The 144,179-nt window shown below is 44.6% G+C and overlaps 1 protein-coding gene across 1 annotated transcript; it reads left to right on the top strand.

Moving 5' to 3' along the window:
• The first annotated feature begins 45,456 nt into the window (after window positions 1-45,456).
• On the top strand, window positions 45,457-124,678 carry MAPKAPK2 (MAPK activated protein kinase 2). The gene is made up of 10 exons (XM_040423947.1): window positions 45,457-45,997; window positions 96,035-96,174; window positions 98,670-98,734; window positions 99,560-99,639; window positions 102,078-102,204; window positions 105,633-105,708; window positions 109,638-109,762; window positions 111,431-111,516; window positions 122,705-122,785; window positions 122,920-124,678. Exons 1-10 carry the CDS (start codon window positions 45,791-45,793, stop codon window positions 123,052-123,054), a joined length of 1,122 nt encoding a protein of 373 aa, XP_040279881.1. The 5' UTR covers window positions 45,457-45,790; the 3' UTR covers window positions 123,055-124,678.
• The last annotated feature ends 19,501 nt before the right edge of the window (window positions 124,679-144,179 follow it).

The following is a 144,179-nucleotide window of genomic DNA, read 5'->3' as shown; positions in this document are numbered from 1 at the left end:
TGGCTATCACTAATAAAGAATCATGAAATAATACGGAAGGAAATAAACCAATTTTGGGTAACTAACTATGGGTCAACTAAAATCCAGATGGTATGGGATACTTTTAAGGCCTATATGAGGGGAATAATGGTCAGTTACATTGCAAACCTGAGAAAGGAGTATGGGAAAAATGAGAAAATTTTAAAGGAACAATCTTTCTATATAAATAGGACAGAGGAAAATAGGAAAATAGGACAGAGGAAAATAGGAAAAATATGCAGAACACTGCACAAGCATACTCTGACTTCTTACTGGAGAAGGCACAACAGAGTTTATTCTTCAAAGGGCAAAAATATTTTACTGAATCGGGGCGACCGGGGAAACTCTTATCTAGGGTGATTTTGAGTCAGGAATCCAAAAAGAATATAGATAATATACGATTGGCCAATGGGAGGATGGATAGGGGACAAGACTCCATAGAGAAGGCCTTCCTTGATTACTTTTCAGACCTTTATAGAGCCGATTGTAGGATCACGGATGAAATGATGGACTCTTATCTTGATGGTATAGTCTTTCCTACTATCACTTCGGCTCAAAGGAAGGTACTTGATGCCGATCTCTCTATTCAGGAGCTGGAAGGTGCAATTAAGCTATGTTTGGGTAACTCCACCCCTGGCTCAGATGGACTCCCATATGAATTTTATGGTAAATATAAAGAGGATGTTTTTCCTAGATTGTTGGAGGTCCTTGCTGAATCGGTGTAGGAGGGGAACCTGCCGGGTTCAATGATGGAAGCTGTAATAATATTAATTCCAAAAACAGATTTGGGATCCTACAGACCGATCTCACTGTTGAACGCGGATGTAAAGCTCCTGGCGAGGATTTTGGCCACAAGACTTTCTGGGGTTATCTCCTCCATTGTCCATCCGGACCAGAATGGTTTCATTCAAAACAAAGGTACACACCATAATCTTCATCGGCTTTTTGCCAATATACAGGCTCCTGGGGGGTCTGCTCGCTCCATCCTGTCTTTAGATGTCTCTAAGGCCTTTGACAGGGTGGAGTGGCGGTTCCTATGGAGGGTTTTGGCGAGGATGGGCTTTGGGGAGATGATGTTCTTTTTTTCGCAGATAATACAGAGATAACTGTCCCAATAATTATCCGCATGGTTAAACTATTTGGCGAAGTATCAGGCCTGGATATAAACTGGTCAAAGACCATTCTGATGCCAATAGACCCGGTGTCCCAAAAGGAGTCCTTGATAACCCAGTTAGATGTTGTTGATACTTTTCAATACTTGGGTATGACGATATCTCCCAAGGTTGAAAATTCTGTACATCTTAATCTGACCCCATTGATAACAAAAACTAGGGCAAAAATAGGGATTTGGTTGAGACTTCCTTTATCTAGAGCTGACTGAGTTTCACTGGTTAAAATGGTAATTCTACCCCAATTCCTCTATGTCCTTAGGAATATACCTATTTGGATAGAGGATAAATATTTCAAATTAATGGAAAGAATAATCAATCATTTGATTTGGGGAAGAAAACGAGTGAGACTCAAATTAGAATATTTATATAAGCCGCTGGAGCATGGGGGTTTACCCATGGGTCTCCCATGCTTTAAAGGCTACTTTATTGCTGCTCAGCTATGGATGTGCAATGAATGGCCAAATAGTACTTTTTTAAGTAGCCTACTAAGAAGCTCTGCACATAATAATATATTTACGCTCCTGGAATCTGGGCTACTGATTAATAGGGACTGGGGTCATAAAGGGACTACGAAATTACTATAAAAAATGTGGGCTGTTACTAGAGGATGGTTGGGGGTAAAGGGATCACTTATATTCACGCCTCTCTGGCACAATATCCACTTACAGACTTTAGATGGTATAGCAAGGGATCAATTCTGGCAAAAGAATGGGATCCTTTATATGGCACAGGTTGTTAAGAACGGGGAAATTAAGGCGTTTGTTAAATTATCACATAGTGTAATCTATCTTGGTTTAGGTATTTTCAGCTTCGCTCTGCACTTTTTAGTCTGGATGATAAATCACTGCTAAAAATAGATAATTCTTCTCCGTTAAACGAGAGGTTTGGGAAGATACCATTAAGAATGAAGATTTCAAATATATATAAATTATTAATTAAGTCACGGTTTTCTGAGACACAATCACCAGGGCAGAAGGCCTGGGAGAGGGACTGCCCAAATATACAAATGGTAGGGTGGGGGAGCATTTTCACTAATCCAGATGTACTTTCTCATAACTTTAATCATGTTCTAATACAGTTTAACATTTATCACAGATTATATGTCACTCCTATTTGGTTAAACAAGTGTGGAATAAGAGATACCTCCAAGTGTCCTCGATGTGATACTGCTGGTGCGGATTATCTCCATATGATCTGGGCATGCCCAGAACTTGGGTCATACTGGAGTGGTATTAACAATTTCCTCACCCACAAATTAAAAATACGGATCCCTCTTGAGCCACAATTGTTTTTACTGAACGATCTCTCGACATTAAGTAGCCATAAATCCCAAAAGATCCTATTAGGTTAAACACTACGACTAGCCAGGCTCCTGATCAGTCGGAGCTGGTTTGCACGCCATGCCCCAGAGGTAAACAATTGGATAAACCTGGTTAGGCTACTTTCACACCTGCGTTCGGGTGTCCGCTCGTGAGCTCCGTTTGAAGGGGCTCACAAGCGGCCCTGAACGCATCCGTCCAGCCCTAATGCATTCTGAGTGGACGCGGATCCGCTCAGAATGCATCAGTCTGGCGGCGTTCAGCCTCCGCTCAGCAAGCGGACACCTGAATGCTGCTTGCAGCGTTCGGGTGTCCGCCTGGCCGTGCGGAGGCAAGCGGATTCGTCCAGACTTACAATGGAAGTCAATGGGGACGGATCCGCTTGAAGATGACACAGTATGGCTCAATCTTCAAACGGATCCGTCCCCCATTGACTTTCAATGTAAAGTCTGGACGGATCCGTTCAGGCTACTTTCAGACTTAGAATTTTTTTCAAACTATAATGCAGACGGATCCGTTCTGAACGGATACAAACGACTGCATTATAGGAGCGGATCCGTCTGAGCAGACACCAGACGGATCCTCTCTGAACACTAGTGTGAAAGTAGCCTTAACCACTTAAGGACCACAGGTTTATACCCCCCTAAAGACCAGGCCCTTTTTTACAATTCTGCACTACACTACTTTCACCGTTTATTGCTCGGTCATGCAACTTACCACCCAAATGAATTTTACCTCCTTTTCTTCTCACTAATAGAGCTTTCATTTGGTGGTATTTCATTGCTGCTGACATTTTTACTTTTTTTGTTATTAATCGAAATTTAACGATTTTTTTGCAAAAAAATGACATTTTTCACTTTTCAGTTGTAAAATTTTGCAAAAAAAACGAGATCCATATAGAAATTTTGTTCTAAATTTATAGTTCTACATGTCTTTGATAAAAAAAAAATATGTGGGTAAAAAAAAAATGGTTTGGGTAAAAGTTATAGCGTTTACAAACTATGGTACAAAAATGTGAATTTCCGCTTTTTGAAGCAGCTCTGACTTTCTGAGCACCTGTCATGTTTCCTGAGGTTCTACAATGCCCAGACAGTACAAACACCCCACAAATGACCCCATTTCGGAAAGTACACACCCTAAGGTATTCGCTGATGGGCATAGTGAGTTCATAGAACTTTTTATTTTTTGTCACAAGTTAGCGGAAAATGATGATTTTTTTTTTTTTTTTTCTTACAAAGTCTCATATTCCACTAACTTGTGACAAAAAATAAAAACTTCTATGAACTCACTATGCCCATCACGAAATACCTTGGGGTCTCTTCTTTCCAAAATGGGGTCACTTGTGGGGTAGTTATACTGCCCTGGCATTCTAGGGGCCCAAATGTGTGGTAAGGAGTTTGAAATCAAATTCTGTAAAAAATGAACTGTGAAATCCGAAAGGTGCTCTTTGGAATATGGGCCCCTTTGCCCACCTAGGCTGCAAAAAGTGTCACACATCTGGTATCTCTGTATTCAGGAGAAGTTGAGGAATGTGTTTTGGGGTGTCTTTTTACATATACCCATGCTGGGTGAGATAAATATCTTGGTCAAATGCCAACTTTGTATAAAAAAAATGGGAAAAGTTGTCTTTTGCCAAGATATTTCTCTCACCCAGCATGGGTATATGTAAAATGACACCCCAAAACACATTCCCCAACTTCTCCTGAGTACGGCGATACCAGATGTGTGACACTTTTTTGCAGCCTAGGTGGGCAAAGGGGCCCATATTCCAAAGAGCACCTTTCGGATTTCACAGGTCATTTTTTTTTTTTTTTTTTTTTTATAGATTCTTTATTTTCCATTTTCATAAAATTAAACAACTTATATGCATTGAAGTGACATAAAAAGAAGATGCAGTCATGTTACATATTATACAATTGTATCTCAGTCATCAATACATGTTATTCTAGCGCATACAAGGGTCCGATTGTTTGTCAAAAATTGGCTCCCCACAACACTCTTGTACATGAGTGAGAGCGCAAATATCTTTCTTTTCAGACTATCTAGGGTGCCTCCTATTAGAACCCTGCCTGAGGAGTAAGTAATGTGTAAAACAGATCAAAGAGATGAAGAAGGGAAAGTAAGAAATTGAGGTAAAGGTGGGGAGAAGAGGGATAAAGTGTGAGGTGAGGAGGGGGGGGGAGGGGGATTGGGGATATCTCAGATTCCAGTCCTAGAGTTGAATTAGTCAGGGCTTAGGACTCACCCTTGCCAGAGATTCCCAAGGACTCCATAGTTTTGCAAATTTATCATGTGTCCTTTCAATCCAGCTTGACATTTCCTCAAACCTACAGATTTGAGTCACTTTGGCTATCATTTCCTGTGTGGAGGGGGGGTTGACATCTAGCCAGTGTAGGGGGATCAATGCTTTTGCAGCCGCTATAATATGTGAGACCAGATTCTTTTTGGAAGGGGAGTATTGAGGTGTTGGAAGTGCAAGCACTACCATTTCTAAGGTGAGATTAAAACTGGGGGATGTAAGTTTCCTAATTAGTGATTCTGTTTCACTCCAATAAGTCTTAATTTTCGAGCAATTCCACCAGATATGCGAGAGGGAGCCTACTCCATTGCCACATCTCCAGCATTCTCCCGTAGGTGTCAGGCCTCTTTTGTATAGAAAATCAGGCGTTTTATACCACCTCGAAAGAAGCTTATAATGGTTCTCCTGTAGTCGAGAGCAACGGGAGAAGCCATGAGAGCTTCTTAATATCCTTTTAACCTCTGCATCTGTCAACACTCTGTTCAGTTCCTTTTCCCAATCTTTGATGTATTGAGGTCTCGACTGTTCACCCTCGCCTCCTACCAATGGGTATAGCTTCGCCACTTTCTTTGCCACAGAGAGGGGGGACAGTACTAACTTCTCAAACTCAGTTAAGGATCTCTGTAGAGGATACTTCACTGTCAACTCCCCACACACAGCTTTGATATGTGATTTTGCTAAGAAGAAACCTGGGGATTCAGTAATCGAGCACGGGAGGGCTGTTAAAATGGAAGTTTCTATATTTGGAGTGGTATCACCTAGTTTTACTGATGCTAGAAAATTCCACACCTGTGGTTTGTCTAAGTTGTTATGTTCTAGGAGGTCTGGCAATAAACTCACCGGGAGTAGTGGAGATGGGTCAGGGGCCAGTTTCCCTTTCATTTCTTTCCAGGTTTTACTGAGACTACACATCAAGGGATCCATTGTTTTGTCATTATGTGTGTTTTTATCTGGGAGCCATAAGTGTTTTTGAAAACACTTACCTACACTATGGCTACAAATTGCTTGGACATCTGGTTGTCTTTTGGGGTCCACCATTTCCAGCCATCTATTAAGCTGTATCGCTTTATAGTATCTGGATATGTCTGGTAAGCCCAGCCCTCCTTTCTCTTTGTGTCTAGTTAGGATTTCGTGTGGTATCCTAGACCTTCTACCGTTCCATAGGAACCTTGAGAACATACTTCTCATACTCTGTAGGAAGGATTTAGGAAGCCAGATCGGTACTAATTGCATGGTATATAGGACTTTCGGCATGACGTATGCTTTCAGGACGTTTTTTCTTCCCATCCAAGAGAGATAGGGTAAGTTATAAGTATGTAGCAAGCGCTGAACATCCTTCATAAGCGGGATGTAATTGTGTTGGTACAGATCTTGTGTACTACTAGGGATCGAGACCCCTAAATATTTAATTGGTCCTCTGGTCCATTGAAATGGAAGACGGGCCTTCAAGGGGGCAATCCTGGACTTGGGTATACCCACAGGTCATTTTTTACAGAATTTGATTTCAAACTCCTTACCACACATTCGGGCCCCTAGAATGCCAGGGCAGTATAACTACCCCACAAGTGACCCCATTTTGGAAAGAAGAGACCCCAAGGTATTTCGTGAGGGGCATGGCAAGTTCCTAGAATTTTTTATTTTTTGTCACAAGTTAGTGGAAAATGATGATTATTTTATTTTTTATTTTTTTCATACAAAGTCTCATATTCCACTAACTTGTGACAAAAAATAAAAACTTCCATGAACTCACTATGCCCATCAGCGAATACCTTGGGGTCTCTTCTTTCCAAAATGGGGTCACTTGTGGGGTAGTTATACTGCCCTGGCATTCTAGGGGCCCGAATGTGTGGTAAGGAGTTTGAAATCAAATTCTGTAAAAAATGACCTGTGAAATCCGAAAGGTGCTCTTTGGAATATGGGCCTCTCTGCCCACCTAGGCTGCAAAAAAGTGTCACACATCTGGTATCGCCGTACTCAGGAGAAGTTGAGGAATGTGTTTTGGGGTGTCTTTTTACATATACCCATGCTGGGTGAGATAAATATCTTGGTCAAATGCCAACTTTGTATAAAAAAATGGGAAAAGTTGTCTTTTGCCAAGATATTTCTCTCACCCAGCAGGGGTATATGTAAAATGACACCCCAAAACACATTCCCCACCTTCTCCTGAATACGGGGATACCAGATGTGTGACACTTTTTTGCAGCCTAGGTGGGCAAAGGGGCCCATATTCCAAAGAGCACCTTTCGGATTTCACAGGTCATTTTTTACAGAATTTGATTTCAAACTCCTTACCACACATTTGGGCCCCTAGAATGCCAGGGCAGTATAACTACCCCACAAGTGACCCCATTTTGGAAAGAAGAGACCCCAAGGTATTCGTTGATGGGCATAGTGAGTTCATGGAAGGTTTTATTTTTTGTCACAAGTTAGTGGAATATGAGACTTTGTATGAAAAAAATAAAATAAAAAAAATCAGCATTTTCCACTAACTTGGGACAAAAAATAAAAAATTCTAGGAACTCGCCATGCCCCTCACGGAATACCTTAGGGTGTCTTCTTTCCAAAATGGGGTCACTTGTGGGGTACTTATACTGCCCTGGCATTTTCCAGGGGCCCTAATGTGTGGTAAGTAGGTAAATGACCTGTGAAATCCTAAAGGTGCTCTTTGGAATATGGGCCCCTTTGCCCACCTAGGCTGCAAAAAAGTGTCACACATGTGGTATCGCCGTATTCAGGAGAAGTTGGGGAATGTGTTTTGGGGTGTCATTTTACATATACCCTTGCTGGGTGAGAGAAATATCTTGGCAAAAGACAACTTTTCCCATTTTTTTATACAAAGTTGGCATTTGACCAAGATATTTCTCTCACCCAGCATGGGTATATGTAAAATGACACCCCAAAACACATTCCCCAACTTCTCCTGAGTACGGCGATACCAGATGTGTGACACTTTTTTGAAGCCTAGATGCGCAAAGGTGCCCAAATTCCTTTTAGGAGGGCATTTTTAGACATATGGATACCAGACTTCTTCTCACGCTTTGGGGCCCCTAGAATGCCAGGGCAGTATAAATACCCCACATGTGACCCCATTTTGGAAAGAAGACACCCCAAGGTATTCAATGAGGGGCATGGCGAGTTCATAGAAATTATTTTTTTTTGGCACAAGTTAGCGGAAATTGATATTTTTATTTTTTTTCTCACAAAGTCTCCCGTTCCGCTAACTTGGGACAAAAATTTCAATCTTTCATGGACTCAATATGCCCCTCACGGAATACCTGGGGGTGTCTTCTTTCCGAAATGGGGTCACATGTGGGGTATTTATACTGCCCTGGCATTCTAGGGGCCCTAAAGCGTGAGAAGAAGTCTGGAATATAAATGTCTAAAAAATTTTACGCCTTTGGTTTCCGTGAGGGGTATGGTGAGTTCATGTGAGATTTTATTTTTTGACACAAGTTAGTGGAATATGAGACTTTGTAAGAAAAAAATAATAATAATTCCGCTAACTTGGGCCAAAAAAATGTCTGAATGGAGCCTTACAGGGGGGTGATCAATGACAGGGGGGTGATCAATGACAGGGGGGTGATCAATGACAGGGGGGGTGATCAATGACAGGGGGGTGATCAGGGAGTCTATATGGGGTGATCACCACAGTCATTGATCACGCCCCTGTAAGGCTTCATTCAGACGTCCGGATGCGTTTTGCGGATCCGATCCATCTATCAGTGCATCCGTAAAAATCATGCGGACATCTGAATGGAGCTTTACAGGGGGGTAATCAATGACAGGGGGGTGATCAGGGAGTCTATATGGGGTGATCACCACAGTCATTGATCACGCCCCTGTAAGGCTTCATTCAGACGTCCGGATGCGTTTTGCGGATCCGATCCATCTATCAGTGGATCCGTAAAAATCATGCGGACGTCTGAATGGAGCTTTACAGGGGGGTAATCAATGACAGGGGGGTGATCAGGGAGTCTATATGGGGTGATCACCACAGTCATTGATCACGCCCCTGTAAGGCTTCATTCAGACGTCCGGATGCGTTTTGCGGATCCGATCCATCTATCAGTGCATCCGTAAAAATCATATGGACATCTGAATGCAGCCTTACAGGGGGGTGATCAATGACAGGGGGGTGATCAGGGAGTCTATATGGGGTGATCACCACAGTCATTGATCACGCCCCTGTAAGGCTTCATTCAGACGTCCGGATGCGTTTTGCGGATCCGATCCATCTATCAGTGCATCCGTAAAAATCATGCGGACATCTGAATGGAGCTTTACAGGGGGGTGATCAGGGAGTCTATATGGGGTGATCACCACAGTCATTGATCATGCCCCTGTAAGGCTTCATTCAGACGTCCGGATGCGTTTTGCGGATCCGATCCATCTATCAGTGGATCCGTAAAAATCATGCGGACATCTGAATGGAGCTTTACAGGGGGTTTATCAATGACAGGGGGGTAATCAATGACAGGGGGGTGATCAGGGAGTCTATATGGGGTGATCACCACAGTCATTGATCACGCCCCTGTAAGGCTTCATTCAGACGTCCGGATGCGTTTTGCGGATCCGATCCATCTATCAGTGCATCCGTAAAAATCATGCGGACATCTGAATGGAGCTTTACAGGGGGGTGATCAGGGAGTCTATATGGGGTGATCACCACAGTCATTGATCATGCCCCTGTAAGGCTTCATTCAGACGTCCGGATGCGTTTTGCGGATCCGATCCATCTATCAGTGGATCCGTAAAAATCATGCAGACATCTGAATGGAGCTTTACAGGGGGTTGATCAATGACAGGGGGGTAATCAATGACAGGGGGGTGATCAGGGAGTCTATATGGGGTGATCACCGTAGTCATTGATCATGCCCCTGTAAGGCTTCATTCAGACGTCCGGATGCGTTTTGCGGATCCGATCCATCTATCAGTGGATCCGTAAAAATCATGCGGACATCTGAATGGAGCTTTACAGGGGGGTAATCAATGACAGGGGGGTGATCAGGGAGTCTATATGGGGTGATCACCACAGTCATTGATCACGCCCCTGTAAGGCTTCATTCAGACGTCCGGATGCGTTTTGCGGATCCGATCCATCTATCAGTGGATCCGTAAAAATCATGCGGACGTCTGAATGGAGCTTTACAGGGGGGTAATCAATGACAGGGGGGTAATCAATGACAGGGGGGTGATCAGGGAGTCTATATGGGGTGATCAGGGGCTAATAAGGGGTTAATAAGTGACCGGGGGGGGGGTGTAGTGTAGTGTAGTGGTGCTTGGTGCTACTTTACTGAGCTACCTGTGTCCTCTGGTGGTCGATCCAAACAAAGGGGACCACCAGAGGACCAGGTAGCAGGTATATTAGACGCTGTTATCAAAACAGCGTCTAATATACCTGTTAGGGGTTAAAAAAAACACATCTCCAGCCTGCCAGCGAACGATCGCCGCTGGCAGGCTGGAGATCAACTCTCTTACCTTCCGTTCCTGTGAGCGCGCGCGCCTGTGTGCGCGCGTTCACAGGAAATCTCGGCTCACGCGAGATGACGCCTATTGGCGTTAGTGTGACCTGGGAGCGCCGCAGAAATGACGCCTTTCGGCGTTAGCGTGACGGTAAGTGGTTAATAAGGTTAAAAATTACGAACAGATTCTTCATAAGCAGAGGGGTGGATTAGAGAAATGGGTTAAGATATGGGATGGTTGGTAGTTCTGATAGGACTGTACTTGGATATATTTGTTTACTTATATATTTATTTATTTATTTTTCTCCTCTTCTCTCTTCCCTTCTCTTTATTTCCTTTTGAGGGGGGTTGGGGGGTGGGGAGGAGGGGGTGGACGCATCGCAGGGTGGGGGGGATAATGGGGTTAAGGGGAAAAATGTTTAAAAATTTATAATAAGCTTAAATTGTATTTTGTGTATTTGCTTTTTATAGTAATAAAGATGTTAAATAAAAAAAAGAATGTTCCAAACAGTTGTTTTGGCCACGCTTAATGTTTTTGCTATCTCTCTTATGGGTTTGTTTTGTTTTTTCAGCCTAATGATGGCTTGCTTCACTGATAGTGACAGCTCTTTGGATTTCAGCTTGAGAGTTGACAGCAACAGATTCCAAATGCAAATAGCAGACTTGAAATTAACTCTGGACCTTTTATCTGTTCATTGTAATTGGGATAATGAGGGAATAACACACACCTGGCCATGGAACAGCTGAGAAGCCAATTGTCCCATTACTTTTGGTCCTTTAACAAGTGGGAGGCACATATGCAAACTGTTGTAATTCCTACACCGTTCACCTGATTTGGATGGAAATACCCTCAAATTAAAGCTGACAGTCTGCAGTTAAAGCACATCGTGTTCATTTCATTTCAAATCCATTGTGGTGGTGTATAGAGCCAAAAATGTTAGAATTGTGTCGATGTTCCAATATTTATGGACCTGACTGTAGATTCATTGTTTATTGGCAGCACATGCCTCTTTGCACTGGGAGATTTTCTGTCGACAAACAAGAATTTTAGGTGCCAGATGAAGGATGCAATCACCCGACAAATGAGTGTTTGCTTGTTTGTGAGGTCATTGGCGGCACCTTTACATTGGGCAGTTTTCGGGAACAAACATACAAATGTTGGCCTGATCCTCAACCTGTGTAAAAGGGCTCTTAGTTCCAATGCTCTGCAAGCACTGTGTACTTGAAGGCTGGTGTATTTGTGTGTTTTACTGTGTGAAACATGTATGAAACATTTTATATACACAGTACAGCAGCTGGGAATGTATGATAGTGTGAGAGACAAGATTTGATTTCTCCATGTAGTACACATTTGTCTCCACTAGATGGCCGCAAACCATATGTATGAGAAGGTCAATAAGGGAGGGGGAAGAGGGGATTACTGAAACCACTCCTATCAGGTTAAGGAGCCAATAGTCTCTTCTTAAGGAACACCCCTTTTGTGATGTCATGTCTGCTATTTAAGTGAATGTACTGTGAATAAAGGGCCCTCTTCTACCAGGGCTCAGGGAAGATGAGAAGATGCTTTCATGAAACCACCTAGTTTGTCTGGTCTCATTATAAAGCTGTATGGCATGCACATACTTATACTTCTAATTGATTTGGCACCACACAAAGAAGAAGGAGAAGCGCATGAATTGCGCTAACAATAGCAAGTATCTGTTATAAGAGGTCGCTTATAGATATATTCCTTATATATTGTACAACATTTTTTTTACACCAGAGACACAGGGGTAAGACATTTCCTCAGAAATGGATGACTAGTAGACATTTTTAATGCACCCTTTCATGACCAGGCCTAAAAGGCCTTAAAGGAAACCTCTCATCAACTTTATGCTGCCTATACTAACGTCAGAATAAAGTATAGACAGGTGAGTTGATTTCAGCGATTTCCGGTCTGAGACGATGGAATCAGGGAGCCCGTGCAACTGGAACACGTGTTGGAGGAACAATTTCGAGGTTTGTTGGGCCGTCGGGAGACCGGAGTTCGGAATTAAGAGGGACATCTTGGTACATCTGTCCACCACCACCATGATGGTGGTACAGGCTTGTGAAGGCGGTAAGTCCACAATGAAATCCATGGCTATGTTGCGCCATGGAAGGATTGGCACTGGCAGAGGCTGTAATAACCCAACGGGTTTTGAGGTGGGACGTTTGTAGAGTGCACACACGGAACAAGACTCGATGAAGGAGCGTACGTCGGCTGCCAAAGAGGGCCACCAAAACCGACGTAGGATGCATTCCGTGGTGTTGCGCCTACCTCGGTGGCCTGCTGTTGGGTGGTTATGGTGATGCTGTAGTACAGGCAGTCGCTGGGAGACTGGGACATAGATCCACTGTTGGTGGTAACGAAGCCCCTGCTTCATTGGCAGATGGGCTGCCTCCTCTGGAGCTGGCGTGCTGGCCCGTCGGATCCTGTCGATCAAGGAGTGTTGGGTGGCTAGAAAGTATGCGGCTGGCAGGATCGGTTCCGGAGGTGCAGGATCGGCCTCGGAGGAGCACATACGGGACAAGGCATCAGCCTTGCCGTTCTTGGATCCCGGTCGATAGGTAATCTGGAGGCGAAAACGGGAGAAAAATAGAGCCCACCTGGATTGTCGAGGACGCAGTCGCTTGGCACTGCGGAGATATTCGAGGTTGCGATGGTCGGTGTACACCACCACAGGGTTTTCGACTCCCTCCAGAAAATGTCTCCATTCCTCCAGGGCGTCCTTGATGGCGAGCAGCTCCCTCTCACCCACATCATAGTTGCGTTCGGCCCTGGTGAGTTTGCGGGAATAAAAGGCAACGGGATGGAGAAGCTGCTTCTCCCCTTGGACCTGGGAGAGAACAGCCCCGATAGCACCCTCGGAGGAGTCGGTCTCCAGAAAAAACGGGCAAGAGGCGTCCGGTTGTACCAGTATAGGTGCCTGTGTGAACAGCCTCTTGAGGTGCTGGAATGCCTGTTGGACCGTCGGGGTCCATTCAAACAGGGTGTTGCTCCTGGTCAGTGCAGTGATGGGAGCGCAGATCGCTGAAAAGTTCAGAATGAATCGGCGGTAAAAATTGGCAAAACCAATGAACTGCTGCACCATCCGCCGATTGCGGGGGACAGGCCAATTCTGGACGGCCTGGATCTTCCTGGGGTCCATCTCCACTCGGCCTGGGGATAGGATGTAGCCCAGGAACTCGATAGACGAGACTTCGAAGGTGCTTTTTTCAAGCATAGAGACGCTGGAGCACCGATTTGACATGCCGTTCGTGTTGTGGCAGTGATCTGGAAAAGACAAGGATATTGTCTATATATACCACAACATGGGTATCCAACAGGTCATGGAAGACGTCATTGATGAAGCACTGAAATGTGGCAGGGGCGTTACAGAGCCCGAAGGGCATGACAAGGTACTCGTAGTGCACAAACCGTGAGCGGAATGCTGTCTTCCACCCATCCCCCTCCTTGACACGAATCAGATTGTAGGCCCCCCGGAGGTCGATCTTGGTGAAGAAACGGGCATCCTTGACTCTGTCCAGCAAGTCGGGAATGAGAGGGAGTGGGTACCGGTTCTTCTTGGTGATGTTGTTCAGGGCCCGGTAATCGACACAGGGCCAGAGACCCCCATCTTTTTTCCCCACAAAGAAGATGCCGGCCCCGACTGGAGAGGTCGAGGGACGGATGAACCCCTTCGCTAGGCTCTCCTCTATGTAGTCCTTCAGGGCCCTGGTCTAGGGTTCGGACAGATTGTACAAGCGCCCGTACGGCAGTGGGGCCCCAGGGAGCAGGTCAATGGGGCAATCATAGGGCCTGTGTGGCAGCAAGGCGTCTGCTCCTTTTTTTTCAAAAACGTCTGCATAGTCCCGATATTTGTCGGGTAGTCTGTTTTCAACGGTGCCCAGAACCGTAGGAGGGCTTGGAGCCAGAGACGCGTGAACAGGAGAACTGGAGGGGGGCGTGAAGGTGATGGAGCCAGAGGTCCCGTTGATTGTGGGGTTGTGTCTCCTAAGCCAGGGGATGCCTAGAATGACTGGAAACAAGGGGGAAGGCACGATGTCCCACACGATCTTCTCGGAATGGTAAAGGCCGATGCGGAGGAACAAGGGATGGGATTCCATGGCGATAGGTCCCGTCTATAGGGTGCTGCCATCCACCAGATGCAGCTGGGATGGGTTCTTCTTAGGGCGCAACGGGATGCCTAGTTGGGAAGCCAGATCCTTGTCCATAAAACAGCTGCTTGCGCCCGAATCAATGATGGCAGAGAGATCAATATTGTTGTTGCCCAGCTGCAGGGAAACAGGGATGGTGAGATGAGACGAGTTGTTATACATAGGTAGGTTAATGCATACCGTGGGTGTCTCCGGCCTACCTGTAGGAGGTTTGATGGGACAGTCCTTCAGGAAATGGCCCGGTTTTGCGCAGTATAAACACAGATGCAGGGTTCTTCTCCTGGTTCTCTCCACCGTGGACAGGGGACCCCGAACAGCCCCGATCTGCATCGGCTCCTCCTGGTTACCGTCTGCCGCCATCCGGTAGAGGTGGGGTCTGTTGTCGCTCCTGTCGTCTTTCCCGGAAGCGGCGATCCAGGTGGGTTACTGAGTCCATCAGGCCCCCCAAGGAGCCCGACATCCCAACGCGGGCGAGCTCATCCTTGAGCTGCTTGGACAAACCGATGCGGAACTGGTCAATCAAGGCCACCTCGTTCAAGCCCGTATCCGGGGCTACCTCATGGAATTCCATGATGTAATCCTCCACTGGACGTCTGCCCTGGCGGAGGGTGCGCAAGGTACCCCTGGCGGTTGAAGAACGCAGGGGGTCATCATAAAGTCTTTGCATAGCTGAGGCAAAGGACTTCCAAGATGCCAGCACTGGGTCATCGGCTAGTAGGAGTTGGTGCGCCCAGGTCTGGGGAGGCCCTGAGAGCAAGGAAATTGCCGTGCGTACCTTGACGAGGTCCGTGGCATATGTACGAGGCTTCAGGGAATACAACAGCTCGCAGGAAATGATGAAGGAGCGGTACTTCCTCCGATCGCCTGAAAACCGCTCAGGGAGGCTGACTGACGGCTCGCTAGAGACCACTTCCAGGGTGCGCGCCGGCGTAGGGGGATGCGAGGGTGGTAGCGCGGTGCGCTCTGCGATGCGTTGCTCCTGTGTGGCAACCCTTTGCAGCAGGTGCTCATGACTGGCTTGCATCTCCTGGAAGGCCTGCGTCATGAGGTTAAGTTGCTGGGTCATGGCCGTCATGGGATCCACTGATTTTGCAGGTTCCATGGTGTAGGCTGAGTTATTCTGTCAGACATCCCAGGGAGCCAGTAGTGGGGTGAGGAACCCACTGGCAGTAAGCAGCTGACAGCCCAGAAACGTGGTACAAGTTTAGGGATAATCCAAGAGGGGTAGTCAATGTCCAATCCGGGTCGAGGCAGGCAGCGAAGGTTCAAGGCGGAAGACAGTCCAATGGTCAGTAACCGGGAAGGATACAAAGAAACAACAGGCAAATAGGAGGATACGCAGGGAGGCTAGGTGTTCACCATAAGGTGGAATAACTCAGCAATGAGCCAGAGCTCAGGCCAGGTCTTTATAGCCAGGGAAGGTAGGAACCACCCCCTGGTCCCCAAGGCAACCAGGAGGCCTCCCTCCCCGGGAACTAATGGCAGGCGAGGAAGGTGGAAGGTGTGTACTGGGAACCTCCCCCAGCAAGGCTCACACCTGACAGCCGGATAATGCAGGAACGCTATGCACCCGGGAATGCGCACGCAGCATGCGTACTGCGCATGCGCACACGCTGTGCACCTGCACCTCGGGCACCAGGTGTTCTACCGCGCTGAAGGGGAACCAGTGCCCTGTGCCATGCCCGCGGTCCCCGAGTAGGGGTAACACCCCCTGCTTCCTGACAATAGTCAACTTTCCAATTTGTTTGCTAGAATTAGCGAAGTTGACGAATATGGAGCTAAAACGAAGATGGAGAATACTTTGTTATCTTCGTTTTAAAGATATTTCGCTATCTTCGTTCATGTAGAATAATTCGCTGTCTTCGTTCATGTAGAATCTACATCAACGAAGATAGCGAAGTATTCTACATCTTCCTCAATTTAAGTTATTATCGCATTAAGCGATAATGACAACTACGTAATTATCGAGTAAGGCGATTTATCTCCCTATACTTGATTATTATAATTATTCTATTTATTTAAAAAAAAAGCAAAGTAATATAATCGCATAGCGAATTAAACACAGCTGTCTCTATAGTCAACTTTCCTATTTGATTGCTAGAATTAGCGAAGTTGACGAATATGGAGCTAAAACGAAGATGGAGAATACTTCGTTATCTCCGTTTTGAGGAATATGACGAATACATTCGTCATATTTGTCATCTTCGCTAATTCTACCAAGCCAACCATAGTAAACCAGGTCTAAGTTGAAATCGTAATGCGATTACTTCAAGTTATATTAATCGCATTGCGATTTCAACTTAATTCTCACATCCGACAGTACATTCTAGTATGGAGGCGTTCCCATGGTGATGGGGACGCTCCATGAGCACGGAAGTCGGCAGAAGCGGCAACGGGCACTGACTGGAGCAGCCAGGAAGCCAGGAATCCTCAGGACAGGTAAGAACTACTTTTGGGAAGTGGGAAAGAAAAAAATATAACAATAAAAAATAATGATAACCATATATTCGAAATAGCGAATTTATAGCACTATATTCGAAATATTCGCGAATTAGCGAAGTGCCGATATTCGCGAAAAAAATTTGCTATTTGAATATTCGCGCTCAAAACTAATCAATATCAGATCTGTGAGGATTTGACTCACTCCCAGCACCCTCCATTGATCAGCTGTTTGAAGGGATCACAATTCTTTTGAGAGCTCCAGGTTCTATTGAATATTTACCTGCACGCTGTATCCATTGTAGTGGTGTGCACTTGATTGCAATTACACTGCACCACTGCTACAACGGAGACGGAGTGCCACAACCCGTTTCCGGCTCTGTATAGTTTCTGGCGGCTGCCCAAAAACAGCTGATGCGTGGGGATTGGGTTCTAGGAGTTAGAACCCCACTGATCTGATATTGATGACATATCCTGAGTAGAGATAAGCGAATTTTTTAAATTTTCAAATTTATGGCCAAATTTTTTTGTGGCGAATCGCGTTAAAAACCGCTATTTCCTGGCTGCAGAGAGCCTTTATAGTGGTGTAGAACACTGTGCCTGGCAGTAAAACGGGAGTCTGCTGTGCTAGTGAAATAATACTGTGAGTCAGTATGACATACAGATGACAGGCGTCGCTCTTATAATCACTGCACACTTCACTTATTTGGGCAGTCACGGGGCCAAAACTGACCAAATAACTCAAGTATGAACTCAGCCTTACAGGTCGATGTTAGCGCCAAGAAGAAGCACACTCCTTTTACACCGTTGTCAGCTGATTCCACATAGATGTCTACAGAACCTGTTCTATTAAACGCTTATACACGTAGAGCCCCCCGACAGAGTGGAGTTTGTGTTGACGTCACTGATTATTTTGCTCTTCCTCTGATCTGTCAAAACAATAACCCCCAAAAAACGGATCCTGTCTGTTGAGCATCCTCCTTCACTCGGTCAGCAATCCATCAGTATTGCAAATGCTAATGCGAAAAAAACTGGTGGATCCAAAACAGAGATGACTGAGTCAACCATTCAAGAACTGTGTCATTTTGCGCTATTTATTGTATTTTTCTTTGTGAATGCTGTTAAATTCCCATTTCAGGCTGGTTCAATGCACTACACATATCCACCTCTAGTTGTCACTTTAACACCATTTATATAGGTCATCCACAGGAAGTTAGAGAGAGATTAGGAGTGAGGACTTAGAAGGAGAGGAGAGGAGACAGACTTGTCTCTGTTCTCCTGGGCCTATCCCAGGGGACCATACTACTGCAACCTTTGTAGTCCAAGACTAGGACTTATTGATCCTTTACTGTACTACCCCTTCCAGGGACCCTTTCTGGGGAGTAAGAGAATAATTTCTGTATCTTGTGCAACCTTTTCAAAAAATGGAGCAGAGAGCTTGCCTGCCATGAGGGAGACCGCCCTTGGGTTGCTGAATCACCGAAGCACTGAATATTGCTGAATAAGTGCAGAATAGAACTTACAGAGGATCGAAACTATTATTGAAAGGCTTAGTAACCAGAGCAAGATCAGGAACCAAGTACAAGTAAGATCATCACTCCTATACAGTTGAGCTGGAACCTACATACATCACCTCACTGAGCCTGTTATTGGGATTTACAGCCTTACCATCTGTATTTATGACAAAGTGCTGCTATTGGAAGAAGTTCCTGTTTGGTTCAACTACTGCCTCTCTCTTTATTCAACTCTATCTCCTAATTGCACCTTATGTTTCTGGTGTCACAAACAACACAGGGGTCCAGCCATCAAAGCACCCTAAGCATACACACTATCAAGGGCACCTCAACTTTCATCTGGCTGGTGTTCCCTGCAACAGAGAGTGCCCCGGAGGATTTAGTGCTGTCTTCCCCTCCACTGCAAGGCCAGCCCAGGGAGCTACGGCAAAAGTGAGTACAACTATTACACCCATTCGGCACACCATTACACTCACCTATTGCCCCTGTGGTCTGGCACGTTGCAAAGACACGACTGCTAGATGACACCGACAGCTCAGGCTTCTTGCTGCGACTCCTGTTGCCACGGCCCCTTACTCTGCTGCGACCTGTGCCTGTGCCAGAAACATTTAGGCCTCGGCCACTCCCCTGTGCAGGGCCTGGCACTTCTCTGTCTGACATACTGTTAGATCAAATAAATAAAAAAACAAAAAGGAAATTAAAACACCCGAAAAAAGTCTGTAATTTTCTCACTTCACCACACAACGGCTAATAAGCCTTTATTTCCCCACTAATACACAAAAAAGGGCTTTAGAACATATAACTGCACCGCTGAATGGCAAATAGGCCCTTATTTTTTTCCACTTATACACTCCACAGAAGGCTTTAGAACATTTACAATATTTTTCACTTTATAAGACGCACTTTTTTCACTCCAAAGTGGAGGGAAAGAGTCAGTGCGTCTTATAAACGCAAGATGACCCCAAATGTGCTGGCTGCGGCAGCTCAGGAGCTCTCACTAACGGCTCCTGAACGGCCATGAAACTGTGGGTGGGGGGGAGTTAGCTCAGGCTGGCAGCAGAGCCTTTCAGTGAAGCCTCCAGCCTGCGGATACATCGTGGCACTGAGCAGCACCTTGCGCGGACTGGCGCCTTCACTAAATGATGCCGGCAGCCCGCGCTTACATTCATGACATTTAGTATCGTTGGGCTGGTGGCCTCTCTGTATGTGCTGTACTGCCTCCAGCCCACACGTCCTTCACTCACCACAGCCGGAGCAGCAGGAGGATCTCCTTTTCCTCTGTGCTACCTGGCCATTAATCCTTAACCAGTGTCTCTGGTTTGTTAAACTAGCGTAATCTTCTGTAGTAGTACTCACTAACAAAGTGGCGGGCAGGCCGGCAGTGTAACTTCTCTCACCCATTCATGCTCCTACTGCTCCATTCATGAAGTGGGAGGAGCATGAATGAGTGAGTGAGGTTACGCTGCCGGCCTGCCCGCCGCTTTGATAGTGAGTACTACTACAGAAGATTACGCTAGTTGAACAAACCACAGACACTGGTTAAGGATTGAATAAACACATTTTACATGTAAATATGGTAACTGCACCACTGAACGCAAATATATTTTACTTTTGCCACTAATGCATGACAAAAAGGGCTTTAGAACATAAAACTGCTGCGCTGAACGGCAAATATATTTTACTTTTGCCACTAATACACGACAAAAGGGCTGTAATTTTCGCACTTCACCACACAACGGCTAATAAGCCCTTTTTTTCCCACTAATACAAGCCAAAAATGCTTTAGAACAAATTAACTGCACCGCACAAGGGCAAATAAGAAGTAGAAATATTTCCTTGTAATAAACCCTGTTAATGTCTGTATCAAACAGCACTTGCACCACAATAACAAGAACGGTTTGCTGGAATTACAGAGCTGTATAATGGCAATTTGGGTCCCCAGTCAGTGCAGCAAGGTGTAATAGGATTGTTACTATTACCCAGGCTGTAACCTCCCCTACTGAACCCTTTTCAACATAAATGCTGTGGAATGATTCCTCTCTGAGATTTCCCTACACCTTAAATAATCTTTTCCTGCACTTGTAAATAGTTTTTCTAGCACAATGAAAGTTTTTCTAGCACTGTCCCTAGCGCCTGCTGACGTCTCTCCCTGCACTAACTAGACTGGAAAATGGCAGAATCCAAGATGGCTGAGGCTATTTATAGGGCTGTGACATCACAGGGCTGTCTGGCTGCTGATTGGCTGCATGCATGGCATTATGGGTGATCCCACCTTCCCAAAGTTCCTTGCTCCATGTCCTCACATGTGCAACAGCCATTTTAGGAAAAAATGTGTTTCGTTACCACGAAGCATGAGAAAATTCGGATTCGGTGCGAATCAAATTTTTCCTGAAATTCGGATCAAATTCCAGTTCGTCAACTTCGATTCGCTCATCTCAAATTCTGAGGATAGGTCATCAGTATCAAAGTCCAGTAAAACCGCTTTAAGTATGGAGATTTTGTCAGACACAGGTGACTTATCTACTTTTTGCTCCCCGTTCTTTAATATTGTTTGATTAGAAATATAGCACTCAGGCATTTATGTGATCAATGTGCTTTCCCTACATGACTCATAGGAGCTATACTACATAATTACATTACATCATTCATTCAAGTTGCTCTCTGACATTATGTTGTAATCGGTGTGAAAGTGGTAGGATTATAGGTATTTTATGTATCTACCATTGTTGTCTTTTAGGTCATCAGAAAATGACCTATTGTTTAAATCATGTTTTTATGTTAAATACATTTTTAAAGAATTTTTGAGGATGTTGCATTTAATTTACCATATCACTGATATATATATAAAAAAATAAAAAAAATCTGCAGTTTCCATAGGCCGCCACCTCTACATAACTTTGGCAGTACAGGGCCTTATTAAGACTGGCATCTAAAACATCAGTCTTAATAAATTACTACTTTGTTAACTGTCATGAGGGTCTATGGTGACATACAGACTGTCCCTTGGAATTCAACTTGTACAATCATATTGTTTCCCCAAGAGCCATGTATGTGTGGTGGCAACTTATCTGTCCACATAACACAGTTTGCAGCCATTGCTTTGTATGATCTCAACCTTTACAGGATTTTCCATAAGTGCCACCTCTAGGTCCTCACCTATTAGGTGACCGAGTTCATGAAGTTTCATCCTCTACATTCTCCATTTACTTGAGTAGAGACAGGGCTGCATGCAAATGTTGCCATCTTTCCAGTGAATTGTATGTATAATTTGGTGGTTGGTATTTGCAAACAGGGATTAGGTAGTATTTGCACGTAGCTGTACACTGGGCTTACAGAATTACTGTTACTGGTGGGCCCTAGGTAGCCAAGTCCGACACTGTGTATACAGAGAAGTCGGTTATCACAGCGAAAGATATTCATTGCTCATGTCTTCGTACAATCAAAGCCTCCTCGCCCACCAGTCCTTACATGCCCTGGTTGTCTGCAGCCATACTGTGAGAACCCCATAATATCAAGTATATACTATCATTCACACGTCCATGGTGTGTTGCGGACCCGCAAATTGCGGATCTGCAACACACCCGCCCGGCACCCCTATAGAAGGCTCCATTCACACGTCCGCAATTTTGCAGAACGGGTGCGGACCCATTCATTTTCTATGGGGAAGGAATGGATGCGGACAGCACACAGTGTGCTGTCAGCATCCGCATTTGCGGAGCGCGGCCCCGATCTTCAGGTCCGCAGCTCCGCAAAAGATAGAACATGTCCTATTCTTGTCCGCAGCTTGCGGACAAGAATAGGCATTTCTATAGGGGTGCCGGGCGGGTGTGTTGCGGATCCGCAATTTGCGGGTCCGCAACACACCACGGACGTGTGAATGGAGCCTTAAAGAGTTTTTCCAGGAGGAGAATACTGATGACCTATCCTGAGGGAGAGGGTCAGACTTCCTGCACCCCCGCCGATCAGTTGTTTGGCAAGGTTGTGGAGCTCTGTTGAGCACTATGGCCTCTTCCTAGGCCAGTGATGTCATGTTCATTGGTCACATGGCCTATGTGCAGCTCAGTCCCATTCAAATGGTTGGGCCTGGGCTGCAATATCAAGCACAGCCACTATATAATGTATGGTACTCTGTGAGGAGGCCAGAGCATCACTCTTCAAACAGCTGATCAGTGGAGGTGCTAGGGGTCAGACCCCCACCGAGCAGATATTGATGACCCATCCTGAGGATACAAGAAAAATATATTATGAAAGCACCGTGGATTATTCTGGGGTTGCTATAGTGTAGTGATGGCTAACCTCCGGCACACCAGCTGTGGTGAAACTACAACTCCCAGCATGCTCCATTCATTTCTGTGGAGTTCTGAGAACAGTAAAGCAAGTAGACATCTTGGGAGTCATAGTTTTATCACAGCTGGAGTCCCAGAGGTTAGCCATCACGGCTATAGTGTATTCCACACTATAACAAGGGACAACGCGTCTTGGTAAACGCTACTTGGTATTCGATCCTGAGGATAGGTCATCAATATTCTACTCCTGGAAGACCTCTTTAACAGATGTAGATGTTGATGTCAGCTTCCAAAATTCATGTTAAATGACCATAACTTTAGGATCATTAATAAAGTATTTCTACTGGGTCACATCCAGTAGTTGACTATGGGTACTCAGAAGATGAATGTGCTTTGTCTGTAGCAGAGGACAAGGGAAAAACAAGACGTAACATAATTTTTAAATGATGAAACCAAAAACAAGTGTACTAAAACATGGTGTTTTACTGAATGTTATGGAGAAGAGAACATAGTATATTATTCATGGTCAAGATGAGTGAGTCCTAAGATATGTAAGAAGAATGAAAACAATGGATGCAGACAAGGATAATTCCTGAATCATCAGTACTCATCAAACTGCTCTGGACAAATAAGCAAGTGTCATAGAATACCAAACGCTGAGTGCACGAAGCCGCCTGACCAAGGAATATGTCTTGAGTGCAGATATCGCAAATGTAATACTGGTTTAATCTGCCAGCTAGTATTTTACCAAGGATGCCACAGACGTGAGAATTTTTTTTTGCAATATGAGTCATGTTTCACTATCCCAGGTACAACATGGTAGCAGCTATCTAAATGTGATGGATGCAAAGTGTCATTTGATGACTCAAATGGCTCAACAAGAACATAACGTTTTAAAACACCTTCCCATAGGACACCAGGTTTCTCAAGGCCCTACATAACTTAGGGTACTTTCACATTTGTGTTTTTAAGTTCCGTCAAAAGGGCTCAATGCCGGAAAAGAACTGATCACTTATATCCCCATGCATTCTGAATGGAGAGCAATCCGTTCAGGAGGCATCATTATGTCTTCAGTTCAGTCTTTTTGACTGATCAGGACAGACATAAAACCGCAGCATGCTACGGTTTTATCTCCGGCCCAAAAAACTGAAGACTTGCCTAAATGCCGGATCCGGCATATTATTTTTTTTTATAGGAATGTATTAGTGCTGGATCTGGCATTCAAAATACCGGAGCGCCGGATCCGCCCTTCAGGTCTGCGCATGCGCAGACCGAAAAAAGGTGAAAAAAATAAATGCCGGATCCATTTTGCCGGATGACACTGGAAAGACGGATCCAGCATTTCAATGCATTTTTCTGACTGATCAGGCATTTTTAAGACTGATGAGGATCCTGATCAATCTTACTAATGCCATCAGTTGGCATAAGTTTTGCCAGTTGGCAGTTCCGGTGACGGAGTGTGAAAGTATGAAAGTAGCCTTAGAAAACATTTGTTAAACCCATATCCATATGATATAACAGCTCCACTATAATCACACATGTCTCCTGCATTCATGTGTCCTTCCTTACCTTTTTTCTTGGTCTCAAGATGAGTAGTGTGAGACAACCATCTTTAAAAAAAAAATCTGGATAAAGCAGGAATGCTGACTTCCATCTTTATTTCTGATGGTCTGGAAAGGTATGGCTAACCCTATGAGACGGACTGCTGCATGTGATCCTGTCTTTTCTCCTCTGCTTGTGCTGCTTCCACTCTTTATCTCTATGATAAATTCCCTATTAACTCAAAAGTAAGGCTACTTTCACACTAGCGTTCTGCTGTCCGCTCGTGAGCTCCGTTTGAAGGGGCTCACGAGCGGAGCAGAACGCTTCCGTCCAGCCCTGATACAGTCTGAATGGATGCGGATCCGCTCAGACTGCATCAGTCTGGCGGCGTTCAGCCTCCGCTCCGCTCGCCTCCGCACGGCCAGGCGGACAGCTGAACGCTGCTTGCAGCGTTCGGGTGTCCGCCTGGCCGTGCGGAGGCGTGCGGATCCGTCCAGACTTACAATGTAAGTCAATGGGAACGGATCCGCTTGAAGATGACACCATATGGCTCAATCTTCAAGCGGATCCGTCCCCCATTGACTTTACATTGAAAGTCTGAACGGATCCGCTCAGGCTACTTTCGCACTTAGAAATTTTTCTAAGTTATTAATGCAGACGGATCCGTACTGAACGGAGCCTCCGTCTGCATTAATATGATCGGATCCGTTCAGAACGGATCCGATCAAGCGCTAGTGTGAAAGTAGCCTTAATCGTCAGGTTCTACCGTGTTATTGGCAAGCCTTTATATGTGGATGTGAGTTTGCACATTGCAAGTAAAGTTTTAGTTTAGCTCGGTGATAAACATGTCTGATTGACATTTCCCAAAAGTTCTTGAATGGAAACCCCCCTTACGCACCATTCACTCATGCGTATTACAATGACAATAATTATAATATAGAAAAGCACAGTGGCTCAGTGGTTAGCACTGGGGTCTGAGGTTTGAATCTGACCAAAGACAACATCTGCATGGAGTTTGTATGTTATTTCTGTGTTCTCCGGTTTCCTCCCACACTCCAAAGACATACTGATAAGGACCGTAGATTGTGAGCCCCATTGGGGACAGAGTGATTCTAATGTCTGTAAAAGGCTGCGGAATACAGTAGCGCTATATAAGTTGTGGCGATGTGAACTGTAAAATGCATGGGGAAGTCACGGAAGGGGGGGTACCTCAACTGGCTGAGGTGTATAAAATCCAGAATGATGATGGCTTCACTAAATATAGTTGGTGGAGCTATTTTCTTTATTTATTCCGGGCTGGATTTTACTTGGATTGGGATGGTAGGTTTTGGCAGTGGGACCTCCCAATCCACCCCCCTCAGTCTGGGGCAGGTGTTTCCCTAACAGGAAGGTGATCGCAGGTGAAGCCTACCCTAATCAGGCCGGCATAAAGCACCTCCCAGGGTGTCAGTTTTGGGGGAGTGTCTGTGATACTGGAGCAGAGGCTCTGTGTGTGGTCTCAGTCCGGAGGACTGAGGGGCTACAAGGCTATGTGAAGCCTGATCTCTCCCCTGTGTGGACTGATGCTTGATGAGGGGAACCTGCTAAGGCTTGGAGCCTGAGACCCTGATCCTAAGTGGTACTTAGAGGTGAGTCAGGGAAACCTATGTGTTTAGGTAGAGCCCAGACAGGCAAGGTGTTTTATTTTGGCTTTGTATGCTTTTCTTTATGCCGTATGCCACAATAAAGCACAGTTTGGCCCCTAAATCCTGGTGTCCGTGAAGAAGTGTGTGGTTGCGACCCCTGAAAAGAGACGATCCCTTACAATTTGTATAAAATAAAGAAACCTAAAAGTTAAGATACATGCACACAACCGTGCCATTTTTTGCGGTCCGCAAACCGCGGATCCGCAAAAAACGGAAGCCGCCCATTTGCCTTCTGCAATTTGCGGAGCGGAACGGGCGGCCCATCGTACACATGCCTATTCTTGTCCGCAAAACGGACAAGAATAGGACATGCTATATTTTTTTTGCGGGGCCTCGGAACGGAGCAACACGGAGTGCTGTCCGCATCTTTTGCGGCCCCATTGAAGTGAATAGGTCTGCGGCTTGGATGCGGACCCGAAAAACGGTCGTGTGCATGAGGCCTTAAGGTAATGTGTTTTTAATGTTAACTGTAACTGCTGAGGCACTGCTTCTCATTTCCCCCTCATTTCAGTCTGCCTCCTATCTCCCTACATGTGCTGTCTAAAAGATAAACTGTATATTGTCCATTGCAACCAATCACAGCACAGCTTTCATTTTACTACAGTGCTTCTTATAATACTGTAGACCAGTGATGATGAAACTTTTAGAGGCCAAGTGCCCAAACTGCAACCCAAAACCCACTTATTTATCGCAAAGTGCCAACAAGCCAATTTACCTGAATACCAATATAGTATATCGTCTATGTACTTTATCATTTAGCTATAATAGCCTGCCTACATTCACTGCGCTGCCTGTGCTGTTCATAGTGCGCCCTGCGCTGATAAATGGCAGGAAACGTCAAGGCATATTGGTACACCATAGACTTTTCCAGGGTCCGGGTGCCCACAGAGAGGGCTCTGAGTGCCGCCTCTGGCACCTGCGCCATAAGTTCGCCACCATTGCTGTAGACCTATGTTCCCCAACCTGAGGCTCCCAGCTTTTGGAAATCTACAACTCTCATCATATCCTGATGGATGCAGGCTGTTGGGGCATGATGGGAGTTGTAATTTTGCAACAGCTGGATAGCCACGGGATTGTAGACCTAGGTCTACAGTATTGTAAAATAAAAGATGTGCTGTCATTGGTTGCTAGGGGCAACAAATAGTTTTGCTTTTAGCTAGCACATGCAGGGGAGATGGGAGGCAGGGTAAGAAGCAGAATCTCAGCAGTTACACTTACATTAGTGTATAAAATGCATGCTGCATCCTTGGTTGATATGGGCATCATTGTCTTTTAGACAGCACATGTCGGGAGATTACCACTCTGAATCACTTTATTTTGTGAGAGGCAAATTGACACCCCCTGTAGTAAATTGAAATCTGTATTGTTTGTAGTTGCTATTGGCAAAAATGAAAGCTGTGCTGTGATTGGTTGCTGTGGGCAACAAACAGTTTTCCTTTTAGAAGGGGCCTGCAGGGAGATAAGAGGCAGACTGAAATGCAGTGGAAATCTAAGATCCAACAGACTCTATGCAAAGGGACACTCCCAAAACAATTGGAAAGATGTTTTCTCCATGAATTGGCACCTGGGGTAGTAGTAAATTTTGTAGGTTTGACCAAAGTGTTAAGGCGGCCATACACATTCAATAGCCATTGGCCAAAATTGTCAACTTGGGCCTCGTTCACATCACCGTTTCTCCTTTCCGTTCTCCGGCTCCGTTGAGGAGCAGGAGAACGGAAAGGACGGATTCTGCAGATTACTGAGACCTAACTGAGCGTAACGGAGCCTAAAGACCCCATAGACTATATAATGGGGTCCGTTTGGTGTCTGCTCAGAACATGATTTTTGAGCGGAGACTAAAATCCTGCATGCAGGACACCGAACGGTTCCCATTATAGTCTATGGGGTCTTTAGGCTCCGTTACGCTCAGTTAGGTCTCAGTTATATACAGAATCCGTCCTTTCCGTTCTCCTGCTCCTCAACGGAGCCGGAGAATGTAAAGGAGAAACGGTGATGTGAACGAGGCCTTAGCCAAATGTGTCTGTGTATTTAATGGGTGGAGAGGAGAACGCCACTGCCAGACACTTCTGGCGGCAGCTTATGTCCCAGGAGAACAAAAGGATCAGGCAAAAATATTAATTTTGCCTGATTTTTCTCTCCTCCAAAATTATCTGGGGAAGAGTCGGGAGCTCCCAACACACATTAAACTATTTGGCGAACTGACCATTCTTGGCAGGGTTTGCCAACAATACACTATTTATGGGTGCCTTTAAAGAAAATGGTAAAAAAAAAAATTTTAGAACATGGTAGATGTTTTCTTTATCTTGCTAAGGCCTCTTTCACACTTGCGTTGTCCGGATCCGGCGTGTACTCCACTTGCCGGAATTACACTCCGGATCCGGAAAAACGCAAGTGTACTGAAAGCATTTGAAGACGGAACCGTCTTCCAAATGCTTTCAGTGTTACTATGGCACCCAGGACGCTATTAAAGTCCTGGTTGCCATAGTAGGAGCGGGGAGCGGGGGAGCGGTATACTTACAGTCCGTGCGGCTCCCGGGGCGCTCCAGAATGACGTCAGAGCGCCCCATGCGCATGGATGACGTGATCCATGTGATCACATGATCCATGCGCTTGGGGCGCCCTGACGTCACTCTGGAGCGCCCGGGGAGCCGCACGGACGGTAAGTATACTGCTCCCCGCTACACTTTACCATGGCTGCCAGGACTTTAGCGTCCCGGCAGCCATGGTAACCACTCTGAAAAAGCTAAATGTCGGCTCCGGCAATGCGCCGAAACAACGTTTAGCTTAAGGCCGGATCCGGATCAATGCCTTTCAATGGGCATTAATTCCGGATCCGGCCTTGCGGCAAGTGTTCCGGATTTTTGGCCGGAGCAAAAAGCGCAGCATGCTGCTGTATTTTCTCCGGCCAAAAAACGTTCCGTTCCGGAACTGAAGACATCCTGATGCATCCTGATGCATCCTGAACGGATTTCTCTCCATTCAGAATGCATTAGGATAATCCTGATCAGGATTCTTTCGGCATAGAGCCCCGACGACGGAACTCTATGCCGGAAGACAAGAACGCAAGTGTGAAAGAGCCCTAATTGCAACAAAGACAACAACGAGTATTTCTAGGTAACAAATAGCTTTAGAAAATATTTATATAGAAAAATGTATCCCTGGGCAACTCTAGGTATATACGCTAGTCACTAATTATTTTCTAATTAGAGAATAACTTTTATTTATTTAAAAAGCTTGACCACAAAAAACCTACGGTATATGCTTTTTATTAAACCATAGCACCTCTTCCCAGCCATACTGAGCTAAACATACTGGCATGTGATTTAATTGATATGTATTATTACTGAGCCCGTACCAGCTCAGCATGGCACTGATACAAACTTATTACATGATGCTTCCTTCAGGATGATAAAGGTTCCTTGTGAGTAATAAAAAAAAAAAATAGACTCAAAATATCAAACAAAAAAACGGATTTCCTTTATTCGGGTGCATGCGACATGGGCATGCCATTCCTTCTTTCTATATTTAGAGCCTGGCACTTTGCTGCTTGCTCTACTTTGGAATCAGTCTCCACGGAGACTGCAGTAAATAAGAAGCTACAGAGGGACATTAATACACAGTCAGTGGTCGGCAGTACTTACTGTTCCGGAGTACTGTATAGATACACATTGAGACATATGTAAATGTGTCACTCTCCATACAGATAAGGCCTCTTGCACACGACCATACACCCTCCCAGATATGCGGTCCGTGAGCGGGCCATATGTCCCGGAGTGGCATTGATTGTGTGCACAGGAGCACACAGCATAATAGATTACAATGATGCGGCGCATGTCGGGCCGCCCGCGGGACTAATGTCCCGCACTTATATGATCTTATGAGTGCGGGACAATAGTCCCGCGAGCGGCCTGATGTCTACAGCATCATTGTAATCTATGATGCTGTGTGCTCCTGTGCGCGCGATCAATGCCGCTCCGGGACCAATTGACCCCCTCACGGACCGTATATCTCGAAGGGTGTATGGTCGTGTTCAAGGGCCCTAAGTGATAGAAAACTGCACTTAAAAATACACAATTTTTTAAATGTAAACATGATGCCATTTTCAGGGACACCTAATGTTGGATCTGAAGGACATAGTTAAGGGGGCATTCACATGACCGTACCTTTTTTGCAGTCTGCAAATTGCTGATCTGCAAAACACGGATACTGGTCGGATGCGGATTTGTGGTGTGCATGTCCTCTTAGTATTGCTACTACCCTTGATTCCATGACCAAGCCCATTTATGACACTCAAGAGTGCCTACTTATAAAGGCGGAATGAAGGGTAGTTGGAGGAGGCTACCATCTAGGGTGCCTATTAGGGGGTGTCTGCAACCAATGGAATAAAAAATAAAATGCTCTTTATTTAAACTTCTAAATGATGTAATTCCCAGAGTCAGAGAATAAAGACAAATTGAAAGGTTGCGATCTGGCCGGCAATTGGCGGTGCGGCTGGCCACAGAGCAAAGAGGAGTGTTTAGCCTTACCATAAGGGCTCAGACAACAGTATGAATGGGTCTGCATCCGTTCTGCAATATTGAAAAGCAGGTGTGGACTCAATCATTTCAATGGGGCCGCAAAAGATGCGGACAACACACCGTGTGCTGTCCGAATCTGTAGTTCCGTTCCACGGCCCCACAAAAAAGATAGAGCAAGTCCTATTCTTGTATGCAATCGTAGACAAGAATAGTCATTTCTATCATAGTGCCGGCCATATGCTGTCTGCAAAAAGCAGAACACACACAGCAGATATCCATGTTTTGCAGATCCGAAACACTACGGCAGTCTAAATGAGCCCTAAGAATCTTGTCCCACCCTGGCCTCCTTAAAGATGTTGGCCGTCAATATCTGATTGGCGGGGGTCCAACACTCCTGCTGCAGAACATCTGATTGGCAAGGAGGCGGTTATCAGACCCTGGCCAATCTCATCCTGATGACCTATCCTGAGGATGAGCCATTGATCTAAATGGACTGGAAACCCCCTTTAAGGCATAATTCACACTAGGCAGATTTATTGTAGAAATTGCTGCAACTGAACCGTGACTACAGGAGTGCACCTAGCCTTTCTGCTGCCTGAGGCGAAAACTGAAACGGCGCCCCCTCCAATGCCAATTTCTTAACCTAACCCTTTGCCACAATGAAGGCTCTCATTGCCCATGGCCCTTCCGCTGCTCCCCTCTTGCCCCTAATGTAATGACCGGCGTCACGCACGGGGAGGGAAAAGGGAAAGCCCTGCCCAAGGGAGAGGGTAAGGTGGTGACCCCTGACTCACCTTGCAGCTGGCACCTGACTGCCCTGACGTCCCTAGACGGGTTCCTCACCCGTGCGGCGATCACGTGCCTAAACCCTGGCTTTCCCTAAAATGAGCCCTAGATAGTGAACGGGCCGGTGGGATCGCTAGTCCGCACCACTGACACTAAGAGGGAAACACCAGGGAGAGGACAGACAATACAGACAAACACATACACCCAGGTGGGCGACCACAGCAGACCACAAAGGTCCAACAGGGATCCGGAGGGTAGCGTTCTGGACCAACAACCAGAGAACGCAGCAACACAGCTCCAGAGGGTCAGAATAGATGTCCAGGCAGGAAGCTCTATATCTGGCAACCAGAGAAGTGTGAGAGGGGAATATAAGGAGGTTGGGAGTGCTGGACAAGGAACAGCTGCGGAGAAGGAGCTACGGATCCCTGAGTGAGCCAAAAGGATTTGCAAAGCAAACCCAGAAAGCTACCATAAGGAAACAGCCCTATCTTACATAGAGCTCGCAGCCAACCGCTGCGACTTCCTGACCCCGGGTATAACGGAGTCAGGCGTGGTTCTTGACACCCTCATGACAGTACCCCCCTCTCTACGCGGGGCCTCCGGACACTCAGGACCAGGTCGCTCAGGATGAGAGGCATGAAAAACCCGAACTAGCCTGTCGGCGTTTACCTCAGACGCAGGAACCCACATTCTTTCCTTGGGACCATAACCTCTCCAATGCACCAGATATTGAAGAGAGCGGCGGACCCGACGAGAATTAACAATTTTGGATATCTGAAATTCTAGATTACCATCCACGACAACAGGAGGGGGTGGCAGCGGTGACGGTTCTAGAGGTGGAACATATTTTTTGAGTAACGACTTATGAAAGACATTATGGATTTTAAAAGTCTGAGGTAACTGCAAGCGAAAAGCCACGGAGTTGATGATGGCTACAATTTTGTAAGGACCAATAAACCTAGGACCCAGTTTCCAAGAGGGAACCTTCAATTTAATATTCCTAGTAGACAACCACACATAGTCATTCACTCCTAGGTCCGGACCTGGCGAACGTCTGTTATCAGCCATGCATTTGTATTTACCTCCCATATTTTTCAAGTTAGCTTGCACCTTCTGCCATACCGATGAAAGAGATGACGAAAACCATTCCTCTTCGGGAACCCCAGAAGACCCCCCCTCTTTGAAAGTACAGAATTGGGGATGAAAACCATATGCACCAAGAAATGGTGACTTGCCAGTGGATTCCTGACGACGATTATTTATGGCAAACTCAGCTAACGGTAAATATGATGACCACAACTCTTGGTTTTCAGACACAAAACATCTTAGATATGTCTCCAGGTTTTGGTTGGTACGCTTAGTCTGTCCATTCGACTGAGGATGGAAAGCTGAGGAAAAGGACAAGTGTACCCCCAAACGGGAACAAAAAGCTTTCCAAAATTTAGAAATAAACTGGGTACCCCGATCCGAAACAACATCGGAGGGGACCCCGTGAAGCTTCACAATTTCACTAACGAATACCTGAGCAAGAGTCTTAGCATTAGGTAGTGCGGGTAACGCAATGAAGTGTACCATTTTGCTAAACCTGTCCACTACTACCAAAATAACTGTTTTACCCGCAGACAAAGGTAAGTCAGTGATAAAATCCATTGACAGATGTGTCCATGGTCTATTGGGAATGACGAGTGGTAATAGAGACCCTGCAGGACGTGTATGTGAAACTTTTGCGCGTGCACAGGTAGAACAAGAAGACACAAAATTCAATACATCCTGACGCAACCTTGGCCACCAAAAACGACGAGACAATAGCTCTGAGGTTGCTTTACTACCCGGGTGCCCAGCAAGTGCCGAATTATGATGTTCCTTTAATAATTTGAAACGTAGGTTCAACGGTACAAACAATTTCTCTAAAGGGGCAAGAGACCGGGGCGTCCCCCTGGGCCTCTAACACCTTCCCCTCCAGAACAGAGTGTACTGCAGAAACACCCACTCCTCTTTGAAGAATGGGCACCGGATCACTCACATTATCCCCTCCAGGGAAACAACGAGATAGTGCATCAGCCTTGGTATTCTTTGCCCCAGGACGATAGGTAATCACAAAGTTAAACCTGGTAAAAAATAGCGACCACCTAGCCTGTCTAGGGGTGAGACGCTTAGCTGATTCGAGGTACAGAAGATTTTTGTGGTCCGTAATCACAGTGACGGGGTGGACTGCCCCCTCTAAAAAGTGACGCCACTCCTCAAACGCAAGTTTAATAGCTAATAGTTCCCTATTGCCAATATCGTAGTTCTTTTCTGCTGCAGATAGTTTTTTAGAAAAGAAAGCACAAGGACACCATTTGCCAGGAGACGGACCCTGAGACAGCACCGCCCCCACTCCCACCTCTGACGCATCGACTTCAACAATAAAAGGCTGAGAGACATCAGGTTGGACTAGTACAGGTGCTAAGGTAAACCTCTCTTTTACAGAGGAAAAAGCAACTTTAGCGGCGTCAGACCATTTAGAAAAATCAGTCCCCTTCCTAGTCATGTCAGTAAGGGGTTTTACAATAAGTGAATCATTTTTAATGAATTTCCTATAGAAATTTGCGAAGCCCAAGAACCGTTGTAGTGCTTTGAGGTTCTCAGGAAGATCCCAATCTAAAATTGCCTGGACCTTCCTAGGATCCATACGGAAACCTGAAGCAGATAAAAAATAACCTAGGAATTGTATCTCCTGAACGGCGAAGACACATTTTTCAATTTTAGCATATAATTTATTCGTCCGTAGGACCTGCAGTACTTGTCTGACATGCACCTCATGTGTTCTCAGATCAGACGAATAAATTAAAATATCATCTAGGTATATTACCACAAACCTGCCGATTAGATGACTAAAAATGTCATTAACGAAATGTTGAAAGACGGCAGGAGCATTGGTCAGACCGAAAGGCATAACTAGATTTTCATAATGCCCCTCAGGGGTGTTAAAAGCTGTCTTCCACTCATCCCCCTCCTTAATACGAATCAGATTGTAGGCCCCCCTAAGATCAAGTTTGGAGAACCACCTAGCACCCGCAATCTGGTTAAACAGGTCAGGAATGAGAGGAAGAGGGTATGGGTCTCGGATGGTTATCCGATTTAATTCGCGAAAATCTAGGCAAGGACGCAGGCCTCCATCTTTCTTTTTAACGAAGAAAAACCCTGCAGCCACGGGTGAAGAAGAGGGTCTGATGTGTCCCTTAGCCAAGCTCTCGGAGATATAATCTTTCATGGCTTGTCTCTCTGGACCTGAAAGATTATATAACCTGGTCTTGGGTAATTTTGCGCCGGGAATAAGGTTAACCGGGCAATCATAAGGACGATGAGGTGGTAACTTCTGACAACCCTTTTCAGAAAAAGCGTCCTCAAAATCCGAAATAAATGTAGGTAGGGTAGTTATGGAGGCGACTAAGCAATTGCTATTTAAGCAATTTTCTCTGCACTGCTCACTCCACTCCAATATCTCCCTGGCCTGCCAATCCACCACTGGATTGTGCGCTACCAACCAGGGAAGACCCAGCACTACCGAAGTGGGAAGCCCCTCCAGAACATAACATGAAAGCATCTCGTTATGGTGGTCCCCTACCCGAAGGTGTAAATTATGAACAATGTGGGTGAGGTTTCTCTGAGACAGAGGAGCAGAATCAATAGCAAATATGGGAATAGGTCTCTGTAGCGTACAGAGAGACAAACCCATAGTGCGGGCAAAATGGGCATCTATCAAATTTACCCCTGCTCCACTGTCTAGAAAGAAAGAAATAGTCTCCGTCTTATCACCAAAAAAAATAACCGCTGGTAACACAAATTGCGATGTACGTATGGAGGAAACGTATACCCCCTACGGCGAGCCTCAGGAGGACGGACCTGACGAGTAGTTCCTCCTAGCTGCATAGGCTCGTCTAAGTCCATACAGTAACTGCTGCTTGGGAGGGGTTACCAATGGCTCCGGTTTTTTCAACCTGTCCCTAAGGCGTCTATCTATTCGGATAGAAAGGGACATAACCGCATCAAGGGAAAAGGGGGTCTCATATAATGCAAGCGCATCCTTAACCCTTTCGGATAACCCAGAGCAGAACTGACTCCTGAGAGCCGGGTCGTTCCATTGGGTATCCGTAGCCCACCTACGGAAGTCAGAGCAATACTCCTCTACCGGCCGCTCTCCTTGTAGGAGTCTCCGTAATCTTGATTCAGCCAGTGCGACTCGGTCAGGGTCGTCATATATGAGACCCAAGGCCCCGAAAAACTCATCCACTGACCGAAGAGCCTGGGAATCAGTAGGTAAAGAGAACGCCCAGGACTGCGGGTCCCCCTGCAGCAGGGAAATAACAACCCCCACCCGCTGTTCTTCATTACCAGAGGAGTAGGGGGGCAGTTTAAAGTATAATTTACAGGCCTCACGGAATGTCAAAAACTTGTCCCTTCCCCCAGAAAATCTGTCAGGGAGAGGGACCTTGGGTTCCGCAACAACCTGGTTACCAGTAGCAACCGCTGGGCTTGCGGTCTGTTGTAATTGCTGCTGTTGCTGGAGGACCGACGCCTTCAATCCTGCCACCTCCAGACAGGCCATGAAATTGTTTGGACAGAGCAGCAATTTGATCCATACTGGATTTTTACCTACACAAAATAAGGGCCAGATATAATGTAATGACCGGCGTCACGCACAGGGAGGGAAAAGGGAAAGCCCTGCCCAAGGGAGAGGGTAAGGTGGTGACCCCTGACTCACCTTGCGGCTGGCACCTGACTGCCCTGACGTCCCTAGACGGGTTCCTCACCCGTGCGGCGATCACGTGCCTAAACCCTGGCTTTCCCTAAAATTAGCCCTAGATAGTGAACGGGCCGGTGGGATCGCTAGTCCTCACCACTGACACTAAGAGGGAAACACCGGGGAGAGGACAGACAATACAGACAAACACATACACCCAGGTGGGCGACCACAGCAGACCACAAAGGTCCAACAGGGATCCGGAGGGTAGCGTTCTGGACCAACAACCAGAGAACGCAGCAACACAGCTCCAGAGGGTCAGAATAGATGTCCAGGCAGGAAGCTCTATATCTGGCAACCAGAGAAGTGTGAGAGGGGAATATAAGGAGGTTGGGAGTGCTGGACAAGGAACAGCTGCGGAGAAGGAGCTACGGATCCCTGAGTGAGCCAAAAGGGTTTGCAAAGCAAACCCAGAAAGCTACCATAAGGAAACAGCCCTATCTTACATAGAGCCCGCAGCCAGACGCTGCGACTTCCTGACCCCGGGTATAACGGAGTCAGGCGTGGTTCTTGATACCCTCGTGACACCTACCTGGCGCTGACTGAGGCCATCGCCTCACCTGGCCTCATTGGTAGTGCACCCCTGCGTGACTATATATATGGCGTACAATAACACGTGAATAGTGCCAGTCAGTGTATCTTAAGTGCCAGCAAATTTTAATTAGAAAAGGGGCAAAGAAAACCCAAAACATTGCAGGAAGTGATACAGTTGTGTTCAAAATTATTCAACCCCCAATGCTGTAAAGGGTTTTAGGGAATTTAGTGTACATTTGTAATTGTGTTCAGAATGAAATCTTACAAGGACTTTTTAAAGAACCAAATGCAACTAAAATGACATCAATTGTTTTTGTAATACAGTATTAAATGTTTTTTTTGTGATTTCTTCATTGACACAATTATTCAACCCCTTAAAGACTACCACTCTTAAGAACAGAGGTTCATTCAAGTGTTTTCGATCAGGTATTGAAAACACCTGTGGATGTCAAGGAGCAGCAATCAAGCATAATAAGCACCAATTAGGCAGATTTAAAAGGACTGTGATACTCAGCTCCTTCTAGACATTTACTGGTGTGTTTACAAACATGGTGAAGTCAAGAGAATGGTCCAGGAAGACAAGAGAAGAGGTGATTTCTCTTCACAGGAAGGGCAATGGCTATAAGAAGATTGAAAAGATGTTAAACATACCAAGAGACACCATAGGAAGCATCATTCGCAAATTCAAGGCAAAGGGCACTGTTGAAATGCTACCTGGTCGTGGCAGAAAGAAGATGCTGACTTCGACTGCTGTGCGCTACCTGAAGCACAAAGTGGAGAAAAGTCCCCGTGTGACTGCTGAGGAACTGAAAAAAGATTTGTCAGATGTGGGTACTGAAGTTTCAGCTCAGACAATAAGGCGCACACTGCGTAATGAAGGCCTCCATGCCAGAACTCCCAGGCGCACCCCCTTGCTGTCTCCAAAGAATATAGAAGAGTCGACTGCAATATGCCAAAAGTCATGTGGACAAACCACAAAAGTTTTGTGATAGTGTTCTGTGGACTGATGAAACAAAATTAGAACTGTTTGGGCCCATGGATCAACGCTATGTTTGGAGGAGGAAGAACAAGGCCTATGAAGAAAAGAACACCTTGCCTACTGTGAAGCATGGCGGGGGGTCAATCATGCTTTGGGGCTGTTTTGCTTCTACAGGTACAGGGAAGCTTCAGCGTGTGCAAGGTACCATGAATTCTCTTCAGTACCAGGAGATATTGGATGAAAATGTGATGCAGTCCGTCACAAACCTGAGGCTTGGGAGACGTTGGACCTTTCAACAGGACAATGATCCCAAGCATACCTCCAAGTCCATTAGAGCATGGTTGCAGATTAAAGGCTGGAACATTTTGAAGTGGCCATCGCAGTCACCAGACTTAAATCCGATTGAGAACCTCTGGTGGGACTTAAAGAAAGCAGTTGCAGCGCACAAGCCTAAGAATGTGACTGAACTGGAGGCTTTTGCCCATAAAGAATGGGCGAAGATACCCGTAGATCGCTGCAAGACACTTGTGTAAAGCTATGCTTCACGTTTAAAAGCTGTTATAACTGGAAAAGGATGTTGTACTAAGTACTAAGATTGAATGTCACTTGGGGGTTGAATAAAACTGATAATGATGTGAGCACAGAAAAGACATTTGTGGTTATTTCATTATAAATGTTATGTTATATTTGTCTGACTTACAAGTGCCTCTTTGATTTAATTGTAAACAAGATGACTGAAATGATCCAAAGCAATGTCAAACTGGCCAAAACACTCAATTTCAGTGGGGGTTGAATAATTTTGAAAACAACTGTATATCCACTTCCTTCCCCTTATATCAGTGTCTCATCTGTCTGGTGTTGCCGTTAGTAAAGTCACTGTTAGTTTTTATGCTGTGTAATTTTATCAGTATTTCTATTGTTTTTTTTATCTCTCTTGTGTAGGACATTGTAATGGTTCTAAATAAATTAGCATTAAAAACAATGGAAAGGAAAAGCATTGATTCAATTAGGTCATTCAAGGGGTTAATTGAAAGAAACACTCCGGAAAAATACTGCTACTCAGTTATCAATGCAATTGCGTCCGTTTTCTGCCATGAGGCTGCAATGAGGTATCTCCCAGGGAAATAGAGCCATCTCGCTAGCGCCACCTTTTGGAAGTGGCTCCCTATGAGTCAAAGTTCGACTTTTTAACAAGCCTTGGAACGCAACGGAATTACGGATGCGGACAGCACACGGCGTGCTGTCTGAATCTTTTGCGGCCCCAATGAATCGGTCTGCATCCGTTGCGCAAAGGATGCGGACCTGTACACACAGCCGTCTGAATGAGCCCTAATGGAGCGGCGGTCATGTATTGGGTGCTCTTGCCCATTCATCTCCATGGGATTGCTGGAGTTAGCCGAGTACAAGCGCTCAGCTCCCTCTCCAGCAGTCCTATACAGTTGAATGGGGCAATAGCACCTATGTGTGCCCTGGACCAGGAGTGGCACAAAGAGTGGGGAGCCAGGTAAGTAGATTCAGTCTGAGGGGCCCATCATATGGGGGGCACATTTTTTAGTCTCGGATAACTCCTTTAAAACCCACCTCTTCAGACAAGCCTACAACCAGTGACCCTGCTGCTGCTATACCGCCATGACCAGCTTTCCCCTCACCTACTGTGTCCTTCTCCCATACCATGTAGATTGTAAGCCCTCACGGGCAGGGCCGTCTCTCCTTCTGTACCAGTTTATAACTCTTCTTGTTCATACTTCGTGCAATTGTCTGTATTATGTATGTATACCCCTTTTCATATGTACAGCCCCATGGAATGAGTGGTGCTTTAATAATAACATAATAATAATTCTCCATATTGCTTCCTTTTCTGGCTGGATTCATTTTCCCATCACATTATACACTGCTAGTTTCCATGGTTACGACCACCATCCAATACAGCGTTGGTGGCCATGCTTGCACACTATAGGAAAAAAGCGGTGGCCTCTGTGGGCTCAGTCCCAGTCACTAAAGAGGCCGGTGCGTTTTCCTCAAATGCGCAAGCATCCAATGTTTTCATCCACACGACAGGGAGAGGCAGCGGCGGCCGTCCCGACATCAGAAGCGACGCGGGGGCAGCAAATAATGAAGTTGAGGTCTAACATACAGGTAGAAACCACACAGATAGTTTAGTAAATGTACAATGAACATTTATTTCCCAGGTCATAAGAGAGCCAAAAAAAGGATCAAAGAGGGAGTTGGGTCGAAAAGAAGGCCACTTGGGAGTCTGTTATTGCCCATAGCAACCAATCACAGCTTTTCTTTTTCAAGCGCACAATAAGAAAACGAAAGCTGAGCTGTGATTGGCCGCTCAGTTTGCCAACATATTTTGTCCTTAGTTTCTTCCCATCCCAGTCGCTGCTAGCATCTTCCGGTTGCTTCACCGACGAGGCTGAAGTTGGTTTCTTATTCGTCCAGTTTCTTATTCACTGAAGTTGGTTTCTTATTCGTCAGTTTCTTATACATTACTATGACAAATAAACCTTTTTTTCTCTTATTCCTCTGCAGTAAATCAGTTTTTTTCTACATAAATGTTAAATATTATTTGTAAACAATCAGATTAATAAAAAAAATCTAGATTATTTGTGTTTTTACAAAAAAAAAACGATAGTGAAAAATGGATGAAAAAATATGCATTTTGAATAAGTAACTGAGAAATTTAAGGGGTTAAACGCTGTTGGGCCACTGATCTAAGGGTGGAAATATAAAGAGTAAGGACCCCTCCATAACACCCAACTGTACCCAGCCTGGCCCAAACTGTGGATTGGCAAGAAAACAGGTGCCAACCTTGCCAACTATATACATTTTCAACATTTTGAATAAGTAATTGAGTAATTTAAGGGGTTAAACGCTGTTGGGCCACTAATCTAAGGGTGGAAATATAAAGAGTAAGGACCCCTCCATAATACCCAACTGTAACCAGCCTGGCCCAAACTGTGGATTGGCAAGAAAACAGGTGCCAACCTTGCCAACTATATACATTTTCAGCATTTTGAATAAGTAACTGAGGAATTTAAGGGGTTAAACGCTGTTATGCCACTGATCTAAGGGTGGAAATACAAAGAGTAAGGATCCCTCCATAATACCCAACTGTATCCAGCCTGGCCCAAACTGTGGATTGGCAAGAAAACAGGTGCCAACCTTGCCAACTATATACATTTTCAGCATTTTGAATAAGTAACTGAGGAATTTAAGGGGTTAAACGCTGTTATGCCACTTATCTAAGGGTGGAAATAGAAAGAGTAAGGGCCCCTCTATAATACCCAACTGTATCCAGCCTGGCCCAAACAGTGGATTGGCAGGAAAACAGGTGCCAACCTTGCTAATATACATTTTCTACATTTTGAATAAGTAATGGAGGAATTTAAGGGGTTAAACGCCCTTGGGCCACTAATCTAAGGGTGGAAATATAAAGAGTAAGGACCCCTCTATAATACCCAACTGTATCCAGCCTGGCCAAATACTGTGGATTGGCATTAAAATAGGTGCCAACCTTGCCAACTATATACATTTTCAGCATTTTGAATAAGTAACTGAGGAATTTAAGGGGTTAAACGCTGTTGGGCCACTAATCTAAGAGTGGAAATATAAAGAGTAAGGACCCCTTCATAATACGCAACTGTACCCAGCCCGGCCCAAACTGTGGATTGGCATTAAAACAGGTGCCAACCTTGCCAACTATATACATTTTCAGCATTTTGAATAAGTAACTGAGGAATTTAAGGGGTTAAACGCCGTTGGGCCACTAATCTAAGGGTGGGAATATAAAGAGTAAGGACCCCTCCATAATACCCAACTGTACCCAGCCTGGCCCAAACTGTGGATTGGCAGGAAAACAGGTGCCAACCTTGCCAACTATATACATTTTCAGCATTTTGAATAAGTAACTGAGGAATTTAAGGGGTTAAACGCCGTTGGGCCACTAATCTAAGGGTGGAAATATAAAGAGTAAGGGCCCCTCCATAATACCCAACTGTATCCAGCCTGGCCCAAACAGTGGATTGGCAGGAAAACAGGTGCCAACCTTGCCAACTATATACATTTTCAGCATTTTGAATAAGTAACTGAGGAATTAAAGGGGTTACATGCCGTTGGGCCACTGATCTAAGGGTGGAAATATAAAGAGTAAGGACCCCTCCATAATACCCAACTGTATCCAGCCTGGCCCAAACTGTGGATTGGCAAGAAAACAGGTGCCAACCTTGCCAACTATCTACATTTTCAGCATTTTGAATATGTAACTGAGGAATTTAAGGGGTTAAATGCCGTTGGGCCACTGATCTAAGGGTGGAAAAATAAACAGTAAGGACCCCTCCATAACACTCAACTGTATCCAGCCTGGCCCAAAAAGTGGATTGGCAGGAAAACAGGCGCCAACCTTGCCAACTATATACATTTTCAGCATTTTTAATAAGTAACTGAGGAATTTAAGGGGTTAAACGCCGTTGGGCCACTAATCTAAGGGTGGAAATATAAAGAGTAAGGGCCCCTCCATAATACCCAACTGTATCCAGCCTGGCCCAAACTGTGGATTGGCAGGAAAACAGGTGCCAACCTTGCCAACTATACACATTTTCAGCATTTTGAATAAGTAACTGGTGATTTTAAGGGGTTAAATGCTGTTGGGACACTGATCTAAGGGTGGAAATATAAAGAGTAATGGCCCCTCCATCATAACCAACTGTACCCAGCCTGGCCCAAACTGTGGATTGGCAAGAAAACAGGTGCCAACCTTGCCAACTATATACATTTTCATCATTTTGAATAAGTAACTGAGGAATTTAAGGGGTTAAATGCCGTTGGGGCACTGATCTAAAGGTGGAAATATAAAGAGTAAGGGCCCCTCCATAATACCCAAATGTAACCAGCCTGGCCCAAAATGTGGATTGGCAGGAAAACAGGTGCCAACCTTGCCAACTATATACATTTTCAGCATTTTGAATAAGTAACTTAGGAATTTAAGGGGTTAAACGCCGTTGGGCCACTAATCTAAGGGAGGGAATATAAAGAGTAAGGACCCCTCCATAATACCCAACTGTACCCAGCCTGGCCCAAACTGTGTATTGGCAAGAAAACAGGTGCCAACCTTGCCAACTATCTACATTTTCAGCATTTTGAATAAGTAACTGAGGAATTTAAGGGGTTAAATGCCGTTGGGCCACTGATCTAAGGGTGGAAATATAAAGAGTAAGGACCCCTCCATAATACCCAACTGACCCCCCTCCACAGTTTGGGCCAGGCTGGATACAGTTGGGTATTATGGAGGGGTCCTTACTCTTTATATTTCCACCCTTAGATCAGTGGCCCAACAGCGTTTAACCCCTTAAAGAGGACCTTTCACCGATTCTTACCCTATGAACTAACTATACAGATAGGTAGAGCGGCACCCGGGGATCTCTCTGCACTTACTATTATCCCCGGGCGCCGCTCCGTTCTCCCGCTATGCCCTCCGGTATCTCCGCTCACTAAGTTATAGTAGGCGGAGATACCAGTCCCTAAGTTATGGTAGGCGGAGTCTGCCCTAGCGCTGGCCAATCGCAGCGCAGAGCTCACAGCCTGGGAGGTTATTTTCTCCCAGGCTGTGAGCTCTGCAGTGCGATTGGCCAGCGCTAGGGCAGACTCCGCCTACCATAACTTAGGGAACGGAGATACCGGAGGGCATAGCAGGAGAACGGAGCGGCGCCCGGGGATAATAGTAAGTGCAGAGAGATCCCCGGGCGCCGCTCCACATGTATGTATACTTAGTTCATAGGGTAAGAATCGGTGAAAGGTCCTCTTTAAAATTACCAGTTACTTATTCAAAATGCTGAAAATGTATATAGTTGGCAAGGTTGGCACCTGTTTTCCTGCCAATCCACAGTTTGGGCCAGTCTGGATACAGTTGGGTATTATGGAGGGGTCCTTACTCTTTATATTTCCACCCTTAGATTAGTGGCCCAACGGCGTTTAACCCCTTAAATTCCTCAGTTACTTATTCAAAATGCTGAAAATGTATATAGTTGGCAAGGTTGGCACCTGTTTTCCTGCCAATCTACAGTTTGGGCCAGGCTGGATACAGTTGGGTATTATGGAGGGGTCCTTACTCTTTATATTCCCACCCTTAGATTAGTGGCTCAAAGGCGTTTAACCCCTTAAATTCCTCAGTTACTTATTCAAAATGCTGAAAATGTATATAGTTGGCAAGGTTGGCACCTGTTTTCCTGCCAATTCACTGGTTGGGCCAGGCTGGATACAGTTGGGTATTATGGACGGGCCCTTACTCTTTATATTTCCACCCTTAGATTAGTGGCCCAACGGCGTTTAACCCCTTAAATTCCTCAGTTACTTATTAAAAATGCTGAAAATGTATATAGTTGGCAAGGTTGGCACCTGTTTTCCTGCCAATCCACAGTTTGGGCCAGGCTGGGTACAGTTGGGTGTTATGGAGGGGTCCTTACTCTGTATATTTCCACCCTTAGATTAGTGGCCCAACAGCGTTTAACCCCTTAAAATCACCAGTTACTTATGCAAAATGCTGAAAATGTATATAGATGGCAAGGTTGGCACCTGTTTTAATGCCAATCCACAGTTTGGGCCAGGCTGGATACAGTTGGGTATTATAGAGGGGTCCTTACTCTTTATATTTCCACCCTTAGATTAGTGGCCCAATGGCGTTTAACCCCTTAAATTCCTCAGTTACTTATTCAAAATGCTGAAAATGTATATAGTTGGCAAGGTTGGCACCTGTTTTCCTGCCAATCCACAGTTTGGGCCAGGCTGGATACAGTTGGGTATTATGGAGGGGTCCTTACTCTTTATATTTCCACCCTTAGATTAGTGGCCCAATCGCGTTTAACCCCTTAAATTCCTCAGTTACTTATTCAAAATGCTGAAAATGTATATAGTTGGCAAGGTTGGCACCTGTTTTCCTGCCAATCCACTGGTTGGGCCAGGCTGGATACAGTTGGGTATTATGGAGGGGCCCTTACTCTTTATATTTCCACCCTTAGATTAGTGGCCCAACGGCGTTTAACCCCTTAAATTCCTCAGTTACTTATTCAAAATGCTGAAAATGTATATAGTTGGCAAGGTTGGCACCTGTTTTCCTGCCAATCCACAGTTTGGGCCAGGCTGGGTACAGTTGGGTGTTATGGAGGGGTCCTTACTCTGTATATTTCCACCCTTAGATTAGTGGCCCAACAGTGTTTAACCCCTTAAAATCACCAGTTACTTATGCAAAATGCTGAAAATGTATATAGTTGGCAAGGTTGGCACCTGTTTTAATGCCAATCCACAGTTTGGGCCAGGCTGGATACAGTTGGGTATTATAGAGGGGTCCTTACTCTTTATATTTCCACCCTTAGATTAGTGGCCCAATGGCGTTTAACCCCTTAAATTCCTCAGTTACTTATTCAAAATGCTGAAAATGTATATAGTTGGCAAGGTTGGCACCTGTTTTCTTGCCAATCCACAGTTTGGGCCAGGCTGGATACAGTTGGGTGTTATGGAGGGGCCCTTACTCTTTATATTTTAACCCTTTGATTAGTGGCCCAACGGTGTTTAACCCCTTATATTCCTCAGTTACTTATTCAAAATGCATATTTTTTCATCCATTTTTCACTATCGTTTTTTTCAGTAAAAACACCAATAATGGAGATTTTTTTTTTATTAATCTGATTGTTCACAAATAATATTTAACATTTATGTAGAAAAAAACAGATTTACTGCAGAGGAATAAGAGGAAAAAAGGTTTATTTGTCATAGTAATGTATAAGAAACTGCCGATTAAGAAACCAACTTCAGTGAATAAGAAACTGGACGAATAAGAAACCAACTTCAGCCTCGTGCTTCACCGTTGCCTGGTGACGCCACTTCTAGTGTTGCCGATTTAAGACTAGTCGTTGCCCTTTTAAGAGCGGCGGCCGAAGTCGAATGCGAGGCTGTGACGTCACAGTGGAAGGGATCCGGCGTTGGAACGTTTTGTAGCACTTAACGTCCTGAAGAGAAGTTGGTGCGGAGCGGCGCGGGATCTCCTCAGCGAAGCCGTCCAGGGGTCTCCGGTCCCCGGGCTCTCGGTTCCCTTTGTAGAAGCCGTGTGAAGGTTCTGGGGACCCCTCCCCCACTCGTCTATAGGCTCCCACAGATTCCTAGGGGCCCTCGCTTGGTCTTCACTACGATCTACATGTACTGATCGCTCCAGTGAGCGGTGACTGGGACGTGTATCCCCCGCCACTACTAGTGCGGTCGTGTACTAGAGCGCAGGGTCCGACATGATGAACCAGGGGCACCCCTTCCTGAACCCCCCTCAGCAGCCTCCCCAACAGCCGCCGCCAGCACAGTATAAATCTGCCCTCCCCATCAAGAAGAATGCCATCACTGATGACTACAAGGTCACCAACCAGGTGCTGGGACTGGGCATCAACGGCAAAGTCCTGGAGATCTTCAGCAAAAAGACCGGGGAGAAATTTGCTTTGAAGGTAAATGGAGGTGGGGCAGCTTCCTTGTGACAATAGGGAGCAGATGGCCTGGTCATTCATGTCATCCCATCTCTAGTGTGTGTATGTACATGGAGGATATTCGTTGTGATATTGTTGGGGGACAGAATATGTGGTGGTGCTCTGAGATCCAGATTTGTGGTGGACCAGAGCTGGTATCTCTGGTGGTATGAGATCCAGATTGGTGGTGGACCAGAAACGGTATCACTGGTGGTGGTTTGAGATCCAGATTCATAGTGGATTAGAGCCAGTATCTCGGGTGGTGGACTAGAGCTGGTATCTGTTGTTATAGTATAGTACCCAAACTTATATTGGATCAGGGCAGGTATATGTGTAGGTGGTGGTATGGGGTCTACATTCATGGTGGACCAGTGCTATATTTGTATTGATAGTATGTGATCCAGAGACATTGTAGACTAGTGTTATTACTTGCGATCTGCTTCAGAAGTGTGAAATCTGGATTCTTGATGGGCCAGAGGTCGTATATGTGGTGGTGATAGGAGATCCAGATTGATGGTTGACCTGGACTGGTATCTACGCTGGTAGTTTAAGATCCAGGTGGATCAGGGCTGTTATTTGGGGCAGTAGTATGAAATCCAGACTCATGGTGAAATTGGACTGGTATCTGTGGCTGTATGATATCCGGATTCATGGTGGATTTGATTTGTTGTCTATGGTGGTAGTATGAGATGTAGATTTGTTGTAGGCCTGACCCAGGATCTGTGGTGGTAGTGAGATCCAGATTGATGGAGGAGAGCTTGTTCCCATAGAAATTCATTGTTTCTGCAGATCGTTGATCGCAGGAATGATACAGATCAATTATCGGAAAAGTTTTTATAAATGCTCATCCCTGATTGGTTTGGTTATCAGTCTGTGTTAAAGGATCTTTAGTATGTGATTTAGATTCGTGGTGGACCTAGGCCTATGTTGTGAGGGTATTGGATTAAGATTGATGGTGTACTAGTGCTAATATCTGTGGTGGTTGTAGTTTGAGATCCAGACAAGGCCAAAATCTGTGGCCGTAGTATGAGATCCAGATTCTTGGTGGGCCAGGGGTGGCATTGGTGGTAGAGGCGATGATGATATCAGATGCAGATTGATGATTTACCTGATCTGGTATCTGTGCTGGTAGTTTGGGATCTGACTTTGGTGGTCCAAGGCCATTATCTGTGGTAATAGTATGAAATGCAGATTGATAGTGGACTAGAACTGATGTCTGTGGTGGTAGTATGAGATCAAGATTCATAGATTAAGATTCATGGTGGACCTGGGCCACTATTTGTCCTAGTATGGTGGTAGTATGAGATCCAGATTCTTGGTGAACTGACTCTGGTATCTATAGTTGTGTGAGATATAGGTTTATGGTGGTTCAGGCACGGTATACGTGGCAGTGGTATGAGTTGCGAGTTCACGCTGGACCTGGGCTGTTTCCTGTGGTGGTAGTATGAGATCCAGGTATATGGTGGATCTTGTTAGTGTCTGTGGTGGAAGTTAGTATGCAATTCAGGTTCAATGTGGACGAGGGTCAGTGTCTGTGGTGGTAGTATGCAAGACAGAGGTGCTGTTGGTGGTAATAGGTGCTCCCAAGTATCTGAGCTGGTATCTGGCAGTAGCAGGTGCTGGTCTAGGTCCCACGTCACTCCAGATTAATGGAGTGATCTTGCTCAGATCAATGGTGGTAGCAGAAGCCAGTGAGTCAGAGGTTTTGGGTCAGTATCTGTGGTTGCAGCAGGGTTTCCGGTCACGGTAACAAGGTTGAGGTTAATGGGGAACCTTGTGAGTATATTTCAATGGAGACAGAAGCTCCAGACTTAGTATTTGTGATTCTACCATGAGCTTGAGGTGAGGTCATATACGCTAATAAATGAAGTTATTTCCCCTTTACAGAACTAGTGGCCGTTGTAATATCGTTGGGAAAAGGAAGTTGATATTGCAATACTCTGACAGGACGTATGGCAGGAGGCTGTAACCTGACTTAACTCGCGTAGTTGCCATGACCTGAAATCGAGTGTTTGTAGGTTCTGTGTCCGCAGGAGAAGCGGACACTTGTGTGTGACTGACAGGTGCAGTGAACGCTTGACAGCTGTTTGGCCCAATCAATGTTGTGTATGGACAGCGGCAGTGCCAGGGACACCTGTCACGGATATTGGAGCACGTGAAGCCTGCATTGAGCATTTCAACTGCTTGACTGTTTCCTTATTTAGACTGTAGCAGTTAGATAAGATGGTAGAGCTGTGTCTTGTAATATGTGTCCTATGCTGACGTCCTGGTCACTATGTATTTAGCATGATATACAGGCTCTCTACAACTAGAACATAGAGTTCACCGTCTTCTTTTACCCTTTGTCTAGACAAGGCCGGCCGTCTATAACTTGTCGTTTAAAGGGAATCTGTCATCACGATCTTGGACTGTCCGCAGTACTATATGACTAATACTGCAGATAAGAAGAACAGATCGTTATTTTATTATTTCCCTACCACCCCCGTTCCACCGCTGCTCAAAGCTGCACTGAACCTCAAAGTCCAGACAGTTCAATGAGCGCTGTGTATAGAGATCTGCCGCTTCCTGCTCTGGTACCAATGGTCATGTGGTTTTTAGGGGCCAGGTAACTGCAAACCCAGGTCAGCTCTACGGTGAGGCTGTACAAACCTATACAACCTCTCTGGAGACTGTTTTTCCATGTAACAGAGTCTAATATGTCTGCCCCAGTTAGATGAAATCAGCAGTAACGTAAAGAAAATAAAAATTTTAAAGTTAAATATCCACCAAAGATCTTGTATGACCTTAAAGGGAGTCTGTCACCGCTATATGGCCATATACAGCGCTTACATGGCTCTGTAGCACACCTATACATGAATGTAATGGTACCTTTGTTCTTTTCTTTAGACGTCAAGAAGCAGAAAAAACGTTTAATTTCACATGCAAATGAGCTCTCGCAAGTGCCCAGGGGCGGCGTTCAGTGTAGGAGCCCAGGCTGCCCTGCCTTTTTAACAGTTACTCCTCCCCAGCCTCTTCCTTTGCCTACCCTCCTATTCCCTTGTGTCATCGCTAGGTCCGGCCGAGATCCCGCTTCTGTGCACTGCTCCGCCGGGCCATGCATACTGTGGTGCCCATTGTGGGCTGGGGCATGCACACTGCGATGCCCATTGTGGGCTGGGGCATGCACACTGCGATGCCCATTGTGGGCTGGGGCATGCACACTGTGATGCCCATTGTGGGCCGGACCTAGGGATGATGCAAGGGAATAGGAGGGCGGGCAAAGGAAGAGGCTGGGGAGGACTAACTCTGAAAGAAGGCAGAGCCCTGGGCACCTACACACTGAACGCCGCCCCTGGGCACTTGCGAGAGCTCATTTGCATGTGAAATAAACATAGTTTTTCCTGCTTCTGGACGTCTAAAGAATGGCAAGGCACCATTACATTCATGTATAGGTATGCTACAGAGCCATGTAAGCGCTGTATATGGCCATATAGCGGTGACAGACTCCCTTTAGAGGCTCTCACCTGGATCAACACTACCCTACCAGGCATATGGCCTGGTAGGGTTGATGCCGCTGACAAAAACTATACTTTTCTTTCTGCTGTCGGTGGTGGAGAAAAATGAACTTTTAAAAATATGCAAATGAAGTATTCGAGCACCAGGAGGCGGGTTTGTGCTCCATAAAGGGGATTTTCCGGGTGTTTTATATTGATGACCTGTCATCAGTATGTGATTGGTGGGGGTCCGACACTGAGTGTAATGAATCTATATAACATGAGTTTCACTTTTTGAATTGAATTACTGAAGAAAACTTTGATATTGTAATTTGAGACGCACCTTTATGAGCTGTGGGCCCCGGCAGGTCCGTACTCCCAAAGTAAGACAGACATTGGGGCCAAAACTGTCCTCTCATGCCTCTAAATGGCTGCCTGATTGTGCAAGTAAAAGCTGAGGAATTCTCTTCAAGATTGTGCGGTCAGTGGCCACTAACCGCAAAGGTAGACCGCAAGTCTATGGGGCACTTTATAAAAAACCACAGCACTCACCTGAGCGACTTCTTCAAACAGCTATTGGGCTGGGGTGCCAAAAGTTGGACCCACCCCCACCCCAGTTGATGGCCTATGTTAAGGATCGGGAGACTGTTCCGGCTGGCAGCTATTACCATTCCTTAGGAGGGACATTGTAGGGATGTTTCAGGAAAGGGTTTGTCTAATTTTTAGATATTATTATATTGTTGGAATTAAAAGTTGTTTTAAGGGGGTTGGGAATTTTTGTTCTGTGAAGTCTGTGTTAAGGATAGGTCGTCAATAGTGTTGAGCGAACTTGTGTTTTTTAGTTCTCCGTCCAAAGTTCGGGCTATCGAAAAATCCCGTTTTGGATTCCGCTACCATAACGGAATTTGGAATCCATAACGCGATTCTTCGATAACCAGACCCAGAACATAAAACACAAGTTCGCTCAACACTAGTCATCAATATTAAAATTCCAAAGAACTCCTTTAAAGGGGTTGTCCATCTTCCCAGTGCTTTTTAAATGACCTCCCACCTGGCGGACATATCGAGGGACGTATGCTTACCTGCTCCGTAAGCCCTGGGCAGTCCGATCCTGCACAAATGGAGTCATGTGCGTCGCTGCAGCCAATAACTGGCTGTGACATGTTTGCAAGAGGCATTTGACCACAGTATCATGCCACCATTGGCTGCAGCAGTGCACGTGACCCCAATCTGTGCAGGCGGCGACTGAAGTGCAGTGGTGGACCCACAGAGCTGGAACAGGGTGTCGTTAACTAGCCATGCCTCTGCGCGGTACTGCTACCCGCCGTAAGCCCCGCTTCACGGGGGCCTCCTGGTAAGGGGTGGCTCTCCTAAATCATGTTAGAAGATAGTTATGTGCGGTAGATTGTGTAACACAGGGATGCTTAACCTGCGGCCCTCCAGCTGTTGCAAAACCACAACTCACAGCATGCCCTAATAGCTGTAGGCTGTCCAGACATGCTGGGAGTTGTAGTTTTGCAGCAGCTGGGGGGCCACAGGTTGGGCATCCCTGGTGTAACAGGTTCATTCTTCATGGTTTTAGTGAACCATGGTCTTTGGTTTGGCTGACCAGTCATATAGGTCAATGACCGCTCCATATCTTTTCTTAACGCCCTAGGACTGTGATGGCGAACCTATGGCACGGGTGCCAGAGGCGGCACTCAGAGCCCTCTCTGTGGGCACCCGCACTGTGAAAAAAGTCTATGGTGTACCAATATGCCTTAGACTTTTCCTGCCATTCATCAGCGCAGGGCGCACTTTGAAAAGCGCAGGCAGCGCACTGAATGTAGGCAGGCTATTATAGCTAAATGATAAAGTACATGGAATATATACTATATTGAACTATACAGGGAGTGCAGAATTATTAGGCAAGTTGTATTTTTGAGGATTAATTTTATTATTGAACAACAACCATGTTCTCAATGAACCCAAAAAACTCATTAATATCAAAGCTGAATATTTTTGGAAGTAGTTTTTAGTTTGTTTTTAGTTTTAGCTATTTTAGGGGGATATCTGTGTGTGCAGGTGACTATTACTGTGCATAATTATTAGGCAACTTAACAAAAAACAAATATATACCCATTTCAATTATTTATTTTTACCAGTGAAACCAATATAACATCTCAACATTCACAAATATACATTTCTGACATTCAAAAACAAAACAAAAACAAATCAGTGACCAATATAGCCACCTTTCTTTGCAAGGACACTCAAAAGCCTGCCATCCATGGATTCTGTCAGTGTTTTGATCTGTTCACCATCAACATTGCGTGCAGCAGCAACCACAGCCTCCCAGACACTGTTCAGAGAGGTGTACTGTTTTCCCTCCTTGTAAATCTCACATTTGATGATGTACCACAGGTTCTCAATGGGGTTCAGATCAGGTGAACAAGGAGGCCATGTCATTAGATTTTCTTCTTTTATACCCTTTCTTGCCAGCCACGCTGTGGAGTACTTGGACGCGTGTGATGGAGCATTGTCCTGCGTGAAAATCATGTTTTTCTTGAAGGATGCAGACTTCTTCCTGTACCACTGCTTGAAGAAGGAGTCTTCCAGAAACTGGCAGTAGGACTGGGAGTTGAGCTTGACTCCATCCTCAACCCGAAAAGACCCCACAAACTCATCTTTGATGATACCAGCCCAAACCAGTACTCCACCTCCACCTTGCTGGCGTCTGAGTCGGACTGGAGCTCTCTGCCCTTTACCAATCCAGCCACGGGCCCATCCATCTGGCCCATCAAGACTCACTCTCATTTCATCAGTCCATAAAACCTTACAAAAATCAGTCTTGAGATATTTCTTGGCCCAGTCTTGACGTTTCAGCTTGTGTGTCTTGTTCAGTGGTGGTCGTCTTTCAGCCTTTCTTACCTTGGCCATGTCTCGGAGTATTGCACACCTTGTGCTTTTGGGCACTCCAGTGATGTTGCAGCTCTGAAATATGGCCAAACTGGTGGCAAGTGGCATCTTGGCAGCTGCACGCTTGACTTTTCTCAGTTCATGGGCAGTTATTTTGCGCCTTGGTTTTTCCACACGCTTCTTGCGACCCTGTTGACTATTTTGAATGAAACGCTTGATTGTTCGATGATCACGCTTCAGAAGCTTTGCAATTTTAAGAGTGCTGCATCCCTCTGCAAGATATCTCACTATTTTTGACTTTTCTGAGCCTGTCAAGTCCTTTTTTTGACCCATTTTGCCAAAGGAAAGGAAGTTGCCTAATAATTATGCACACCTGATATAGGGTGTTGATGTCATTAGACCACACCCCTTCTCATTACAGAGATGCACATCACCTAATATGCTTAATTGGTAGTAGGCTTTCGAGCCTATACAGCTTGGAGTAAGACAACATGCATAAAGAGGATGATGTGGTCAAAATACTCATTTGCCTAATAATTCTGCACGCAGTGTAGTATTCAGGTTAAATTGGCGTGTTGGCACTTTACGATAAATAAGTGGGTTTTGGGTTGCAGTTTGGGCACTCGGCCTCTAAAAGGTTCGACATCACTGCCCTAGGAGAATCAGGATATCCTCAAGATGGATGATCATTATCACATCAGCGGGGGTCTGGCTTCCGATCCTGGTAGATTTCTGTACATTGTGTAGTGGCTGTTCGTGGTACTGCAGTTTAGCCCCAGTTAACCCCTTACGGACACATGACGTACCGCAGGGCTTGACAAATTTCCTTGGAATCTAGGAGCCAGCTAAAAAAGTTAGGAGCCAGGCGGAGCCGCGTCATAAAATCTATATTGCGATATAATTTTAAGCATGTATATCGCAATATATTGTTTTCTATATTTGAGGGGGGGGGGGGGGGGGGGGTGTTTAAACTTTTTTTTTTTTTTTTACTTTATTTAATAACTATTAGCCTCCTTAAGGGCTAGAACCCTTGTCATATTCACCCTAATAGAGCTCTATTAGGGTGAATAGGACTTTACACTCTCCCTGCTGTCCTGTGCTTTGTGCACACAACAGCAGGGAGATGACCATGGCAGCCAGCCTCTGATCAGCCCCCTCCAGCCTCTGATCAGCCCCTCCAGCCTCTGATCAGCCCCTCTAGCCTCTGATCAGCCCCCTCCAGCCTCTGATCAGCCCCTCCAGCCTCTGATCAGCCCCTCTAGCCTCTGATCAGCCCCTCTAGCCTCTGATCAGCCCCTCTAGCCTCTGATCAGCCCCTCTAGCCTCTGATCAGCCCCTCTAGCCTCTGATCAGCCCCCCTCCAGCCTCTGATCAGCCCCTCCAGCCTCCCTCTTATCAGCCCCTCCAGCCTCCCTCTTATCAGCCCCTCCAGCCTCCCTCTTATCAGCCCCTCCAGCCTCCCTCTTATCAGCCCCTCCAGCCTCCCTCTTATCAGCCCCTCCAGCCTCCCTCTTATCAGCCCCTCCAGCCTCCCTCTTATCAGCCCCTCCAGCCTCCCTCTTATCAGCCCCTCCAGCCTCCCTCTTATCAGCCCCTCCAGCCTCCCTCTTATCAGCCCCTCCAGCCTCCCTCTTATCAGCCCCTCCAGCCTCCCTCTTATCAGCCCCTCCAGCCTCCCTCTTATCAGCCCCTCCAGCCTCTCTCTTATCAGCCCCTCCAGCCTCTCTCTTATCAGCCCCTCCAGCCTCTCTCTTATCAGCCCCTCCAGCCTCTCTCTTATCAGCCCCTCCAGCCTCTCTCTTATCAGCCCCTCCAGCCTCTCTCTTATCAGCCCCTCCAGCCTCTCTCTTATCAGCCCCTCCAGCCTCTCTCTTATCAGCCCCTCCAGCCTCTCTCTTATCAGCCCCTCCAGCCTCTCTCTTATCAGCCCCTCCAGCCTCTCTCTTATCAGCCCCTCCAGCCTCTCTCTTATCAGCCCCTCCAGCCTCTCTCTTATCAGCCCCTCCAGCCTCTCTCTTATCAGCCCCCTCTGGTAACAAACCCACCCCGCCTCCCTCCCCAGTATTAATCATTGGTGGCAGTGGCCACAGGGTCCCCCTCCTCCTCCCCCCATCATTGGTGGCAGTGGGCAGTTCCGATCGGAGTCCCAGCAGTGTAATGCTGGGGCTCCGATCGGTTACCATGGCAGCCAGGACGCTACTGAAGTCCTGGCTGCGATGGTATGTTAGTGAGCAGCATTATACTCACGTGCGCCGTGATCGCCGGGAGCTCCTTCTTCTCATAGGTCTGTGCGGCGCATTGCTAATGCTATAAGCATAGCAATGAGCCGCACAGACAGAAGAAAGAGCGCCCGGCGGCCACGGCGCACGTGAGTATAATGCTGCTCACTAACATACCATCGCAGCCAGGACTTCAGTAGCGTGACTCCTGGCTGCCATGGTAACCGATCGGAGCCCCAGCATTACACTGCTGGGACTCCGATCGGAACTGCCCACTGCCACCAATGCAGAGAGTCGAGACTGAAGAACCCGGCCCCCGACCTCTGACAGGACGCTGTGATCCACGCGAATAACCCCTCAACTGAGGGGTTAATCGCGCGGATCACAGCGTGCAGTCATAGGGGCCGGGATATGGCCGGCACATTCATTGGTGGCGCAGTGGCCACAGTCCCTCCCCTCCTCCTCCTACCCTGTTCTTAGTGGCCAGCGGCAGCCGCGCACAGTGGGGAGGGAGGGACTCCTCTCCTCCACTGTGCCGGCTCAGGAAACCATGGTGCGCGCCGAGAGCGCATCTTTGAAAACGGGCTGACAAATACCCAAGCGCCAGGACCAAATTCCTGGTCGCCATGGCGACCTGGCGCCCGGGATTTGTCGAGCCCTGACGTACCGGTACGGCATGTTTCCCGAGTCCTTAAGGACACATGATTTGTGGTGTTCTGATCACTGCCGCCCGGCGGGCGGTGATCGGAACAAGGTGCCTGCTCAAATCATTGAGCAGGCACCTCTGCTAAATGCGCGGGGTCGTCCCCCCCCCCTTCCGTGTCGGCGATTACCTGGTGCGGCGGTGGTGCCATCGGGTCCCCATGGGGCTGTGGGGGGGACCCGATGGCATGGAATGCAGCACAATGCCTTCCTGAGGCATCTGCGCTGCCTTCCGGTGACGAGCCTGTGAGATCCAGGCCCCGGAAGCTGTATGAGTAATACACAGTATTACTCATACAGCCAATGCATTCCAATACAGAAGTATTGGAATGCATTGTAAAGGAATAAACCCCCAAAAGTTCAAGTCCCAAAGTGGGACAAAAAATAAAGTGGGAAAAAAAAAGTTGAAAAAATATAGTTTTCCCCCAAAAAAATTAAGTTTCAAGTAAAAATAAACAAAAATGTCATTTTCCCCAAATAAAGTAAAAAAAAAAAATAGGGGAAAAAAAAAAGTATACATATTAGGTATCGCCGCGTCCGTATCGACCGGCTCTATAAACATATCACATGACCTAACCCCTCAGATGAACACCTTAAAAAATAAAAACTGTGCTAAATAAACCATTATTTTTTTTTTGTCACCTTACATCACAAAAAGTACAACAGCAAGCGAACAAAAAGGCGTTTGCCCACCAAAATAGTACCAATCTAACCGTCACCTCATCCCACAAAAAATGAGCCCCTACCTGAGACAATCGCCCAAAAAAAAAAAAACTATGGCTCAGAATATGGAGACACTAAAACATAATTCTTTTGAAAAAAGCTGTTATTGTGTAAAACTTGCATAAAAAAAAAAAGTATACATATTTGGTATCGCCGCGTTCGTATCGACCGGCTCTAAAAATATCACATGACCTAACCTCTCAGATGAACACCGTAAAAAATAAAAACTGTGCTAAATAAACTATTTTTTTTATCACCTTACATCACAAAAAGTGTAATAGCAAGCGATCAAAAAGTCATATGCACCCCAAACTAGTGCCAATCAAACCGTCATCTCATCCCGCAAAAAATGAGACCCTACCTAAGATAATCGCCCAAAAACTGAAAAAACTATGGCTCTCGGAATATGGCGACACTAAAACATGATTTCTTTTTTTTTTTTAAAACTTACATAAATAAAAACCAAAAGTATACATATTAGGTATCGCCGCATCCGTGACAACCTGGTCTATAAAAATATCACATGATCTAGCCTGTCAGATGAATGTTGTAAATAACAAAAAATAAAAACTGTGCCAAAACAGCTATTTCTTGTTATCTTGCCTCACAAAAAGTGTAATATAGAGCAACCAAAAATCATATGTACCCTAAACTAGTACCAACAATACTGCCACCCTATCCCGTAGTTTCTAAAATGGGGCCACTTTTTTGGAGTTTCTACTCTAGGGGTGCATCAGGGGGGCTTCAAATGGGACATGGTGTCAAAAAAACCAGTCCAACAAAATCTGCCTTCCAAAAACCGTATGGCGTTCCTTTCCTTCTGTGCCCTGCCGTGTGCCCGTACAGCTGTTTACGACCACATATGGGGTGTTTCTGTAAACTACAGAGTCAGGGCCATAAATATTGAGTTTGGTTTGGCGGTTAACCCTTGCTTTGTAACCGGAAAAAAAATTATTAAAATGGAAAATCTGCCAAAAAAGTGACATTTTGAAATTGTATCTCTATTTTCCATTAATTCTTGTGGAACACCTAAAGGGTTAACGACGTTTGTAAAATCAGTTTTAAATACCTTGAGGGGTGTAGTTTATAGAATGGGGTCATTTTTGGGTGGTTTCTATTATGTAAGCCTCGCAAAGTGACTTCAGACCTGAACTGGTCCCTAAAAAAAATTGGGTTTTTGAAAATTTCAGAAAAATTTCAAGATTTGCTTCTAAGCCTTGTAGCATCCCCAAAAAATAAAATATCATTCCCAAAATGATCCAAACATGAAGTAGACATATGGGGAATGTAAAGTAATAACTATTTTTGGAGGTATTACTTTGTATTATAGAAGTAGAGAAATTGAAACTTGGAAATTTGCAATTTTTTACAAATTTTTGGTAAATTTGGTATTTTTTTATAAATAAAAATGAATTTTTTTTACTTCATTTTACCAGTGTCATGAAGTACAATATGTGACGAAAAAACTGTCTCAGAATGGCCTGGATAAGTCAAAGCGTTTTAAAGTTATCAGCACTTAAAGTGACACTGGTCAGATTTGCAAAAAATGGCCTGGTCCTTAAGGTGAAATAGGGCTGAGTCCTTAAGGGGTTAAAATCTGAAAAAAGGTTCATGTGTTTTGGTCAAAACACACGTCTGCTGTTTATTCCTCTTCCTTATTACTTATTACGTTTACTTTACCGAAAAAAACAAGCATATTGCAAAGACATGTAAATCAAGACTGAAGAATACGGCTGGAAGATCAACAGAGGCGTAAAGGTCACTGGAATTTTTATCTTCCGGTTAAAACCAGATAGTGACACCTATCATTTTTTGTAATGTGTTTATTTTCTGGGTGTTATTTCTGTTTCCTGAACATGATTATGGGGGGCGACCATCTTGCCCGAGCTGTTAACTGCATTTACCCATATGTTTTACAGCAGCCACAGTGGTCAGGAGGGGACCTCATTATCTTCTGTAGGAGAGTTTTTTTTAGGCATGCACTGTGACCTGTGCAGAGGTCAAGAAGGGAGTACATAAGCTGTGATATCGCCTATTGCGAATGGTCGATCTGTGTTATCTATATACAGGTGATATCTGTCATTGTAAGTGATCTGTGCAGAGAAGTGGCTTCTATTAATAGGCTTAGCGGCCAGTGCAAAAACTGCAGGATTTTATGTATTTTAATGACATGGAAAATTAAAAATAACCACCAAAGATTCTTTAAAAAACATATTTATCATAAAACATGATTTAAATAGGTCATTTTTTGATGACACATTCCCTTTAAAATTGGTGGTCTTCCTGATGGGTCGTCTACAAGGCAGTTTTATCACGTATCCTGCTGTCTTTGTTTTTGGGTCATGAAGACCCCATGACACACTTCCAGTGATGGGACTGCGTTCTCTGTGTTGAGAAACCGTCAGATGGAAGCCACTGGTGAACCCCTGGATGGCGCTAATGCCACCAGGGGATCTTTATTGGAAGAGCAATGAGATTATGGAGCACTCTACCACAGGAGGTCTGATGGGGAATATTAAGAAGGGTCTGTTGCCTTTACTAAATGCAGATTAGATTTCTGGACCTGGGATGTTGATTCAGGCATTTATTCTGCCAAGTTTCAGGAAGGAATTATTCTACCTTAAAGAGAACCTGTCGCCATGAAATGCAGTGCAATCTGCAGACAGCATGTTACAGAGCAGGAGGGGCTGAGCAGACTTAAAGGTGTTGTCCAAGATAATGAAAAAGCTCAAAGTAACCACTGCAGAAGCTGAAGATAAAAAGAAACCTCATATATTGGCCCCTCCAGTAGTCTGTGACATACCTGAATTTGGCACATCATTGTGGACTGCTGAGATCAGCGATTGGATGCTGCGGTCACGTGCTGTATCCCAGCAGGTCACTGCTCCTTTTTGTAAGCAAATCACAAAACTCTGCTCAGCTCCTCCCGCTCTAACATGCTGGCTGCAGCCTGGACTGCATTTCATGGTGACAGTCTCGAGAAATTGGTGACCTCTCCACAGGTGTGGTTTTTGTTTTCCTTTGGATCAACACAGTGGGATCGTAGGTTGGACTCTAGACCTGTGAATTTTTCTAACCTTACCGTGTAACTATGGCGTGCCAAGGAGCTTTATCACACTGGTTATGGGCTGTCCTGGCATTAACCAGGTAGATTAGTGTGGATCTGGCTGAGACTCTCGGCGACATCAAGGATGTGGACTTTGTCCTCTCATTGATGCTGGTTTTGATACTTTCACAGAGAACGTCGGAGTGCACACAGGAGAGCAAGGTGAGCACCTTTGCCAGGTTTTGCTGGACTTTGAAGCTTCTACCAGAACATGGAGAACTGATTTCTGAAAATGGTTTGCTGTATAATCGTAAATCATGAGACACTACTCCTAAATTTCCAGATGGCTTGTAACTGTATGGCCCCATATACTTTTACTGGCTGACGGTAATGATGGAAGTAGTGTCATGTCTCTAATTTCTTGAGATTCTGGATTATTATTTCTTTCTCTTAGCCTGTCTACAGTTTAGGCTTCTGTTTCTTTGACCTTTTTTATATTTGATGTCAGCGCTGACTGGCTTTTTGTAACTTTCCCTCCTACTTTCCTTTTTTTTGAAGCACATAATAATGAAACTGGAAAAAAAAGTATAAAGTTTAGAAATTTTGGGCTTTGACTTGTAGACGCTGATTGAAGCTGGCCATGCACATTTTGAGGTAGGGTGGCTTAAACCACCGATTCTTGGCAGGACCAGATGGCCATCTAATGTCTATGGAGTCTCCTGTTGTAACTTGTGGGGAAGGAGGCTCATGTATGCTTAATTTCAGTATGTCCGGCATTGGCCTACATCGCTATCGAGACCAGTCTCGTGTTCATGTGCAAGGTGCAGTTGGGAGGATGAGCTGCCATCTGTAGGAACGTTTAGCCGACTTGAGGTTCAGTAATGTCCTGCTGGTTCATGCAGCTTTGGGCCGTCTTTTCCCTTATAAGAATAGTTTATACCATTCAAGCTAGAAAAATGTAGGATTTCAACAGAATTCCCAGATTATTGAACTTTGTGATGGAGTGGGAGAAGTAGACGTTGTTTGAAGAGCGCTGAACATCTAGAAGAAGTATATAAATCTATCGGTGAGGACAGAATGTGATCTGCTACAGACTTTTTGGAGGAATGAGAAATGACATTTTATTATGGGAGTCTTTATCTGTATGGGAAATCTAACAATGTCGTATTTGTCAGCATAGCCACAGCATGTCATACTTGTAGTTACTGGAATACTATAAGCAGCACAGTTACAGGAAACTATGTCATTCCCTAGTCACTGGTTACAGGGTATCGGTTAGATGAGTGAGGGTATCAAGACCGTGAGGGTTCGGGGTCCCCCCATATGATTGAATGAAATAGTGGGGGGACTGTCTCTGGAGGTCCCACAGAGTTTGAATGGAGGGGGAGTGTGCATGCTCGACTGCCACTCCATTCAAACGGGGAGACAAGACCCCCTTGTGATCCACTGAATAAAAGTTAACTGCAGTACCTCTAAGGGTAAAATTCCCCAACTTACCTCCTCCTTGCCTCTTGTCAACTTCTGGAATATATGTGGTGGTGGGGGGTCTCGTGTGGTACTGCAGCCAGGTCCAGCAGGGGGTTGGAGGGGTCTGTTTGAAAGCGGGACAACGCCTTTAAAATGATTCTCTAATAAGGGCAGGAAAATGGCATGTAGCCATTACTCCGAGAATGTTGCTGTGGAACTTTTTATGGGGATTTTGAATGTGTGTTTGGTTTGTTTTTTTTTAGTTTGTCCCACGATGGCTGATGTTGGGTGGGGGTGAGATAAGGGTTGGTATGTTGGATTTCTACTAGCCCCCAAAAATGGTGTACAGTGGTGGACTTTCCCTTTAAATATTGCTTGAACTTTGACGTAGTGTGTGTGTGTGTGTGTATAGATGTAACCTGCACATTGTGGGTTACCTTTCTAATTCTGATCTTTTAAATATAAGGTGCATTATCTTGTGAACCTTCCAGACGGGGCAGGTTGGTAGAAGACCCTCCCTGCTCTTTGGAAAGCATTTGCTGAAATGCTCAGTTACATAATCCATAGCAGTCTACGTTGTCATAGATGAGCAGGAGACAAGAGGGTTAACCGGTCTTATGCAGTCTTGTTTCCAGAGTATTAAACTGACTGTGGTGTTGGTTCAGAGCCCAAATTGTGCCTCTTTGTTCTGCAAGACCAGCTCAAGGCAACTCGTGATTAATTGCTGCCAGGAACATGCATTGAAGATTAATACTGCCACGTGAGGCATGAAATGAAAACTCAGTCAATGTGACTTTATATGTAATACATATTTTATTTTTGTAGTCTGAGTTTTTATATAGCGTGTGTATTAAAATTTATATTAAATACACACACAAATGCATACACTCGTATGCACAAAAGTGTTGGTCACACCTCTTAATTTATTGAATTCATGTGTTTTATTCAGTCCCATTGCCGCAGGTGTATAAAATCCAGCCCCTAGCCATGCAGTCTGCATTTATCATTTGTGAATGAATTCCACAGAGACGCAGACTGCAGAAAACTCAAGGCAGGCTTGGGGCCTATACCAGGTCCCATCCTGCCTGTATACACATCTACACCCCGCAGTCTCATTTGTGGGGGTTCCGATGGGAGAAAAAAAGGGAGTCCGCTCCCTGTCACGGCTTACATGCGGCGGGTGCCATTGCCAACTAGGGCTGCAGCTAGCTATTATTTTAGTAATCAAGTAATCTATCGATTTAATCCAATGAATAATCGAGTACTCGAACGAGTAACTAATTAAAAAAATGTTTTTCTTTATAAAATGTCATCAGGCCCCACTGTACCATCATCACCCCCCCCCATGCCATCGGCTCTGTACCATCAGCTGCCTCCCCCCCCGTATCATTAGTCCTCTGTGCCAGCGTGCCCTCAGCTCCCCCAGTGCCACCATCTCCGCACCTAGTCTCCAGCAGCCCTTTAATACTTACCTCTCCTATAGGGGCGCCGCTCCACAACTCCTTTGTCTTCTTCTCCGCGCTCTGCACTTTCGTTCTGACGTCACGCAGCGTCAGGTCATAGTGCATGCATACGTGCACTATGTCTTGACGATGTGTCAGAATCCAGTGCAGTGCGCGGGCCGGCGGGTGACCACGGAGCGGTGAGTTATAGCAAGCGCTTCACTCCTGCTCCATGGTCACATGACACAAACAAACCCTTGATGCTAAATATTTGCATCGAGGATTTTGTTTGTCGAATTACTCTATTCAATCGAGTAATCGTTTCAGCCCTATTGCCAATGGCATGTAAGGGGTTAAACAGCATGGGTCGATGCTCCTCTCGGTCTGGGCTGTTAGAGCACCGCCGTAAAAATGGTTTATTGGTGGCTGGTCACTAAAGGGTAAATGGTTAAGTTGACATTTTTGACAATTCTATGCTTCCAACTTTGTGGGAACATTTTGGAGAATGCCCTTTTCTGCTCCAGCATGACCGTGCCCCAGTGTACAAAGGAAGGTCTGTAAAGGCAAGGTTGGGCGAGTGTGGTGTGGAAGAACATGACTGGCCTGTAGCCCTTTCAGATGAACTAGAAGGGTAGTTGTGAGCCAGGCTGGATGTGTGAAAGGGCTCATGCACACGACAGTATTTTGCGTTCAGTATACTGGCCGTTTTTTGAGTTCAGTATGCGGTACATATACTGAACCATTTATTTCAATGGTTCAGCAAAAAAAAAAAAGTGTCTCCGTGTGCATTCCGTTTTAGTATTTCCGTACCGTGAAAAGATAGAACATGTCCTATTCTTGTCCGCAAATCACGGTGCTTTGCTGTATTCAAGTCAATGGGTCTGCAAAAAAAAATGGAACACATACAGAAATGGATCCGTATGTCTTCCGTATCCGTTCCGTTTTTGCTGAACCATTTATTGAAAATGTTATGCCCAGCCCAATTTTTTCTATGTAATTACTGTATACTGTATGTGGCATACGGAAAAAAAAAACGGAAAGGAAACGGAAACAAAAAACGGAACTGATCCGGAAAAAACGGAACGCAAAACACTGAAAAAGCCATACGGTCGTGTGCATGAGCCCTAATAGTGTGACTGGTTTTGCTGATGTGAACTCAAAACATCTTAGGGATCTATGATGTTGTGGGTTCAGGTCAGTATACTCCCGGTCAGACCTGGAAACGGCCTGGAGGGCCTTTTACACGGAGCAGTAATCACTCGCTGTACTGGGAAGGTTGATCCCAATAGTTGTTTAAAGGGAACCTGTCACCTGGATTTTAGGTATCGAGCTGAGGACATGGGTTGCTAGATGGCCGCTAGCACATCCGCAATATCCAGTCCCCATAGCTCTGTGTGCTTTTATTGTGTAAAAAAACCAGATTTGAACTATATGCAAATGAACCTGAGATGATTTCTGGCCCTGAGATGAGTCCAGCGTGAAGGAGCCCAGCACCGCCCCGCATCCTCAGAATCTCCTCCTTGCTCCCCGATGTCAGAAAGCTAGAGCGCCGTAATCTCGCGATGTTTTAGCAATCTTTCCTGTATTCAACAATTATTGGTGATCACGAGTTGGACCAGGACCTGGTGGTGGATCGATAAAGTGAATACGACTCAATGGCCTCTTTCACTTGGTCAGTATTTTTGGCATCAGTATTTGTGAGCCAAAACCAGGAGCGGGTTCAAAACACAGAAGACAGTTATTTCTTTGATACATTTCTCTGTAGGTTCCACTCTAAGGGTCCATTCACACGTCCGTAAGTGTTCTGCGGATCCGCAAAACATGGACACTGGCAATGTGCATTCCGCAATTTGCGGCCGGCACTATAATAGAAAATGCCTAATCTTGTCCGCAATTGTGGACAAGAATAGGACCCGTTCTAGTTTTTTGCGGAAACGGAAGCACGGATGCGGAAGTGTGGATCCGCGGGTGCAGATCTGCGGATGCGGACAGCACATTCCGGCCCCATTGAAAATGAATGGGTCTGCGGAACGGATGCGGACCCATTTTGCGGACGTGTGAATGGACCCCTAGTTTTGGCTTACAAATACTGATGCAAAATACTGACTGTGCTGCCCGTATGCGGAACTATTCAGTTCAATGCGACCGCAAAAAACAAAACAAAAAAAACCAAATGACTGTGTCCGCATGTCCATTCTATTATGGGCCAGCTGTTCCTTTCCGCAGAATGCACACTGCTGGTATCGTGTTTTAATTAAAAAAAATTTTTTTTTTTTTTTTTTTTTGAGGATCACAAAACAATGGTAATGTGAATGAGCCCTTAAAGGCATTGTCTGGTTTAAGGCTGCAGTAAATGATTATTTTAGAAATCAAGTATTCTATTGATTATTTTTTACGATTAATCTAATAAGAAAAAATAAATACTGTTTTCCTTTATAAAAACTCATCAGTCCCAAACACCCTTCGTTCCTCCCTGTGCGATCAGCCCAAGTGCATCAGTTTCCCCCAGTGTCATCAGCTCCACTATCCCCCAGTGCCTTCAGTATACTGTTACATTTACATGACCAAAACAGGGATACCGGCCGTGTCCGTTCTGCATTTTGCGGAACGCACGCGGTCAGCCCTTTGATACAAATGCTTATTCTTGTCCCCAATTGCGACCAAGAATAGGACTGTGTGCTGTCCTCATGTTTTGCGGCCCCATTAAAATGAATGGGTCCGCATCGGTTCCGCAATTAGTGGACCCATAAATCTGGTGTGAATGTACCCTAATACTGTGCGATCCTGTGAGAGGAGGGGAGGTCAGCACGGGACCTGTCACGGACACACTCACTGGTGGCTGTCTGGCCTTATATGCTGCCAACAGAGATTCAGATTGAGGTGCAGGGTCACTAGATTCTGCTGCCCTCAGGTAGGGCACATCTAGCACCTCTACAACTACTGACCAGAAACAATAGGGCACGAAGGACAGCGCTATCTATGCCAGTGGGGAATTTTAGTTAGCATGGAAAATGCTGCGTGAAGAGTACCATATGCAAGGCTGTACTTGTCATACACACAGGTCGCCATATTGCTTGCCATCTCCAGAAGACCAGCTTAGCAGTGTGTGCCTTGCAAGCAGAGCGCATAGGTCCAGACACCATGGCTCTTGGCCTGAGCACAGGTCTCCTCTACAGGATGGTGCCATCTTCCTTTTCTACACATGCCAGCCTAGTGGCCCCGCTGATACATTACAACCAGACCTAACTAGCCATGAACAGCAACATCCCGTTCACATTGTGGTATATGAACGCACTTTTCTTCTTAAGCTGAGACGCGTCTAACCAGACCCCGCACTTTTCTGGCTGCGGCAGGGCACGTTTTCTGCTCTTCATCTCGGGCACGGGCAGCAATGGAGGAGGAACACTGAGCTGGTGTCACTGGCCGCCTGTTAGACTGGCTCTGAGATGCATTTTCCAATTTCCCGTGCCGGGTCCTTGCTGTGAGCCTGAGGTGTCCATGTAACTGCCTGCTCTCAGGTACTGAACATTGTACTTGAAGGCGAGAGGGAGACCCTGCCATGATTGGAGTGCATAAGCAGTCAAAGGACATTGCAGGTGACCACGGAGCGGTGAGTAATAGCAAGCTCTTCACTCCCACTCCGTGGTCACATGACACAAACGAATCCTCGATGCAAAAAATTTGCCTCGAGGATTTTTGTGTGTCTAATTACTCGATTTAATCGAGTAATCGTCTCAGCCCTAGTCTGGCCATTAACATTTTAACTTCCTATGCATAGAAGGACATTGCACAATCCTCTTAAAGGGGTTCTCTGGGTATTAAGAAAATGAAAATACTTAAATAATACCTAAATATATTCCCAAATCCCTTTCATTAGTTATCATGGCTCATTTTTTCTGGGGTGCAATCATCAGGAGAAATAAAATGACCTCTATCCTATTAGTGCACACAAAACCTGTCCTAATCACACAGCAGGATAAGTTACTTTACAACACTGAACTAAAGAGCTGCTCCATCCTCCTCTCTGATCTACTTGTCATGGATTATGATCCTAAATACAGCTGATAAGAGATTCAGCTGAAAGGGTTTCTATCACTTCGTATGACATAATTAGCTCTCAGACACTAGCGATCCGCTAGTGTCTGCTCTGGCCAACCATCCTAATATAACTGTTTATTGGGCAGCCGTTTTGCTAAAAAAATAACTTTTATAAATATGCTAATGAGCCTCTAGGTGCTATGTGGGCGTCATTAGCACCTAGAGGCTCCGTCTACCTTGATACACAGCCACCGCCCAGCGCGTCCCTCCAGCCCGCCCATCTCCTGCTGAATGCGATCCTCCGTGTGACGCAACGGACGAATTCTCGCGCATGCGCGGCTGTATTCGGCGCATGCGCAGTGAATGTCTGACGCTTCCCTGCTCAGACATCTCCACTGCGCCTGCGCCGATGACGTCATAGTGCTCCAAGGAACAGGCGCAGTGGAGATGTCTGAGCAGGGAAGCGGTCAGACATTCACTGCGCATGCGCCGAATACAGCCGCGCACGGCGCATGCGCGAGAATTCGTCCGTTGCGTCACACGGAGGATCGCATTCAGCAGGAGATGGGCAGGCTGGAGGGACGCGCTGGGCGGTGGGTGTGTATGAAGGTAGACGGAGCCTCTAGGTGCTAATGACGCCCACATAGCACCTAGAGGCTCATTAGCATATTTATAAAAGTTATTTTTTTTGCAAAACGGCTGCCCAATAAACAGTTATATTAGGATGGTTGGCCAGAGCAGACACTAGCGGATCGCTAGTGTCTGAGAGCTAATTATGTCATACGAAGTGATAGAAACCCTTGAATCTCTGTAAGAGTGGAGACCTGAAGGACAGAGGAGGGTGGAGATGTGAGTAATGAGCAGCAGCAATTGTATGTAGTCTCCATTACTACATTCTGTCCTGTCCCTCATCTCTGTACTGTACTTCATGTCTCCTCATGGACTCCATTCCTACAGAGATTCAGCTGAAGATCTTATCAGCTGTATTCAGGATCGTAATCCCTGATCAGCAGAGCAGACAGGAGGATGAGGCAGCTTTTTAGCTCGGTGTTGAGTAATTTATCTTTCTGTGGGACTAAGGCAGGTTTTGTGTGTACTAATAGGTCAGCAGCCATTTTATTTCTCCTAATGATTGCTCCCCAGACATAATGAACCAATATAGCTAATGAAAGGTATTTGGGAATATATGTATAATAAAGTAATATTTGGGTATTTTCATTTTCTTAATTCCTGGAGAACCCCTTTTAAATTCATGTCCTGGCTGCGTTGTCACACGTCTGCCATGCTTGCTCATGGTAGATTTTGATGTTTTATCCTCCTTTCTTTCATTAAATGGCCTACTTTCTCCCTGACAATGAGTTATGATAAGATAGGCCTTTAGTGAGGAATATTTTGTGCTAACTGGTCGATGCGTGAGCTGGAATGACCCTGAGGTCTGGCAAAAACCTTGCTGTATGCGTTTCAATGACATCAATTGCCTAGCAGTGCCCTGCTCCCTCCCTCACTATGGATGGGACACTCGATCCTATTACTGTGTTTGCATTAGATATCACCTTGCTCTTCTCATTTGGTTTTCATCAACATCACAAGGTTCTTTTTTTATTTTACATTGTCCCATTTCCTCAGCCCCATCCCCCACCCTGACTCTCTGGTATTTTTATAGCCATTACACAATAACTATGCTGTCATGTGGTGAAGCTGAGGAGTTTCCTCTCTCAATGAATGTTAGAAGATCAACGGTGGGTTTTTCTAGAGGAAGTATATTGGTAAGAAATGTAATGTCATGATACTAGCAACTCTTCTCTGCTCCGCCCCACTCTGCTATTTAGTCCTTGCACATTGATGAAATAGATGGCATTCCTTAAATAAGTGGCACCCCACCCCCACTATTGGTGAGATCATTCTGGTCCCTAGATCACCAGTGAGCTGATAATATTTCCGTAGGATTCATATGCCTTGACTGTATAATGCAGGCACCATCAACAGAATACTTTTACAGTTTATGGTGTCCAGAATACTTTAAATAGTTTAAGATTTTATTTTTGTCTGTTTTTTAGAGTTCCCATTAGAAGCCTGCACCGCCAATACCATCAAAATGCTGAAATTGCTCAGTAAATCATGCTTAGAATGAATTTACTCCATGTACTCGCATGATTTGAGTACACTGCAGTTAGTCCTACCATCATATGGGGGCTGACTGTATCGTAAATTACCATGATCCAGTCAGTTCGGCTCAGGGGAGCTGCAGATGATACCCGGACCGTTTTTCCCAGGCCGCTCCGGTCGTGTGCAGGACTCCTAATAGTAAGCTGGGTAATTTGTTAACTATCTACCCAGTTTTTTCCAGCGGATGATTCACCTGTGGCCCAGTCTGATACTAGTGTACTCCCAAACTGGACCTGCAAAATTCGGACACAAAGCTTGGTCCTTGAGAGGTTAAAGGGGTTGGCTTATCTCAAACATTGATGGCATATCACTAGGATATGCCATGAATGTCAGGTGTGGGTACCACCTCTGGGATCCACTCCTATCTACAGAGCAGTGCCTCCGAAGTGAGCGAAGAGCAGCCGTGCAAGTGCGACCACCCTCCATTGAGTTCCAGTGGCCATGTACTTCATTACCCGCTATGAAACATTCTGAAAATAGCCAAGCGGGCCCCCAACTCTCATGGCAATGAATGGAGAGCACGGTGTGCTATCCTTCAGTTTGCAGGCCCTGTTCTGGAGATAGGTGTGCGACCCGTACCGATATGCCATTAATATGTGAGGTGTGCCAACACCTTTTTAATAGGTCATGCACATTATGGCTGCCTGGTAGATGCCTGTCAGCATGAGGCGGCAATCTTTTTGGGTGGTCCATTGAGAAATTGTGGTCTGCTGTAAGCTTCATCTGTCGTATCACCCCCCACGGTTGGAATGCTGAGCTCCAAACTCCTTTAACGTGAACCTGGTTTTCCAATACTATCCAGTCTCACTGCAGCATAGGGTATCGGAGGAAAGGCTGGACCAGGGGATGAATGTTCTCTATGGTTTAATTGCTCAGGGCAGAGCGCCTAGGAGTCTTGCGCCTTCCTTTTAACAGAATAAAGTCCTAGAAGACAATATATTCCTGAGCTCATTGTCACTACTGTTGATTACACTGCCTTCAGGTGGCTTAGGTTATGAGACGTCATACATTGGCTTAACCCTTTTGTGACACGGCCTATTTATTTTTTCCAATTTTGTTTTCCTTACAAGAACCATTTTAAAATTTTTATATATATATATATATATATATATATATATATATATATATAATATAATTTTTTTTTTTTTTTTTTTTTTTTGCACTGTTCATGTTAGGGTACTTTCACACTAGCGTTTTTCTTTTCCGGCGCTGAGTTCCGTTCTAGGGGCTCAAATCCGGAAACTAACTGATCAGTTTTATCCCCATGCATTCTGAATGGAGAGAAATCCGTTCAGGATGCATCCAGTTCAGTCTTTTTTACTGATCAGGTTTTTCAGAAAACCGTAGCATGTTGTATTTTTACCTCCGGACAAAAATCCGGAACCCTTTGACTGATCCGGCATTTTTTCCCCATTGACTTGCATTAATGCCTGATTCAGCGCCGTGTGTTCCGTCAAGGCGGATCCGTTTTTCCCAATGCATTTTTTCATTGTGATCAGAATCCTGATTAGGATTCAAATGTAATCCGTTTTCACACATTTTTCCGCATCCGGCGGGCAGTTCCGGCGACTGAATTGCCTGCCGGATTTAAACAACGCTAGTGTGAAAGTACTGTTACCATAGCTTGTATTGGAAAACATGAAAAAAAATCCTTTGTGTAGAATTGGATTATTTCCCCCCCCCCCCTCCCCCTATTTAGCTTACACCACACAGATGCACCCTAGCAATACCTGTTATTTTTATTTCATTTATTTGTTTTTTTTATATGTAGAGTTGGGAAAGGGAGTTATTTGAATGTTTGTTTTTTTGTTTTACATTAAAAAAAGTTTTTTGTTTTTTTTTAACTGTCATTTTTGGTCCTTTTTAGGGGTCTTGAACTTTCAATCTCTAATTGCATGTCCCATAGACCGCAATGGAATACTGTTACTGTCTGTCTGCCTGAGAAGCCATGCCTCTTGCACAGCTTTTCAGGGAGTTAGCCATGGCAGGCCTGGGAACTTTCCCAAGGCTCCAGGTTGTCATGGCAGCCGAATGGAGGCCTGCATTTTCACTGCGGGGCTCTGATGGGAAGCCAAAGGGAGCCGCCTCCGTCTGCCTAACCCCAAAGATGCTGTGATCGCTATTGATCACTGCATCTGAGAGGTTTAATTTGCTGGTATTGTCGTTATTGTGACGGGTTGCTGGCTGTATTATACAGCTGGCACCTGCTGCACACTATGATCCTTATACAGCACCACAATGTAACATGTACGTCGTGGTGCACGTATGAGTTAAAGCAAACCTGTCGGGTGATTTCTGCTGCCCTCTCTGAGAGCACTTTGAGTACCGTATATTTTTTGGACTATAAGACTCGGCAGGATATAGTTCACGTAGGCGTGCACTAAGACCTCGCGCCATGCACGTCAGTTCACAGTACACAGTGAACCAGAAGAAGCAGTTCTGTGAGTCCTGGATATGTGGCGCCGTCCAGAGCAAGCGAGGTAGTAATATGTGTGTGTGTTTTTTTTGTTTTTCCTGATGTGGGCCTGTGGGGTCCTATCTGAGACTGGTTGGGCCTGTGGGGTCTGATCTGAGGCTGAGGGGGTCTGCTGGTAAACTGGTCTAAGGCTGTAGGGGGTCTGATGGGAGGCTGATCTGAGGCTAATGGAGGCTGGGGGTCTGATGGAAAATATTTTTTTCTCATCTTCCAAATCTTAGTCTGAAAAATACAGTAAATCCTCAAAGGACTCGTAGGAGAGACAGAGTCCCGATTAACCTGCCCACACAGGAAGATTGACAACTTCTGTATACACACACATTGATACTGGGAAAGTTGTCATGCACCCTGTATGGATGGGGTAATCAGGGCTCTTACTATCTCTCCTAGGAGTCCTGCTCCAAATCATAGACCCCCTTATATCACACAGCTCGGGTAGGACATCAGAAATCACCTAGCAGGTTCACTTTAACGCATCCTACAACTTCTGTATGTTTTGATCATGACTCCATTATGTCAGGCTTTCTATATTCGACCATATAGGGTTCTTGTAATTTAGTAAAATCTGTGTAGCTTAAACCAATGACTTCTCAGTAGCTAAGGGTACGTTCACACTAGTGTTATTCTTTTCCGGTATTGAGTTCCGTTACAGGGGCTCACTACCGGGAAAAAACGCTTCAGTTTTATCCTAATGCATCAGGATGTCTTCAGTTCAGTCCCTCTTACGGTATTTGGCCGGAGAAAATACTGCAGCACGCTGCAGTACTTTCTCTGGCCAAGATTCCGGAACACTTGCCGGAATGCCAGATCTGGTATTCATTTCCATTGAAATATATTCATGCCGGATCCGGTACCAAGTGTTCCAGAATGCGCAGACCTTTAAAAATGCAAAAATAAATAAATACCGGATCTGTTTTTCCAGATGACACCGGAGAGACGGATCTGGAATTGCAATGCATTTGTCAGACGGATCCGCATCTGGATCAGTCTACAACAAATGATATCTGTTTGCAAACGGATTCCGGATACGGCAGGCGGTTCCGGCAATGGAACTGCCTGTTGGATCCTCACAACGCAAGTGTGAAAGTACCCTAAACCATTGTGATAGGTGGGTCTCGCCAGAAGTGGGCTTGTATATATGCCTCCACTCTAGGGATTTATGGGGCATCCCTAGAGCTTCTCCACAATCCCTTTTTTTTTTTTTTCTCAGGACCCATAGCCATGCTAGCAGTTTGTGTGTGAACAGAGGTCAACGCACGAATAAAGCCTGGATGTCTGGAGGGACCAGCATATGGTGTCAAATGTGCATCTCCAGCCGGGCTTCCTAGAGAACCTGGTGGAGCTTCAGTGTGAGGCGTCGTGCCTTTACGAATACGGATTGCTCAGACCGAGCTTCTGTTCTAGAGCATATATGGCAAGGAATGAATACCACAAAACTTATAATGAATGGACTTCTCATCGTATTGAGAGCTGGTGCCAGCAAAGGATTACTGCCATACTTGTGGCCACAGAATGCAGTATTGTTAGTTCAGCATCGTTCTCCTGCCGTTTTTGCACGGTCTATGCTCTTTACCCCTGTAGGTTTATCAGCCAGGTCATTCAATAGGAAAATGACAGTTTTCCATCAGTGAGATGTTCTAGAAATGTGTAAATGACAACTAATATATTAACTTGACATAATCGTTTTGGGAGGATGTATTCCCTGCGGCTGCCCTTTTTAGGCAATTGGCGTACAAGGGCCCAGATTTACTAATCCTCTAGATGGTGGAAATTTTGAGAAGCTGCCTAGACCTGCACCCGATGTATGATGGTGGCTCAGGCTGGATGATAAATGGGGTGCAAAGATAGACACTGTACCAGCCATTGGATGGCTTTACTTGGAGACAGATTTTTATGGCGGAAGGGGGAATGCAGTTTTGGTTTGAAATGAAACATTTTGGGTAGAGATGAGCAAATTTCATATTTTGAAATTCGTTCACACTTCGTTTGGTGGTGAAAGGTAAATTGTGTTATGGATTCCGTTATCACGGACCATAAAGCAATTCTATGACGGAATGCATAACGGAATGCCTTTAACGGCATTCCGTTATTCATTCCGTCATAATGGAAGTCTATGGCTGCATAACGGATCCATCCAGTTTCCGTTATGCAGGAGAGGACTCCGCTCATCTCTTATTATAGGCTCTGTCTGCTTCCCACTAAGCCCTGACCCCTTGTCAAGCATGTACGGAAAAAAGTGTAGAAATCCTAGATGTCAATTTGCTTCACTTTTTAGACAGATTTTTAGCCGGACACATTAGTAAATCTGGCCAAAGCTGTTGGAGGATTTTGGTCGTGGACTATTATTCTGGGCAGCTCTAGTTAGCGCTATTGACCTGCAGCGCTCCTTGCTTCTAATCTGACAGTGCATTAACTTGGAATTTATGTTTGAACAGTCCAGTGGGAGCAGGGGCTGCTGTGAGTGGTGACAATCTGGGCACAGGAATACATTGGTGCAATGTCAATGAACAAAATAATGTATCAAGGCAACAATTGCCATAAAGCGCAATGTACAAGTTAATTTTCCCACTTAGCATCAAAATATGGAGGTGATCTTTACATCTTGGCATGAAGACGACCGATGTCTAGACACACCTTTATACATATTTAGAAGAGGCTTACTGGCTGCACTATTATGTGTTATGCAAGCGAGGTGAGGTGTGCGGTTTTTCTTCCCTTCCGCCCTATGTTGTGGATACAGAACGCTTGCAGTTTATTTATGGCCCTATATGTTAAAATTAGGGCTGGGTGATTATGGAAAAAAATATATTCTGGATGATTAACTATTTATAATCTTTATTTGTTTTCCTCCCTTTTTTTTTCTGGCAATATAATTTTTTTTTTTGTCGGGGTGCACTTATATACATTGGAGGGTACATAATGTTTATAGGTGGAGGAGGGTATATAGGTGGAGGAGGGTATAGAGGGAGGAGGGTATAGAGTGTATATAGAGGGAGGCGGGTGTATAGAGGGAGGAGGGTATGGCCCCTTTCACACGAGCGAGTTTTCCGCGCGGATGCGTTGCGGGAGGTGAATGCACAGCATCCGCACGGAATCCTGACCCATTCATTCCTATGGGGCTGTTCACATGAGCGGTGATTTTCACGCACCACTTGTGCGTTGCAAGAAAATTGCAGCATGCTCCTCTTTGTGCGTTTTTCACGTAACGCAAGCACCATAGAAATGAATGGGGTTGCGTGAAAATCGCAAGCATCCGCAAGCAAGTGCGGATGCAGTGCGATTTTCACGCATGGTTGCTAGGAGATCGGGATGGAGACCCGATCATTATTATTTTCCCTTATAACATGGTTATAAGGGAAAATAATAGCATTCTGAATACAGAATGCATAGTAAAACAGCGCAGGAGGGGTTAAAAAAATATAAAAAATCGTTTAACTCGCCTTAGTCCACTTGTTCGCGATGCCGGCATCTCCTTCTGTCCCCTTTACTGAATAGGACCTGTGGTGAGCATTAATTATAGGTCAAGGACCTTTGATGACGTCACTCCGGTCATCACATGGTACGTCACATGATCTTTTACCATGGTGAATCACCATGGTAAAAGATCATGTGATGACCGGAATGACGTCACCACAGGTCCTGTTGCTGCACAGAGATCAGATGAAGCCAGAAGGAGATGCCGGGCCGCGAACAAGTGGACTTAAAAAGTTAAAAAAATTTAATATTTTTTTTAACCCCTCCAGCGATGTTTTACTATGCATTCTGTCTTCAGAATGCTATTACTTTCCCTTTATAACCACGTTATAAGGGAAAATAATACTATTTACAGAACACTGATCGCAAGCCCGAACTTCTGTGAAGAAGTTCGGGTTTGGGTACCAAACACGCGCGATTTTTCTCATGCGAGTGCAAAATGCATTACAATGTTTTGCACAACACCCGGAAAAATCGCGGGTGTTCCCGCAACGCACCCGCACATTTTCCCGCAACGCCCGTGTGAAAGAGGCCTATATGGAGGGAGGAGGGTATAGAGTGTATATGGAGGGTATAGAGTGTATATGGAGGGAGGAGGGTATAGAGTGTATATGGAGGGTATAGAGTGTATATGGAGGGAGGAGGGTATAGAGTGTATATATACAGTGATCCCTCAAGATACAATATTTTCAACATGCAATGCTCTTTTCTGACCATCGTAAGTTGAAGCTAGATTACATACAATGTCTCAGACTCAGATTCAACCAATCAAGGTCACTTCTCTGGTAAAATAGCTGGATTAGGGTACTTTCACACTAGCGTTAAAGTTTTCCGGTATTGAGTTCTGTCACAGGCGCTCAATACCGGAAAAAAAGCCTCAGTTTTATCCCCATGCGTTCAGGATGTATTCAGTTCAGTCACTGTACAGTTTTTGGACGGAGAAAATATCGCAACCTGTGGTATTTTCTCTCGCCAAAATTCCTTTGAAATGTATTAATGCCGGATCCGGTACCAAGTGTTCTGGAAAACCGGATCCGGTTTCCCAGTCTGTACATGCGCAGACCTTTAAAAATGTGAAAAAAAAAAAATACTGGATCCGTTTTTCCAGATGACGCCGGAGAGACAGATCCAGTATTTCAATGCTGTTGTCAGATGGATCTGGAAACAAATGCTATCCTCTTGCATACGGATTTCTGGATCCGGCAGTCAGTTCCGGCAACTTCCTAGTTGTACTGATGTCCTGGGTTCTCAGTGCTCCCATGTAACTAGCCCACCACTCTTCCCCAGCGGCCGTTACAGTGGGATCCCGGCTACTGTCATTGCCGGCTCCCGCTATTATATCAGCGCAGCATGTGCAGGCCTCTTCATGTCCCCACAGCCCGTGCCTGGATTAATAGCACAGGCGGCAGGGGTTAAATGACCCCCACCCGCTGAGCTGATTCAGCACTCCAGAAGAAAAAATATTGATGTCACGATTGAAAAATGAACATTGTGAGGATGAAAGAAAGTGAATTGAATTTGTTTGAGTGATCCCGCAGCCGTACTTAGAATATGAATGGATATTCCACATCTGACATCCCTTTCAGTCAGTGTAAAGAGTCAGATCTGTGGCGGTCCGGCACATGATTCCTTACTCCAATCTTAAGAACGAAAGGTTATCTGCTTTGGCTTCACGTCCCATCTGCACGTGCTTCCATTCATTTCTATTGTGCTGCAAAACATGCGGCCAGCACAAGCATGCCATCTATTTAAAGGGATCTGTCAGCTTGTCATCTCAGTCTCCTTGATCTAGATAAAAATGTTCTAGTCTTACCATTTTTGCTAAAAAATTGATTTTATTCATATGCTTATTACCTTCACAAGGAGCCCAAGGGGCTGTCCCTCCGGCCGTTGGAGCCCAGCGCTGCGCCAATAGCAGGCCACAACGGGACCGAGCCTCCCTAGCGTCACCTATGATACTAAGGAGGCTCATTTCCGTTGTGGCCTGCTATTGGCTGCCCCGAGAGATACAGCGGCCGTGCCGGTATGAGAAGCGACACGGGTGTTGGGGTGCAAGGTAAGTACAACATCTGTGAGCGGCCCGGGCATTCTAGAACTTGGATAACCCCTTTAAGTACACTATGATTATTGTTGATGAATGCCAACACTAGGGCCAGGAGCAGGAGGACGTATCTTCCTCCAGTTAAGATGCTATTTTGGAACACTTATGTTTCCGGGGGGGTTTAGTATCTGATTCTGATGGAATTTTTCTCTTGGCGGCTGGATTCTATAAATAGTTGAAGGACACAGCTTTTGTCCTCTTCCATCTGACCTACCCAAGTCTATCCAAGCTGAGGAGACCTGCTTAGAAAAACAATGTACTGGTATGAAAGGTTATTGTAGAAAGTGATGTTGGGTTAACTTTAGATGCTATGGCTTAGCAATTTACTTAAGAGAACTGTCCATGCTTGGAAGACGACTGTCTGACAATTATTTCTGATGACTCCACCATGGACATACACACTTGGCTGAATGAGTATGTAAATGTCAATGGAGGCTCTCTTGGAGGCCTTCATTGTGGATTCTATCAAATGCATGATTTGAACAGTAAAATGCCATCCATATGATGCAAACATCTTTAACTCCTAGTAGTAAGTGGGGTTCGTTGGGCGCGGTTGGTGGCCGTCATTTAAGTGATCTGTGCAGAACAATGGAAATAAGGACTTTTGTGAATGCAGGCTAAGGCCTCAAGCACACGACCGTATCCATTTTACAGTCCGTAAATTGCGGAATCCGCAAGATACGGATGCGATTTGTGTTGCAGTTGGTCTGCATTAAGACCTGTTCTGTCTTTTTGCGGAACAGACATATGGATGCGGAAAGCGCATAGATCTGTGTGCTTTCCCCATCTGTATGCTTGTTACGCAAAATGATAGAATATGTCTGCCAAATTGGCCCACACACCCATTGAAAACAGTGGGTCCGTAGGTAAAATGCAGACTGCGCACGGGCCGCATCCGTATTTTGCGGTTCCGCGATTTCCCAACTGTAAAACTTATGTAGTCGTGTGCATGAGGCCTAAGGCAGCAGAATAAAGCATGTTGAGGGCCTGGTACATCAGCAGGTCTCCATGGACAAGACTGTCGACGGGGTTTGATGTCTATACGTTGGTGTATATGGCCAGTATAGTTTAGTTTATTAAAGAGGTATTTTAGCCATAAGGAATTGTTACCTATCCACTCGTAGATGATAAATGCTAGACAAGTAGGGTTCTGACCACCATTCCTGCCAGACCCCTACAGATCTACCATATTTATCACTTATCCAGTGGACAGGTGATAAATGAGTTTGACTGGAGTAGCCCTTTAAGTGACTGCGCAGTGATTTATTAGAAGTGGCTTTTTTTCAATGTGATGCAGTCTATTTCAATATAACCTAAATTGGTGTGGTATTGTGAAGCCATTCACTGCCATGACTGTGGCCTGTCTCCAGAGCTCAGTGTGTGACGGATGGTAAAGTAGCCAGTGAGCACTGATCTCAAACTGTTCACACTAGTGTGCAGAATATTTAGGAATATTCCCTGTAAAAAGGCCTCCGATGTAATGCAACAGATTGTTTAACTTTCTCGCCGCCCTCACTCCACTGTTTCCTGTCATTGCCCTCTGACCAGCGCTTGTGTTGTAATCTTTTCAGTGCTTAGTCAATGAGTTCTGAAATTGTCCTCCATCTTCATTTTAAGACTTGTCTGGAAAATGTCGCAGAGAACATGCTTGGACTTGTAATGATGCCACCTCGACAGCAGTGCTCCAGCAGTGTCGTTTGTATCATCTCGGCACATTTGCATTCATACATTTGAGCTCTTTTATTATGAGCAGGTGTTTAATTTGATCCCCGATCTGACCCCCAGTCCAGAGCATGTTCTTCTGTGTATGTGAGGATAGGTTCACATCAGCGGCGTGAATTCGGTAGCCTGATCTGGCATTGACTATAATGGGATCCGTCTGGTTTCAGGCATAAATGCTAACTTTTGGACGGGCAAAAAAAATTTGCACGCCTGTTTCAGACGAGTGTGTCCTGATTTATAATGCTGTGTGTCTCTGCATGACCTTACTTCTACAGAATTATACTGACATTATGTCGGTATAATTCAGTAGACACAGCATTATTCATCAAAACGGTATAATGCCTGGACCCCTCAAAACGTGCAGGTGAAATTGAGCTAACCCAAGGAGCGCGATTTTGGCACAGGACACCTTAGTTTGAAAGAGGCCTAAAGTCGGTCTCCCCTGTGTGGCTGACTTCCTGTGAACGACATGATTGCACCGTTACCTATGAAATCTTTGCTGGCAGCTCTCGGGCATCTCTGCCTCCCCACCAAGCTCCATCCTCTTTACTTTTCGGTATGTCCCGTGTATATAGAGAGTTGCTAAAAACAACTTTTCTACCTTATCTAAGAGAACAGGAGTGCAGTGATATTATGGACGAGTCCTTACAATATTTCGCTCCAGAGTTGTATTTCAGTGCTGCAACTTAACTGTCCCCGCCACCTACTTAGGTTTCGCCCTGTCTGTTCTTATATCACACTATCTGGTCAGTTTATTCCTCCATAATGAAATGACCTCAAGTGGCCTATAAAGATCGGAGGAAAAAGCATTAAAGATCGCACTAGCCGGAAGATCAACATGTGTTCCAGCTTGGAACGCTATACCCCACTTCCGGACATGCGCACAAGCCGCACAACAACTCCGGGAAGAGAAAAACAGGGCCGGACGCCGCAATGCGTTCCAGCCTGTAACGCATCGACTTCCGGTCATGCGCAAAGGCGCGGCCGGATACTTCCGCTTCCGGCCGAACAGATCGGATTTTGGCGGTTTTTCTCCCTCTGTGGCGGTCCCCTGGTACTTTTGGCGCCCTTTTACCAATTAGGCGCCATTTTAACAACACTTTAATAATAGAATAAGGGTATAAATACCTGCTACCCCAGACAGATCAAATATTGCTCCTGATGAAGGGACGTGCCTGTCCCGAAACGCATTGAGCCGACAAGTGAACAGAAGCACCCGTGTGATTGGCTGCCTTCATCTGTTAAGATTCTAGAAATGATCCAGGCTGGAGGAGGGGGGGGGGGGGGTGTTTGGTTTTCAGGTGTATTATGCTTATCCTGGTAAACCGCTCCCCTCGTGAAGTGAGTAAATAAGCATGCGATACTACAGTATTTTTTTATTATATTTACTTGTATCCTTTTAAACAGATTTTACTTATTTGTTACAACTCACTCGCCTTACTACACCACACTGTCGCGTATGACACTACAGAAAACGGTCTCTTAGGCACTTGAGTCACAATGTAGTGCACTTATGCTCATCCATTTTGAAATTTCCTACCTTGCCTGTACATTTTTATATATCTTATATATAATTTTATTTTTTATATATCTACACACATTTTATTACACTTTTTTACAATTTTGAAGTTTGTGTAAAATCCACTGGTCAGTGCAGCCGTGATGAGGACATTTGGGGCCTCGTGCTGCACATGGGTCTAGTGCAAAAACAGAGTGTCAGACAATACTGGAGTGGGGACATCCTCTACCAGACCCCACTCTACAGTATGGCCATGACACGCCCCCGGTTTGAGGCCATCCGGAAATGCCTGCATGTCCCCCCCGCCCCAAGGTGATCCTGCCTATGACCGTCTGTATAAGATACGGCCGGTCATCGATCACTTCGGGGACAAATTTGCGCAGGCCTACGTACCTGAAAGGGAGGTCGCGGTTGATGAGTCTCTCGTTGCTTTCAAGGGGAGACTCCGTTTTCCACCAATACATTCCCACTAAGCGGGCGAGGTATGGCGTGAAAATGTACAAAATTTGTGAGAGTACCTGAGTGTACACTTACAAATTTCGTGTGTACGAGGGGCGAGCTTCCCGTATTGAACCCCCAGAATGTCCCCCTACTCTGGGTGTTAGCGGGAAATTCGTGTGGGACCTTATGCACCCACTGCTAGATAAGGGTTACCACTTGTACGTGGATAACTTTTATACTAGCATTCCCTTGTTCAGGTCGTTTGCCACCAGATCCACGTTCGCTTGTGGCACAGTGCGGAAAAATCAGCCCACCCCCTCCAGGTACCTATCCCCAGGGGTGAGACTTGTGCCCTTACCAGTGGAAACCTGTTGCTGGTCAGGTATAAGGACAAGAGGGATGTCTTTATACTGTCCACAATCCACGGTAACAGCATCACCCCTGTCCCTGTGCGAGGTACCGCAGCAACGGTCTTCAAGCCCGATTGTATCGTCGACTACAATCGGTATATGGGAGGAGTTGATCTCTCTGATCAAGTCCTCAAGCCATATAATGCCATGCGCAAAACCCGGGCATGGTACAAAAAAGTTGCTTTCTACTTGGTACAGGTTGCCTTGTACAACGCTTTTTGGACTATCCCGAAGCGCTGGCAGCACAGGAACATTCCTCCAATTCTATGAGGCAGTCCTCAAGGACCTGATTTTTTCAGACTGGGAAAGAGCAGGCTGGAGTACCTCGGGAATTGGAGGCGCCCGGATCGTCCATGGCCAACATTTTCCAGGTGTGGTCCCCCCATACTGGAAAGAAGGGACGAACCCAAAAAAGATGCAGAGTGTGTCACAAGAGGGGGATACGGAAGGACACCACCACTCAGTGCGACACGTGCCCCGATCATCCGGGCCTCTGCGTTATCGATTGCTTCAGGGAGTATCACACTTCCATGGAGTACTACATTTTTATAATCCCCAACAGTCCCCTAGAGAACATAAACTATGGCTCTCAGACTTTGGAGACACGGAAACAAATTTTTTCCCCAAAAAATATTAGTTTTAGTGCAGGCATCCTCAAACTGCGGCCCTCCAGATGTTGTAAAACTATAACTCCCAGCATGCCCAGACAACCTACAGCTATCAGCAGGGCATGGTGGGAATTGTAGTTTTACAACATCTGGAGGGCCGCAGTTTGAGGATGCCTGCTCAGTGTCTCCAAAGTCTGAGAGCCACACATATTGGGCATCGCTGCTTCCGTAAAAAATCTTCTCTATAAAAATACCCCATAAACTAGCCCCTCGATAAACGCCGTCAGAAAAATCAAATAAAAACTATGTCAAAAAAAGCCATTCACCTTGGATCCCAAAAAGTGTAATAACAAGCAATTAAAAAGTCATATGCACTCCCAAATAGTGCTAATCAAACCGCCATCTCATCCTGCAAAAAAATGAGCCCCTACATTAGATAGTTGCCCAACAAAAAAAAAAAATAACCTATAGCTCCCAGGCTATGGAGATACTAAAATGTTTTTGTTCCTAAAATAAGTGTAAAATCAAAATAAATGTAGACATATTGGGTATCGCCACGTCCCTAAGAATCTGCCCTATAAAAATAACATTTGACCAAACCCCTCGGATGAACAGCGTTAAAAATATAAAATAAAAACTGTGCCAAAACAACAATTTTTGGGGCAAAATTTCCATTTGAATCCTTTTTTTTTCCGGTAATAAAGCAAGGGTTAACAGCCAAACAAAACTAAATATTTATTGCCCTGATTCTGTAGTTTGCAGAAACACCCCATATGTGGTCGTAAATGGCTATATAGCCACACGGCAGGGCATAGAACGAAGGGAACGCCATATGGATTCTGGAAGGCAGATTTTGATGGACTGGTTTATTTACACCATGTCCCATTCGAATCCCCCCTGATGTAGCCTAGACTAGAAACTCCAAAAAAGTGACCCCATCTAAGAAACTACACCCCTCAAGGTATTCAAAAGTTACTTTACAAACTTTGTTAACCCTTTAGGTGTTCCACAAAACTTAATGGCGAATGTAGAAACAATTTTAGAATTAAAATTTTTTGTTACCTTGCCTCAAAAAAGTGTAATATAGAGCAACCAAAAATCATATTTACCCTAAAATAGTCCCAAAACAACAACCACCTTTTCCCTTAGTTTCCTAGATGGGGTCACTTTTATGGAGTTTCTACTCTAGGGGTGCCACATGGGGGATTGAAAGGGTACATGGTGTAAATAAACCAGTACAGCAAAATCTGCCTTCCAAAAACCATATGGCGTTCCCCTTCTTCTATGTCCTGCCGTTTAGGCCTCATGCACACGACCGTTTTTTATTTTTTTTTGCGGTCCGCAAAACGGATTTCCGTTGTTCCGTGATCTGTGACCGTTTTTTTCTTCCGTGGGTCTTCCTTGATTTTTGGAGGATCCACGGACATGAAAAGTGAAAAAAAACACTAAGTCAAGTTTGCATTGAAAATGATAGGAAAAACGGACACGGATCACGGACACGGATGACTATCTTGTGTGCATCCGTGATTTTTCACGGACCCATTAACTTGAATGGGTCCGTGAACCGTTGCCTGTGAAAAAAATAGGACAGGTCATATTTTTTTCACGGACTGGAAAAACGGATCACGGACGCGGAAGCCAAACGGTGCATTTTCCGATTTTTTTTTTTTTTTTTTTTTTCCACGGACCCATTGAAAGTCAATAGGTCCACGAAAAAAAACTGAAAACGGAACAACGGCCGCGGATGCACACAACGGTCGTGTGCATGAGGCCTTAGCCAAATAGTAGCGACCACATATGGGGTGTTTCTGAAAACTACAGAATCAGGGCAACCCATATTGAGTTTTGTTTGGCTGTTAACCCATTTTTTCCAGTAATAAAGTAAAGGTTAAAATAGAAAATTTTCCAAAAAATTTAAATTCCAAAATTGTTTCACCATCTGCCATTAACTCTTGTGGAACACCTAAAGAGATAAAGTTTGTAAACCCAGTTTTGAATACCTTGAGGGGTGTACTTTCTTAGATGGAGTCACTTTTTTGGAATTTCTATTCTAGGGGTGCAACGGGGGGCTTGAAATGGGACATGGTATAAATAAAACCAGTCCTGCAAAATCTGCTTTGCAAAAACCATAGGGCGTCCCCCTCCTTCTATGTCCTCCCGTTTGGCCAAACAATAGTTTAGGACCACATATGGGGTGTTTCTGCAAACTACAGAATCAGGGCAACCCATATTGAGTTTTGTTTGGCAGTTAACCCTTGCTTTGTTCTTGGAAAATTTTCCAAAATATCAAAATTCTTAAATTTTATGTCTATTTGCCATGAACTCTTGTGGAAGACCTAAAGGGTTAACAAAGTTTGTAAAATCAGTTTTGAATACCTTGAGGGGTGTAGTTTCTAAAATGGGGTCATTTTTGGGTGGTTTCTATTACGTAAGCCTCACAAAGTGACTTCAGACCTGGACTGGTCCATAAAAAGTGGGATTTGGGAAAATTTCTGAAAAATTTCTAAATTTGCTTCTAAGCTATGTAACATCCCCAAAAAATAAAATGGCATTCCCAAAATGTAACAAACATGAAGTAGACATATGGGGAATGTAAAGTCATCACGATTTTTGGGGGTATTACTATGTATTACAAAAGTAGAGAAACTGAAACTTTGAAATTTTGCTAATTTTTCCAAATGTTTGCTAAATTTGGTATTTTTTTTTTTTATGCAAAAAAATTTACTTTTTTGACCTAATTTTAGCAGTGTCATGAAGTACAATATGTGACGAAAAAACTATCTCAGAACGGCCTGGGTAAGTAAAGGCTTTTTAAAGTTATTCACACAAAGTGACACTGGTCAGATATTCAAAACAATGGCCAAGTCCTTAAGGTGAAATAGGGCTGAGTCCTTACGGGGTTAAAGGAGTATTCCGGTTACATAAAGTTACCCCCTATCCACAGAATAGGGGATAACTATTAGATTAGTGGGGATCCAACTGCTGGGACCCCCATGATCACAAGAACAAATGTCCCATACACCTCGGAGCACCCCTTAATGACCATACTGGCAGGTCGAGCATGCTCACTGCCACTCCACCTCTGGAGAAGTTCCGGAGACGGCTGACTACAGCACTTGGCTGTTTCCGGAACTACATTAGAAACGAATGAAGCATTCGTTTGCATACCCACCCGGCCGCTCTTCATTTCAGGATGCTCGTTCTTGTGATAGGTGGGCCCTTCCTCAGATCTAATTTATCTCCTATCCTGTGGATTGGGGATAACTTTTAACAACCAGAATACCCCTTTAATGTTTGTACCCTGTGCCACTAAATAAAACAAATCATTTGTTAGATAGGAGTTATGTAAAGGCTCAACGAACATTTCATGTTTCCAAATGTTGGCGTATAGGACAACCCATTCCCATCATTCCCCTGGTTGATTACCTCAGTGGTTCCACAACACAGTTCTAGGTGGCTGGTGACAGACCTGCCTCCTCCCATGGTGTTACATCAGCACTGAGGTGATGAATTCCTTCCACGTCCGCTCATACATGACAGGGATGTTTGAGCTGCCGATCTTAGTTCTTGCTGTAAGGAGACTCCTTTGACCACGTGCATATCCCTGTATCCTGTGCTGGTGGCCCTCTCGTGTGTCACTCCTTGTTGTTGTTCATTGGAGACAGAGTTCATTTGTGTGTCAAAAGTGGATTATTATTATTTTTTTCTGGTTGTAGAACAATAAAAAGTTGGCGACTGTTGCAAGGCCACCGGAGCTTGCCTCCATTGAAGTTAGTGCGGCTGAGCTGCAGTACCTCACACTACTTCTAGAGCACTGTTTTTGGTCAAAAGCGGTCATGTTTACTTAATCCTGCACCGCCCCTTTAATTCCAAATACAAGAGTGTACATATCTGTTCACCTTCACAACACCTTGTGCCCCAGAGGATGATCCTAAGGCCTCCTGCACACGAAGGTGTGCACCCCGCAGCCGTGCTGCGGCCTGCAATGCATAAACACCGACCGTGGGGCAGCTGCAGCGTATCGCGGACCCATTCACTTTAATGGGTCTGCGATCTGCCCGTTCCGCCATGTCCTATCTTTTTGCGTAACGGAAGTACGGGACAAAACCCCACGGAAGCACTCCGTAGTGCTTCTGTAAGGTTTTGTTACTTGCTTCTGTTCCGCACCATTCCACATCTCCGGATTTGCGGACCCATTGAAGTGAATGGATCCGTGATACAGAATGCCCATAGAACGGCGCCCTTGTATTGCGGGTCCGCAATACGGAAACTGGCAGCACACGTTTGTGTGCAGGAGGCCTAATGTGTGTGTTTTTGTTTTGTTTTTTCTTCTTATATTAAGACTGTGACCATGGACTTTTATCTCTCAGAAACCATGGTCAGACATGTGCTTGAGTAGTCTGTGTTTGGGCTCATGCACACGAACGTATTTTCTTTCCGCTTCCGTTCCGTTTTATTTGCGGACTGTATGCGGAACCATTCACTTCAATAGGTCTGCAAAAACAACGGAAGGTGCTCCGTATGCATTCCGTTTCCGTATTTCTGTTCCGCAAAAAAGTAGTGTATGTCCTATTATTGTTTGCAAAATCATGGTCCGAGGCCCCATTCAAGTCAGTGGGTTCGTAAAAAAAATACGGAACACATCCGTATGTCCTCCGTATTTTGCGGATCCATACTGTAGAAATGCTATGCCCAGCCCATATCGCTCATGTGTTTGATTAATAAGTTACTGTTTCCGTTTCCGATCCGCAAAAAACGTATCACATATGGAAACCATACGGATATGTTTTGTGGCATAACGGAACGGAAGAGGACTTAAATCGGAGGAAAAAAAAAACCCTCAGATATAGAACGGATCTGTGAAAAACGGACCTCAAAACAACAACGGTCGTGTGCATGAGCCCTTATATGGAGAAATCTGTATGAGAAGTTCATTGGGGCAAATTTATTAAGACCAGCGTTTTAGACGCTAGTCTTAATAAGCCCCATACCTGGCGACAGATCCCTCTGAGTTATGACCGGTGTCGGCCTCTACATAACTTCGGCAAATCCCCCGTCAGTTCTAAATGTAAGATAGCTTCCTGGTCTTACATTTAGACCATTTTCTATCCTAAAAGTGTAGAAAATGGTAAATAAGACTGGCCTGCCAACCCCCTCCTCTTACCCGCCCACCCCATACCCACTTTTTTTTTTATACCTGGCGTGAGCGGGGAGAAGTTGCAGGTTGTGGCACAAAGGACCTTTGTGCTGCAATCTGCCAGAAATCGCCTAATTTAGGTGTCTTTCTGTTTTTCTTGTTTTAGCTGGAACTATTTTAAGGTGCACTATTGTTCCAGGCTGAATCCTAATCTTCTCTTCTCGTACCTGTGGTCAAGTTGACCTATATCTCTTGTGAACTTGTGGTTGCACATCCTCCTTGCATAGAGAAAATGCCTTCCGCCTAGTAACTGACAGATGTTTGAACTGCCGGGCGCTATTGCATACACTGCAACTATAGGTGGCCGGTCACTTGTTCCATTTTCCGTCATGTGCTCAAATTCACAACGTATTTCTTTCTGGTAGAGCCCCGATAACCGCTTTAACAAGTCGCACGCCAATTTGATCGTCATGATCGGAACTGTTTCCATTCACTGACTTCAAATGGAGGTGTTATAATTACATAAAGCCTACTATTTCATAGCATTCATGAAAGGGATTGCTTCATCAGGATGACCTCCGCCCATACTAAGGCAGATGAGGCTTCCTCCGGTGATACTCGCCGATCCCCATAGGTTAGTAATCAGCAGATCAAGAGGCCGACTTCTATTTCTATGCAATGTTTTGACTGAAATAATGAAAAACTGCATTCGTAGATGTAATTTTTCTGTTCAGATTAATCTGTGGATAAAGGAGAATAATACCTCTGAAAACCACGAGTGTTAAATTTCTAAATGGTATTCTGGGCAGCAGGACATGAGCTCTGTGGCCTATCACGTGTGGTTAGAATGGATTGTAGGAACATTCGCATCCCTGGAAAATGTAGCTGTTTGGAATGTGCGTGTAATATTTTCTATTCTGATTCCTCTTTTCGAAGCAGAAGTTTCTTCCTAGTGTGCATATATTCCTGTGTGCATATATTCTGTGTGCATATATTCTGAGCTGATTTAAAGGGGTTGGCCCATCACTAGTTCTCTATGCCGCCTGTCTTAGATAGGTGCGGCTCCCACTTCTATGACCTGCGTCTATCTCTAGAATGTGGCCTCTAAAGTAAAGGAGAGCGCGCTGCTCATGGTGGCGTGCGCTCCATTCATTTCTATGGGAGCTCTTAAAAGAGCTGAGCGAGTGTGCTCGGCTATTTCTAGAACGTCCATAGAAGTGAATGGAGAACACACTGCGCAAGCGCAGCCACCTCTATGGGAGTTCCAGAAATGGTTGAGCCGGAGCTCTGCTATTTTTAGCACTCCCTTAGAAGTAGATTGAGGGTGTCTGCGCTTTGGGGACCCGATTCTGGAGAGAGGTGGGACCCACATCTAATGGGGCATATATAAAGGGGGTATTCCCATCACATACAATGAGGGCATATCACTAGGATATGCCCCCATTGTCTGATAGGTGCAGGAGAACTGTGGCTGGAGGACCCCAGATTTCTCGGGGTCCGTCCACCACCAAGCGCTAATCCCAGCTGCTCCCATAGAAGTTAATGGGAGCGCACTGCACACGCTCGGCCCCTGCTACCATTTATTTCTATGGGGCAGACGGAAATAGCTGAGCCAGCGCTTGGCTATTTTCCGCGGCCCAATAGAAATAAATGGAGGGCGCCTGCGCATGCGCAGTGCGCCCTCCGTTGTCATTGTAGGTACGGGTCCCAGAAGTGGGACCCGCATCTATCAGACAATGGGGGCATATCCTAGCGATATGCCCCCATTGTCTGAGATGATAAAACCCCTTTAAGGGCTCGTTCACATGAACATGCGAAACCCGTACTGCGGTTCGCAATGCACGGGCACCGTCCGTGGGGCAGGCACATGGAGATCGCAGACCCATTCACTTGAATGGGTCAGCGATCCTTCCGTTCAGCAAAAAAGATAGAGCAAGTTCTATCTTTTTGCGGTGCGGAAGCACGGAGCAGAACCCCAGAAAGCACTCCGTAGTGTTCCGGTCTGTTCTTCCGTTCCGGATTTGCGAACCCCTTGAACTGAATGGGTCCGCATTGGTGATGCGGAATGGCCATTGAACGGTGCCTGTGTATTGCGGATCCGCAAATGCAGTCCTCAATACGGCAACGGGCATTACACGTTCGTGTGAACGAGCCCTAATAGTGTTTTAAAAGTGTGTATGTATGTGTTTTTTATTATTTATTTATTTATATATATATATAACAATGCAGCAGCACCCTGCAAATCAGATGAAGTACAATAATGCAAAAAATTATAGTACTAATGCTACGCTTATTTATAAAGTGAGATGCTTGGCCAATGCATTTTGTACAAAACCATTTGAGCCGTCTGCCGTACGTCAAGGCGATCTCTGTTTTTTAAATTAATTCCAAAATAAATTTCTGATGGCCGTTGCAAGTTATTTTGGCTCTAACCATTGAAACTCCCTTTTTTGTTTTAATTGCCTTCCCCAGTGTGTTTTATCACGTGAATGAAAAGATTTGAGAATACATAAGCTTACGCAGGCTAAATGAATAAATATATTTACTAAGGCCTCTTTCACACGAACGTGTGCGCTCCGTGGCCGTATTGCGGACTGCATTTGCGGATCCGCAATACACAGGCGCCGATCCGTGGGCATTCCGCATCACTGATGCGGACCCATTCGCTTGAATGGGTCTGCAAATCCTGAGATGCGGAACGGAAGCACGGAACCTTACGGAAGCACTACGGAGTGCTTCCGGGGGTTCGGCCCGTACTTCCGTTCCGCATAAAGATAGAACATGTCCGATATTTATTTTTATTTTTTTTTTTTCCGCGGAATGGGCGGATCGTGGACCCAATTAAGTGAATGGGTCCGCCATCCGCTGCGGCTGCCCCACGGTTGGTGTTCGTGCATTGCGGCCCGCATGTTCGTGTGCAAGAGGGCTAAGTGTGATTAAATCTAAGGTAAAACAGACAAATCACATACAGAATAAATGATCAATGAAATGGCCTGCCCCAGAGTGGATAAAAATCAATGATTTAAAAAAAAAAAAAAAAAATCTGATTTTTTTTAAAATTTAAATTGGATTTTTTTTTCCATATAAAATGCTTTTTGAGGAAAATATTACTATCCAAAGGTTATTCCATCATGAAATAAAGATTAGTTTTTTTATTATGTAGAATAAGGCTATATATGTTTAATTTTTTTTGTAAATAAATTCCATTAATCCATTCACAATGGGAGGGAAGAAATGCAAATGAGCTCTTAACAAGCTTTGCCTCTAATGCCACTAGATGTAAGGCAGCTATCCTATAAGTCTATATTCAGCTCTTAAAATAAGCCTTGAGACATGACTCTGATATTAAATAAGCCAGCACCTCATCTGCAGACAGCTGTTTCGGGGTGATTGCCCCTCATCAGTGCAGAGCAGAGAGTACTGGCTTAACTGGGTAGGAGGCCTGTGTCGAAACAGCTGTCTGCAGATGAGGTGCTGGCTTATTTAATATCAGAGTCATGTCTCAAGGCTTATTTTAAGAGCTGAATATAGACTTATAGGATAGCTGCCTTACATCTAGTGGCATTAGAGGCAAAGCTTGTTAAGAGCTCATTTGCATTTCTTCCCTCCCAGAATTCCAGAGGAGCATGTATGGCCTTAAAGTCTCCTCACACTGATTAAGGTGCTCTCTCCCTAAGGAGAGTTAGGCCCCTTTCACACGGGTGAGTATTCCGCGCGGATGCGATGCGTGAGGTGAACGCATTGCACCCGCACTGAATACCGACCCATTCATTTCTATGGGGCTGTTCACATGAGCGGTGATTTTCACGCATCACTTGTGCGTTGCGTGAAAATCGCAGCATGCTCTATATTCAGCGTTTTTCACGCAACGCAGGCCCCATAGAAGTGAATGGGGTTGCGTGAAAATCGCAAGCATCCGCAAGCAAGTGCGGAAGCGGTGCGATTTTCACGCACGGTTGCTAGGAGACTATCGGGATGGATATACAGATTGTATTATACAGATTGTATTATTTTCCCTTTATAACATGGTTATAAGGGAAAATAATAGCATTCTGAATACAGAATGCATAGTAAAACAGCACTGGAGGGGTTAAAAAAATAATAATAATTTAACTCGCCTTAATCCACTTGATCGCGGCCCGGCATCTCCTTCTGTCTCCTTTGTTGAATAGGACCTGTGGTGAGCATTAATTACAGGAACTGTACCTTTGATGACGTCACTCCGGTCATCACATGGTACGTCACATGATCTTTTACCATGGTGACGTACCATGTGATGACCGGAGTGACGTCATCAAAGGTCCTGTTCCTGTAGTTAATGCTCACCACAGGTCCTATTCAACAAAGGAGACAGAAGGAGATGCCGGGCCGCGATTAAGTGGACTAAGGTGAGTTAAATTATTTTATTTATTTTTTAACCCCTCCAGCGCTGTTTTACTATGCATTCTGTATTCAGAATGCTATTATTTTCCCTTATAACCATGTTATAAGGGAAAATAATACAATCTACAGAACACCGATCCCAAGCCCGAACTTCTGTGAAGAAGTTCAGGTTTGGGTACCAAACATGCGCGATTTTTCTCACGCGAGTGCAAAAACGCATTACAATATTTTGCACTCGCGCGGAAAGATCGCGGGTGTTCCTGCAACGCCCGTGTGAAAGAGGCCTTAGTTTCCCCCTTTGTCCATTCACAATGACATGCTCTTCCAGAGGTTTTTGTAAGATTATTGGGCAGTTTCTCTGCCTACAAGATATTATCACAGATGCTTGGTTTACTTTTGTAGTTCTCAAAACGGAATTTGACTCAGCAGAGATCACATGCCTCTTCACAGCCAAAATGTTATAACATGAACAGAGTTGAGAGAAATACCTTAATCCTAACTTCTACAAACCTATGAATGCAGAATCAACCTAGTCAAACTAATATGAAAAGTTGTTATTCTAAAAATCTTCATCTTCTTTCAGATTGTAAGCTATACCAGCAAGAATTAGTCTTTATGTAGAAAACGATGATTTAAATCAAGCCTTACTGACTAGTGATTTAAATTTGTGATTTAAATCGTTATTTAAATCAGTTTGATTTAAATCAAATACACCTTGGCCTGCCCAATACAATATGGGGGGGGTGTCTCATGGTGGTACAAGAAATACAGATGGGGCTCTTTCACACAAGCAGATGCCGTGCGGGTAATCTGCTGCGTGAAGGAGAGCCAAGCCCCGTTCCGGACAGCAGAGACGCAGGGCATTAACATGATTCATAATGCTCTTTGCCTTTCTCTGATCTTTTTACTACAAAATCACAGTGAGATAAAGTTTTCCCCGTGATTTTGTAGTATAAAGATCAGAGAAAGGCAAAGAGCATTATCAATCATGTTAATGCCCTGTGTCTCTGCTGTCCGGAGCGGGGCTTGACTCTTCTTCACGCAGCAGATTACCCGCACGGCATCCGCTCGTGTGAAAGAGCCCTTAGGCCCCTTGCAGACGAGCGTTCCTCCCGCAGCGAGTCCACATCGCAGCACCCGGCCTGACCTCCCATCGCTGCTGGGAGTCACATAGCATTACATTGATTTATGATGCTATGTAACCCTTAGGGCTGTTTCACACGAGCGGATGCCGTGCGTGACATCCGCTCCGTGAATGACAGCCAAGACCCGATGCAGACTGCAGAAGCACGGAGCATTACCATGATTGATAATGCTCCCTGCCTCTCTGTGATCTCTTTACTACGAAATCACAATGACAACTTTATCTCACTGTGATTTCGTAGTAAAGAGATCACAGAGAGGCACGGAGCATTATCAGTCATGTTAATGCTCCGTGCTTCTGCAGTCTGCATCGGGTCTTGGCTGTCCTTCACGGAGCGGATGTCACGCACGGCATCCGCTCGTGTGAAACAGCCCTTACAGTTCTGGAATGTACTGGATAACACTGGCAGCATTATGCCAGTGTTATCCAGTACATTCCAGAACTGTAAGGGTTACATAGCATCATAAATCAATATAATGCTATGTGACTCCCGGCAGCGATGGGTGGTCAGGCCGGGTGCTGCGATGTGGACTCGCTGCGGGAGCAACGCTCATTTGCAAGGGGCCTTAGTGTTTCAAATCAATACATCCTACCTGGATGAAGTTCCTCGATGGAGTGCAAATTGAGGTTTCTGCCCAGGTTTATGTGCCGCACACATGTCTCTGAGGTAACCACTCAGAATATAGAAGGCGATATAAAGGGACAGAACAAATGAGTAATTGTGTAAAATACCCTTACAACAGTTAATTATTTTATTGCTTGCAGTATTGCTTGCTTGCTGGCCTATGGTAGGGTAGTTCTCACTTGTTTCGGGATCTTGTTTTATGAACCAAGATTTTGCAGGATATCGGATGCGTTCATACATGTAGTGAAGTTTAACACAAAAGAATTACTTTGCCCTGCCCAAACAAGCTTACAAACAAACAAGTTATTTAAATTTACGGTAATCCCCATCTTTATTTAGGGAGTGGAAGAAACGTACGCTGGAAACTTAAACTGCACTTACTGATTAGAGCAGTAGAGGGCAGTCACCAGGCGCTTGCAGAAAACTGCTGGGTTTTAAGTGGCTGTTTTTTTTTCTCTCCTTTTTTCCCTGTAATGGTCGGTGCGTTTTAAAAGACTTGATTAAAGGCTTTATTTTAGGTTTTTTTTACACACAAATTATCTTGTCAGACATAACTTTTTGCGCTGCTGCTGACAATTTCTTTGACTCTCTAAGTTGTGAAATGACCAGATTTTGTCTTTGCTCATATGTCAGCCGTTCCTGTTTTCAATTCCATTAAATTATTAACCATGCATTAATCATGCCGAACACTGCGTGGGGGTTTATTCTGCTAGTCCTACTTGAACATTTAATTTTAATATGTCACTTTACATTTTCCATGACGTGAACCTTTTCCTTTATTCCGTCTCTACAGTTGCTGAATGAAAAAAAAAAAAAAAAAAAACCAAAACGGATTTATGTTTAGTAGCAAAAATCATGGCCTAAGAGCAATAGAGGGGCTAAAAAACATAAAAAAAATATTGAAAAGGATGAAAACTTAAGAAGTGACTAATGTCAGTGACCTGGGGTAGAGGATAATACAATTTATGGTTCTGTTACTTCAATTTTCAAGGTCATAACTTTTTTTAACACTTAAACTTGACAAACACTGCTAGTTTTCTATGAAAATCTGAAAATGTATAGTTTTTTTATTGACCTGGGTCTCTAGGGCCTTCTCTGAATGGAGTGGTAGTGCGCATGCTGATACACTCCTATTCACTTCTATGGGATGGACTTGGACAAGTGGACTAAATCTCCATTCAGAGAGGGGCCTTGGGGACCTCTCATTCTTTGGACCCCCTGTGATCCGATATTTATCAGTTATCCTGTTGATTCGTGAGAACTCCTCTAAAGGGAAGGCAGCAACCTCCCCATCAAACTTGGGTTCACCTGATTAAAACGCTGATTTTCTTTTGTAGATCTGAGGCTCCATTCCTGAGTTATGACACTTTTAGATGTGTTCCTTACAGTGATCACTGAGAGGTTTCAAAACATCAAATCTGACCCCAAATGAACAAGAGGCCCTAAATGCCCTACAAAAAGATCAAACTATAGTTATCAAACCCTCAAACAAAGGGGGAAACAGTGGTCCTCGAGAATAAGATATATGTTGGAATGTGCAAACGTATTCTGCATGATAGGACATGTTACAGAGAATTGGGCAGTAATCCCACTGGCATTCTTAGAAAAGGGTTGGCACAAATTTTGGAGAGGGCGAGACAACAGCAACCGATTAGTAAGTTACTTTCACACACTTGCGGCCGTGGATTCCGGCATGCAGTTCTTCGCCGGAACTGCCTGCCGGATCCGTCAAAACTCATGCAAACTGATGGCATTTGTCAGACGGATCAGGATCCTGATCCGTCTGACAAAGGCATTGACATGCCGGATCCGTCTCTCCGATGTCATCTGGAAAAGCGGATCCAGCATTTATTTAAAATGTCTGATCCATTTTGCCAGAACACTCGGGCCAGATCCCGCATTAATGCATTTTAATGGGGGAAAAAATGACAGATCCGGCATTCCGGCAAGTGTTCTGGAATTTTGGACGGAGATAAACTGCAGCATGCTGCGGTATTATCTCTGTCCTGAAAAGTCAAAAAGACTGAACTGATTACTCTCCATTCAGAATGCATTAGGATATACCAGTTCTTTTCCGGTATTGAGCCCCTAGGACGGAACTCTATGCCGGAAAAGAATAGAGCTAGTGTGAAAGTACCCTAAGACTGAGCAGGCATTTGTTACCACAATACCCAGTACTACCATCTTTTTATAGCCTACCTAAGATTCACAACGGTCACGGATCACGGAAAAACGGAACCCGTTTTTGCGGACCGCAAAAAAAAACGGTCGTGTGCATGAGGCCTAAGACACAACATATATTCTCCTTTTGATCGGGATATCTACCACTAGCTCAGGGGGGTGGCAATGGGGAGCCCATTGCCCAGACTTATGCAAACCTATACCTGGGCTGGTGGGAAAAGGAGATAGTGTTTGGCGAAAGAATGGATTCGATGGACCTCGTCCATTGTTTTATGAATTTGAAAGATTTGATTCCGTGCTGAATGTGAATGATTTGGGGTTGTATTTCACTTATGCGATCAGTGACACCCTTCTCACATTTTTAGACCTCTCCATCAGCATCAGTCAATCCCAAAAAATAGTTAATAGGATGTTTTGCAAATCAACAGCCACCAACTCCCTACTGCAATGGGAGAGTGGTCATCCACTCCCCCTGAAACGGGGGATTCCCGATGGAATTGCTCGGAATGGACTGACTTTAAGATGGCGGCGGATGACCACCAAAGGAGGTTTACATAAAGAGGCTATCCGCCATCTCCCCTCAAGGAAGCATATCATCATGCGGCAAATTGCAATAGGGATGAACTGCTACACCCTAAAAATCTAGATGATGGGGATGAAAAGGTGAGGATTATTGGGACATGTGATATCCCGCATAGAGAATTACGAAAGATCCTTCAGGACCACTGGGCAATTTTAAAATCGGACCCTGATGTGGGTGAGTACCCTGCGATCACCTACCGGAGAGGGGGCAACCTGAGGGACAAATTGGTCCACAGTACTTTTAAAACCCCTATTGGAGAGTGCTGGCTTCCTAAAAAGCCTTGTGGCACATTCAAATGTGGTAATTGCCTTGCATGCAAAGCCATCAGAAAGGCAGTTCGGTGACCAAACGCAGTAATAATATAAGATCTTTTATTAACTGCAAATCTACAGGCGTGGTGTATGTAGCCACGTGTGAATGCCAAAATAATTTTTTCAGTTGCGGTATTGGACATTTCTATTTAACCATCAGTATATCATCTATCCATTGTTTTATCCGTTCTATGTTATTTGTTTTGATATCTCGTATTATCGCATAGTTTTAGATACGTACAATACATTTTATTTAGATTTCTCTATTTCTGTAACCTCCTGATTGTATTGATTTGGGTGCATCAATTTCAGTTGGAGCACCGTACCATTCCTGATACCATATACCGAATACTAGAATGTATATTGCAGTGTGTGCAATCATGTGCTATACCACTGTAAGAAATAAAAATATTGTTTTTATAAAATACCTTATTTTAAGAAGGGTTTTTCTTATTAGATTACTTGATTAATCGTAAAAATAATCAATAGAATACTCTATTACTAAAATATTTGTTTACTGCAGCCTTAGTATGAAGAGACTAAATAGCAGGTAATATTCTCCTATGGTTGTGTAACTCCTGACTGGACAATAGCTTTAAGGGATTCAACTACCTCTGTTTGTTGTATAGTTTTTAATACGAGTAGAGAAGATTTAGAATTACCGTATAAACGTGTTTTTTATTTTTATTTTACACAAGCGTAAGTAGTAATCGTGTCTTTTTCACCGTAGATGCTGCAGGATTGTCCTAAGGCCCGCAGGGAAGTGGAGCTGCACTGGAGGGCGTCTCTGTGCTCGCACATTGTAAAGATTATTGATGTATATGAGAACCTCTACCAGTCACGAAAATGCCTACTTATAATAATGGAATGGTAAGTATGTGTGCTCGGTTTAGTACTTGCTGATGGGCATACCTGTCGGTATCCCTGCAGAGCCCTGCCTTAGTCTGACTACCTTGCCATGTTGATTGTCCTATATATTGTTAGAGGGGTTGTTGGAGATAATTAAGTCTCAGACAAACCCTGCAATTGCTTAAAATGAAATACATGGTATACTCCCCCCGTTTCTGCAGCAATGGCCTAGTACTCCCGCAGCTGCTTGTTTAGAAGCAGCAGTCACATGCCGTAAACAGCCAGCGGCGGGAGTACCAGAGAACGGTGCTGGAGAAACTGTATACCATGTGTTTTTTTTCTTTTTTTTTCTTTTCTATTTTTGCTTTTTTAAAGCAATTGTAGGGTTTGTCAGAGATCTGTATTGTTTTGGACAACTCCTTTTAATCCCCTTCCCTCTGTATACATTTTGGGCCTTAGTAGCCGAGCATTTTTTTATTTTTTTGTTTTGCTACAAGAAAATTTGTATTTTTTGGGGTACATATAATCATTGATTAACTTTAATTAAATGGGGTTTTATAAGATTTTTATACTGAAGACCTATCCTCAGAATAGGTCATCAGTATCTGATTGGTGGGGGTCTGACATCTGGGCCCCCCACCAATCAGCTGTTTGAGAAGAGCTCCTGTGAGCACCACTGCCTTCTCGCAGATTACCAAGCACAGCGCTGTACATTGTATAGCGGTTGTGCTTGGTATCACAGCTCGGCCTCATTCACTTCAATGGGGCTGAGCTGCTCCTAGGCCAAGTGACCGATTAACATTTCATCACTTGGCCTAGGGAAAGCAGAGAGAAGGCCGCGGCACTCACAGGAGCACCGTCACCTTCTCAAACGGCTATACTGCAGAGGTCCTAGGTGGTGGACCGACATCTATCAGATACTGATGACCTATCCTGAGGACAGGTCATCAGCATCAACAACTCCATTAATTCTTTCTGGGGAGGAATAGAAAAAAACAAACCAGGAATACTGCTGTTGCCTTTTTGCGTTGTAAATTTAATGACGTTCACTTTTGGTAACTTTACTTGCTGTGATTACAGCAATACCATATACGTGTAGTTTAAGTTTTGCCACTTTTGTACATCAAAGGGGTTATCTCACAACTACAAGGCACTTACTAATGTATAGTGATTGCCCATGTTGCCTCCTTTGCTGGCTTGAGTTGATTCATTTTTCCATCACGTTATACTCTGCTCATATCCAGGGGTCATGGTCACCATGATACAAAGGGTGTATCTGTGAGATCTCATATTCATAAGGATCCAGCTTTTCCCGCCCTGGCTGCTGATTGACATGTTTCCTACAGTGATCAGCAGCAAGGAGGCCAGGGAGAGCTGGAACCTCATGAATATGTGTTGAGATAGGATTATCCTTTCCGAAGGATATAGGGCCTTTTTACCAAGCCGAGAATTGAAAAAGATCACAACAAACGTTCATAGTAATGATCATTGGCAGTGATCTGTCAGTGTAAATCTACCACCGATTACTCGATGAACGAGCGCAATTGGATCATTAGTGTAGCACAAAAAATCCTTGTTTCCCGGTGGCAGATTGTGCTGTGTACGAGTCTGTATGGGGAAGAGCCATGGCATTAGTGATCGCTCCGCCCCATACTCTGGAGGAGATCGCTGTATGTAAATGCATCGGTCTCCTCCGCAAGCGATCAGCAGATTGTCAGGAAGGAACGCTTCCTTCCTGACAATCTGCTTGTACATAGTCCGGTGTAAAGGGACCTTCACCAAAATCAGTAGGAGTCCAACCACTGGGGCCCCCCACCAATTACAAGAACAGGGGTTACAAGTCCAGTTCGACTAGAATTGCACTCAAGCATGCACACTGCTGTTGCATTCAAACGTTATGGGACTGCTGAAGATGGTTGTCCTCTGTGATTGTCGTCAGTCCACTAGAATGGAGTGACAATGTGCATGCCTGACCACCTCTCCATTCCAATGGGACCCTTGTTCTCTGGATCCATGGGGGTCCAAATGATCAGACTTGGGCTAGTTGCACACTAGCATTGGAGATCCGGCAGGCTGTTCTGGAAGGGAACAGCCTGCCGGACCTTTGGGCACTCCGGCATTGCCGGAGGTTTGTAAGGCCCCTTTCGCTATAATGGGGACCGGCGGAGATCTGGCCGGATTCTGGCAAATATGGAGAGAACCGGCCAGAAGAAAACTGCTGCGTGTTGGATCTTTAACGCTGGTGTGCAACTAGCCTTATCTATCTTTTGGATCGGTGAGAAGTAGTCTTTCTGAGATGCCACCTTTAATGACATCTGTGACATCACTTTTGTCATGAAGAAAACACTATTCCATATGAAAATATATCATTAGTTTGGAAGAGATTAAACTATGCTTTGTAGTCTCTCTATGCAGGGTGCAGCATGAATTGTGGCCGGTCTGTAATCAGTTTGTCTGATGTACATTATTATTTGCCATACTCTAAATTCACCCAATATATATATATTTTTTCCCAGTTTGGATGGCGGCGAACTCTTTAGTCGAATTCAGGATCGAGGTGACCAAGCCTTCACTGAGAGAGGTATGTGTGTGCGCCTTCTTCCAAAAATGAGGACCCCACTGTGTATGTGAGTGCGTATGTGTAGATGGTCCCTGTAGCATCAGCAGTTTATGCTCCATGTTTCTCTTGCTTTCAGTATGTCTGGCAGCCATTTGTGTGTTCCCATTGGTTCTAGTGGGGCTAATCTCTGCTTTGCCTCGGAAGGATTGACTGTCAGATCTCCCTGGCACTCGGCTCCAAGAGGCCCCATCCCTAATCTCTCATATTGTCTTGTGATTGTTTCAATTTCTGCCGCCGATCAGATATTGATGACCTAGGTCTGTGATGGCGAACCTTCGGCACCCCAGCTGTGGTAAAACTACGACACCCAAGATGTACACTTGCTTGGCTGTTCTCAGAACTAGAAATGAATGGAGCATGCTGGGAGTCGTAGTTTCACCGAAGCTGGACTGCCGGGGGTTAGCAATCACTGATCTAGCCTAAGGATAGGAAAATCTGTCAACCGGGTCAACCCTATTAAACAAAGCAGGTAGGGTTGATCCTACTCATGATCTGTTTTAACATTCCAGAGAAAACGGGTGCTTACTGTGGCACACAGAGATGGCTCATTACCGCAGGGCCAAGCTGAGGACGCTGATGCCTCGTCTTGTCAGTGAGGTTGAGGGGGTTCAGAAGAAGGAATTGAGGTGCACCGAGCAGCAAAGGCCTGCCTCTCGGTGCACTGCAGCCCTACTTATAGAAGAAAACTGTTTTCTCTGGAATGGTGACACCTGTTTTCACCATGAATGTTTCCATTATAAGGGTTGACGATGCTTAACGATGTATTTATTTTTTTCTATACTGCAGAGGCTTCAGACATCATGAAAAGCATTGGAGAAGCAATACAGTATTTACACTCAATCAATATTGCCCACAGAGATGTTAAGGTATGACAGTCCTTTCATTGCAATATTAGGGGTTGGGAAGAGTATGTTCTTGGGATATGCTGTACTTCAGGCCGGGATCACATGTACCGTGGAGCCGCAGATTCTGAAATGCCAGATGTGGCAGTATTTTGTCTGATAAAATGATGCACACCACGACAGAAACCAGACAGCCCCATTATAATCGGTGAGGCATGTGGGGTGCCATTGGTGTCCGTCATGCGACAGATCCAGTACTGCCATCATTTTTATTGTCCTGCTCCTATAATGGAGCAGACCTGAGCGGTGCAGATGTGAACAGTGTCTTACACTGCCCGTTGTTCTTTTGGATGGAATAGTTGCAAATAGGGCTGAAATGATTACTCGATTGAATCGAGTAATTTGACACAAAAAATCCTCGATGCACATTTTCTGCATCAAGGATTCGTTTGTGTCATGTGACCACAGAGCGGGAGTGAAGCGCTTGGTATTGCTCACTGCTCCGTGGTCACCTGCCGGCCCGCACTCCGCTGCACTGGATCCTGACACATCGTCGGGACATAGAGCACGCGCCGTGGGGGGGTTGGGAGCTAGTGGCACTGGGGGGGGCTGATGAGTTTTTTTTTTTTTAAAGAGAAACGTTGTTTTAATTAGTTTTCTGTTATTAGAGTACTCAATTAATCATTGGTTTAATCAGTAGAATACACGATTACAAAAATAGTCGATAGCTGCAGCCCTAGTTGCAATTGACCCTGCTTATACGTAAAGTGCACGTCAAAATGATGTAAAACTGATTAGTGATGGAGAATTTCCGAAACAGTTAGATGGATGCACAATCCGTTCCAGCTGTTGTGCCCTCTGTAAGTGATTGTGCATACCAAGTCCAGCTAGGCCCTGTTCACACTAGCATCATAGACTGTGAATCAGCCAGAATCCACATTTGCTGAAGTGGTATCTGCTTCATTTTAAACCAAGGGACCTGATGGACTCCATTGACTTTAATCACGTTTGTCACTTCTGTTATTCTTGACATGTAAATTTGCACTGTTACTAATAAAATGGGCCTGTAGCCTCTCCTGACATGTCTAGTTTAGTAGCCGCTTGCATCCCCCCTGCAATAACTATTCTGGAGAGTCTGTTCTTATGGCTCTATGATGTGCCATTCCTTTATTATTCCTGCTAGAAGCTATAAACGAATCGCCTACCATGAAGGTCTATCTGGGAGTTACCAGTTGTGGGGGGTGTCCCCTGCACTGTCTAACAGTATCAAGTCGGTGCTGCCTGTGTCAGACTGTGTGTAGTCACGCACCCCCCTCAACGGAGAAAACCCACATGGACCTTCATTTTAAACTGCTAGCAATGAATTCATAACTTCTAGCAGGAATAATACAGGAATGGTACAACATAGTCATAAGAATAGATGTTCCAGAATTGTTACATGTGGAATGCAAGTAGTTAGGAAACCCCCTTTAAAGCGGTCCTGCGCCTCCCCTGATGTGTGTTTTACTAAGTTATTAACAAACAAAAGTCTAAAGCCTCTAAGGGTCCATTCACACGTCCACATTCGTTCCGCAATATCGGGAATGGGTGCGGACCCATTCATTCTCAATGGGACACGAATAGTTGCGGAGAGCACACCATGTGCTCTCTGCATCCGCATTTCCGGAGCTCGGCCCCGCAAAAAAAAATAGAACATGTCCTATTCTTGTCCGCAAACTTTAAGATAATTTTTAAAGGGGTTGTCCAAGTTATTGCAACATTACCAGTATGTAGTATTGTCTATGTAGCAATTCAGTGAATGATCCTTTGTGCCACTGATGAACTCCAGTTTTTGAGTAGTAATCGTCCTTTAAGGGAAGATAAAGTAATGAGTTCTTCTGACATGGCGAGCAAGGTTCAGCGTGATCTTGGCTCCTGCCGTCGCTGAATTAAATATTTACTTCGGCAGTCTTATAAGTTGATGCTGGTGTAATGTGGAATTCCAGTTATGACGGCTCACTACATGCTTTTCCACTTACTCCTTCTGGTTAAATGTAGAGGTCTTGGGTGCCAGCTGTTGTACAGTCTCCCAGCATAGGCTTCCAACTCTATGACGACACTTAGCTCATGATGCCAGGATCGGGGATACTTTTTGCAGTGGGCGCTAACACCGCCATCTAGAGGGCATGATGTGATTTAAGAAAACAGCTTGCCCGTAAACCGTGTTGTGTTTTTTATTTTAATTTTTTTAAAATATATATTTAACTGCATAGAACCCCATTGACTAGAACGTATCTGATATTGGGGTTAATGTGAGAAAGTCGGCTGCATCCAACATCCCCCAATTCTCTGCGTGTTCTTTACCTTGCATGCATTGACATGATTGCTTGGTCATGTGTATCTGTGTTGTCTGTCCCATGTATAGGAAGCTTTCCATGTCATATGATGGCAATAACCTGTTCGTTCTCCGATTTCCATTGCAGCCAGAAAATCTCCTCTACACGTCCAAAAGACCAAACTCTGTCCTGAAGCTCACAGATTTTGGCTTTGCTAAAGAAACGACAACTCATAACTCTCTAGCAACCCCTTGTTACACACCGTATTATGTGGGTGAGTATTGGACTGGCTAAATGATGCCGTGTGTCCTGTTTAGGGTTGTTGCGGGTATCGAAATTTCGATACCCAATCGATACTTTTGTCCCGGTATCGATACGATACCGGGATTTCCGTTTTTTCGATACTGGGCTGCGCTTCTGCGCAGTCTAGTATCTCTGAACATGAGCGCGCTGCTATCGGCGCGCTCATGTTCTCTCTCAGCAGCACGGGGAGAAGGAAGCTGTCCTCCCTCCCCCCTGTGCTGCTGCCGCTGCCACCAATGAGAAGAGAGGGGGGGAGGAGGGGCGGCAATGAGAAGAGAGGGTCGGAGGAGGGGCGGCAATGAGAAGAGAGGGTCGGAGGAGGGGCGGCAATGAGAAGAGAGGGGGTGGAGGAGGGGCGGCAATGAGAAGAGAGGGGCGGAGGAGGGGCGGGCGCACTGCGCCACCAATGATAGGATTACTATCGGAGCGATGGGAGGAGACATCAGCTTCACTAGTGGGCGTTCCTTTTCCCTGCGCTGCGATTGGACAGCGCTACAGCCAGGGAGAAGGAACGCCCACTAGTGAAGCTGATGTCTCCTCCCCATCGCTCCGATAGTAATCAGCAGCATGTGGAGCAGGAGAGGAGACAGTAATGGGGCACTGCGGGCGAACGGAGCGGCGCCCAGGACTAAATGGTGAGTGCTGAGACATCGCTGGGCGCCGCTCTGTGTGGCCTAATAGTGAAAGTCTGGACTCATATACAGTAGTCAGTCTTTAACACATAAAGGAGGCGGGTGCCGGCAGCAGAATCGCATTGCCGGCACCCTGCCCCTGACAGGGAGCTGCGATCAGCGGCAGTTAACTGCCGCTGATCTGCTAGTACCCGCCTCCTGTATAAAGGGGTAAAATCATTGGTGGTGCAGTGTGCCCCCCCCCTCAATCCCCCCATCCAATTAAAATCATTGGTGGCACAGTGCGCCGGCCCCTCTCAACCCTCCAGTATTAAAATCATTGGTGGCAGTGGCCACAGGGACCTCTCCACTCCCCCTCATTGGTGGTGCAGTGGCAGTTTCTGATCGGAGCCCCAGCTGTGTAAGCCTGGGGCTCCGATCGGTTACCATGGCAGCCAGGACGCTACAGAAGCCCTGGTTGCCATGGTAACATCCCTGATGCTGTGTGCACAAAGCACAGAGCAGCAGGGACAGTGTGGAGTCCTATTCACCCTGATAGAGATCTATCAGGGTGAATAGGAAAAGGGATGAAAGATCCCAGGTTCTAGCCCCTAAGGGGGGAAATAGTTATTAAATAAAAAGTGAAAAAAAAAAAAACACTAAAATATGAAGTATAAATCATCCCCCTTTTCCCAATTTCACATATAAAATATATAAATAAACATATTACATCGCCACGTCAGAAAAGTCCAAACTATTAAAATATAAAAAAAAAATCTAGGTGGTGAATGCCGGAACAGAAAAAATAAAATAAAAACTGCGCGATTCGCCATTTTTAAAAATGAGGAATGCACGTGGCTTTTTTTGTTTATTTTTTTCGCGTGGTATCGAATGGTATCGAGTATCGCAATACTTTTTCATGGTATCGAAACCGAATCAAAAATTTGGTATCGCAACAACTCTAGTCCTGTTATGGTTGCCTCGTAGTTTGTGACGTCCCTGTTCGGAACTGGGAATGGAGAAGTAATCTCTGCTGTAAGGTGATTGTATGACAAGTAAGGTCACCTTTGTCATACATACTATGTGACCATGGCTGGGACCTTTGTCGTTTTTCCCTTTTTATTCTCGTGATGAATCTGCACTGTTAGCAATTAGGACTTTATAGAGACTCGTCCCATTATTACGATGGGTGACTGTACCATCTTACCTGAAATAATGTAGGAAGGTGTTATATGTGCCTAGTACCAATGAACTGTCTCATTTGTGGCTTTTGATTCAGGAAGCCACAATTTATGCCTTTTTCACGTACAGTTTAGTGACGTATATTCAGACTTGTGATACAGGTCTCGTCTCCTCTGTGATAATGATGCTAGTTGGCAACACTTAAAGAAGAACGCCTGCAAAAAAAACTTTATTCTCTGACCTGCTACAAAGGTACATGATGTAATCTGTAGTGAAGGTAATCTTACCAGTGTCTGTATTTCTGAGTTATCCCCTCCCTTCTGCTGCTCAGCTGTGTCATCTGACCAGCAATCAGACTTTCCAAAGCACACACAGCATCTTATGCGTGGACTGAAAGTCAAATTCTCTATGTATTCCTATGGAAGTCTCATAGGAATGACTAGAGAAGTAACTGACTTCCTGTCCTGTGTCAGTTGGAGATCAGAGAGCTGGTCAGATGACACAGCTGAGGATCAAAAGGGAGGTTATAACTCTCAAATACAGTCACCAGTACCAGTAAGACTATTACTTTCACTACAGTTGACATCATGTACCTTTCTAGCAGGTCAGAGCTACTGTAGAACAGGTGATCAGTGGGGGGGGGGGGGGGGGTTGGGGGGGTGCGGCAAGTGTCAGACCCCCGCTGGTCAGATATTGATGGTCTAGCAATATTAAAATCCTGGAATTCCCCTTTAAAGGGATTCTGTCATCAGAAATGAGCCCTATAAGCTAAACATATGGCGATGTCCCTTGTAAAACACAGAATCCTAAAGTGAGTTTATCAAATGCCCCTGTGGCTCTATATTCCTAAAAAAGCGGTTTATATCACCTGTCAATCACTTAAAAATGTGTCCAAGGGGACGTCTCATGGTGAAAGGTGCCCAGCTGCAGCCATGTCGTTTAGGTGCCCAGCGCCGCCTACTCAGCTGAAATCGCCACCCTCCCTTTCATGCGATCCGCCTACCTCACGTCATCACTGCCTCTCTAACCACCGCTCGCTTCATCCAGATCCCGCGAGCTTTGAACCAGGCTGTAGGAGGTTGGATGGCTGGGATGGGCAGTCAGTGGAGGTTCGAGCGAAGTGCGCCGGCCGGCGCATGCGCACTTCGCTATAGGAGGTCGTTGCCAGTAGTCCGCACAGGCGCATCAGGATATACCTAGTGCGCACGCGCGGGATCTGGATGAAGCGAGCGGTGGTTAGAGAGGCAGTGATGACGTGAGGTAGGCGGATCGCATGAAAGGGAGGGCGGCGATTTCAGCTGAGAAGGCGGCGCTGGGCACCTAAACGACATGGCTGCAGCTGGGCACCTTTCACCATGAGACGTCCCCTTGGACACATTTTTAAGTGATTGACAGGTGAGATAAACCGCTTTTTTTAGGAATATAGAGCCACAGGGGCATTTGATAAACTCACTTTAGGATTCTGTGTTTTACAAGGGACATCGCCATATGTTTAGCTTATAGGGCTCATTTCTGATGACAGAATCCCTTTTAATAAATCTTCCCCCCCAATTGATTTTAGCTTTTATTTGATTAAGTCTCTAATTCTTGTAATGTTCTCTTCAAGCTCCTGAGGTTCTGGGCCCAGAAAAATATGACAAATCATGTGATATGTGGTCACTTGGTGTCATCATGTATATTCTGTGAGTATCATAAATACCAATTTTTCCTTACTTCTTGATATCCTGTAATTTATTGTATGAAGAGATGTTTAAGTAGATCTAAAAGCTTACATTAAGTTATTTGGTTAAACCACCGTATTACTTCAATGAAAATCTCCTTTCTCAGTGGAAAGTTCTCAATAGAAATTTCATGAGGGGTTTCTCTGCCTGAATTTCGTTTTTAGAATACCATGCTGCAGACTGAGATTGTGAATGGCTGCCCTGACTGTGAAAACACACTGCTGTTTTAGGCAGCAAGTCTCTAGAAATCAGACGGCCTCATATTATCTGGGTCTGTAGCACAAAATAGAATTGAGAAGAGGCAAGGAGGTACGACCGTGCTCGTGCTGAAAGGGGTTGTACGTAATTAGAAAAACATGCCGTGAGCAGTGCCATGCTTGTACCCAATACCGCAGCTCATCTCCATTGAAGTGAATACGGTGGAGCTGCAGTACAACGCGCAGCATACACAGCTGGGGCAGAAAGCAGCCATGCTTTTCTATACATGTACTACCCCTTTTAAAGGGTTTCTACCATCAGAATTTCTGTTATGTAGCTGACTGACATTAGCGATGTGCTAATGTCAGCAGTACATAAGTGTTCTTTTTACATTTGTCCCTGCAGCCGTTCTCCTAAAAAAAAAAAAAAAAAACACACACTTTTACAATATGCTAATGAGCCTCTAGGCGCTATGTGGGTGTTGATTCAGCACCTAGATGCTCGGTCCACTCACGCTTTATCTCGCCCAGCTCCTCCGTTTAGCCCGCCCTGCTCCTCTTGAGTGACGTCCGAATACACAGCATCGCTGACAAAATCCCGTGTCTGCGCCGTCCACTTCTGTATTCGGCGCAGTGATTGAATGACGCACTCCTATTTATATATATATATATATATATATATATATATATCTCTCAAAAAAATAGAGGGAACACTTAAACAACCCAATGTAACTCCAAGTCAATCACACTTCTGTGAAATCAAACTGTCCACTTAGGAAGCAACACTGAGTGACAATCAATTTCACATGCTGTTGTGCAAATGGGATAGGCAATTAGCAAGACACCCCCAATAAAGGAGTGGTTCTGCAGGTGGTAACCACGGACCACTTCTCAGTTCCTATGCTTCCTGGCTGATGTTTTGGTCACTTTTGAATGCTGGCGGTGCTTTCACTCTGGTGGTAGCATGAGACGGAGTCTATAACCCACACAAGTGGCTCAGGTAGTGCAGCTTATCCAGGATGGCACATCAATGCGAGCTGTGGCAAGAAGGTTTGCTGTGTCTGTCAGCGTAGTGTCCAGAGCATGGAGGCGCTACCAGGAGACAGGCCAGTACATCAGGAGACATGGCGGAGGCCGTAGGAGGGCAACAACCCAGCAGCAGGACCGCTACCTCCGCCTTTGTGCAAGGAGGAACAGGAGGAGCACTGCCAGAGCCCTGCAAAATGACCTCCAGCAGGCCACAAATGTGCATGTGTCTGCTCAAACAGTCAGAAACAGACTCCATGAGGGTGATATGAGGGCCCGACGTCCACAGGTGGGGGTTGTGCTTACAGCCCAACACCGTGCAGGACGTTTGGCATTTGCCAGAGAACACCAAGATTGGCAAATCCGCCACTGGCACCCTGTGCTCTTCACAGATGAAAGCAGGTTCACACTGAGCACATGTGACAGAGTCTGGAGACGCCGTGGAGAACGTTCTGCTGCCTGCAACATCCTCCAGCATGACCGGTTTGGCATTGGGTCAGTAATGGTGTGGGGTGGCATTTCTTTGGAGGGCCGCACAGCCCTCCATGTTCTCGCCAGAGGTAGCCTGACTGCCATTAGGTACCGAGATTAGATCCTCAGACCCCTTGTGAGACCATATGCTGGTGCGGTTGGCCCTGGGTTCCTCTTAATGCAAGACAATGCTAGACCTCATGTGGCTGGAGTGTGTCAGCAGTTCCTGCAAGACGAAGGCATTGATGCTATGGACTGGCCCGCCCGTTCCCCAGACCTGAATCCAATTGAGCACATCTGGGACATTATGTCTCGCTCTATCCACCAACGTCACGTTGCACCACAGACTGTCCAGGAGTTGGCAGATGCTTTAGTCCAGGTCTGGGAGGAGATCCCTCAGTAGACCGTCCGCCACCTCATCAGGAGCATGCACAGGCGTTGTAGGGAGGTCATACAGGCACGTGGAGGCTACACACACTACTGAGCCTCATTTTGACTTGTTTTAAGGACATTACATCAAAGTTGGATCAGCCTGTAGTGTGTTTTTCCACTTTAATTTTGAGTGCGACTCCAAATCCAGACCTCCATGGGTTGAAAAATTTGATTTCCATTTTTTTATTTTTGTGTGATTTTGTTGTCAGCACATTCAACTATGTAAAGAACAAAGTATTTCAGAACAATATTTAATTAACTCAGATCTAGGATGTGTTATTTTTGTGTTCCCTTTATTTTTTTGAGCAGTGTTTATGTATATGTGTGTGTATATATGTGTGTGTGTATATATATATATTTTTTTTTTTTCTGCACATCTTTGGGTGTAGAATCTGCATCATAAGTGCACAGCAAATCCGCAACCTCTAAAAATCGCCGTAATCTTAGGTTAGAGCAGTCTCTCGGCTCCAGGTCTCAATGACTTGCTTGTAAAATACTAAGGGAATTCAGAAAAAATGACCTGTTGTGTACACAAAGACTGGAGTTGAGAAACCATTATGTTGATGCCTAAATGGCAGGAGTTTTTACTGCGGAATGCGTGGAGAGCAAACCTGTCCGTGCTTTTGGTGACGTTTTATTTAACCGAAGCCAGGAGTGGATCCAAAAGGAAAGGCTTTTAGGGTATGCTCACACGTGGCGGATATGGTGTACAGCAGCAGCAAAGTGGATGGGCACTGAAGAAAAAAATTGTGCGAAATCTGTCTGGAAAATTAGATGCAGCTCAGATTTTTTAAATAATGAAATAAACAGCACCACTCTGTAGAGAACTTCTTCTGTTCTGATTATTTATTTTTGCAAGGCAACTTCACCAAATTGTGACGTTTCGGTCGTAAGACCTTTATCAAACACTGACAACAGAGAAAATACTCCATAAGTACAGATACACATGACAACATCACAAGTTATATGTACATAACACCTAGTATAGTCAGATTCTTGAGGAACCTTACATACATAGTATAAAGTATTATTCAAGTATAGGTACAAAAATATAGCTCCTGCTCGATATCAGCTTCGTGATCATAAACAAATTATCACAAAAATCAGGCGAGACTCCGTATCTGTTAGATAAACATTCAGGATAAATATTGGAGCTCATAGAATAAGTATTGGAATATGAGAGTTTATGGTGCACATTCTGCAATCCCTAAAATGCGAGAAAACAGCAGCTACTACAACTTAAGGCGGTATCCGTCCCAGAGCCAGTAATGGGTTAAAAATAAAGCATTCAAATGCATATATAGATATCAGAACAGAAGTTCTCTACAGAGTGCTGTTGTTTATTTCGTTCTTGTATGATTCTGGCTGGGAAGCCAGCACAACAAGCACCACCATTACGATAGACAAGAGTGCCACGTCTTGTCTATAATAAGTGCTCAGATTTTTAATCCACAGCGTGTAATTTTATGCTGTGGATTTCACCCTTTGCAGGTCGTAGCCAATCCACATGCATGTTTTGCCACTATATCAGGTGCACATTTATTTCTGCTGACTTTACATCCCATGTGGAACGCCCTTGCGCTTCAGTACAAGTACAGAACAAATGTGTCCGATAGTCTAGGATATTGTATATAACAGGAGCCCTACTTGGCCTGAGGCAGTTCTGGATCATTATTCTTGATTTCACACTGTATTGTTCTTTACTCCATTAGTAAGTTCTACATTCAGATGGTTGACACGTATTCTCACTCTCATTTCTCACAGATTGTGTGGGTATCCTCCATTTTACTCCAACCATGGTTTGGCTATATCTCCGGGAATGAAGAAGAGAATCCGTATGGGACAGTATGAGTTTCCTAATCCCGAGTGGTCTGAAGTATCAGACGAAGGTGAGAGAAAGTTGTGCTTGCCTTGAAGATAAAACATGTTTCTATCAACCAAGAAGTATTGGAGACTCTCACCCTGGTCAACACTATGAAACCAGACAGATTGCCTGGTAGGGTTGATCATGCTGATTAAAACAATACTTAATTTGTCTTTATAGGTTGCAGCGTTGTGGAGATATCAGAACATTTAATCCTCATGCAAATCAGGCATCAGGAACACCAAGGGGCAGGTTGTAGCACTTTGAGCACCACTACAGCTACGCCCTTTATGCTCATTACACTACTCTCTCCCCTTTTATTAACAGGGTTAATGGCTAATAATCATTGGTGCTCCAGCATTAATGTGTTATCATGAGTCATTGGTGTCAGTGTTTTATACTGTGGCTTATATGTATGCTATCCTTAGTGGCAGTGAAGACTCTACAAGGGGAGCGAGTACTGGTCAGGGTGGAGAGTGCTTATCTTTCCATCCTGCCGGCAGCTGCGCTCCTCTGCAGTGTGTGAAGCCACTGGTACCTTCAGATACTGGGTGGACTAACGCCATCTACGTGACAGACGGCAGAGGAGCACCGGTGCCATCAGGATGGAAAGGCAAGTATTCTCTTCTACTCGCACAGTGCTTGCTCCCCTTGCAGAGGCTCCTCTGCCACCAATAACTGCATACATATAAGCCACAACTTCCTAGGGGAATGTGTGTTTTTGATAAAACACGCTGACACCAATGACTCCATATGACCTATTAATGCTGGACCACCAATGATTACTAGTGAGCCACAGCACAGACCCCATTAGACAAGCACCATCAATCATAAGGGAGGGGGAGTGTAATAAGCACTAGGGCATAGCTGTAGCCTTTTGGTGCTCCGACTGCCTGATTTGTATAAAGCTAAAAATACTTATATCTCCACAACAATCTGTTTAATCAGCATGATCAACTCTACCAGGCAATAAGCCTGGTTTCATAGGGGTTGATCAGGCTTTTTAAAGGGGTTGTCTCACTTCAGCAAATTGCATTGATCATGTAGACAAAGTTAATACAAGACACTTATTAATGTATTGTGATTGTTCATATTGTCTCCTACGCTGGCTTTTCAAATTTTTCTCTTGCATTGTATATTACTTGTTTCCAGTGGTTACAGCGACCGCTGCAGTGCAGATACAAGGTGGCCGGGACGGTAGCTGATGTACATGCGTCTATGTTCACTCCCGCGGTCCTAGCCACCATACAGGCCGACACTTTTTCCTATAGTGTAGAAGCACAGCCACTTTGTATCTGCGCTTCAGCAGTGGTTGTAACCCCTGGACACAAGCAGTGTATAATGTGATGGAAAAATAAATCTAGCCAGCAAAGGAGGCAATATGGAGAATCACAGTACATTAGTAAGTGCCTTGTATTGACTGCCTCTACATGATAAATGCCATTTGCTGAAGTGAGAGAATCCCTTTAACTGTACTGTGGTCATAGCAGCTTAAATAGAGAAGTGACCTCAGTGAATAGGACATGCTGCTATGTGAGTCATTCAGAAATATTCTTACAAATAAAGGAAACTTGTAAAACGGATAGTGCTTTTTTTTTTTTTTTTTTCCCCTTTCCCCTTCTCTCTTCTCTCCCTTTAACTTGTTTTTCCATTGACTGGGGAACCTATAAATACTGGGACTTGTCATTTTTAGTTAAACATCTGATCCGAAACCTATTGAAGACTGATCCGACTCAGAGGATGACAATTACAGAATTCATGAATCACCCTTGGATAATGGTATGTGCAGCTCACACGCTCTGCTTGCGTCTCGCGTTCTAGTTAATTGATGGGCACTACACCTTATTGATCAAGTCTGCCGCCTGTCCATGAAACTTGAGATCCAGAGTTAGACGTGTCCCTGTAACTAGACTGGTCCCTGAGGATTGTAATGCTACATCAAAGGAGATGTATAGAGGCAGCTTCATGTCCGATTGTAACTGAGCTGATTTTTATTTAAAGGGATTTTCCAGTTTATAGATATTGATGACCTACCCTTAATTGGAGGAGCTCTGACTCCCGGTACCCCGGTGGAACCAACACAGAGAATGAAGCCAGAAGCACAGCTCTTTTTTTTTTGTGTAGTAGGCTTAGCGGGTTAATGCAGCTTAGCTCCCTTTCAATTTAACTTTCATCTTTTTTGTGGAATTATCATTTTACTGGTTATTAAGTAGGAGTTGTATATTTCAGAAATTACAAAATTCTATTTTTTATTTATTTATTATTATTTTTTTTTCAAAGCCCACTGTAAAGTTATTTTGAGCTGTTGAACATGTATTTAGGGAGGATATTTCTCGTTAATATCATTGGGGGACACAGCACCATTGGTATATGCCCAGCTACCACTAGGAGGCGACACTAGATATCAAAAGGTTGGCTTCGCCCAGGTGGGCTATACCCTCTACACAGCCACTAGGCTAATAAGTTTTAGTCTAGTGTCCGTAGGAGGCAGACATGACCTGCTCTGTTTGCAGGTCTTGCTGCTCTTCATTTTTATTTTTATTCTTTTTTTTTTTTCCTTTCTTGGCCTGCTGCAGGATGGGGTCTTGGCCTGCTGCAGGTTGGGGCTCCATCGTGGATTACCACTTTAGTTGCACCCCCTGCGGGCACGTACTTGTAGTACCTACGCCGGTCACCCAGTCCCCCATTACTGCATCTGCAGTGGTATGCCGGCAATCCCACGTTAGTGTTGATTTTGCCGAAGGGGTGATCCTGCGGCACCTGAAGACGCCGGACGGTAAGTATTCTCCCCTGCGTCCCTGCCCTAGGGGGTCCCCCGGGTTAACCTTTTCTGGCCAGGGGATGGGATTCATTTTACTTGGGGAACCTGCTTGGGTCTCTTCCCCTCCTATCCCAGCCAAGCGTGGGAATTAACCCTGTGGGGGGAGGTTTTAACTTACCTCTTTTTCAAGAAGAAAGAGCCTCCATCTTGCCAGCAATCCTGCTTGCCAGCAATGTCCTCTTCGGGGACACGGCACCTGGGGTCCGGTAGGACAACCTCTGGCTAGCTGTTTTTTCTTTTTTCGGGCTCCCTATCAGCCCCCATTACCTCTTCCAGAGAAGACTCTCATTCCTATCACCCGCTCCTAGTCGCCATGTATTTTACATGCGCCCGTTGCAATAAAAAGTTGCCATGCAGGCAGCCTTCCCTGTTTGTACGCAGGAGGCCCTTTATGTCTCTCATGCTGAATGGGCCTCCTCCCTTTCCCCACGCCATAGGGAACCTTGTACGACTCTCCCAATCCGTGGTGGAGTCGCTGGACCGCTTGCCTGCCCAAATTGCGGCTGCCTCTGCCCCTCCCAGGAACTCCTCAGCGGACGGGGCACCCTCACATTCAGACACCAGGTCCCGAAAACGACCTCAGGTTGTCACAACTATGTCCTGCTCCCGCCCTGCCGCATCTTCCACCCCCTCGGGGGACACCTCTTCACCGATTCTGACTCTGAACAGAGCATCAGGCGGTCTTCCTCCATACAGAATCTCTCTAGGTGGTCAAAGACAAATGTCCACTGAGGAACCTCTCCTTCAGGGTTGGTACCCCCTTTAGTTGATTTTCAGATGGCACTCCCCTGGCTGCACAGGATATTATCCACACAGTACATGGCGCTTAACCCGCCTCCATGTTTAGTGCGACAGCTTACCTATGTGGTGTCGCAGGTACGTATGCCTTCCCCTTCACAGGGGGGGGGGTACTGGTATCACTGCCAAATGCTGTATCCAGCAGACTTTTTCCTCGGTCCAAGGTATCTTTTTCAGCTGGAGTAATTTCTCTATTCCAGGGGCTATATTCAACACATTCTCCTAGTCGGAGAGTGTTCCAGGCCACCGTATTACTTCTCTAGACGCTGCACACCATCCTGGGGCTAGCGTGCACCACGCAACATCAAAAACTAAACTTTCCCTTTAAGTGCAAGGGTGTGGTGTGTTAATTAACAGCTCCTTACTACTAGTGTCCAATAGGACTAGTTACACCTATTAATCCTGCACCTACCTGATTAACTAAGACTTAACTTTTAATAATTTTTACTAATAGTACTTAAATTAATAACTAGATCTTTAAAACTTCCAGCAAATCACTGGCCTTGAAGTAACAATAGAGTTGCCCTGTCAGGACGTCGCCTGTCCAGGTTGCCTACTAGTGAGTAGATACACACTAGTGCCTAGCTGGCTGCGCGCTGCCAGTATAGTGTATAGGCACTGTGTGATTCATTGATACTGTAATAATAGGCTCCAGTGATGTACTGTTTTAAAATTAGAGCTTCACGCTGCCCCCCGACATGTTTCGCCGTGTACCGGCGTCTTCAGGGGTTAGGGCAGTGTGTAAATTACAGGGGGAGCCCTGGTTCACTATATTACTCCTTTATTAGGTGAAGTACCTGTATCATCTCCAGAGGCTGTAGCCATTACACCTGTTGGTTCTAGTCTGCACCACAGGCAAAGTATACATGCCATGTTCAGTCGCTGTAGCCATGGCACCTGTCTGGCTCTATTGTGCACCATACAGCCACCTTGCTTCCTTCTTAAGTGGGGTACCTGTACCATCTCCAGATGCTGTAGCCACTCCATCTGTCTGGTTTTTAGTCTGCACTACACAAGGTATTACTCCCTTATTGGGTAGAGTACCGGTACCATCTCCATTACTGGCGTCCTCTGTTAGGCCTCTTTCACACTTGGTTGTCCGGATCCGTCGTGCACTCCATTTGCCGTAGGTGCCCGCCGGATCCGTAACACCGCAAATGAACTGAAAGCATTTGAAGACGGATCAGTCTTCAAAATGCGTTCAGTGTTACTATGGCACCCAGGACGCTATTAAAGTCCTGGCTGCCATAGTAGTAGTGGGGAGCGGGGGAGCAGTATACTTACCGTCCGTGCGGCTCCCGGGGCGCTCCAGAATGACGTCAGAGCGCCCCATGCGCATGGATGATGTCATCCATGCGCGTGGGGCGCCCTGACGTCACTCTGGAGCGCCCCAGGAGCCGCACGGACGGTAAGTATACTGCTCCCCCGCTCCCCACTACACTTTACCATGGCTGCCAGGACTTTAGCGTCCCGGCAGCCATGGTAACTATTCAGAAAAAGCTAAACGTCGGATCCGGTAATGCGCCGAAACAACGTTTAGCTTAAGGCCGGATCCGGATTAATGCCTTTCAATGGGCATTAATTCCGTATCCGGCCTTGCGGCAAGTGTTCTGGATTTTTGACCGGAGCAAAAAGCGCAGCATGCTGCGGTATTTTCTCCGGCCAAAAAACGTTCCGGTCCGGAACTGAAGACATCCTGATGCATCCTGAACGGATTTCTCTCCATTCAGAATGCATTGGGATAATCCTGATCAGGATTCTTCCGGCATAGAGCCCCGACGACGGAACTCTATGCCGGAAAAGAACAACGCAAGTGTGAAAGAGCCCTTAGCCTTTACACCTGTCTGGTTTTTGCTCTGCATTACACAGCTGTTTTACTCGCCATTACACCTGTCTGGTTCTAGTGTGCATCACGCAGTCATTTTACTCCTTTATCAAGCGCATACCTATGCCAGATGCTGTAGCAAAGTCTCCACGCTCATTATAGTGTGCACCATGCAGCCAGATAACGCCAATGCTCATGCGGAGTACAATCTGTGGCCCATACGGCTCCTGCATTGCCCTTTCCTGGCTGTAATGTGTGCTAGGCAATAATGTGGCCCCTCTTCATGCGGAGTGATGGTACCATCCCCAGACACTGTATTCATCACTCTTTTCTGGTTCTAATATGCATCCATTACAGTCGTCCTCGGCTGTGTACTTTTACTATCTCAAGGCGCTGTATCCAACAAACCATCCTGGTTTTAGTATGTACCTGGTAACCATATGTTCCCCCCCCCTTCTTGGGCGGAGTAGAGTTGCAATTGTTAGATCCAGTATATAGCTGGCCTGTTCAGATCTCACACCTGGTACAGTACCTCCTCAACCAGGCCCTCTGAGTGCACCAGGTCTTCTCATTGCCCCTGTACTAGGCATGATTTTTACTTCATTGCTTGACGCACTATTTAACAAGACTTCAGTCCTGTTATGCACCAAACAACCACACTCCCTCCGCCCTGGGCAGGTTGTTGGCTATCATGCTAGGTTTGTTGTTTGTCAACCCTATAAAGTATTACTGTATTCTGCACAGCTGCGTTAACCCATTTCATGGATGGAGTACTCGCGTTGTTGTTACTGCCTAGTTTTCACAGGGTTACATGGCCCAGTCCTGGCAGAGTACCTGGATCACCACTGGATGTTCTATCCTGCAGGGATACGAAGCAGTGTGAGCACCAGCCGCTACTGCAGTTTTCGGGTCATCGCTGGAGGTCCTCTCTGATATGGCTGTGACAGGACTAGCGAGCGCTACACACCTACTTAGTGGGTGGGATTTTCCGCTGCTCGCCCTGGTATCTAATATAGTCCCGTAGTTCTTCTGTGGTCCAGGCGTTCTTTGTACACCCTTAGATTCACGGATTAGTGGTGCTACATGACAGAAGTGCCGTCCCCTTGGGCCTTGCAGTTTTCTGCACCTGTCAGTTTCTTCCCCTTTCCTTGGGGGTTTCATTGTGCTCTCCTGCTAGCTGGTTTCTACATGTCAATGTAGTCTCTACCGGCTTCCCCTGGCGAATTCTGCATCCTCTTCTGACATATACGGTAGATGTCTGGCCTTTCATTTACTAAATCCAGACTGCTGTACTTTCCCATTTCGTGTTATACAGTTTTCTAGCCACTACACTTGGGATGGTTGGTTAACTATGGCCAATGTTTTTCCCCTATGGTGGATACATTTCAATTTCCCCTTGATAATCTGGCTATTATTGTCCTCGTGTGGTCCGGTTCTGTGGACCCTACTTGAGCCTCTGTATGGGTTATTTTGCTTGGAGTCCCTGCCCCAATGATTCTTAGACCATCTAGCTGGCTGGTTCCCTCTGGGGAAGCTACTCGTAGCATCTCTGACTGCCCATGCTGTATGACAGCTGTATCTTTTGAGCCCGGTTTGTTGTTTTTTTCCCCTCCCAGGTCCCCATAGATTTTTTACGTCTGTCCAGGTCAAGTACTTGGTTCTCAGAGTCTGCTACGGTTTGCAATTTGGATCGTATTTGTCCCTTTTGGGATGCAGCTTTCCCTAGTTTTGAGAACTGTTCCTCCTTAGGCTGTTTGGAGTCCTCTCCCTTCTACTCCAATATCTCTGACGTGTGTCTCTGCTTGTATTACCAGGGCCTGCGACTGTTTCCCTTTTCCCTGAGACTTCATTTGGCCTTATCTTTGGTCTTACATTTCACAGCAATAGTTCTAGTTTTTTGGAGACTCGATCCTAAGTTCCCCTTCTCCCCCAGGGGTTGGCTGCTTTCTCTAGCACGATGGGGTTTCCACCTTCTCATAGGGTGTTTCTCTTTGCCCACCTGCCTTGCTGTGGAAGGAGGCTTGCTCCCTTCCCATGGTTTCCTCTCTACCCTGGCCTTTACAGGAGGTTGGCCACAGACAGGCCATGTTTTTGGCGTGAGACAAGTTAGTTTTTTCTTTGCTCGGTCTTCTTTCTGGTTGGGTTCCTTTGCTTCCAGCCTTATAGAATCGCCTTCCTTTTGCCGAGGGGCGGTCCACAGGGTCTTTTTTGGCTTGTTTCCAGGACGTTTTCTCCTTGGTTAAGGACTGCTCTATCCTTTTTTCCTGGCCTTTTTTCTCCTGCCAGGTACCCTCAGTCTAATTTAAAGTCCCATATACAAAGAATTGTATAAAACATTATCACATATCCAGATACTTGGTACATCTCCCACAATTATTGTACATAATATATATACCAAGAAAAGAAAAACAGTTGCAGAATTATTTGACTGTTTAGACCCAACAATCCCCTCCCCCAACTACCTGCCCCCCCCCCCCCCCCCCCAGATCAGAGCATGAATTTTCAAGACCTTATTATATTACGACATGAGTGTGAGACAACCATTCATTCCACAACTTCTCAAACTTCTGAGGACAACCTCTCCTAACAAACACTCCCCTCTCTAAAGTCAACATATCATGCACTTTTCTCACAAATTCCTCCACTGTTGACGGACTCCCCTGGATCCACCTAAAAGCAATCAACTTCCTGGCCACATACAATAGTCTCCCAACTGCCACCTTGACAGCCTCTCCCCCACCAATCTCCTTCACATATCCCAGCACACAGATCTTTGGGTCCTTCTGCACCCTCAATTCCAGGTTACGATTAATCAAAGTCAACACCTCATCCCAAAAACTACTTAACACTGGACATGACCAAAGCATATGAAACAGATCGGCACCTTCCACCATGCATTTTGGACAATTGTCATCAGTCCTAACATCGATTTTCCGTAAAAACACTGGAGTTTTATAGACTCTGTGGATGATAAACAGTTGTGACAACTTGCCCTGTTCACTTACAGACACTCTCGGGACTGCCTCCAATATATCTTCCCACTGATCCTTAGGGATGTCCCCCAAATCCTTTTCCCATTTCCTCATCCTTGTAAGAGGGAATCCTATCAAAAATTTGTCTAAAAGCAGAGTATACACCTGTGATATCAGACCTCTCTTTCCTCCAGCTGGGAGAACCAGTTTATGGACCACATCCATTTTTGCTATAATGCAACCCTTCCTCATCGTGACATCATAGGCGTGTCTCAGCTGCAAATATTGATAGAACCACACTTTAGGAATGTTGAATTCCTGCTGTAGGCCTTGAAATGATTTAAATACATTAGTCTCGATCAATTGACCTATCCTCATTACTCCATGGGATTCCCAATTTCGGACTCCTGATAGAGAAATGAATTCTGGCATCAAGTTATTGTTCCATATTGGGGAAAGCTCACCTACCCCACCAACACCCCTGATCAATTTCACCTTTGCCCACACTTTTTTCATAAGCTCTATAAGCGTTACTTTCTCTCTCCCCCCATGCATCCCTGCACCCTCCAGAATACCCATAAGGTCCCTACTACCCAACCAGTGTTGCAGTATCTTCCCAGTCACATCTGGTAGCTGAAATTCCATCCAACCCTTAAAATGTTGACACTGAGAGGCTAAGAAATAAATCCAGGCATTAGGGACAGCCAAACCACCTTCAGACTTGGGATATTGCAGCGTCTCCAGCTTAATCCTAGCTTGACCATATTTCCAGATAAGATCTCTGAATATCGAATGTATTTTCCTAAATCTCTCAACTGGGATCCATACAGGGGCATTATTCAATATGTATAGTAACTGAGGCATCATTACCATTTTTAAGAGATTCAATCTGCCAACCACCGACAAAAAGAGTCTACCCCATGTCCTTGCCTTCAGCCTAAAAGTATTTAGCAAAGGAGTTAAATTAAGTTCTTCAAAATCCAGCAGTCTAGGTGTTATATATAGCCCCAAATATTTAAACTTGCCCACCCAGGGTATCAAACTATCTGCCTGCGCACCAGAGAGTGCCTGTCCGTCTACCGGCATCAAGGCAGACTTCTGCCAATTTATCCGGAGCCCAGAGAAGCCACCAAATCTATCTATTAAAGCCATGGCTGCATCCAAAGAGCCCCCAGTGTCACCCAAAAATAACAGTGTCATCAGCATACATTGCCACTTTATTTTGCGTCTCACCATATCTAAACCCCACAATATGAGGTGACAGGCGGATAAGGGCTGCAAGTGGTTCAATTGCTAAAGCAAACAACAAGGGTGACAATGGGCACCCCTGTCTGGTGCCTCTGGTCAAAGAAAAGCTATCTGACAGCCCCCCATTAGCTCTGATCCTTGCCTTTGGACTTGAATACAACACCTTCACCCACTGAATAAATCGAGCACCAAAGCCCATAACTCTTAAGGTTTCCCATAGGTAGTTCCATTCAACACTGTCAAACGCCTTGGCGGCGTCTAACGCAAGTAAGGCCCTATCTCCTCCATTATCAGCTGGAATATTCAGACTAGCATATACTCTACGGATATTTATAGCAGTCGATTTCCCAGGCATAAAGCCCGTTTGATCCGGGTGCACTATAGTTAGGATTACCCTGGACAGCCTGTTCGCCAGCACCTTCGCCAGGAGCTTCACATCTGCTGTTAATAGCGAAATTGGTCTTTAGGAATCAGGAACTTTGGGATCTTTCCCAGGCTTAGGAATAACTACTATGATAGCCTCCTGCATAGAATGTGGTAGCGAACCCGTCTCCAGAGAATATTCAAGAACCTTTAGTAATTCCGGGAGAAGTATCCCCTGCAACTTTTTATACACCTCCACTGGTATGCCGTCTGCCCCCGGCGCCTTACCGTTCGCCATCCCCCCCAAGAGCAACCTCTAACTCCTCCAGCGTGATCGGCTCTTCCAGTCTCTCTCTATCCTCCTCTGATAACACTGAAAGCTGAGCCTCAGCCAGAAAGGCGGACAAGGCCTCCTCCGAGCTAGACGCCTTGGAAGCATAGAGAGAGACGTAAAAACCTTTTAGAATATCTAATATCCCTTTTGTATCCTGGCTACTATTCCCATTTCCATCCATTAGTTCTTGTATACAAGAAGAACCCCTCTGTGAAACCACTGAGAGCAGATGCCCAACTTTCTCCCCCTCCTCAAAAGATCTTTGGCGGTAAAAACTACGTTTCCTCTCTGCAGCCTGTAGTAGGTGACACCTCAGTTCTTCCTGAGCTACCTCCAGCGCCTCACTATTAGCCATGGTGGGGATTCTACCAAACTCCCTTTCCGCCTCTGTTACCTGTACATGAGCTTTAACATCTGCCTCTCTGGATTTAGATTTATGCTTACTAATTTCTTTGATCAGTACACCTCTCAAAAACGCTTTCATGGGATCCCAGACTCCGTGTATTGAAGCCGTCCCTCCATTAAAAGAAAAGTACTCCCTGACCTCCAGAGTAATCTCAGACAAATCACCAAGTACATTCAGCCAATGCGGGTTACATTTCCACAACCTCGGTCCCTGCCTAAGCACGCCCAGGCACAAATCAATCTGCACCAAGGAATGGTCAGACAACGACCGAGGGTGATAAATAACATCTCTTATCAGTGGTAGCATAACATCATTAACCAAAGCCAGATCTATGCGTGATAGTGAATGATGCGTAGCAGATCTACATGAAAACGCCCGCTTATCCGGGTTACGCAGCCTCCAAGCATCAAGTAAACCAGTTTCCCTCATAATATTCTTAAGAGCCACACTCCCCGGTGATCCACTGGCACCTTCTACCCGACATCTATCTATGGAGTCATTCAATGTACAATTGTAGTCCCCCACTAGCAGCCACGGCAGTCCAGGGAAGTCCGCCACAAAGGTCATAATATCCCTTATTAAAGGGGAAGCAAAAGGTGGAGGCACATACACTGACACCAACACCACCTGGATCCCATCAATCTTGCACACTACACACACATACCTGCCCTCAGCATCCACACATTGCTTCAGATGTTAGTACCTTATACTTTTATGCACAATCACACTTACCCCCCTGGAGTGAGAGGAATGGATTGCATGTACCACATGACCTACCCAATTTTTGTTCAGCCACTGCACATTATCCTTGGACAAATGCGTTTCCTGCAGGCAGCAGATAGCCGGCTGAAATCGACTCAAATATTGAAATATACATTGTCGTTTTCGTGCATCAGCCATTCCCCTCACATTCCAGCTCAACACTTTAATCACCTGTGTCATGATGAAAGATTACGGCATGTTTGAATCTCACACCCCATACGAATGTCACTCTCTCATAATGCACGCCCCTCACCCATCTCTGACCCGTCCCCCTCCATGCACTCACAGGCCACGCCCCCCTCTCCTACTGCTATTGGTACAAACTGATTAGCCTAGTGGCTGTGGAGAGGGTATACCCCACCTGGGCGGAGCCAACCTTTTGATATCTAGTGTCGCCTCCTAGTGGTAGCTGGGCATATACCCATAGTGCTGTGTTCCCCAATGAATTGAACGAGAAAGGGATTTTACGGTAAGTACAAAAATCCTTTTTTTTTTTTTGTAGGTTAAAGGGCTTGTGCCACTTACAAAACTTATTCCCTATCTACATGATAGGAAATAAGTGTTCGGAGCCCCAGCAATCACTAGAACATGGGTCTGCAAGTGCTGCCGGACTGCCCCATGAGCTACACAGTCCTGGTGGTAAATGATTGATGGCAGAAGGTTGCTGCTAGTTTAACCAAAACAGCCCGAGCTGTGGAAGTCACTGTCAGTAGTACCGATTTTCCCGACACATCAGCCCCAGTTACAGTGGAAAAGTATTGTGTGTAAAATAATAAAGACCTCCAGACACACCTTTTAAAAGTAAAAAAAAAGAATCCGCTTACTCTGTATATACCCATAAGGTCCCTTTTAGACAGGACAATTCAGCAGGTGATTGTTGGGAAAGAACCATTTCTTCCTGACAATCACTCGTCAGTGGAGATTACATGCAGCGATCTCCTCCACTGTATGGAGAGCAGTGATCACTAATGCCATCGCTCGCCCCCATACAGACTCATTGTTTGCCGGCAGCAGAGCATGTTTAGACAGCACGATCTGCTGCCTGCAAACAATGATTTTTAGGTGCCTACACAAATGATCCAATTACCCAACTAATGAGCGTTTCGCTCGTTCATTGGGTAATTGGCGGCCCCTTTACACAGCCAGATAATCGCTAACAAGTGTTCCTATGAACGCTCGTTGATTATCTGGCGGATTCTCTGCCCTTGTCAAGCGCTCTTTAGGCTAGTTGCACTCTGGTGACAGATGCCACTATACGGCATCTGTTTTAGGTATGGTTTTTTTGTATATATTAAACGTGAGACAAAAAACGTGATTTGAACACAGCCTGATTTCTAGCTCTCTCACCTCTCTAGACAATGTTTCATGTTTGTTTGTTTTTTTGTTTTTTGATGCTTTCTTGAAGGTCTCATTTTTTTCCCTTTCTTCTTCCCACCAGCAATCCACACAGGTACCACAAACTCCTCTCCACACTAGCCGTGTCTTGAAAGAAGAGAAGGATTTGTGGGAAGATGTCAAGGTGAGAACTTTTCTCGTGTAATGCAATTTTCATTAATGAAAAGGAGGCGCTAGATTACGGTTTACAGCAGCCAACGTAATGGATTCTTATATACTCATTCCAGTTTTGGGGTCACATTCCAATTTTTATTGCAGGAGGAGATGACCAGTGCCTTGGCCACAATGAGGGTCGATTATGAACAGATTAAGATAAAGAAAATTGAAGACGCGTCCAACCCACTTCTCCAGAAAAGGCGGAAGAAGATCACCCCTCATGTTGCCACTCATTGAGCTAACGCCTTGATTCACTGTGCTCTAGAACTGTTGGTGCCACTTACACTAGCTCATTGTTAGCTACAAATGTGGTTTATAAGTGCCACTGTAATAATTGTGGAGAGGGCTGGCAATCTAGAAGATTGGTGCCCGGCATGAGAAATCTTATGGTTTTTCAGCTTTCTACTCCATTTTTAGTCTGGAAGTTTTATTTTTACTTTATTTTTCTTTTCTTTTTTCTTTTACTCTTCTGTGTTTATAGAATCTTCACATTATATTTTATATATATAAATATAAGTATTTTTAAACGGCGAAAGTCTTTGGCAAAACAGTGGAGTCCTTTTGGCCTTGACAATAAGAGTTAATGTGTACTCTGTGCGTCCTATTAACAGGTGACGTCCAACATTTTTTATTTTTCCCTTCTTCTGAGGGCCGTGATACCGAGACTGCGCGGCTCTAAAGACTGTTGCATTTACAGTACCGTCATTTAGCAAAGGTGTCGGGCAGAACTGCTTAAGCCACTGTGTTTAGCAGCCTTTTTTGTATTATGTGATGGATAGATTGCATCTACTACCACACCTTTCTCTGTCTGTGTTAGGAATATTTTTTGTCTTGGCTTTGCAATTAAATCGCCCCCCATCAATTGTGTAAATACAGTACAGCAAATTAAGTCTAAAACATCACTGTGTGTCTTTTTCGAGTAACATTTGTATTACTGTTAAAACGCTCTGTGTAAATTTTTCTTTCAGCCATGTGTTCTTTTGACTTCAATACCTTCATATTCATCATTTTGCCTTAAATGCAGCCATAAATATAGACCTAAGGGGTCATTTTTTTTTATTTTTCCATATTTATATATTCTGTAGCATTCAGTGACAACAGGTTATAACTCAACGTTATGAACCTTTAGGCCTTGCCTGTGTGCCTTTCTTCACTTTCAGTTTTAAAGGTGGTTGTGTGCTTTTGGACTGCTTTGATACAAATGCAGCCATCGAATCATCTGATCATATGTACAGAGACATTTAATTGGGTCTGCACCCTGTATCTGGACTATCCTTCTCCATAATGCCTCTTTCCCCATACGTTTTTTAACCTGTGAACTTTTTACATAAAAAGCTTTAAGTACAGTAGGTCTTGATTCATCAAAACTGATGTAAAAGAGAATTGACTGACTTGGCCCAATCAGATCCCACCTTTCATTTTTCAGAGCTCCTTTGGAAAATGTAAACTGGAATCTGAACGGTTGCTATGGGCACCTAAGCCAGTTCTACTTTACATCAGTTTGAATAAACCTTCCACATTATGTCGCAGACACTGCTGTGGTGTAAGCAACTTGATTGTAATGAAATAGTTTCCAAAAATGAAGGTATTTACTCTCCAACGGCACCATTAAATTATGATGGGACTGTTAAACTGTATCTGGGGAATAAATGAAGGGTAGATGTGGGTTGCTGTGTTATTTTTGTAATTCCATCTGTAGCGTTCTCTGCAAAGCAAATTCTTTGAATGCTCTTCTGTGTGCAAGCTCCAGATGTTCTCCTGAACTCTTGAAAGCAATATCAATTTTGAAATTGTTGTAAAATTATAATTTTTGTATGATCAAATTGTTTTACTAAACAATTTTAATATTTTGAAAACCAAACTGCATCGTGGTTTTGTTTCCATGTGTACTTCATTAAGGTATTATTCATTATGGTTTATTTTCTCTGGTCGTCTCCACGACCGCACCCCTGAGACTGGCCCTGCCTCTGCCATGAACAGGAAAAACACTCGAGAGGTTAAACATTTTTTCCGGTCTCTGTGCAAGATAGACATGTGTAGGGGTTTAGGCTGCTAGGAGTCCGATGAATATTAGGGAAAGTTTGCAGAGGGAAGGTGATGGCATAAAGCTCCCTGCTCCTTCATGTTTTTTTCCTCTGACTGGGCAACACGATGCCTATATTAAATGTAAACCTCCCTCTTGACGAGCACTTACCTTGGAGTGCACAGGCAGAGCATATTGGACAGCTAAGATTAGTGTCCAGTCCCTGGCGTGGAGGTGGGGTCATATGATTAATCCTTGTAGCATCACTTCTGGTCACACGGGCATGCAGGGATGATAGCACATCATTTTCCTTAGTACATTATGCTTTAAAACTGGTGCTCAAGATGGCATGCGAGGAGATTTTTATTTTTTATAATCGTCAAATAAAAGTTTATTTATTTTTTGAAAATTGCATAAAAACAATACAAAACCCAGTCCCAACCCTCCCCCGTTCTGCTGCATAAAAGATCTCAAGTCCACAGAGATATCGAGAGTCCAAAGTGCCATAAACTGATGACCTCATGTAGTAATAGGGTGCGAAGCAGTGTAAATCACTAAGGGCCCCTGTCCATAGAGTGGGCAAAAGGACATAGGATCAGCATACCCTGCCAGCTCAGGGGTGTCGCCATGGGGAGTCGGTGTGCCCTGACATTTGCAAATTTATACCTGGGCTGGTGGGAGGGAGAATGCGTTTTTAGTGAACATCTGGATGAGTGGTCGACATGTATCCAGCTGTGGCTGCGTTACATCAACGACATTCTGGTCCTGTGGAAAAGTGAGGCGTCACAATTTGAGACCTTTGTCAGACAACTGAAGGGTAATAATGTTGGGTTGACCTTTACCTCCACAGTTGATCCTTGAAAGATTACATTCCTTGACTTATCACTAAGCATACTGACGGGCATCTTATGACAAAGATGTACCATAAGCCGACTGCGACCAATAATCTATTACAGTGGGGTAGCTGTCATCCGCTAGCAGAGGTTATACCTAAGGGACAATATCTTACAGCTAGGAGGAATTGCTCGGAGTCATTTGGCTAATAGCCTCAGAAGCAGATTCAAAGCCTGGGGCTATCCTGAATCCATCCTTAGGAATGTGTATCATCATGCACGTTACGCTAACCGTAATACTTTATTGGTCCCCAAGGAGAGGAATACGGAGGAAAACGCTACCAGAATCATCTGTACTTTTGATGCTGGCCACAATAAGGTCAATGAAATCATTAATCGCTACTGGTGCATTCTACGCACGGATCCCGACCTTGCGCAACTGGTGGGGGATGCCCCCTCTATTACATATCGAAGGGGTAGGAATATTAGGGACCAGCTGGTCCACAGCTTCCTCCCCTCTCTGCAGGTCTGCATCTGGTTGCCTTCCAAACCTCAAGGCACCTTTTAGGTGCAGCGGATGCGTCGCATGTAGCTCGATACAGACGGGTAGAACTTTTTCCAGGTCAGTGACCCGGCAGACCGATGTAATTAAAACATTCATCAATTGTAGGACTACGGCTGTAGTTTATCCTATGATGTGTGCCTGTGGTCTACAGTACATAGTTTTCCCTATCTGTGAATTGAGACGCAGAATAGGGGAGCATCTGAACGATGTTCGGAATAAGGACAGACACATCAAAGATTCACATTCAGGGAACGCCATGAGGAAGATCATGAGGTTCCAAGGCATTGAACATATCAGACAGATGCCACGTGGAGGGGATCTGGACAATATATTATTGAGAAAAGAACTTGAATGGATTTTCAGGAGGCTCCAAAAGGCTTGAATGAACTTGGTGATTTGTATTTAATATATGTCACATAATATGACTGTCCCCATGAATTATTACATCTTTAAGTGGCCTTATGTCAGTGTGTCTTTTCACACGGTTAGAGTGGCATTTGGGCACAATGTACATAACTCATTTAGATCTTGAGTTTGCACCAGTGTCTAATGTAGGTGTTATATCTGTTTCACTGTCCTATATCCTCGCATATGTAATCTTACCACTCTTCTGTACTTATTTGCCCCTGGCAGGCTTTTTCAGATGTCTAGAGATCCCCCAGTTTAATGTATTTTGAGTGAATAGGTGCAGAACACTTACAGCAGCTTCGCGATCGGGCCATGCTGGTATTCTCCTGACACGCCCTCCTTTCTGATTGGAGGCTGGAGACAGCGCCTATCCTCCAAATCACAGCTCTTATTTAACCAGTGAGAGTCGGTGGCGCGCCTACGGCAATCATAGCGCCGCTGATGCTGCTACTGACACGTGCAGTGTCCTATCGCCGGCTCTTCTCACAGTCAAGACACTTTAGCTTATGCCTTTTACTCCTGATGATGTGTCCTGCTCAAAGGGACACAGAAACGTGTTGAGCATACTTGGGGCTTTACATTCTGACAACAGTGCTGGTGGAATTATCAGTGAGCGCAGGGACAGAACTTTTGAGGGTCAGCAGAATATCCATGCTAGAGCTCTAATTAGTACTATGTTTTACCCTGAACGCTCCTTACACACTCTATCCAATTCTACCAGAGGGTTGAAAACTGCGATACTCCCTCATCTGGATGAGTGACAGTCACATGACTATATCGCTGAGATTTTGGGTTGATATACCCATTTTTAAGCGAATAGCGTTTGTCTCTGTAGTACGCATGGTACATACCACAGGATTAACTTCGTATGTTCAGTGGTCTTTTTAGTACCATTGGGAACCGGTTCAAAGCAGAGAGTCTGCACTTTGTAGACATAGATAGGTATTGCTAAATCCATATGCATACCTCCTGCTCTGACCATGATTTGTGCCTATTAGACTGTATACACATCTGAGTCTAATTTAGACACTAGTCCCTATCTGCCTGTTCGTTTAGTGACTTTAATAGGGCAACATTAGCCAAGTGATTTTATTATAATTGTTCTCAAAGATTTATTTTGTTATTTTTAACCGTCCATCTAGGCAGTGATACAACCACCAGCTATTCCCTATCTTACAGGGAGCAATATACCATCTAGGTTTCTTCATTGTACATACATAACGATTGTACCAAATATTCATGTTAAGAAAAGAAGCAAACTAAAATTAAATCTAACTTGAAAGGGCCATCACCTGGACATCAGTCCCCATTCTGTCCGATATATGCAATCCACCTAACAGTATTGTTCTAGGGACATAGACAGAATTATCTATCCATTGAGATCATACATTATCAAATATGCTAATTGCCCCTAGTCTTTGATAGGTACTGGGGATGAGCGAATTGACTTTAAAAGCTACATCAGAAGTCAATTCGCAAAAAACGTTGTAATACTGTACGGACTTTCCGCTCAGTACAGTATTAGAATGTATTGGCTCAGATGAGCCGAAGTTATTACTTTGCTAAGTAATAACTTGGCTCAGATGAGCCGAGAGTTCGGTACCAAGGTTTTTTTACAGTAATAATTCCCATTTATTACACGAAGTCTAGCGCGACTTCGCAAAGTAATAACTTCGGCTCATCAGAGCCTATACATTCTAATACTGTATGGAGCGGGAACTCCCTACAGTATTACAACATTTTTGCAAATCAACTTCGGATGTTGCATCCGAAGTCGATTCGCTCATCCCTAATGGGTATAATTTTTAATCCGACTAGCCATATTAACCCTATTAATAAATTAATAGTTGGGGCATCATAGTCCTTCCACTAGAATGCAGTAAGCTTATGTGCTTGATAGAGAAGTCTAAGAATCACCAGGCGATGACCCTCCACTACCTGCAGCTCTGAAACAATACCTAGAATACAGAAAAGTGGATCGCAGAGAATAGACTAAATAATCTGGACAGGAAGTCTGCATTTCCTAAAGGGTTAAAAAGAAGGTACCCTTTTAATAATGAGGTTGATAAATAGAACAGCGTACCAATGGTTGATGCTTTGGTAGCCAAAATAGTAAAGTTTGCATTGGCTTTACTTTATTCAGCAGAATTGCAGCCAGGACATCAGGGATTGTTAACTCAATTAGGAAAGTGTTGTAGCTGAGGTCCTGGAAGGGAGATGTTAATTCTGAGAATACAATTTGTTCTATTCTGTTTCATAGGAAATATGTGTTTTGACCTGACCTAGATAATTCTTTTTTAGAGAAGGATCAGGATAAGACCAAAGGTTTTTCCAAAGAGAGGTCAGAATAATAAAACACAGATCTGCGCTACCATTTCTTTTTAATCCCAACCAAACCTTATTCTCTAAATGAAGCAAGATGAGAAGGGGAGAGGCTGTCAGATTTTGTTTGAGTGGAAATTTTTTTTACAGAAAATCTGTGGGTCCTTCGTATACTTCAGCAAGGGTACAAGATAGAGTTTCAGTAAGATTTCCTGGAAAATTCTAAGTGACAGCTCTTCTCAATGCCAGAAAAACCAAGTTGAAAGGTATTCAGAATCTATTAAAATTAGGAGCGATTCAATCAAATTCTTTAGATGAACAGTTGAGGTCACTATTCATCCTGCTTCCTGTTAAGGCCAAATGAAAAATACTCTGTGATTTTTAACTCTAAAAAGACTAAACAAATTCATTGTTTACAGAAAGTTCAAAATGGAGTCAATAAAGTCGGCTTTTCCGTCAATAATGACGGATGTGAATATGATGACAATAGACTTTAAGGCTGCTTACTTTTATAATTCAATACATTAAGATCATTGGAAATGCCTCCGGTTCGCATTACATCTTGGGAAACAGACTTTACATTACCATTTTTTGTCTTCTATTTGAAATATCATCAGAACTCTATTCACAAAGATAATGGCATAGATATCCACATACCTAAGGGTATAGGGAGTGATAATGGTTCCTTATATGGGCTGTCCCAACTAGAGGAATTCCAGACACCGTTCCAGCCAGTGCTGTCCACTTTGAAAAATCTAGGTAGGGTATTGAATTGGGAGAAGTCGGATCTAGTCCCTTCCCAAAGGGAAAAAAATGTAGGGATGATCGTGGATTCAGCACTACAAAAATACATTTCTTCCACAGGAAAAGGTGGACAATTTAATCAGATTATGCAAACGCTTAAAATAAAAGAACAAGACCTTTATCAGACAAGCTATGAAGCTTTTTGGGCACATGGCTGCTTGAGTTCCAGCATTACCCTGGGAACAATTTCATTCAAGACTTTATCAAAAGTTGATATTGAGAGAGTTGGATGGGATTATGATGTCCTTAGACTGGAAAATAAAAATTCTCTATCAGATAACAATATCCCTAATGTGGTGTCTGTGCAACAAAATTCTAAAGGCTATACTCTGGGAACAGGAACCATTGGTAACCGTAACTGTGGACTCCAGCAGGTCAGGGCCCAGGTAGGGGTTAACCTCATTTCAGGGAACATGGAATAGCTCGATCGCAGTATTGACACATCTGTGAAAAGACACATAAGGTGTTTTTAGACAATGTTACCCCGGTGATGTACATTCAACGTCTGGGAGAACAAACCAGCATCTTCAAAAACTAGCAAGGAAGATTTTTTTTTGGAGCAGAAAAGAATACACCTAAAAGCATCAGTGAGCAGACTTCCTCAACCGGAAACAGATCAAGGAGAATGGTCAGTGTCCGAGGTAGTCTTCCCATCAATAGTTCAAAAGTGGGGGAGTCCAGACATAGATCTTTTTGACGAGACGTTTCCAGAAGCTCCATAATTTCTGTTTCTTAAAGGGAACCTGTCATCAACTTTGTTGCCCATACTAACGGCAGCATAAAGTAGAGACAGGTGAGTTGATTTCAGAGGTCTGTCATTTAAAAGTGGTTTCCGAGAACCAGCATCACAATCATTGCAGACTAGTCCTGGAAAAGAGTCACGGCCACCTGAGAAGAGTCCTGATTATTCATGAATTCCTGCTCTCCCTGCCCACCTGCTGATGATTAGATATGAAATCCCAGCAAACCGCCAACATGCTTCAAAAATATTATTCTTCTTTATTTCATCTCAGTCAATGACAATTTTACGCGTTTCGGCATACAGCCTTTATCAATAGATACATAATGTATCTATTGATAAAGGCTGTATGCCGAAACGCGTAAAATTGTTATTGACTGAGAGATGAAATAAAGAAGAAGAATATTTTTATAGCATATTGGCGGTTTCATGGGATTTCTTATCTGTTCCTCGTGGAGCGACGCTCCTTCCCGCTGCAACGCCAGGAAACAGCGAGTGCAGGCTGGACTTGTTTCGCACCTGCTGATGATTGACAGACTTCTACCTAGTGTTCTCCCTTTCTCTCTAAGAGAGAACTGCTGATCATCAGCAGATGGGCGAGAGTGCAGGAGATTATGAATAACCATGACTCTTCTCAGGTAGATTTGACTCTTTTCAAGGCCTGGGCTGCAATGATTATGATGCTGGTTCTCAGCAACCACTTACTTTTATCTCATGAGTTACACACCACTGAAATCAGCATTTCTGTCACTAATTTTGCTGCCCTCAGTGAGGTTAACATAAAGTTGATGACAGGTTCCCTTTAAATCTAAGCGATCAGCTGACCGCAATAGCTGCTTCCTCCATAACCTGTTTACAGAGTATGGCTTGTGCTTTTCCGCCCATAGCTCTAATTCCTAGAATACTGCTAAAAGTACATAGAGAGAGCCATAATGTCATTATTTGCCCTGTATTGGCCGAAGCAGGCCTGGTTCACTCTTCTCTTAAAAATGAGCATTAAAGACCCTCTGTTCTATCATATTTCAAGGCCCAGTTCTTCTCCAATAATTGCTAATTTGTTCCCCCTTGAAATCTCAATGTGGTTCTTAATGGTTTGTCAGGGCCTCCATTTAAGCCTTTTGAAGAAATATCTGAGATTACTCGCATTGTAAACAGTCTTTCCCCAGTCATCTCAAAAACTCAGCGGTTTTGATTTTTTTTTTCCATTATGGCGTTCACCATATTGAATAAATACGTTTATATTGTTGTGCACAACAATGACCTTTATTTTTTATTGTTTATTTTTTGTTAATATTGAAAAAGCGGCTGATTTTAATTTTTATAAATTTTTTGTTTTTATTAGTTTTAAAAACTTTTTTCAATTATTTTAAGTCATCTTAGGGGACTTTAGCATGCAATCGTTTAAATGCTGCTCCCATAAACTGTACATTATAGCAGAGGTTGGGAAGGGGTTAAAAGAGGTCATTCCCTCATTAAACTCAGGCCATGGGCATTTTAATGTTGATTGAGAACACCCCACCAATGTGTTTTAAAAAACGTTTGTTCCTCAGTGTACCCTGTAGTACATTGGTAAGATGCTGATTTTCCAAAACATTTGTGGATTTGAATCCTGGCATAACCCCAGATTCTACTTTATTTAGTAATCACCCAAATTATAATAGAGCAAAATTTATTACAATATACATACTTTTGTGTGTGTGTGTGTGTGTGTGTGTATATATATATATATATATATATATATATATATAATGTGTTTATTGTAATTTATATTTCTCCATTACATTTTTGTGATTATTAAAGAGGTTTTCCGAGATTTTGATACTGATGACCTATTCTCATGATATGTTATCAGTATCTGATTGGTGGGGGTCCGACACCCGGGACACCAGCCAATCATGTGTTTGAGAAGGCACCAGAGCTCCCTTGAGCATCGTGGCCTTCTCCTTGCTTACTAAGCACATCGCTGTACAATGTATAGCGGCTGTGCTTGGTACCACGCTCGCCTGATTCATTTCAGTGGGGCTGAGCGCGATACCAGAGGGATACGTCATCAGTATCAAAATCTTGGAAAACCCATTTAAATAAATTAGGCTTTTGCTGTTATTCCAATGTCCTGAAGTTTTTTAGTTAGAGAAATTCTTCCCATAAACAACAGTGTGCTTTGTAGCACAACTGGTAAGGCTTCTGTCTCTCAAGCTGGAGGTTGTGAGTTTCAACTCCTCTTGTAACAGCTCAAAAGTAGAGACCACTTTTAAATCTACAGGGGTATCCTCATACACTAACAGAATGTTTGGATGACTCTATATATGGAAATTGGCACATATGGAGTTAGGCAGGGGACTCCTAAGCACAGTAGGAGTGGATAGGATGTTCTCAATGAAAGGCAACTGGCCGACTCCTAAGCACAGTAGGAGTGGATAGGATGTTCTCAATGAAAGGCAAGTGGCCCGCTGGGAAAATTGCTGGTAAGGTACTGTACAGAAGTGATGGGGACTGTGAGATCACTTCCTGTGCTTTGTCACTTCCGGTTAAAATGTAAAAGCGTTCCTCCCAATGTAAAGCGCCATCTTGGGAGGCAGACACAGCACATTAGCAAGCAGCAGGGATGGACCATAGCCCAGGACATGTGAACCTGTAAGTTTCCCTTTGCTGGGACTTTTGATTGCTTCTGCGTTCTTTTACTGGCATAATTTCAGTTATGTAGCTAGGTTAGTTGATGATGGTTCCTTTTCCTTCATGTCTATTTTGTAGACAGATAAGGATCCTGGACCTCAGGGTTAGCCAATTCTATCAGGAGAGTCCTATGGCGTAGGTCTTGGATGGGAGATGTTGCTTCTAAAAACAAGATTTGTTCTATACCGTTCCATGGCGAGTATGTGTTTGGACCAGATTTAGACAAAAGTTTAGAGAAATCTTCAGATAAAAAACTGATTTTCTAGAATATAAATTTCAGAAAGAGACCTTTTTAAAAGAGGCAGATATGGGCAGCATAGTGGCTCAGTGGTTAGCACTGATGCCTTGCAGCGCTGGGGTCCTAGGTTTGAATCTGACCACGACAATATCTGCATGAAGTTTGTATGTTCTTCCAGTGTTTGCGTGGGTTTCCTCCGGGTACTCCGGTTTCCTCCCACACTCCAAAGACATACTGATTGGGAACTTAAATTGTGAGCCCCATTGGGGACAGTCGGATGCTAATGTCTGTAAAGCACTGCGGAATATAGTATTGCCATATAAGTGCTTAAAATAAATAAATACATTTCAGTATCAAAACACATCTGATAAAAGAAAGCTGGGCGTTAGAATGATAGAAATGGAGGTAGGAGTAAGACCTTTCTTTTTAACCCCAGTCAGTGAGCAACTTTTAAATGATGAGATTGTTGGTTCGTTCTTCAGTGGGAAGACATATTAGAAAACCAGTGGATCATTCAAATTCTTGAGGAGTGATGCAGAACAGAATTTACTTTGGTTCTCCCTGACAAATTTAAACTGACGAGCCTTTTCTCTATATCCTTACAAAAGAAGTTGCGTTCAGGCAGTCAAGATCTTTGCCTAGAGGCCATCCAACCTGTACCCCCACAAGACCAATTCCTGGGCCATTATTCATCCTTTTTTCATGAAGAAACCAAACGGCAGTTACTGTATGATAATAAATATAAAGTACCTAAACAAATTCATAGTATACAGGACAAAAGCAGCTATTCCTTTTATCGCACAGAACTCAAACATCATTATGATAGACCTGAAAGACGCATATTTCCATGTCCCAATAAATCAGGAGCATTGGAAATATCTTATATATGAGATTGAATCTGACAAAAATATTCGCCATTACCAGTTTGTATGCCTTTTGTTCGGAATTTCATCAGCCCGCCGTCTGTTCATGAGGATAATGGCGGAGTTTTCAGCACATCTGAGACTACAAGATGTGACAATGGTGCCATATGTAGACCATCTTTGACTAATAGTCCCCCATCATTCTTCCTTTCAACAGCAGATAGAACTAGTCTCATAGACATTGGAAAAGCTGGGTTGGATTGTGAACTGGCAATAATTGAACCTTATTTCTTCAAGAAGGGTGAAGTTTCTAAGGATTATTCTAGACTCAGAGCTTCAAACAACTTTTCTCCCTCATAAAAAGAAGTACAATTTGATCACTTTTGTAACCGTCTACAAGTAAGAAAATAACAAGCCATGAATCTGTTGGGACACATGACGGTGTGCATCCCTGCAGTTCCATGGACGCCGTTTTAGTCAAGGCCATTAAAAAAAACTTGTACTACAATAGTGGAGAAATCTTTGTTCTCTTGATCAATCAATCAAGCTCTCTGGCCAGGTAAAGTTGTCTCTGAAATGGTGGATGAACAGACATCATCTGGACAAAGCAGTAGATTGGATTCCAGACAAGATCCAGATTATGACAACAGATGCCACTGCCCAGGGTTGGGGAGCTCACATATGTCACACTTCATTCCAAGTAACTTGGAACAAGGAAATAGTCAAACCTTCAAATCTGAGGGTGCTTACAGCAGTAATGAAAGCTTTGAACGAGTTGGTGGAAAAAAAAGTATCTAAAGATATATTCCGACAATATGACTAAAGTGGCTTTTCTTTAAAATCAGGGGGGTACAAGAGGGAGCCAGGTGCACTATGTATCAAACAAGATATTCCAGTGGGCAGAAATGAACCTTCTTTCTCTAAATGCAGTACATGTAAAAGCAAGAGAGAATCAGTGGGCGGATTAGGCTACTTTAACACTAGCGTTTTTGCTGGATCAAGCAGGGCTCAGCAAAAACACTTCCGTTACTGATAATACAACCATCTACATCAGTTATGAACGGATCCGGTTGTATTATCTGTAACATAGCCAAGACGGATTTGTCATGAACTCCATTGAAAGTCAATGGGGGACCGATCCGTCTTGCTCCGCATCCCATTACGGAAAGCAAACCTCAGCATGCTCTCCAGTATGAGAACGGAACGGAATGCATTGTGGAGCGTTCTGTTCTGAATGGGGAAAAAACTGAAGCGTTTTTTTTCCAGTATTGAGACCCTATGACGGACCTCAATACCAGAAAATATTTACGCTAGTGTGAAATAGGGCCCTGTTCCATGAAGCATTCAACCTGAACAAAAAAAGAATCCCTCATAACACTATGTGAATGGAAAAGTAAAAAGGTTGAGTCTCGGAAGGTGGGGAGATAAAAATGAAAATTGGCCTGGTTAATGTATTTATGCTAGTTGTCTGGTATAAATTTATTTGTTCAGAATGAGTGAAATATTTTTGAAGCACTTTTTCCGACGAAGGAGTAGAAATCTCACAGGGAGGGGTTACCCTTACTAAGTTTTGCTTTGCAGTGCTGTGACATCTGTGTGCACCCTTGGTTTGTTGAATAAAATACAGCATGTTGGATACACAAACAGTACCACATCTCATTACATCTCCCTTAACTTAAAGGGGTTTTCTGACCCCAACATCAAGAAGCTCGCTACGTTTCCCAATACTTTTTCAGCATGATCGGCCACTTTTTCTGTCAGTCTCATTAACCTATGTAAGCTATTTACTTCTGCTATTGTCCCCCAGCATCCCCTGCTATCATCCCTATCACCACCCTCATGCACTTCAAATAGATCTATCATCATTCCCTGGATATCCACAAACCTGCATGCACTTATCATGCAGAGGCTGTAGTCAATACTGTACTCGGGAGGAACCACTAAGGATTCTGGCCCTCTCGTGTACTAGGAAATGACGTGGTCATTTCAGAGACAGGAAGCCTGCTGTTCAATGGATGGATGTGACATCGGCAGAAGTAGGATTTTTTCCAGGAGTGGCACATCATGTGGTACGCTGCGATGTCCACCAATAGGAGCTAGATGGGTACAGCACAATAAGTACATTTGAAAGTTGTTCAGTAGGCCAGCATAAGATATATGAAGAGTTGTTAATTGGTCCCAAAAAGCCGCTTTAAATGTGCCATGTAACCGACACAATGTTGACAGCAAGGAAAGCAGATATTATAGGCACTACTGTGAGTAAAATACCATGTAGGCAGTGAACTGATGGCTTGGTTATGATGTGTATTTAATTTGTGATGACATCACAGGTAGCCTGTGAAGCCATGCTCACACACAGGAGGGTCATTTGCCTTGGGCAGGATGTTGATGGACGCTGTATACTGCTATGTTGTAAACCGCACTGTTTGTGTTGAGAAACTATATGAGTACGTTTTTATGTGAGCACATCCCTGTGAGGGGACACTCCGAGGTGCTTCATGTACAATGCAAGAAACAAAGCTAGACCAACACCAGTATAGGTGCATGCTACCACAGCTGCAATGCAAAAGCAAACGCCGGATACATGGAGAAATCTGAATTGACATTCTGCTATACCTTACTACATAAAGATTCTTTGGACACCTTTTTGATCATTATTGTGTAAGGACTATCTACCAGCGACAAGTTTGCTTCTGCAGGTGTGCCCTGCACTAACAGACTTGTCTCTCATGGGCCTAAGCCAACAAAATTCAGGGCAATGGACAATCTGTCTATATTATACTCTGATTTGAAGCCCTGGGCAGATGGACAGGAGTACACGGTCCAAATATAGGTAGATACTTCCCCAATGTACATTGTGAAAAACAAAGTTAGACCAGCACCTCCAAACAATAGGAAATAAAGTACAGGGACTTCATGGTCAGAGCATGCAGGCAGGTTCAAGAGAGTGTGCTGGAGAATGCTGCATGATAGCTAGCTAAATATTGGAGGTGGGTGTTGCTTGATAATTTGGGGCACTGCCTCAGGGCCTAGAGGGGGGGTCATATACCTCAGTGGAGAGAGTAACCTGGAGCAAGGGTATCTGACTTGTACTGCCTATTTCCTGCACCCTGGCGCAGCAGAGGACCTGTAGAGAAGCTAGGTCAAATATAGTGAGACCCCAGCGTGCTGCAGGTAAGACCTGCAGCCCTGCGTGTATTTTGTGTGTTGGGAAAGAGATACCATGGTCTGTTATATCCAGTGCAGAGTGAGTGAGGAAAGAGATACCACAACTTGATGGCACCTGTGCACATTGTGCACAAAGTGGGGAACTGCGCCACCAGGTGAAAGTGCCATGGCCTATATAGCAGCTACATCCATCACATTACTGACAAGTCAGAGGAGACTCCATCCAAAGTATTGTTGCCTAGAGAAGTTGGGTACAATGCTTGCCAAGGAATAGTAAACTTGTTGCCTCTATTTGCCTCCTATTGCCAGTAACTAAACGGGACTATTTTAACCATATGTTCATTGCTTCACATCAGACAGTAACCACCAAGCTAGTTGCCTCCTTTGAGTTTCTTGTAATTTGTCTATTTCTTACTTTACATTTGGCTTTTATTATTTCAATGCTTGCTTTAATATTATGTATGAAATAAACCTATTTTTATTGGATTACTTGGTCTACACCAATTTTCCTTATTTAGTATGGTTTGCCAAAACCCAATTCACTTGCATACTCCACTTTGGGTTCGTTGTGTGAAAGATCAATTTTTCCTACATATCTATACACTTAAATAGTTTTCTTTTACACAATACAGCAGCATTTTTTCTGAATATATTAATTTTTTTAATCAAAATTGCATCAAATAATGAAATAATATACAAGGCAGGCTGTAGATAGGAACCAGACAACACTTTCTGGATCACTATTGTAATAATGCAAATCTGTACCTCAAATCAAAAAGAGGGACATTTAAGGAGAAAAGAGGGACAAAGGGACTTGGGTCAAAAGTAGGGACTGTCCCTCCAAAAGAGGGACACTTGAGAGGTCTGCACTTGCTATTGTATTGTTTCATTTAAAAGTAAAACAAATATGTATGTGGACATATACCCTAAGGCCTCAAGGACACAGCACTGTTTGCTTCTCCGCCCTGGCCCCTGATCCTAGTCACATATACATAACCCAACAAAGTGAAGCCTCACTATGCACCATCACACTTTTAGTGCTCCTTGTAAAGAATATGGATTATTGTTCAATGTCAGCCATGTTCCCACACCAGCCATCTGCTGTTAGATAGCAGAGGTAGTGAACTCCACAGGGGGGCCCTGCTTCAAAGTCCAGCCAAATGACAGGTCACCTTTGTTTACAATTTCTCACCTCCATTCAGACAGCCCGGGTCCGGCAGGAAAACTTCCCTGCAGGGGGTCTAGGCCATTCCCCAGTTCAATGAACATTATCAGACATCATGGAACTGGCGATTCATAAGGAATTATGAATCACCCGTCCATCACAGACATAAACCAGATGCATATTTGTGTCCCTGTGGCCACGATGAACAGGCTCGTGGTCAGAGTTTGGTGGTAAGATGCCCGGGAGGGGAGATATACATATCTCCCCACAGAAACCAAATAACGGTACCATGCTTGGACTCTACTGGTAGCTGGAACCCAGGCGGATCCATTGGTCCCAGAACCACCTCCCTGCGACATTCTGCTCTAGAGCCATGAGCCCTAATCAATTTTGTGGCTCATTTGCTGCCAGCCCCAGCAGAGGGGGAGTGGACCCCTCCCAGAGGCCGGCTACAGGTTAAAAGGCTTGTGCCAGCAAACGGACAGGTCTTTTTTCTGAAAGGGGGTCACATCCTGCCATGTGTTTAGAGGGACCTGCAACTGGCTGACATCACTGCCGCCCATGTGAATACAGCTAAGAACTCATCACAACTTAAAGGACTCATATACCTGGTAAACTGACTTTTTTTTTTGCTTAGCCCTGTTTGTACCACGCCATCTGTATTTACCACTCAGACCACTGTATATATTTTCTGTGTATATTGTGTTATGTCCAGTGAGCCCTTAAGGCAATTAAATATATAATTTAATCTTGTGCTGTTCTGGTATCTCGATAACGAATCCCCACGTCCGTGCTTCGGCCTAGTAATACGCTACCGCGGGTAGGTTTCTTACCCTATATAATCCCGTTAGATGACTAGGCTTATATCAATCAAGAAACTGTTCGCAGTATACCCGGGCTGAAAACCCGCTGTTTCATTGGGGCAGTGAAAAGGCTCTCTCAGCTTGTTGCCTCTCTGTGCCAGTGTGGACAGGAGGAGTCTGTGAACACTGTACCAAGCTGACCTTACCTGCTCCTCAGAGACGACGTAACGTCACGCCTTGGTAACCAGTTACTATACCCTATCTCGATGGCTCTACATATTTGACGTCCGACGTCAGTCGGGGTACGGTATTCGTCACACTCCTACCCTTCACATTTCCTCTGAATGCACATACAAGAGTGACTGAACATTTTGTTTAGATTGCATCAACCTCCACTGTACTTGTTCACAAACATTAGCTAGGTGTGTGGGGAGGGGGCATTTTTTTTTTAAATGTGTTTATTGGATGGGGTGGATCATGTAATATATTTATAGAACCGGTCATTATGTACGTGGCAATACCAAATATGTCTATTTTATTTTATTTTTTTCTATTTAAAAAATAATAATTATTACTTAATTGGGGCTTTTTTTTTTTTTTTTTTACATGTGAAAACTTTTCTATTGTTTTTTTTTTAAACACTTTGTTTTATATTTTTATTTTACACTTTGTGTCCCCCATAAGGTCATACAAGACCTTTACCTGGGGACCTTTACCTTCACTTTTTTAGCTCTCGCTGAGCGCTGTGTATGCAGCGATTTAGAAGGCAGGGACACCTGGGAACTGTCCCTGCCTTCTCTCTGGGGTGGCCCGCTCGGCAGCTGCACAACGTCCATTCAGAGATAAATATCCACCCATAGAACGTTTATATCCTATGGGCGGATGTGAAGTGGTTAACAGCCTGAGTAATACGTTTGTCTAAAAAAGCCAATCCTACGTTTGTTTCTTACAGATACCAAAGGTGTCTCTTAGCAACTGTGAGAGCACTTTTTTTTACGTCGACTTACAATTGCCTCGTGTAAAAAGTGAACATATATGAGGCTGACAAAATGTGCAACCCGTTTCATTCCTTTCAATTCTCGTTGAGGAATATTCAACTGTTTAGTGAAGAGAACAATTTTAAGTGCATATATTGCCTTGCCATCCACCTTGCTTGATGCAGAACCCCTGGGATCAAAGGATAAAAGTGATCAAAGTGTGCAACCCCTAAATATTATCCAATCTTCTTGAAATTTGGCATATATATATTTTACATCACTGAGACTTGGGGCAAAGTTATATAAGAATCACATCCTTGGAAAAATTAAACACCCTAATGTATATATTTATACACTGTGTGTGACTGTTCAGTACCTTATAATTTGCAATGAACTTCCATAAATCTTCACAATGCTCCCTTTGCACCACTAGGTGGAGCCAGAGTTTCAATAATGGCCAATACAGTATTTAGAAAAATCCGCTTTATGCTAATAAAAGTAATAATAATAATAATAATCATCTTTATGTGAGATTTTACAAATTAATAAGGAAATAGGGGTTAAAAGGTGCTTGTTTTGCACAATAAATTAAGGACGCTGCTTATTTTGGACTTCAGGAATTTTTTCCATTTTTTTCTTGTCATTTCAACAGCGATAACTTTCTTTCCATCAACAGAACTTGTGTTTTGCAGGACACTGCGCTATTTTGGGATGCACCTAATGTATTATATAACGTTAACATTTTTTTATGGGGCGGGCATGAAAAAAAATGGAAATTCTGCGCAGTTTTTTGGAGGTTTTATTTTCATGGTGTTCACTGTGTGCTATAAGCAGCATGATAACTTTATTGTGCAGGTCAGTACAATTATTTATAATTTATAAGTTTATATTTTTGTACTTTTGCACAAAATAACATGTTTTTGTGTCGCCTTAAGGTACTTTCACACTTGGGTTGTGAAGATCCGGCAGGCAGTTCCATCAATGGAACTGCCTGCCGGATCCGGAAATCCGTGTGCAAACTAATAGCATTTGTAGACGGATCCGGATGCGGATCCGTCTAACAAATGCATTTAAACACCATCATCCATCTCTCCGGTGTCATTGCGGCAAGTATTCCAGAAATTTGGACGGAGAAAATACCGCAGCATGCTGCAGTATTTTCTCCAGCCAAATACTCTAAGACTGACTGAACTGGATTGCTCTCCATTCAGACTGCTCTCCAGTGTGCTTGTTTTTTGTTGGGCAAGTTGTAGTTGTCATTGGTGCAATTTTGACTTACATACAACTTTCTGATCACTTTTTGTGAGGTTGAAAGAAGAAAAAACTGCAATTATGGCATTTTTCAATCTCAATTTTTTTATGATGCTCACCGTACAGGATAAAATGTAATCACATTTTTGTTCTTATCAATACGGACACTGAAATAACAATTATGCTTCTGCACTTATGCAATTATTTTTTATTATAATTTTATGTACAGATATTTGTACATAAAAAAGGCAATTTAAAAAAACAAAAAACCGTATATATATATATATATATATATATATATATATATATATATACATACTGATGAGCAAAAGGGTAACAATGTTTTAAACTTTTGACTTTCAGGCTCCACCATCCACTACAGCTTCGAACATGAGACTACCATCATTTTATAGATAAATCATCTTGGTTATCTCATGCATAAATTGGACTTGCAAATATTTAGCATATGATTAGTTATGCAGATTCTTGTCGTATAACTGCATTGTTACTGTTTTTATTATTTTGTTAGTATTTTGTGAATCATCCTTTGGCTTTCAAAACTGCCTGAATCCTTCATGGCATGCTCTTGATTAGATTCAAGCATGTCTCGACTGAACAGATTTCAGGTCTCTTCTACATGTTCCCAATGTTGGTGCATACTGGTCAACTCACTTGGGTACGAATACAGCTTTTTCTTTAACTCTACCCACAAGTGTTCGATTGAATTGGGGTCTGGGGACTGTGGGGGCCAATCCAGCACCTCTACTTCATTGTCATTTCTCCACCAATCTCGACATATGCTTCGGGTCATTGTCCTGCTGGAACACTGTGTCATCCTATTCATACCCAAAGTACTCGAGTCTACGAAGTAACTTGTATTGTAGGATATTCACATATACAGTCAGGTCCATAAATATTGGGACATTGACACAATTCTAACATTTTTGGATCTATACACCACCACAATGGATTTGAAATGAAACGAACAAGATGTGCTTTAACTGCAGACTGTCAGCTTTAATTTGAGGGTATTTACATCCAAATCAGGTAAACGGTGTAGGAATTACAACAGTTTGCATATGTGCCTCCCACTTGTTACAGGACCAAAAGTAATGGGACATAATAATAATCATAAATCAAACTTTTACTTTTTAATACTTGGTTGCAAATCCTTTGCAGTCAATTACAGCCTGAGGTCTGGAACGCATAGACATCACCAGACACTGGGTTTCATCCCTGGTGATGCTCTGCCAGGCCTCTACTGCAACTGTCTTCAGTTCCTGCTTGTTCTTGGGGCATTTTCCCTTCAGTTTTGTCTTCAGCAAGTGAAATGCATGCTCAATCAGATTCAGGTCAGGTCATTGTCCATTGCATAACATTCCACTTCTTTCCCTTAAAAAACTCTTTGGTTGCTTTTGCAGTATGCTTTGGGTCATTGCCCATCTGCACTGTGAAGCGCCGTCCAATGAGTTCTGAAACATTTGGCTGAATATGAGCAGATAATATTGCCCTAAACACTTCAGAATTCATCCTGCTGCTTTTGTCAGCAGTCACATAATCAATAAATACAAGAGAACCAGTTCCATTGGCAGCCATACATGCCCACGCCATGACACTACCACCACCATGCTTCACTGATGAGGTGGTATGCTTAGGATCATGAGCAGTTCCTTTCCTTCTCCATGTTCTTCTCTTCCCATCAATCTGGTACAAGTTGATCTTGGTCTCATCTGTCCATAGGATGTTGTTCCAGAACTGTGAAGGCTTTTTTAGATGTTGTTTGGCAAACTCTAATCTGGCCTTCCAGTTTTTGAGGCTCACCAATGGTTTACATCTTGTAGAGAACCCTCTGTGTTCACTCTGGTGAAGTCTTCTCTTGATTGTTGACTTTGACACACATACACCTACCTCCTGGAGAGTGTTCTTGATCTGGCTAACTGTTGTGAAGGGTGTTTTCTTCACCAGGGAAAGAATTCTTCGGTCATCCACCGTGGTCTTTCGGGTTTTTTGGTGTTGCTGAGCTCACCGGTGCGTTCCTTCTTTTTAAGAATGTTCCAAACAGTTGTTTTGGCCACGCCTAAAGTTTTTGCTATCTCTCTGATGGGTTTGTTTTGTTTTTTCAGCCTAATGATGGCTTGCTTCACTGATAGTGACAGCTCTTTGGATCTCATCTTGAGAGTTGACAGCAACAGATTCCAAATGCAAATGGCACATTTGAAATAAACTCTGGACCTTTTATCTGCTCATTGTAATTGGGATAATGAGGAAATAACATACACCTGGCCATGGAACAGCACAGAAGCCAATTGTCCCATTACTTTTGGTCCCTTAACAAGTGGGAGGCACATATGCAAACTGTTGTAATTCCTACACTGTTCACCTGATTTGGATGAAAAATACCCTCAAATTAAAGCTGACAGTCAGCAGTTAAAGCACATCTTGTTTGTTTGATTTCAAATACATTGTGGTGGTGTATAGAGCCAAAAATGTTAGAATTGTGTCAATGTTCCAATATTTATGGACCTGACTG

This window comes from Bufo bufo, chromosome 3, assembly GCF_905171765.1.
Source record: "Bufo bufo chromosome 3, aBufBuf1.1, whole genome shotgun sequence".
Classification (NCBI taxonomy): domain Eukaryota; kingdom Metazoa; phylum Chordata; class Amphibia; order Anura; family Bufonidae; genus Bufo; species Bufo bufo.
This window is presented reverse-complemented; position numbering and strand designations above follow the sequence as displayed.

Coding starts and splice junctions, on each gene's coding strand:
- MAPKAPK2 (XM_040423947.1), top strand. CDS start 45,791: ATGATGAACCAGGGGCACCCCTTCCTGAACCCCCCTCAGCAGCCTCCC. Junction 99,640..102,077: donor TTGCCCACAGAGATGTTAAG/GTATGACAGTCC, acceptor TTTCCATTGCAG/CCAGAAAATCTCCTCTACAC. Junction 102,205..105,632: donor TTACACACCGTATTATGTGG/GTGAGTATTGGA, acceptor GTTCTCTTCAAG/CTCCTGAGGTTCTGGGCCCA.